At 36.8% G+C, this 144,179-nt stretch overlaps 1 protein-coding gene and 1 pseudogene across 3 annotated transcripts; one reads left to right on the top strand and one right to left on the bottom strand.

The window, feature by feature from the left end:
* Positions 1–31,437: 31,437 nt before the first annotated feature.
* LOC101414662 (transcription initiation factor TFIID subunit 12 pseudogene) lies at positions 31,438–32,027 on the top strand (annotated as a pseudogene).
* A 25,538-nt stretch (positions 32,028–57,565) lies between these two features.
* Positions 57,566–140,628, bottom strand: CCDC50 (coiled-coil domain containing 50). 3 transcript variants are annotated; one of them, XM_004460841.5, is made up of 12 exons: positions 139,953–140,412; positions 111,882–111,944; positions 110,895–111,021; positions 106,788–106,878; positions 101,360–101,477; positions 96,502–97,008; positions 71,025–71,140; positions 70,555–70,599; positions 70,326–70,430; positions 69,627–69,706; positions 65,038–65,141; positions 57,566–63,741 (listed from the first exon to the last, which is right to left on the bottom strand). In XM_004460841.5, the coding sequence occupies exons 1-12, from the start codon at positions 139,999–140,001 to the stop codon at positions 63,722–63,724; spliced, it is 1,425 nt and encodes a 474-aa protein (XP_004460898.1). In that variant the 5' UTR covers positions 140,002–140,412; the 3' UTR covers positions 57,566–63,721. The 3 variants fall into 3 exon arrangements, with proteins under 3 accessions (XP_004460898.1, XP_004460901.1, XP_058151523.1); XM_058295540.2 differs by lacking the exon at positions 57,566–63,741 and adding an exon at positions 68,485–68,525 and having other exon boundaries at positions 139,953–140,332; XM_004460844.4 differs by lacking the exon at positions 96,502–97,008 and having other exon boundaries at positions 139,953–140,628.
* Between the last annotated feature and the right edge of the window lie 3,551 nt (positions 140,629–144,179).

Here is a 144,179-nt window from a genome sequence, read left to right as displayed (position 1 = left end):
TGCATGTTTTGCATTGTCATTCAGATCCCTAAGTCCCTGCTGGACGTTTTCTATCTTTTTATTGATTAATTCTACTATCTGTTTGATTTCAGATGTACTGTCTTCCACATCAGTAATTCTTTCCTCTGCCTCTTCAAATCTGCTGTTATTTGCTGAGAGTGTATTTTGATCATATTTGTGATCCTTTTGTGAATCATCACAATTTCTTCTGTATGCTCTCCAAGTGTTTTCCTAATGTGCATAATCTCTTCCTTCACTTCATTGAATTGGTGCATGATACATGTTTTGAGAGTTTTAATCACTTGTTCAATGTTCCACTCCTCTTCCTGGTTTTTAGTTTGTTCTTTGGATTAGGCCATGTTTTCCTGATTATTGGTATGGTGTGTAGTTTTTTGTTGCTGTCTGGTCATCATTTTATCTTGTTGGCTTTATTCTGTTGATTATCTTCTTATTCTAGTCTTGGGGTTTAATTAGTTGTTTTTGCATGTGCATTAAGTCTTCTCTTTGTCACTTTTTTCTTCTTATTCTATTTCCTTGCTGTTGGCTAAGTCCCCTTAAAGGAAAATATTAGGTCCAGAGAAAACAAAAGGGGAAGAAAAGAAAAAATGTAATAGTAATACTGATAGTGTGTGTTAGCAGAAGAACCATGTGAGATCTAGTAGAATGGATATAGAACTCATGGAAGCTGTATATAGTTATAACTGTAAAAAAGTGGAGTACCTATAATGAGATAGTAAACTGAATATGGGAAGGAGCATACTATAATTAAAGGGTCAGTGAGGTCAGGGGAGAGGGAAAAAGAAAAGAGAGGACAATAATATAAAGAGTGAATAAATGATAGAAATCAGATTAGAGGTATTAGAGTTAAAAAGTCAGAAATATTGGAGTCTAAACAGACAGGTGGAATGTAAGAGAAACAATAAATGATGGAGGAGAGAATGATGTAAAGGAAATGGAATAGCATTGGTGTCCAAAATCAGTACACACAGAAAAGAGAAAATTGAGGATGAGGAAGCACAGCAAATAAGAATTATTGCCTGCAGCACTAATATATAAAAAAAATAAAGAATAAAAAAGGAAAAAGAGTGAAGAAAAAAAGCAGAGTAAGAAAAAGTGAAGGAAGAAAAAAAGAAAAAATGGGTGGTGGGGGATAAAGAGGAAGTAAAAACAAGAAAACAAACACACCAGAAAGACCAGACAAGGCCTCTGGCAAAGAATCTTCTTTGCAATTGAATAAACTGCTTAGGAGTCTGACCTTTCCCCTTTCTCCCTTCCTCATTTCCCTCTCTCCCAAGGCAGCAGGAAGGCTGCATGAAGGCTCCTGTAGGAAATTCAAATGGGTCCCTGATGAACCAACTCGACTGAGAAAATAATGTCTCTTAATTTCTTGAGAGAGCACCCACTCCTTGCCAGGAACCCGAAATAAGCTATTGGAAGCCTGTAAAGCACATCCTACTATCCCTCTCCTTTAGGTGTGCTACAAGGGGGCTAGTTAATTTTTTGACTCCACTTCTCGCAGACCAAGTTTCCTTTCCCTGGACTTTTAGGTAAATTGGGTTCTCTTACTAGATTCGCCTCTCCTCTCTTCCTAGGCTCTTCCCAAGTTAGCTGATATGCTCCTCCAAACTCAATAGAAGGAAGGGACCAGAAAATTGAACCTGCACTCCTTGTGCCCCTCTGCACCTCTCACCTGAAACTCTCCCACTCCCACAGTTAGTCCATGACTGGAGGGGTAGGGCAATGCTGGATTTCTGGGAGTCCTGGGCTCCAGAAACAGGCCTGGGAGAATGTGGACTTGGTCTGTGAAACGAGGGCCGCAGGGGTTCAGGCGACACAGGCTTGTGGTTCACATATTTGGGGAACACGGGGATTGGAAATTCCACCCCACGACCAGCAGTTCTCAGTGAACGCCGCAGCTCTTAGCCTTATGGGGAAGGGATTTACCGTTCCATGGCTTCCAAGTTCAGTGTTAGAAACCCACAGTTCTACCTTGAGCAAACACCAATTCTGCTGCAGTCTTGCCAGATCGATGTCCAGATACCTCCTGCCCTGCAGGTTCCCAAAACAGCCCGTTGTGGCAGGACCCCATCACCACACAGCCAGTCCTTTGTAAGAGAGACTAACAATGGTGTACTTATTTAGATGCCATCTTGCCCCACCTCCTAGATGTCTTTTAGAAAGAAGGAAATAAATAATGCTAATAGGGCACCCATTAAGATATACTTGAGACATAATTTTATGGCTACACCCAACATAAGACTTTGAAATGTGAATAATTAAATAGTTGTTCTAAGAATTCCAATAAGAACAATCATATCAAAATCCTAGTGAGTGCTACCAGCAGAAGTAAAAAAAATAACCTACTAAATGATATGGCAATGACAAATATAGGCCATTCTATATTGTGTCATAATTTACAAAATTACGCAGGATAGAGTGTAAACTATAATGTAAACTGTAGTCCATGGTTAGTAGCAATTTATCAATATGGGTTCATCAGTTGTAACAAATGTACCACACTAATGAACAATGTTGTTAATGTGGGAAAGTGTGGGAGGGGGAGGGAGTGGGGCATATAGGAATCCCTTATTTTTTTATGTAGCATTTATGTAATCCAAAACTTTTTTAAAAAAATATTTCTAATTAAAAAAATGTAATCAAGGACCAGCAAGGTCTCTGGAATAGGGAGACATGTAGAGCCCAGAAATGGTAAAAACAAGTTGAGCTTTTCTATTCATCTGGGAGGGATTGGGCAGAATTTAGTTCATTATGTTTCTAGAGGCAGACTCATTGTAACAAATAGAGTGACCCCTGCTCATTTCAGTCTTTTAATAGTATAGTAACACCATTTCATATTTTTAGAAGAATGTGTAAATCCTTTTCACATCTCTTATTATCAGATCCCATAGAAACATCACTATGATTTGACAAATGAAAAAAAAATTGGATGTTCATGGAGATAGAGCCTTTGGTGTGATCACACAAATATTGATCAGAGAAGCAGAATTAAGCAGTCAGTATCATCAGAAATGGGGTTAGGTTGTTATCAAGCAGAAAGTATATACTCGGGGGTTAAATTCCAGATTTCAAAGGAAAAGAAAAAAGTTAAATTTTAATCCAGATCTGTTGCAAAGATTTCAGAGTATAAATTATTTCTTCCAGTCCCAAGCAAGGTTTGGTCCTGTACCCAACCAGTGAATAAAATCAAATTTCTGAGTTACATACATTCCCTTTGAACTTAAGTATTTCTGCCAAAAGAGAAAGTCCCTCAAAAATCAAAACTCCTATAACATGGCCTAGAACTATCCTTGGATTACTTACTTATATATAGCAATATAAAAGATGTTGATGGCACTATACACACTAGAAAGCAATATAAATTTCTAAAGCATAACTACAATAGATGACAGTTTCTGAGATCCCAGCATGGACTAGGACAGGGTTCTCAAAGTATGGTCCCTGAACCAGTAACATCAGCATCACCTGAGAACCAAATTCTTATGCCCTTCTCCCCAGATCAATGGAGTTATAAACTCTGGGAGTGGTGCCTAGCATTTTGCATTGTACAGAGACCTCCAAGCAATTCTTATGCATGTTGAAGTTTCAGAATCTCAGGGTTACTGAAAGAATTAAATTTAAGGTCACATTCTGGCTTGTAAATAGACAAATCTCTCTACTGTGTAATCTTGAGTAAATTGCTTAATTTTTCATAGCCTAAATTTCTTCTCTAGAAAAATGAAAATATATCTCTTTGCTAGATTATTTTAAGAATTTCAAATAATGATAATAGCCAGGACCTTCACACTTGAACTCGAGTGAGATGTGTGCCCTAATGAGTAAAGAATCAACAACCATTCCACAAAGAAGGTACTATTTCCTACAGACACCTGCCTCACCTTGTTCAATGCCTGGGCCATAAAAGTTTAAAAACCACAGTGGGTGCCAAAAGACTCCAAGGGAGAAGACCATTCTGTAAGAATGCTGAGCATGGTTTATGCATTGAGGCAAAATTCAGGCCTCATCTATATTGCATGACACTTTTGGAGAGTGAATGTACAAGATTTCAGGCCATAAATAATTTACCTGAACACCCACGGATCTTCTAAGTATTAGGGCTGTTCTTTAAAATAGGCCAAAACCTCTCAAAATCTGCCAAAGAAAGACAGCCATGCCCAGCTGCAAAAGCTGTCTTTTAATGAGGGTCAGGTCAAGCGATGCAGTAGCAGGAATTCTAAGATTAATTTCATCCCTCAAACTGGAGATTTTCTGCTCTTCCATTTGCAAGGTCTCATAACTAGCCTTGGGTGTAGTCAAAGCTTCCAGAACAGATCCAATCTAGCTAGTACCCAGCTTCAGAAATTTAACTTTCAAGAACCTTATGCTCACACTTCCCACTGGTCTCTGACCTCACAAGGATAGCTTTACTGTTTCTTCTTAATATAGGGTTGGGAGGTTGAGTGAGGAGGGGGAGCAACAGATTCTCTTCTTAGACTGGGGACATACAAGCCTGATTGTTCCCAGGAGATCCTAGGATTGATAGAAGAGGCCACCTCCTCTTTTAAGAAAATTTCAATGAATTTCTTAATTCTAATTCATTAGGTGCTCCCAAACCCACAGCTATCTGTTCTGGCCAAGATTTTGCTACAGAATCTAACCATGGTGTCTCCAAAGGACTAAGAATCTGGAAATCTGCTTGACAGTCCATCAGGCTATCTCTGAAAGTCTCCAAAATTAAGGAATTACAGATCATTTCTGAACTCTGAAGGAACAAGGACCATTTCCATAGCTCACGGTAGCATGCAAACACCCAGTGATTAACCCTGGGCCCTTTGCCACGTTGGTCAGGAACCCTATAAATTTCCTCCCCAGTTCCGTCAGGGTATGTGTTTCTCTGGAGCTAGTGTTATGCCCTGAACAACCTCCAAGCCTAGTGAAGATCACCAGGAGTCACTTGAGCTAATTATGCCCTCATTTACCCTCAGGAATCTTTTTCCTGACCTTCAAATAAGGCAGACTCCCCAGGGACAGTATTGTCCTAAAAGCCAATAGGAGCATTAGAACCCAATATAGAGTTCTTATAAACTCTCTAGCTCTTCTGGAGTAAGTAGGGGATGTCAACTGACCTCTCAGCTTAGAGCAAAAACAGTAGCCATTACTCAATATTCTTATTGAGCAACTAGGTGAAGTCTTTTGAAAACCCATCAGATGCTCAATATGGGCAAACCCTGTGAGGTGGAAGGTGGTGGTTTGGCAGTGGATTGGATAGGGATGACAGTGGTACAGGGATGTAAGTGGGGAGGACAGTACTGGAATGTGCAAGTGGGGGGTTTAGTTTGGACTCTCCACGAACTGGGGAGAGGGCTGGAGGAAGGAACAGGTGAACTCTGGGGACTTGTAGGTCTGTGGTTAAAACTGTCATGGTGGGAATGTTCTTTTAGTAAATCCAGAACAGGGGAGGGTTATTGGTGCAGGGTGTGAGGGGTGGAAGGTATGTGGAAAAGGGTGCATCTGGGGCATCCTTCTATGGTATATGAAAGTGTTCATCTTGTCATAGTGTGTTATCTCATTTATCTCATCTCAATGAGTGGAGACCCACACAATAGACAAGAAAATAATAAACTCTCCACCCTGGGGAGTTCTGCTAGGTTCTCAAATAGAGGGACAATAGTCTCTCAAGAATATAGGCAGTGTCCAAAAAAAGAAGAAGGACAAATATGTCAAGCCCTCAATAGTAATGTATGTAACTATGAACGCTGTTTTTCAATAGTGGCAACCTAGTGGTTACTATGGGTTCTGAGGGGAGGGGAATGGAAGAATGGCTGGATCATGGGACATTTTTATGCATATCACTGTGCAAATATCTGCTCGAGTCCCTAGTTTGAATTTTTCTGAGTATATACCTAGAAGTGGAATTGCTGTCACACGATAATTCTATATTTAGCTTCCTGAGGAATGGCCAAACTATCTTTCACAGTGATTGAACCATTTTTCATTGCTGGTAGCAAAGAGTGTTCCTATTTCTCCATGTCCTCTTCAACACTTGTGATTTTCTTTTTTAAATTAACCATTCTAGTAGGTATGAAATGATATCTCATTGTGGTTTTAATTTGCATTTCCCTAATATCCTACGATGTTGATTATCTTTTCATGTGCTTTTTAGCCATTTGTATATCCCCATTCGATAACTGTCTATTCAAGTCTTTCGCCCATTTTTGAATTGGGTTTTTTTTTTACTTTTCATTATTGATTTGTAGGGTTTATATATGTATTCTTGATATTATACCCTTATCAGATATGTAGCTTCAAATATTTTTCCCATTGATTAGATTGTCATTTCACTTTTGTGACAAAGTCTCTTGATGAACTTTGTGTAGGTCCCAATTATCCTTTTTTTTTTTCATTGCTTTTGCTTTAGAAGTAAAGTCTAAGAAAACATTTCCTAGCACCAGGTCCAGAAGACGCTTCCCTACATTTTCTTCTCAGAGTTTTATAGTCATGGTTCTTATATTTAGGTCTTTGATCTATTTTGAGTTAATTTCTGTATACAATGTAAGATAGGTGTCATCTTTCATTCTTTTGCATAGGCATAGCCTGTTCTCCCAGTAGCATTTGTTGAAAAGATTATTCTTTCCCCATTGAGTGAACATGGGAGCCCTGTCAAAAATCAATTGACTAAAGATGTGCTAGTCTATTTCTGAACTCTCAATTTGATTCCATTGGTCAATATATCTATCCTTTTGCCAGTACCATGCTGTTTTGACCACTGTCACTATGAAATAAACTTAAAATCAGGAAGTGTGAGTCTGCCAACTTTATTCTTCTTTTTTAAGATATTTTTGGCTCTTCAGGGCCCCATACTCTTCCAAATAAATTTAATAGGTAAATTTAATTAGTTTTTCCATTTATGAAAAGTAGATTTGGGGGATGTTGTTGAATCCCTAATTTATTTTGGATGGAATTGACATCTTAATGATATTTTGTCTTCTAATCCAAGAACATAGAATTTCCTTCCCCTTATATAGGTCTTCTTTCATATATGTCCTTTATTATGTTAAAAAAGTTGCCATCTATTACCATTTTTGAGGGTTTTTTTTTTATCAAGAAGGATGCTAGAATTTGTCAAATGCCTTTTTCTGTGTCACTTGAGAGGATCATGTGGTTTCTTCCATTCATTTTGTTAATGTGGTGTATTCTATTCATTTTCTACTGTTGAACCACACTTGCATACCTAAGATAAAGCCCACTTGATCATGGTATGGGTTGGATTCAATTTGCAAGTATTTGGTTGAGGATTTTTGCATCTATATTCATAAGAGAAATTGGTCTGTAATTTTCCTTTCTTGTAGTATCATTATGTGGCTTTGGTATTAGGTGATATTGGCATTAGGTGATATTGGCCTCATAGATGAATTAGGTGACCTTCCCTGTTCAAGTTTTTGGAAGAGGATTGGTTTTAATTCTTTTTGGAATAATTGGTAGAATTCACCTGTGAAGGCATCTGGTTCCAGACTTTTTTGTTGGGAGGTTTTTAAAGACTTATTCAGTCTCTTGTAACTTGTTTGTTGAGATCATCTATTTCTTCTAAAGTCAGTGTAAGTTGTTCATGTATCTCTTTGAATTTGTCCATTTCATCTAGGTTGTCTAATTTGTTGATTTGTAATTGTTCATTTTGTCCTCTTATTATCCTTTCTGTTTCTGTGGTGTCAGTGATAATATGCCTCTCTCATTTATGATTTTCTTTATTTGCATCTTTTTTCTTTGTCAATCTGGCTAAGGGATTGTCAACTTTATTGACCTTTTCAAAGAACAAAATTTTGGTTTTATTAATTCTCTCAATTGTTTTCTATTTACAATTTCATTTATTTCTGCTCTAATTTTTGTTATGTCTTTTTTTCTGCTTGCTTTGGGATTAGTTTGCTCTTCTTTTTCTACTTCTTCCAGGAGTGCAGTTAGGTTTTTTATTCTAGCTCTTTTTTCTTTTTTAATGTAAGTGTTTAGGGCTATAAATTTGCCTCTCAGCACTGCTTTTGCTGCATTCTTTCAATTTTGATATATTTTGTTTTTATTTTCACTCGTGTCAAGGTATTTCCAGATTTCTCTTGCTATTTCTTCTTAGACTCACTGATTGTTTAAGAGTATGTTTTTTAACTTCCATATATTTGTGGATTTTCCAGTTCTCTGGCTGTTACTGATTTCCAGTTTCATTCTCTTATGGCCAGAGAAAATGCTTTGTATAATTTCAGTCTTTTAAATATATTGAGGTTTGTTTTGTGACACAGCATATGCTCTATCCTGGAAAATGATCTATGAGCTCATGAACAGAATATATATCCTGCTGTTTTGAGGTTCGATGTTCTGTATATATCTGTTAGGGCTAGTTAATTTGTGATATTTTCAAATTCTCTTCTTTTATTGAACTGCTGTCTAGATGTTCTATCTATTGATGTGAAAGATGTATTGAAGTTCCCAACTATTCTTTTAGAAGTATCTATTTCTCCCCTCACACTTTCCAGTATTTGCATTATGTAATTTTAGGTACCATGGTTACATACATAAAATTTTATGATTGTGGGGAAGCATCTGTGGCACAATCAGTTGCCTCCCATTTACTATATGGGAGGCCCTGGGTTCACATTCGAGAGCCTCCTTGTGAAGGCAAGCTTGCCCACACACCACAGAGAGCAGCTGGTCTATCAGCACTGCAGAGCACCACCCAGCCCACAAGTGCCATGGAGTGCCACCCAGCCCGCAAGCACCACGGATTGCCACTGGCCCACAAGCACCATAGAAAGCAGCCTCACCAAGGTGATGCAACAAAATGGAAGACAAGTAAAAACACAAAAAAGCACCCAGTGAATGGACACAGAAAGAAAGCGACAAGCAAGCCGCAAGGTGGGGAAGAATAAATAAATACAGACACACAGAAGAATGAACTGTGAATGGACACAGAGAGCAGACAACAAGCAAGTGGAGGGGGGGAATAAAAAAATAACAAAAAAATTTATGATTGTTAATTAGTTTTGGTGGATTGCTCCTAAATTATTAATTTATAGTGATTTTTGTAGTTTCAACCTTGTGTGCACCACAGAAAATTATGCCCTTAAATTGGTCCATTTCTGTGAGTGTGAACCTTAGATTAGAAATAGATTCAGTTAAGAAGCATTTGATTTGATTATATCATTAAGGCATGCCCCAGGGTGGGTCCTAATCCTCTTACTGGAGTCCCTTTATAAACAGAATGAATATATATAGAAAAAGGTCACAGAAACATAGAGGAACCCACAGAAGCTGAGGGGAAAAGTCATGAGAGCAAGAATCTGAAGTCAATGGAACCTGTAAGAGAGGAAGCTAGAAGCTGAAAGCAATGGAGCCCAGAGGAGAAGGCAGAGACCACCAGATGCCACCACGTGACTTAACTCCCATATCTGCAGCTTGAGGAGATTGCATCTCCTGATGATTCCTTGATTTAGACACTTTCATAGCTTCAGATCTGCAAACTTATAAGTTAATAAATCCTCATTGTAAAAACCAACCCATTTCTGGTATATTGCCTCAGCAGCCTTTAGCAAACTAAAACTGTGTCCTTCTTTGTCTCTTATAACAGCTTTTGAATTAAATTATATTTTGTTCTATATTAGTATAACTACTCCAATTTTTCTTTTGGTACTATTTTTGTGGAATATCTTTTTCCATCCTTTCACCTTCAATCTATTTGTGTCTTTTGGTCTAAGGTGAGTCTCTTATAAACAACATATGTTTGAGTATTCTTTTTTATCCATTCTGCCAATCTTTGTCTTTTGATTAGAGAGTTTAATCCATTAACATTCAGTGTTATTACTGAATGGCATTATTTACTGCATCCATACATTCTTTGGTTTTTATATGTCATATTTTTTTGTCTCACTTTTTCTTTATTGCAATCTCCTTTTCTGTATAGTTGATCTAGTGTGATGTATCCCATTGATACCTTCCTAATTCCTGTTTCAGTATATTTTCAAAATAATTTATTTGTGATTATCCTGGCATTTATAGTACACAAACCATATCTGTACCTTACTAATTTGAAAGGATACCAACTTAGCTTCAATAGCATTTGGATTTTCTGCTCCCATATTCTTCTGTTTCCCATTCTTATATTGTTTCTATCTTATTTTACCACTTTATATTTTTCATGTCCATTTTTCAGGATATATGCCTTTTTCTTGTTCAACTGTATTCTGACTCTTATAGGAATTAAAGAGTAAAATTGTTTATTGATGAGATATTACTATTGGGTTTGAATTTATCCTTTCAGTTACCCTTACTGATGATGTTCATTTCTCTACACTACTCCAAGTCTCTTTCTCCTGTCTTACTCCAAGTCTCTTTCTCCTGTCTTTCTGTAGAACTGCCTTTAGTAATTCTTGTAGGGTAGGTTGTATGTTGCTTTGAAGATTTGTTTGAACCTCTTTAATTAGTTGTTTTGAATTCAGTCTGCTCTGAAGTTTTAATTTGTTCCCTTGACTAGACCATATCTTCCTGTTTCTTTGTATGGCTTATAATTTTTTGGTGATGTCTAGGCATCTGATTATCTTGATGAGTCAACTCTGAAGATTAATTTCTCCCTCACATCTAGGGTTTTATTGTTGACTGGATTTGTATTAAGGCTATCCTTTGATGTTTGGTCCAACTTATTCTAGAACTTTAGAATAACCTGTGTTTAACTACTTAGATTTTCTCATATCTTCTTTATCTAATTCTTGCCCTGAATATGCAGTACAATTTTTAAGATTGCAAATTTTGTGTAATTTTTTTCACCTCAGGAAGAAATCTTCCTTCTCTCTGTTCCTTCTCTGGGAATATTGACCTGTTCTGTTTATTTTTGTTCGGTTTTCTCTCCAACTCCTATGATTTGTTTTAATTCTCTCCCTCATTCAGTGCCCTCTTTTCCTTACACTTTTCAGTTCTTAGCTCTGCCCTTTCTTACAGCAGTTCAGTTTAATTCCCCCCTTTGTTTTCTGTGAGACTTTTCCACCTCTGGTTTCCTTCCTGTTCTGGTATCCTGACCTTTGGAGCCAGGTGAGGGTCAATCTAGAAAGGTGAGTCACTCCAGAAAAGTCCATTTTGTGTTTTGGTGGTCCAGCTAACAGTCTGCCATTTCTCTTCCTGCCCTCCAAGAACCCTTTTGTATGCAGCATGCAGCATGACTTAGAGGCTTGTGTCCTGCCTCATGTCTCTGTGGACTTGGGTCCCTGTGCCTGCATATAGAACCACTTCTGTGAGTGGTTCTATAGTTATGTGCATAGTAGGAAAGATTCAGGCTGCTGTCTCTTCATGGCTCCCAAGCTGCCTGTGACCAAGTGAGAGGGAATGGAGTGGACTGGGAGTTTCATGATGGAAATTTCCTACCTGGCATTTTTCTCTTCAAGTCAGTATCTGGGGAGTCCTTCTCCAGTCTCTACCATACTCCAGAGTTCTGAGCAAGTGGGATTTATCCTTTCGTTCACTGATTCTTGAGATAGGCAATTTCAGGGGTGTCTTACATCTCCATGTTGATGACATCACCTTTGTGTGTAAATATTTCATATGCTTTCTTTGTGATTACCATGGGTCTTAAATGTAAGGTCATAAATCAATAAAAATCACATTTGATTTGACAGTAGCTTAACTTCAATACCTTATGCATTCGCTTTTATTTCATCTCCCTGTTCTCCCACCTTTTCTTTACTTGTTTACAAATTATATCTTTATATATTGTATGTTCAAACTATAGATTTATCATTAATTTTTATGAATTTGCATTTTATCTGTAAGAAGTATAAAGTAGAGGTCAATACCAAAATACAATAGTTCCAGCATTTATAATTACCCATATGTGTATCCTAAAAAGGTATTTATTTCTTTATTCCACTTAAATCCTTTGTCTACTGTCCTTTCCTTTCAGTCTGAAGAAATCCCTTTAATATTGCTTGGAAGACAAGTCTAGTAGTGACAAACTCCCTCAGCTTTTGTTTATCTGGGAATGTCTTCATCTCTCCCTCAACTTTGAAAGGCAGTCTTGTTGCATATAAAACTCTTGGCTGTCAAATGTTTTCCTTCAGAATATTAAATAGCTCTTCCCAATGCCTTCTTGCCTGCATGGTTTCTGATGAGAAATCAGCAATTAATCTTTTGGGGACTCCCTTGTACATTACACATTTCTTTTCTCTTACATCTTTAGAATTCTCTCCTTGTCCTTAGTATTGGAAAGTTCGACTACTATGTGCTGGTTGTGGTTCTCTTTGAGTTTATCCTGTTTGGGATTTATTGAGATACTTGCATTGATATATTTATCTCTTTCATTAAATTTGAGAAGTTTTCTATTATTATTTCTTTGAACATTCCTTCTGCCATCTTTCTCCCTTTCTTCTCCTTCTGAGTCTCCCATAATATGTATATTAGCATTACTGATGGTCCCACAGGCCTCTTAGGATCTGTTCAATTTTTTCATTCTTTTTTCTTTTTGCTTCTCAAATTGAATCATTTCAATTGTCTGGTCTTTTAGTTCACTTATACATTTTTCTGCCAGTTCCAACCCACTGTTGAAACTCTTTAGATAATTTTTCATATCAGTTATTGTGGTCTTCAACCCCAGTATTTCTGTTTTGTTCCTTTAAAAATTTTCTATCTCATTATTAAGATTCTCATTTTCTTCATTCATAAATTTCCTGATATCCTTTAGTTCTTACTTCATGTTTTCCATTATCTCTTTGAGCATACTGAAGATCATTTTCATTAAGTCTTTTTCTGGTATGTACAAAGTCTGCTCCTTTTTGTTGATGGTTTCTGAACTTTTGTTTTATTCCTATATGAGGGTCATCATTTCCTGCTTCTTTGTTTGTCTTGCTATCTTTTGTGGCACACAGTACATTTTAATGTTCTCTCTTTTAACTCTTGAATTTAGTCCCCGAGCTGCCTGTTCCTTATGTTTGTATACAGATAATATGAAAGAGATTTCCTTGAAGGCCAGGAACTAAAATAACAAACAAACCAAGGCTGAAAACACCTTTCACAGTCTTTGAAAATTGGTTCTGCTTTGGCTAGTGCTATCCTTCAGAGTTGTCTCTCCTATCAAGAACAATAGGCAGAGGTACAAGTTAAATTCAAGGTCCTCTCCATCTTTTCTGAGCCTGTGTCTTGTTCTGTGCCAGTGCTGGCTCCTGGTCTTAGAAATTTCTCTATTTACAGGAATCTGTATGTCCCCTCAACTCTCTCAGAGATAGAAACTCACCTCCTTCCTGGTTGCTCAAATGTACCTTAAAGCAGGTAATTCTTTGTCTCCAGATGCTTTGATCTAAATGTTTCTTACCCTGTTTTAGTTTTATGAAAACTGTTTAGACTGAAAGACAAGTTCTGGGAAGGTTAGCCAGAGGCAAGTTTCCTGGATCAGTCATTCATGGTGCTACTGATAGAAACTGAATTTTCATCTTTTCACTTCTCTGCTCCAAACCCTCAGTGGCTTCCCATCTCAGAGTAGAAGATAAAGCCATTGCAAGGATCTCTAAGACCTTACAAGATCTCTGCATCATTGCTACTCTGACCTCCTCTTCTCCCGCTCTTCCTTGATTATCCAATCTTCCTGGCATCCTTGCTGTTCTTCAAGTATTGCATGAGTGCTTCTGCCTCAGAGATTTTGCACCTTCTCTCCACACTACGAGGCATATTATTGCATATTTCCATGCTTAACTTATATATTTACTCAAAGATCACCTTCTTGATGAGGCTTTCCTTGACTACCAGATTTTAAATTGCCAATGAAAATATACTCCTTATTCTGCCTTTTTTTAATCATAATAATATCTATTGCCATATAATCTGCAATGCATTTCTCTTAATCATTTTATTTATTATCTGTCTTTTCCTGCAAGAATATATATTTTATGAAGGATGAGATATTTTTGCTGTAGTTCACTGTGTATACCTGGTTATAAGATACCCTGTAGATATCCAATAAATATTCAGAAGATGAGCATATACTTCCCTATTAGCACATTTATATTTAAGTAGGAGAGGTGCCTAAGAATGGTTTATATTAATTTAATCAAAGCACATTTATAAAAACCTAAGTTTACCAGTATCAGATTACTTTCCAAAACTTTGCAGCAGTTTACCCACTACCAAGAATTCATGAAACTGAAGTCTTTGAGCTCACCTAATCTTAACTATTTTTTAAAATGTTGCCAATTGGTGGAAGCATGTGGAAAATAATTTTATTAATTTTGAAAGTAAAGGGTTAAAAAATATTTCTATGGGCTTTCCTCAGGTTTCATATATACCCAAATATTTGCCTTTTGGAGAAATTCTTCTTGTGAAACTAAAATTATATCTGTTCCAGATCCAAGATACATATGAACACCCTGAGGACTATGTATTGGACCAAGCACCTACGCATCATCTTCAAGATTATTTTTCAGGAAATAAGTAAAGGATATTGAAAATATGCAGCTGAACCAGTATTTGAAACTGCACGAAGGCAGGTTGATGGCTTCCAAGAGTTCAGATTTGTATCTTGTGACCAAATGTACCCCAGGTATATAGAGTCTGAGACACACATGAACCCACTATTTTGATGCTAATGCATAATTTGTTGTTGCCTTTCACTTATCCTATCATAAAGTGAAATAAATGCAGTAATGAGTAAAGACTAGTCTTCCTCCCATAAACTTGGTTATCATTCTAAACCTAAAATCCAATATCACTGGTATGCAGAGTGGACATTGTAGTTTTAATTTGTATTTCCCTGACAACTGTTATGTTCCCCATCTGCGTTTCTTTTTTTAACCATCAGGTCACATTTAAATAATTTTTTTCTGTTGTTTGTGTTTTCCTTATCAATTTGTTGGGAGATTTTGCTTATTGGGTATTAAATCTTTATTAATAAGTGTTTACTATTTTCTCCCAGCCTATTGTTTGCTTTTTAACTGTTTTTAATGCTTTTCATCGTACGGAAGTTTGCATTTGTATATGTTTAAATTTTTCCTTGTGTTGTTACTTGGGGCTTCTGAATTCTTAGAGCATATATGAAGATTTTCTTTTATTTTGTTCTCACACTTGTTTTTTATATTTATTACTAAAATTTTCAATGATTTTTGTTTAGACTGTATACCCAATTTTCACTTATTTATTACCATTTATTAAATGAGCCATCCTTCTCCCTTCCCACTGAATGGAAATATAGCCTCAATCATATTCTGAGCACACACACACATATATATAAATATTTACATTTACATTTAATTCTGTTTTCATTCTCTATGCTGTTCCACTGATCTATGTGTCTATTCCAGTTTTGCTTTTTATCATAATAACTTTATGGTAAATTTTTCTATCTGGTATTCCTCCCTCATAATTCTTTGCCACAATTTTTAAGGCTCCATTAGGCAATGGCATAAAGTTCCAAAGAATATAATTCTGAGCAAGTCATTTTTTTTCTCTCTAGAACTCCTGAGGAAAATTCCATTGGTAGTTCCCAAAGTGTTCCATGGCAGTTCATGTATTTGCACTTTAGTTTATTACCTCTTTAGTTTTGGCTCCTGGAGGTTTCTCTTACTTTATTTCTAGCTCATCTCTACTTTAAATAGAATACCAATTACAATTCATCCAGTGTCCCATGTAGTGTGTGTGTGTACACATGTTGTGAAGAGAAGTTTCTGGTTATATAGCTTGTATGGATAAAGATGTCTTCACACCTCTAAGTCTCTAATTTGTTTATAACATAAGGGAGTTGAATCTGATCTTGTTCTTAATTTGGTCCCTAGAGCAACAACAATATTATCCCTTGACAGGTTTTTAGAAATACTGAATCTAGACCCTCACCCTAGACCTGCATTTTTAACAAGACACCTGAGTGATTCATTTGTGCATTTGAGCTTTAGAAGCACTGAACTCGGTGCTCTCTTACATCTCTGTGGCTCTGGCATCACAGAAGAAGCCAAATAACCACGTTATCATAATCCTGGTCCTTCTGATATTTCCTAAATGTCAGATGGAATTAAATCTGGGAACATACTTCAAGACTTAAGATGTCCCTAAAGAATTTATAAGAGAAAAGGAGAAAGGCAATCATCTAATTCTCTTGTCATTTTCCTTATCCATGATAAATGCAGATCTTTTTCTCTGCCTTCTTGGCATAACTATATCTGTCTTCTACTTGGTCTTCTTGTCTTTTCTCCCATTCTTTCTGCAAATTTTTACTCCCTTTCTCAAAAATCTTTAGTTGACTCATGTTCCTTCTCCCATTTCAACCTGTGCAGCTACAACTTAATCCTTTTACATATAGATTTCCTTCTGAAATTTTATTTGAAAAAGAGTTTCCTTATAAAATAAAAACAAATCAAAGGAAAATGAAGAAGAACACCAGACTAAATGGATGCCTGACAGCCTTCTTGTTGCTCAAATATGGCCTCTCTCTAAGCCAAGCTCAGCATATAAACTTCCCCCCAGCAAGGGGCATGACTCCTGGGGATGAGCTTCCCTGGCACCAAGGGATTACTACCAAGCACCAAACAGCAATGCAATTGGAAAAAGATCTTGACCAAAAGGGTGAAAAGATCAGGACAAATTAGTTTATATTGCTAAGAGACTTCAAAGTGAGTTGGGAGGTCATTCCAGAGGTTACACTTTTGCATGTTTCAGCAGGATTTCACTGACTGCCAAATTAAATACTATCCCAAGTAGTGGGGCTCCTGAGGGCTCTGGAGACACCTAGGTACTATGGTCAGGGCAGATAGCTCATTAGTTTGGTGCCTGGTCAGTGAGCCCTAATTTGGAGTTTGTGCTCCCCAACCTGACAGAACTGGACTCGATTGTGGCTCTTAGGTCCCTTCTATTTGAGCCTATAGTTGGTGCTGGAGTTAGTAGGTATGTGTCCAAGAGACTTGAATCTTTAAACTCTCCACATGCTAGCTGGGCCTGAGCCTTGAAAGAGTTGCAACACTTACTCTTAGACTCATATAGGACAACTAATAAGGAGGTGATGATGGACAACCACAATACCAAGGAACCAAGACAGCCTACAGCTGCAAGCAAGAGAGTCCCATCCATTGGCTGTATGGGACTGAAGCCCCCCTCTCAATTACAGGGTTAGTGGGCATCACCATGCCAGAATCCTCAGGATTCCAGAATGAACAGAGTGGACTACAGTGGACTTACTGGTATTCTACTATAGACTTATTGAGATTTTAGCAATGGAAGAACTTATCTCATTGATGTGGAGGCAGTGGCAACTGGGGGTTCTGAGGGCAGGGAGAGGGAAAACAGGTATAATACAGGGGCATTTTCAGGACTTGGGAATTGTCCTGAATGACATTTCAATGACAGATACATTTCAATGACAGATACAAGCCATTATATACCTTGCCATAACCTACAGAATGAATGGGAGAGAGTGTAAACTACAATACAAACTGTAATGCATGCTTTGTGACAATGCTCTAAAATATGTTCATCAATTTGCAATGAATGTATCACAGTAATGAAAGATGTTGTTAATAGGGGTAAATCTGGGCAGTGTGGGAAGCAGGATATATGAGAATCTCCTTTATTTTTTATGTAACATTTATGTAATCTAAATATCTTTTTTAAAAATTTAAAAATAAAAAAAATGTAATGCCCAGGTTTTTGAAGGATAAAGGTATTTCTCAAGGGGAAGTTTACAAAATTACACACACACCCCCAAAGAAAATTTTGGAAATATTTATCAAAATATTAAAAACACAAATAGTATTCAATCTAGAAATCACATTTCCAGTAGTTTTCCTGAGAAATATTTAAGACTGTACACAGAAATTTTGTTAATAGTGATAATCATCAAATTGTTATCTTTATTAGCAGAGAGAACAAACTTAAAATGGAAGAAATATCAAATAACGTGAATGTAAACATACAGTAGAGAACTTACATGGAAATATATTCACAATATATTTTAAGAGACGCATCACAAAATAATATAATCACATTTTAATAAAATGAATACTCTGTGTGTGTGTTTGGCTTCAGAAGAATATAAGTAAGTGGTACTGCCTTGCTCTTGAATACAAGGCATTCCACCTGTTTTCTTTTCTGTGTGTTCTAATTTACCTACAATATTTATGGTTTTTAACTAGAAAAGAATAAGAAAAATGTACAGAGAAAGTTCAAAAGAAACAGTTTTCCTGTAAAGGCTGATGATGGAAGAGAAGAAGGTGATACCCAAAGGGAAACTTCCACTTCCCTTTTACAATTCTCTATTCTCATTTTTTTTTAGAGAAAAATTTGTAACATCTTTTTTTGTCTTTATTTTTCTAATGTTACATTCAAAAAATATGAGGTTCTCATATACCTCCCACTCCCCTCCCCACACTCCTCCCTCCATAACAACAACCTCCTCCATCATCATGAGACATTCATTGCACTTGGTGAATAATTTGTAACATCTTTTGATGCACAACGACTGCTCTGCCATAGTCAAACACAATTATTTTGGGGATTGGTTGTTCAGTAAATAAATATGTAAGTACTCTTTGTCCCTTACATGACAAGGGCATTGGGTTCTTCAGATTTTCCCACTGTCTGTCTTTTGTTCTTTTTGGAACTTTATAATACTTTTACCAGTGGGTTCAAGGCAATTTTATGTGCCAATTCAAATCACTCAGTTTGTCAAATTTTGGCAGCTAATTGGAATTTTAAAGTAAGTGGGAACTACTGATTAAAATTTGGGAAAGAACAGGAGATTATTTTTCAATTTTTTTCCATATCACTAACTCAGGAAAACAACATCAATAGAAATAATTGAATTGCTGGTATCAGCAAGTACTAACATTTTTCAAATTGATGCAAAATAAATTCATTAATTGTAATCTTAATTTCCAAACAAAATAGAATGAAATCTAATGGAAGATTTGCAAATTTAATACTTTTATTTTCTCATTTAAAAATTATAGACATTTGAAAATTTAGAAAAAAAGATGAACAAAAGGAAAAGTATATAAAATTATTCATAATCCTACTGGCAAAAGGTAACAGTTCTTCACATATATGCTTATTCTAGTATATTTTCTATTTTAGAATATACTTATATAATAGTTTATATAACTTGAATCATAGCATACCTATTGTTTTTATCACTCTCATTTAACTCAAAAATAAATGTGGAAGGTATTTCCTGGATTACTATGTTATTAAAAAAACATCACAGGAGCAGTTTGCTGTACATGGCCAGCTTCCAAAAATTTATTTTCTCTCCATTTTTTAAAAATTTTGAAATAATTTTAGACTTACAGAATTCATACAGAGAAATTCTATTCATTTGGGAGCCCCAATTTTCTCAACACGTATATATGCAATAGAACAATTAATTATTTTCCTAAGACAAGATACATTTTTAATAAACATTTAATAAAATCTACACCTTTATGAATGAATGGATTATAGTTTGTTTACTTGAAGTAAACGTATTTACTTTAAAATGTTAAATGTTTTCCTGCTGACAATATTACAGTACAGTCTTATTATAAAGAAATTGGAAAACTAAATTAGTTTCATGAGAAAGTGACTGCTTCTCTTTATAAATTTCCAGACTGAATGAAAGAGCAAACACAGAATGTGGCCAAAGGATCATGAATCAAGAGGTTAAAATTATCCCTTTTCATATAAAATTGGATATACTATTTATATGCCTCAGGCAAGTTTTTCAGCAGAATACCCTCTTTTTAAATTTGGACTGAAGCAATTTTTCAGTTAATTTCAACACCTGGCCCTGAACCAATGATATGCAAAGAAAACTCAAGGGCAGTCTCCCGCCTAAGTAAGCTTTCAGATGAGTAGAGGCAGATTCCCTCAAGAAATAAATGGGTCTAATGGAAAACCCAAACTCCACAATTATAGCATCATATAAAAATTCTTATTAATCCATAAGTGATAAGATAGAAAGGATGCTTTTTTTTTTTAATGGAGAGAAAGAAAGAGAGATCATTTAACCTGGCAGAGCCTTATCATGGACCCTTTCTCACAAGCTTCAGGATCAGCTGTGTTTTTGAAGCAGCTGGGTATCCAGGGGTCACCTTTTGCCAGCTGCCTAAGTCTTGTTTCTTTTGATCACTTTATTTGGCAGATGAGATGTGATTCTTCCTGCCAGCTTGCTCCTCCGCGTCTGCTAACTTGCTGCACATTTGTCTCATCATACTTGCAGGGCTGCCTCTGGGTGAAAGCACTTATTCCTGCCAAAGGCCATTCTCCGCTGGAAGGTCAGGCCCACTGTCATCTCCTGACAGCCCAGAATCCCACACCAGATGCCGTTTTCCCTCTGGTCCTGGTGTCAGATTCAGAAGCCTGTCCAGCTTGCATCAACAGAAGCTGCCTCTTAATTGCTGTAGATCAAAAAGTGCTGAAATGTCAATTAATATAGAGTGGAAGTGGGCAAAGCATGGTAGGAAAGATCTGGCACTTATCAAGATAACCCATTTCCTAGAGGGATGATGGCTTTCTTTATGCCTCACGGCCTACCTGATTAAGGGATTGGTATTTCCTTCCAACACCACGAATGCAGCAACCAAATTTCAGTGTCTGTCCTGCAAACCCTACTCTCACTGACTTTTCTCTTTCCTATAATTTGTTCTCTTCTTTAGCAAAAGGGTTTGTCCCTAGAGCTACTTCATATTTCAGTTAGAGGGAAACAACCCCTCAAAACCACACACACACACACACAGGAGCACGTGACCCCATTTCTTTTCATTCACCTATGATTCCTTTGTTATTTCCTATTACATTCCATCAGCATGACTAGAAATTTAATTTTTAGAGATAGAAGGGGGCTTCACTAAATAGAGTCTAACAGATAAGCAAACTGAGGCCCGGAAAGTTGAATTGATTTGTGCAGCTCTACTTTCTATCCCACTTTCTATTGAGTGCATACTTCCATTTTACACTTGTATTCCTTTTGCTGGCCATATTTCAAGAACCTGACCTCACCACTGGAAAAACAATCACATGCTGTGGTTAAAAGCCAAGTCTACTATGTCCCATTAGCCCCAACACTTACTCACTTCCCCCGTGGGAAAGTGGGAATTAAGCAGCACCTCTCTCATGGAGTTGCTGTGAGCTTTAAGGCTATTAATATTATTAAAGTTCTCTGGTCCTGAAACACAGTGAGTTCTGTAAAAGTACTATCAACTATTACTTAAGTGTAATTTGTGGGAAACGGACTTTGGCCCAGTGGTTAGGGCGTCCGTCTACCATATGGGAGGTCCGCGGTTCAAGCCCCGGGCCTCCTTGACCCGTGTGGAGCTGGCCCATGCGCAGTTCTGATGCGCGCAAGGAGTGCCGTGCCACACAAGGGTGTCCCCCGCGTGGGGGAGCCCCACGCGCAAGGAGTGCGCCTGTGAGGAAAAGCCGCCCAGCGTGAAAAGAAAGAGCAGCCTGCCCAGGAATGGCGCCGCCCACACTTCCCGTGCCGCTGACGACAACAGAAGCGGACAAAGAAACAAGACGCAGCAAATAGACACAGAGAACAGACAACCGGGGTGGGGGGTGGATTTAAATAAATAAATAAATCTTTTAAAAAAAAAAGTGTAATTTGTATTCAGAGGAAATAGTTTTATAGGTCACTTGACTTGTTTAACACACAAAATAAGTAAAGTTAGAGACCAATGTTTTTTAGTTTGATAGATCAACAGATTGCCAAATTTTATTTTTCTAAGTAAGCAAATTTAAAAAAAACTTCTATTTATTAGCACATCTATCTTAGAAACATAAGAATGCCTATATTCAAAGTAGTAGGATGGATGTAATTAGAATATTAAAAATAATTCCCATCCCAAAGAAGTACGGCATTTTTACTTCAGACGGAAGAAGTTTTGTCATAGACCTGTATCAATTCAACATTGCAGTTGGCAAGCCACTTATCCCGACTTCACCTCATCTAACAAAAAGTGAATTACCAGAGGGTGTAGGAGGCCTTCTTTCTTTCCTCTTCTTTCCCACATGTACCAAGCTCAGGGCTTTGATTTAGAAGACATTTTTCGGGGTTTTAATTTTGCAGCTCCCAAATTGCCCAAGTCTTAACCAGTGTTCATCAATTCTGCACATAGATCCAATTTTCCAGAATCAAGATTAAAAAATTAATCAAAGGTGGAAGAATAAGCCAAATCTAAGAAAATGAAATGTAATCTGGAATAAAAGTAAGCCCTGCCTTTTGTTGCAAAATTCACCCTTTCTTCTGGCAAAGTCCATGAAAGCAGTACAGGAGAAAACAGACTGAGGCATTAATAGAAGATTAATGTCTTCTTCATGCAGAAGTTCACTGCATGAACTGTGTACCCAGACTTAGGATGGCAATGGCCTTACTCAGTTTTGTGGGATGCAGACCAGGCCTGGAAGTGGAATTGCAAAAGGGACGGACATACATTCAAAACAGGTAAAAGGAGGCAATTAGAGGTGCCGAGGATCTGGGCCATGACATAAAAGGATGCCAATAAGAGAGCAGACTTTAAGGAAAGATGTAGTCACTGTCTTTAACTGAAGAACTGTCTTGTGGAACAGAAAATAGAACACTCAGAGGCAGAAGAAGGTCAAATGGTTGGAAATAGAGAGATTTATGCTGCATAAAGGAAACACTAATTCCTATAGTTGCCAAATTTTGGAGCAGATTTTCTTGAGCCTCCCTACACTGGGAAGTGTTGGGAAGAATTACTGGTGATATTACATGTCTGAACAAATCCATTCCTGTGAGTGTGATACCCTTTGATTGCATTAAATTCAGTTGAGGGTCCTTTCATTATATTACTTAAGATCACTGTAAGGTTTTTGATTGGACTGCTTAAGTGAGGTCAGGTTGAGACTTGGTTCCCTTCCTGGGTCTGCTATAAACCCAGAGAGAGACACAGAGAGGAAAAAGAGAGCTGCCATGACCGATCCGGCCATGGGAGAGAGAACTAGAGGACCGCTTATGCACGGAGCCTCCAAGCATGCACCCACATAGCAGCTCAGGAGGAGACAAGCCCTATGCCAGGTTTGCCTACAGCTGCAGAAAGGTGGAGACCTTGGCCAAGATCTGCAGCCATCTTGCTTACCCACGCGGCAGCTGACTTTGCAGAGAAAGCACCTCTTATGCTGCCTGGATTTGGTCTTTTCACAGCCTTGGTACTGTAAGCTTTTATCCCAAAAAATAAATTCCCTTTTTAAAAGCCAAGACATTTCTGGTACTTTGCATCTGCAGTCCTTTGGCAAACTAAAATAGGATATTCCACACTAAGAATGAGTTAGGTCAGATAGTGTAAATGAAGTAAGGATGGTGCTATAAGAATTAATTAGGAGCTAAAGATCATGATAATCCTTCTGGTATGATCTTGAACATATTTCAACATCTTTTTCATTCTTGCTTTGCCCACGGTTGAGTGTATTACATGTGATATATTGATAGAATTCATCCAGTTTGAATATGTTCTGACTTCTATCTGTAAACATGTTTGGGTCTTAGTTTTGATTATCGCAGCTATCATTTATTGAATACTTTCTATGAACCACACGTTGTAATATTTACATTTGTTATTTTATTTAATCCTTAAAGCAAGCTATGAAGTAGGTTATATTTTATCCCCATTTTACAGATTACAATCTTAAATTTCAGAGTTGATATGTACTTTGACAAAGCCATGCAGCTAACAATAATCAAAGACATAATTCTAGCCCAAAGCTGTCTGATGCTCCTAAACACCAGGCAGCATAGGCTGAAAACATTTAAAATTTATTGTCTGAAATTATTCTCATTTTGCCCTAATAGCCTTTATTTCATTGCCAATCTTATTCCTGGAAATTGACACAAAGTTCTAATTACCTAAGAATGATTCGTTGTGATACTGTTGCCCTTCCCAGTCTGTTTTCTTGACATTTATGGCAGATTGAATTATGTACCCCAATTTAGATATACTCTTAATCTGTAGTCCTGTGAGTGTGAACCCTGTATAAATAAGATTTCTTGAAGATGTTATTTTTAGTTAAGACAGTGGCCTGAGTGAGGATAGGCCTTAATCTTGATTACTGGAGGCCCTGTAAAGAGAAGAAACCAGAACCAAAGTCAGAGAAGGTCACAAGGAGAAACTGGAAGTCCAAGGGAACCCAGAAGAGAAAGGAGCAGACATCTCCATGTGGCAAGGCAAAGATGAGCAAGGAACCCCAGGATTGCTGAATCAGCATGAGAACATTACCGATCCCAGGAGAAAGCATGGTCTTGCCAAAACCTGGATTTGGACTTTTGACCTCTGAAACCATAAGCCAATGGTATTCATCACAACAGCCTGGAAAACTAAGACAATATTGATGAAAGCCTCCATGGCAATGCCTTCTGTCATGCTGGGGGACCCAACGCCTATGTAAATCGTACTTTGACATCCCAGGGTTACATTCTTTGACCCTTTGACTATAACCAGCTTTATTTGCACTACACTTCAGTCATTTACTCCTCAGATACAAGACCTATTCCATATTTAAAATACCCTCCTACCAACCATAACATTTCATCTTTACACTTGGTCCCTCATTTCATGACATCTGTACTCTAGTCTTATTGTTATCTCTTGGAAAACTGTTCCTTATTCTCCAAGAATGATACCGCTCTCCTCACTTGGCCTCATTCCAGGATTCCATGTACCTCATCTCACTCCCTGTTTCTGATGCTCTTGACTCCTTGCTACACATGCCTGTCTAAACCTCAACAGTGGGTCACTTTGACCATTCACGGTGCTTACTTTTATAAATGGGTTGCTGATGTGGCTGCTGAAAAATCAAGCAGCCATGAAGATTGATGTCACTGCAAACATATAGAATCTAATCACAGCTACTCCCTCAATCTACAGTACTCAGCAATTCCTAGTCAGTCCGCTCCATCATTTCCCTCAGCCATTTTTTCAAACTGTCTCCATTCTCCACAAGCTCATAAACCCCACATTTCAGTTGTAGAATATAACTTGTCTTCTTATTTCATTCTCCTAAAATTTCCAATCCTATTCCCTCAATCTCAGTTCAACATTACCTTATACTATGTGGTTTTTAAAAAAATTGTAAGAGAGAGACTCCTTCCACTTCCTATTACCTAATCCATATGCATCTGCATTCCTCATTTCTCTGCTTTATTATATTAACCTATCTTATAACCTTATAGTGATATATAAGTCAATATAATGACACATGTATATATGTGTGTATAACATATATATACACATACATTATGTGTAACATTACATATTATACATGTGTAAGGTGTATGACTATGAGTCTCTGACTCACCTATATTGGGAATTCTATTATATCAATAATGCACTTTCTCTACTTCTTTTTCAAGCTTTTTTCTCTAGGTGATCATTCCTATCAGCTTTTAAACATGCTCAAGTCCCCCTGACCCCTACTTGACGCTTAATATGATTACAACTGCATGGAATCAAATCTTGCACATAGAAAATGGCTTGAATAAAATATAGTAAAAGGTATTTGTGATTGTGACTTGGTAGAACTCTGGGTGATGCAATGATTAATTTAAACTCTATAACCATTATTCTCAATATTTCTGTAATCAACATCTATTACTTTCAAAGAGAAAAGCATTGTTTTTGTAAAAATGCTTTCATTGCTAACTGAACCAGTATTGATACTGAACTTGCTTTCATAGTAAAAAGCATTGTTTCTCTTACTTTCTTAGAGAAAAGCATTGTTTTTATAAAAGTACACTTTCATTGCTAACTGAACCAGTGTTGATACTGAACTTATCTTCAGGTGTTTACAGCCAGCCAAACCAGCGGGAAGAATGCCTCTTCCTATCCTTCAAGATTTATGCTGTCTTGCCAGCCCCGAGTGCCCTCTGCTGGCCGAGTGTAGGTACAACATACAAAGCAATGGGCGTGGGTGATAAAAGTGGTTGAAAATACTGCACTGCTTTCCTTGAATGGGAAGCTGCAGATATTTTCCATCCAAACCTTACGTATTATTCTGTAAAGATGAACAGTGTTTTGTTTGTTTTTACCAAAAGGTAAAGTTTTAGTCTTGTGATTGGATTTTTAAAACAAAACCCAAAGGAAAAAAAAATAGAATTTAGAAATACACTGTTTCTCAATGATATCATTGGTAACCAATAATAAATTTCACATTTATAAAGATGATGTAAACTTCACTTACATCTTCTATGTTTATTAACTCATTCAGTCAAAAAACAACCTGAGTATTGCATATGTGCCAGGCACTTTGTACAATATTAATATTTCATCAATATATAGTTCCTGCATTTGAAGTGTTTACAGTCAGGTGAAGCTTAAGCAAAAAACACCATGTTATATTCATCAATCACTTTACAATTTATAAAATGCTCCACTTCCAATATTGTATTACAGCTAGTTAACATGTTAAAATGGGACTTTCCCTGTTTCCATTTCAACTGACATAGATTATAGATCTGTGCTGTCCAATGTGGTAGCCACTAGCCACATGTGGCTACCGAGCACTTGAAACATGCCTAGTTTGAATGGAGAGAGACATGCTACATACCAGATATCAAGGTTATTGTAGAGTGAAGAAATATGAAATATTTAATATGTTCTATATTGATTCATATTGAAATGTTATTTGGGGTGTATCAAATTAAATATTTTATTAAAATTAATTTCACCTTTTTCTTTTTTACCTTTTTCAATGGCTATTAGAAAATTTAAAATGGCATATGTGGCTTGCAATGTATTTCTACTTTATAACAGACCATAGATTCTATATTCTAAAGTGATAGAATGCAGAAGTTTCCGCTTGGGTGACAAAAATGGTTGGATGCCTCTTAAAACCTTCATCTATATTAACATTGCTAAGAGACTGGGAAAATAAATATTGGAGAAGAATTTCCAATATAAGCACCCTAGCCCAGACCCTAAGCTACCTCCAGCTTGTGGATAATCACGTGGGATGGCATTCAAGCAGGTTGGTGCTGGCAAATCAAGAGGGTTGAGGACCTAGCTATTTTATACAAAGGGAGAGCTGATACCCAGGGGCCACAGCAGTGTCCCCTATCACAATAACCAGCTGCAATTGTGTTACTGGACCATCAAAAACCAAAATGATAAACAAATACACTTTTCTGTACTTTTACATTTCTCTTTAAGCCTTTAGCTCAATACATTTATTTCTACAGTCATTCTAAGCATCAGAAAGCCAGAGAGGCGTGAATTTTTTTTAAAACTCTGCTATTTAAAATGAGCCGAAGGGCTCAAAACAGACCTTTTATGACATGTTCTTTTTCATTCTAGTTTATGATCTCAAGTTCAATATCAATACTTGTTCAGTTAGCAATGAAAGCATACTTTTAGAAAAACAATGCTTTTCTCTAAGAAAGTTGGAGAAATTTAGTTATATATGGATCCAATAGTCACTGAAAAGAAATAAGAAAACTTAGACTTTGAAAAGGCTGGATTCTCAAGGAAACAGTGCCAATGGAGCTAGAACTTAACTTCATATTCTTCTGATTATCCAGTATGCTACGTACTATATCAGCTGCATGAAATTGCATCATTTTTACATGCAAAGCAATGCTGTGATGTAGGTATCCTTGTCCCTATGTGAGAAAACTGATGTACAAACATATTGATATAGATTTAAAAGCTAGGGGACATTTTGTTATTATATAGTTTAGTTCTGAGTCTTATAAATACTGAGACCCCAAAACGGCAGGTGAACTTCCCACAGTCCCACAGAGTCACACCTAGAAGCCAGACCTATAACTCCCAAGTTCAGTGTCCATTCTTTGGTAGTGCAGGTCTTCTCACTCTTTTCGCTGTCTGAGCTCAGCAAGAGTGAGGAGGTGTGTGTGTGTCATGCCACATGATACATCCTTTGTGATTGTGCCAGCTCCCTCCAACCTGCCTTAGTAAAAACTGCAAAGAAAAATAAGACCTCTTTCAAAAATCTCTGAATGTAAGATTTGTGGAGTTCATTTGAGATATTCATTTCTGCAAACTGAAAGGTAGAAAACATTTCCTGAGTGGCCTTCTTTGGTTCTAACGCTCATCTCCACACTTCAGAATATTCATTAATCCATTCATCACATCTTGAGTAAGACTCTGCTCAGTTTAATTAATACGGTGGAAACCCCCACAAAGTTAAAGTTGTAGAGGGTTTTGTGAATAGCTTTCTTTCTGTTCATCTTTTTATTTAACAAAGAAACTTCTGCATTGAATTCCTACTATGTGTCAGCACTGTTCTGACAAGAGGGATACCTGAATGAATAAGATATAGTCCAGCCAAGGTTATGTTTGGTGAGAACTCACCAGCTCCTGCTGTGGTCCACCCCATTTTAGTAACATCCTCATAATAGATTTCATTTTCACCTATTCATAGAATTATAAGAATCTGTGTGTTTGGAGAGAATAGGATCAGAGTGGGTGGAGCAAAGTATTGTGGATAAATTGCTACTTCCCAAAGATAGCTTTTGACTGTTAGAAAAGTTCATTTGTCTACTTTGTCAAAATTTTCCTGCTAAGGTAAAGTTCAAATCTTTATGAAATGTTTCCCTTTTTCTCTGGTACTAATTTTTTGTTAAATTCTGTCTTTTTGGATATTTACTGCAGCTTTCTTCTGGTTAATATTTCCATGGAACATCTATTTTCATCTTTACCTTTCAATCTTACTATACAATATTTTTAAAATAGTTCTCTTACAAGCACCATGTAGTTGGGTTTTGTCATTATCAGTCTGACAATCTTTTGTCTTTCAGTTGGACCAGCCCAATAACATTTAACATAATTATCGATATACTTACATTTGAATCTATGATCTTACTAATGGTTATTTGTTCCCCTTTTTCTATGTTCCTGTCAGATTGATTATATTTATTTATTATTCCTTTTATTTTCCCCCACTATATGCTTGGTAGTTTTACATTCTTTTACTACTCTTTTTGTAGTTAAAAAGGAAGATTACAACAAACTTTCATGACATCTCAAAGTCTAATAAAAGTATTTTTACCACAGCCACAATATTGAAGGAATTTTACATGGCTACTCAAAGTGTGTTCTTTGGATCAGCAATATAATAATCATCTGGGGCTTGTTAAAAAACCAGAATGTCTGGCTCGACCCCAGAACTTCAGATCAGAACTGACACTTTAATAAGATGCACAGATGAATAGTATAGGAAAGTCTGAGAAACACTGCCTTGGAAAACCTTAACTTCATTTACTCTTTCATAATTTATATGCCATTTTCATATATTTTAACTTTATTCATATTGTAAACCCAAAACATATTTGGTCATTGCTTTGAACAATGTTCATTTATAGTTACCAACAGATATATACTTTTCATTTATATTTATTCCTTTCTGTGTTTCTGACCTCACATCCAAGACCATTTTTGTTTTGCCTGAAGAACACAAATATATATTTATTTAGTGTTTTTGTCTGGATATTTATTTCCCATCATTTTAAAAAATTTTATGGAAATTTTCAAACATCTATATCTATCTATCTATCTATTTATCTATCTATATAAAGAGAAAGAGAGAGACTAGCATAATGAACCTGATTTACCCATGACAGATTTTGATACATGGCTAACCTTTTCTCTACCTCATTCACTTTTCACACTCCAATATGACATTATTTCTTCTGTAAATACTTCGGTGTTTATCTCTGAAATATAAGGACTCTGTTACAATCTAACCCCAATACATTACCATTATTAAAAAACAAGTAACTCTTTAATATCATGAAATATCCCATCAGTATTCACATTTCCCCAACCATCTTAAGGATTTTGTTTTCTTGTGTTGTTTTCAATTTGCTTGGAATTAAAGCATCACTTACATTACATCACTCCCCCCTCTTTCTTTTTATTCCTTACAAGCTTTCTATTATTAATTTGGCTATTTGTTTTATAATGTATCCCATAATCTTTATTTTGCAAATTGCAAACTTACATTGCTATTTTAAATGTCCCTCAGTACCCTACACTTCTTATAAGTTAACAGAGGTTTCATTAATCTTAGCTATTTCCACAAAGAGTCATATAACATCTAATTCTATCTTCTTAAGTGGTATCATCTGTTGAAGATCATTGCCTAAATCCACAAATTCTTTGAAAGTTGAAAACTATCATAATCTTAATATATTATTTTTTGACTATTAGTTCAACTATTTCTGTAAAGGGAATTTAGCCTCATCAACTCTTTGGTTACTTTGAGGTACAGCCTTATTTAGTTTTTTAAAATGCAGGAAAATTGCTCAACAATTCCCCTCATTCACTCATTTCAAAACAGTTCATATCATCTGCCATAGGTGGGCAGTAAAGGTTATTTGGGGGGAAAGAGGATAATTATAAGCTCATGGATTTCAACATATTTGTTTCTATCAACTATCCTTATTTATGCACAATGTTGGCATCTTTGGTAGGAGCCACTTCAAATTGAATCCTAAGACATCTTGACAAGATCCCAGAGTTCTTTCATAGCATTTTGATATCTGGTAGTAAAAGATATTCCGGGTTCATCTTGTACATTGAAACCCCACACCCTTAATTAGCCATTTCTCTATGATCTGGTTCCTTCTGGTAGGAAATGGTATTTCAAGGTCACAGTCTGAGCACAGAAGGTACTCATTGATCCTGTGTTGCTCCTTATTTCTAGGCCTTTTCAATGGACACAGCCAGGGGGGAGATTTTTTTAAAAATATGCCTATGTATAAAAAGAAAGGAAGAAAGGAAGAAAGGAAGAGAAAAAGTCACTTGAGTTCCCTTTTGTGTTACTGTGCACCACCTAGATATAGGTAAGTTCATTTGTTTCATTTCCCTTTCCTTTTAAAGTATCCTGCTTGATTTATAAAGTTGTTTCATAATTATTTAAGTACCTGGTCCTAGTAACAAATCTACAAAATTAGGTCTATTCAGATTTTGTCTAACTTCTATATGTTCTCATGCATGCTTAACCCGCTATCCCTGTAGCTAACTTAAAAATTCTATTTATCATTCCATTTTTCTTAGAATAAACAAGCATTCATACAAAATAGCATCCTGTACCCAACCCTTTCTTAGATACGTGGTGCAGAACCTTCATGTTTTTCTTTACCTTACTTTTCTCATTTAAAAATACATCCTGGAGATTGCTCATGGCTGAGATCTTGCTTATATCTTTTGACAGCTAAATAGTACCCATAGTTTATAACTCCCATAGTTTATTCATGAAAACCACTATAATAACAGTTTTCTAACATTAATCTATTACTCAGTTTTCACGTTAAGAAATTACCAAAATGAACTTTAAGGTTCCCTTGGAAGAATACATATAAAAGAATAGCTACAGGAAATTTTTGAAAAAGTAATTAAAGAGGACAAATCTCACAAAATAACAATTTGATCATTAAAAATATAGCGTTATGTCGGCTTGGCTGCTAAAATGAATGCTTTACTGGGGTAGTCTCTGCACACCATGGGGAGACAGGCAATGTTGCCTTTGATTAGCCTTGGTCCTCACAGCTCTAAAGGAAACAGGATCCTAATATGCTCTAGGAGCTGAAATCCAAAGGAAACAGGATCTTGATAAGCTCTATGAGCTGAAATCCAAAACTTGGCAGATTTCAAGCTTGGTTCCTCAGCCTGAAACGACCCTTCCAGTTTCTCATCCATGAAAACAGAACCAGTCAGCATTCCACAAGCCTCCATGGTCAATAACCACTACAGTAGTAAAGACACCAGGCTGCCTGTGTCCTGAAAACAATCAGGTATTGACCAAGAAGAAATTGCAGGACTTTGTAAGAGAAGTGGATCCTAATGACTGGTTGGATGAAGATGTGGAAGAGACACTGCTCTAATTGCTGAGGATTTTATCAAAAGTATGGTGACAGCAGCCTGCCAGCTTGCTCAGCATCACAAGCCCAGGACCCCGGAAATGAAAGGTGTCCAACTGCATCTGGAATTCTGGTGGAATATGTGGATCTCAGGATTTGGCTTTAAAGAAATCCAACCCTGAAAAAAAGCTCCCAGAGAATGGCATTGGTACAGAAAACAATCAAGAAATAACACACAGAAGGGTCAGGGAATGGACAATGCATTTGAAGATACTTGGGCTGAGGCCTTAGCCATCTCATCCACGGAATTTTTTAAAAATTCTTTATGGAGAAGTTTATTAGTATTTTTTATTAACACTGTAGTAATATCTATAATGACTGAGAGGATCAGTCAAAAGAATAAAAGCTTCCTACCCCAATTTCTGGTTCCTTTTCCTTGCCATCTCAAAGAGCAAAGTATCTTCCAGAGATTTTGTTTGTGGTTTATTATGTAAGTGATTGAATATGGGACAAATGATTACAGTCTTGTTTGGTGAGACAGTGTTAGTAGGATTTGTAGAGGTTTTGTTTCCTTCTCCAAATGCATTGTAATTTCAGCATTTATATGAATATATTCTGCTTTTCCAGAATAAAGAAACTGTTAATATTGACAGAAAAAAAAATGTGGTATTAGATTAGGAATTAAGAGAATGGTTTTAAAAACAGGAAGTACAGAATTAGAACTATTATAACAGTGGCATTTCAAATCCATAGTAATGAGATTTTAATAAATGGTAGAAACAATTTACTATTAAACTGAAAAATAAAACAAAATTTTAATAAATAATTCTAGGGTAAAACCTAAAATAAATTATAAAAATGCTAGATAAAAGTATACTTTTTCCTATTCCTCCTGCTAAATGCGGTCACCCCTCCGGCTGAAGTGTGGTTTGCTGGCCTGGCGGGGGAGCCGCCGCGGTAGGCCAAGCCGCTGCCCCCATAATAGGGTGGCTGGTCGGACTCACCGCCACCCCTGAAAGGAGCTCGGCATGGGCGCAGAGTGCCCTCGGGTCTCCCCTTCTCGGCAGCCATGCTTCCGCGGCCGCCCCTCCTCCCGGAGGGCACCACACGATGCCTGTGGGGCGGCACCCTTCTTCTTCTTTCTCCCTGCGCAGGCGCAGGGCAGAAAAATCCAGTCTGCCCTTTTCCCTCCCCCCAACAGCAGCAACAGCCAGGCGTGGGCGTGGGCCCTCCACCCCAGCAACAGCAGCCACCAATCCCTAAACCCTGCCCCTTCCCCCAGCAACAGCGACAGCCAATCCCTAACCACCACCCCTCCCCCGTCCAGCACCGCCCACTGACCTTTCGCCGGCAACCAATCAGAACAGGGCGTGGCTTTGACCAATCAGCCTTCCCCAGCCCCTATAAAACTGTTGCCTCTCCCTCAATAAAGTGGACTTGCGTGTTTACCTTGTCTCCGCGGTAGTTCTTCTGCCGTGCGCCCTCCAGTCCTGAGAGCCCCGACAAGGGCCTGGCCTCCCTTGTCCCCAGTTCATCGCCTGCTTCTCCGGGCGACCCCTTCGTCGCCGGCTTCGCCGGGCGACCCCGTCAGCCGAACCGCGCAACCCCTTGTGAGACCGATCCCTCGTCTGCTGCCGGACCGACCCCTCGTCCCAAGTGGGACCAACCCCTCGTCCCAAGCGGGACCGACCCCTCGTCCAGAGCTGGACCGACCCCTCGTCCGCAGCCAGACCCCACCTCTACCGACCGAGCAAGCCGCCGCAGCTAAATACAACTAAAACTCCTGGACATTAAGTAAAAAACAAACATAAGATGACTCTGAAAGATGGAGAAAAGAAGGAAGACCAGCGAGGGATTTTAGGACCCAAGGAACAATATGGTGGTGAGTTTCCTGGATTTTTTTTTTAACCTCATGTATATCAGCAACAAACAATTATGAACACACTTGAAGCAAATGAAAAAATAGAAAGTCTCAGCAAAGAAACAGAACAATGTAAAGAAACAGAAGATCTAAAGAAGAACAAAGGGAAAATTTTAAAACTTAGAAATACAGTAACTGAAATGAAAACAACAATGAATAGGCTGAACAGAATGGAAGGGACAGAGGAAAGAATCAATGACCTTAAAGGTATACAATAGAAATTTCCTAATCTGAACTACAAATAGAAAACAGACCAAAAAAAAAAAAAAAAATGAGCAGAACTTTGGAACCTGTGGGAATGTAACAAAAGATCAAACATTGATGTCATTATAGTATGAAAAGGAAATGAGAAAGAGAGGAGGGCAGAAAAAGGAGTCACAAAATATGGCTGAAAATTTCACAAACTTGGCAAACACCAAAACCTACAGATTCAAGAAGCTGAGCAAAACCCAAACAAGATAAATACAAAGAAATCCACACCAACACCATCACAGGTAAACTTTAAAAACTAAAGACAAAGGACAAGTCTTTAAAGCAGGAAGAAACAAATGACACCTTCTCTACAGAGGAAAAACAATTCAAATGTCAGCAGAGTTTTTACCAGAAATTACCAAGGTCAGAAGATAGTGGCAAAACATTTTTCAAATGAAAAAAGAACTATCAACCAGGAGTCCTACATCTAGTAAAAGTATCCTTCAAGAATCAGAGTCAAGAAATACTCAAAGAAGGAAAACTAAAGAAATTTACTTCCAGAATATTTACACTCAAAATATTGGCTAAAGAAAGTTGACTAAGGAGAAAAGAAGTGATAAAAGAAGGAAACTTGGAATATCAGGAAGTAAGAATGAACAATATAAATAATAAAAATTTGGATAAAATACAATGCATTTTCTTCTTGAGTTTCCCAAATTATTTGACAACTGAAGCAAAAAATTAATCTGATATGGTTCTAAAGGTATGTAGAGGGTATGGAGTATGTATAGGAAATAAGTAATACAATTATCATCAGGGAAGTAAGATTTCTGCAATGAACTGTCATATGACACAAATAGGCCATGACAAATCATGTATGTATAGTCTAATATTTAGAGGAACCACTAAAAATATATATACAAAAAGATACACTCCAAAACACTAGGTAAATCAAAATGGAATTCTAAGAATTGTTCTAGTAATCACCAGGAAGGCAAGACTTAAAAAGTAGATTTGAGAAACAGAAAAAAAAAAAGAGAACAAAAAATAAAATGGGAGACTTAGGCCCTAACTGGTCAATGATTATATTAATATAAGTGGTTTAAATACACTAACTAAAAGACAGAGATAGCAAAATGGATTAAAAAATATGTTACACCAACTAAAAGACAGAGATAGCAAAATGGATTAAAAAATACGAACCAAATATAAGCTTATACATTAAACTCACTTCAAATAAAATACTGGCAGGTTGAAAGTCAAAGGACGGAATAAGACATAACGCAAATATTAATCAGAAGACAGTAGGATTGACTATAATATCACATTAAGTATACTTCAAGGAAAAGAAAAACATAAGATAATTATATAATTACATAATGATTAAAAAATTAATACAACTGAAAGTAGACAAATCCACAATTATAGTTGGAGATTTTCTTTAACACCTCTATCTTGATAATTGATAGAACTAGACAGAAAACTAACAAGGATATAGAAGAACTCAACAACACCATAAATCAACAGGATCTATCCACTATTTATTGAACACTCCACCCAACAGTAGCAGAATATCCATTACTTCATGTGGACCATATCTTGGGTCATAAAATGAACTTCAACAAATTTAAGACTGTTGAAATAATAGAAAATGTTCTTTGACCACAATGAAATCAAACTAGAAATCAATAACAGAAATATATAAGGAAAATCTCCAAACACTTGGCCATTAGACAAAACCATTCTAAATAATCCATGTGTCAAAGAGGAAGTCTAAAGGGAAATAAAAATGCATTTAATAGAATAAAAATGAAAATACAGCATAATAAAATTTGTGGGACACAGTTATAGTAGTGCTGAGACAGAAATTTACAGCAATCACTAAATGCTTTAACAGAAAAGAGTAAAAGTCTTAAATCAATAATCTAAGCTCCCATCTCAAAGAACCTAGAAAAAGAAGAGCAATATAAACAAACCCAAATCAAATAGAAGGAAGGAAATAATAAAGAGCCACAAATCAATGAAATTTAAAACAACAACAAAAAAGATTGAACAATTGATCTTTTATAAACTCAATAAAATTGGTAAACCTCTAGTAAGGTGAGAGAAAGAGACAGAGAGAGAGAGAAAGAGAGAAAGGAGTAACAAATTTCCAATATTAGGACTGAAACAGAATATCACTTTAGACCCTGCAGACATCAAATGTATAAGAAATTATGAAGAACAAATCTACATATATAAATCTAGCACATTAGAAGACATGGACCAATTCCTTGAAGACAACTTAACAAAAAATTGAAAATTTAATAGCCCTATAACTGTTAAGGACATTGAATTTACAACTGAAAAAGTCAAAACAATTCCCAAGCACAAATTGTTTAAGAGGAGGATTCCACCAAACATTTTTATTTTTATTTTTTTAACTTTTTAAAAACTTTATCTTATTTTTTAAAGATACATAGATCACACAAAATGTTACATTAAAAATATAAGAGGGAAGACAGCATTTGAGTGAGTGCACCTCACAGTCTCTCCTCCAAAGAGGCAGTCGAGTGGGGTTGGAGACTTGCTGGAGTGGGCTGTTTTGGGGGTGTGCAAGGCAGGAGGTGTGCGGGTGTTGATTTGGAGAGACAGTGACAGAGGTAGTGCTTGCTAAAGGTAGAATTGCAGGTTGCAAGTACGGAGGTTGGAGGCTGTGGAGAGGCGGGACCCTTCCCCTAGGGCAGGCTGCTGCAGTGTTTCCTGAGAACTGTGGGTTGTGTGGCAGCATTCCTGGGCCCTGTGATCCCCAGATAAATGATCCCCAGGTCCATGTCCCCTAGAACCCTGTAGCCCTTGTTCCACAGACGTACATACCCTGAGTCTGCAGTGTTCCGGACTTCCTTTTCCTGAGTCCAGCACTCTCAGAGGTCTGGGATTGCCCTAGCATTCTGATTTTGGACTGACTCCATGAGTGGGAGGGATTCAGTGGGGGGTGCACCAGAGGGGCTGGGTGTGAGTTCAATTTTCTGGTCCCCCCCACTTTTTTTTTTTTTTTTTTTTTTTTTGGTGCTTGGAGGAATATACCTGCTGGCTTGGGGAGAGATTGGGAAGACAGGAGTGGTGAATCTGCTGAGAAAGCCCAATTCACCTAAATACCCTGGGATAGGAAACTTGGTCTGGGAGAAGGTGGAGTCAGAAAATTAACTAGCCTTCCAGTAGCACACCTAAAGGAGAGGGACTGTAGGAAGTGCTTTCCAAGCTTCCAATAGCATACTTTGGGTTCCTGATGAGTTGTGGGTGCTGTCTCTCTGGAAATTAAGAGTCATTATTTTCTGTGTGGAGCTGGTTCAACAAGGACTGACTTGAATCTCCTACTGGAACTCTCAGGCAGGTTTCCTGCTGCCTGGGAAAGAGGGAAGTGAGGAAAGAGGGAACATCATATCCCTAAGCATTTTATTTAATTACAGAGAGAATTCCTTGCTTGAAACTTTGTCTAGTATTTTCTTGGTTTATTTTCTTGTTTTTCCTTCCTATTTATCCCCCCATGGCCCTTTTTACTTTTTTGTTCTCTTTTTCTTTTTCTTGCTTGCTTCCCCCCTCCATTTTGTCCCTTTTCTTTCTTTCTTTCTTTCTCCTCTTTTTTATTCCTTTTAAAATTAGGCGCTGCAGGGAGCACTTCACATTTGCTATATTTCCTCATTCTCCATTTCCTGTTTTCTGTGTGTATTGATTTTGGCCACCAACACTAACCCCTTTCCTCTACATCATTCTATCCTTGATCATTTATTGTTTTTCTTACATTACACCTCTCTTTGTTTGCCCCCCTATTTTTCTGACTTTTTATTTCTAATACCTATGTTCTGTTTTCTGTTTCATATTCACTTTTTATATTATTTTCCTTTCTTTTCTCTTTCCCTTCCTTCTGAACACACTGGTCTTTTAATTCACACTATATTCCTTCCCATATTCAGTTTGCTGTCTCATTATACGTACTCTACTTTTCTTACTGAAATAACTCTATGTATCTTACATGAGTCTAATATCCATTCTCCTAGAACTCACATGGTACCTCTGTTAACATTTACTATCAATACTACTATTATACTTTTTCTTTTCTTACCCCTATTGCTTTCTCTGGCCCTAATATTTTCCTTCAAGTGAACTGAGCCAACAAAAGGAAATAGAATAAGAAGAACAAAGTGACAAGGAGAAGACTTAACATGCATGCAAAAACAACAACTACCTAAACCCCAAACCAGACAAACAAGTTAAGCAACTGATTAAACCCATCAAGATGAAATGATGACCAGACAGCAACAATAAACTACAAAACAAACCAACAATCAGGAAAACATGCCAGAATCCAATGAACAAACTAAAAACCAAGAGGAGGAGCAGAACATTGAACAAGTAATTAAAGCTCTCAAAACATATATTAGGGACCAATTTGATGAAGTGAAGGAAGAGATTAATAGGAAGAAACACTTGGAGAGAATACAGAAGAAAGTGCAATCATACGCAAAAAGATAATGGCTATGATGTTGATGAACAGCACAATTCAAGAAATCAAAAATACACTCTCAGCAAATAACAGCAGACTTGAAGAGGCAGAGGAAAGAATTAGTGAAGTGGAAGACAGTACATCTTTGAAATCAAACAGATAGTAGAATTGATCGATAAAAAGATTGAAAAAAATCTAGCATGGACTTAGGGACCTGAATGACAATGCAAAACACACAAACATATGCATTATAGGCATTCCAGAAGAAGAGAAGGGAAAGGGGACAGAAGGGGTGCTGGAGGAAATAATGCCTGAAAACTTCCCAAACCTATTGAGGGAGATATGTACATGTCCAGGAAGTACAATGCACCCCAAACAGCATAAGCTCCAACAGGCCTACACCAAGACATATACTTGTCAAATTATCCAATGCCCAAGACAAAGAGAAAATACTAAAAGCAGCAAGAGAAAAGAGAACCATCACATACAAAAGAGGCTCAATAAGATTAAGTGCTGATTTCTCATCTGAAACCATGGAAGCAAGAAGGCAGTGGAATGACATAGTCAAGGTATGAAAAGAAAAGAATTTCCAACCAAGAATACTCTATCCAGCAGAGCTAGCATTCAAAAATGATGGAGAGGTCAAAATATTTACAGATAAACAGAAACTAAGAGAGTATGCCAACAAGAATCCTGCCCTTCAAGAAATACTAAAGGGAGTTCTGCAGGAAGAAAGAAAAAAACAAGAGACAAGTTGGAGGAGAGTGTAAGAGCAACTAAAAATACAAAAACAGAAAAAGAAAATCAAACAACACATGACAAACATAAATCCAAAGAAAATATGACTAATATAAGCAATCCCTTGAAAGTAATAACACTGAATGTCAATGGATTAAACTCACTAAGGAAATATGAACCATCTATATACTGTCTACAAGAAACACATCTTAGGCCCAGGGATTCAAGGAGGTTGAAAGTGAATGGCTGGAAAACAATCTTACAAGCAAACAATAACCAAAAAAGGGCAGGAGTAGCTATATTAATATCAGATAAAATAGACTTTAAGTGCAAAACAATTGTGAGAGACAAAGATGGACACTACATATTAGTGAAAGGGATAATCTTTCAAGTAGAAAGAACAATCATAAATATTTATGCTCCTAACAAGGGTGCCTACAAATACATAAGACAAACACTGGAAAAATTAAGTGAATGAATAGATGCCTCTATAATTATAGTGGAGGACTTTAATACACCACTATCACCATTGGACAGAATATCGAAAAAGAGAATCAGTAAGGAAACAAAGACTTTGGACAATATATTAGGGAAGCTGGACCTAATAGACATAAGGAACATTACACCCAAATACAACAGGGTGTACATTCTTCTCAAGTGCACATGGATCATTCTCCAAGATAGACCACATGCTAGGCCACAGAAAAAGTCTCAATGAATTCAGAAAGACTGAGATCATACAAAACAATTTCTCTGACCACGGTGGAATAAAGCTGGAAATCTGCAAGGGCCAGAGACCTAGATTTGGCACCAAGATTTGGAAGTTAAACAACACACTCTTAGAAAAACTGTGTGTCAAGGAGGAAATCTCAAAAGAAATTAACCTTGAAACTAATGAAAATGATAACACAACATATCCAAATTTATGGGATGCAACAAAAGCAGTAATGAAATGAGAGGGAAATTTATAGCCATAAATTCACACATCAAAAAAGGAGAAAGAGCTAAAATTGAAGAATGAAGTGAACAATTGGAGGAATTAGTAAAAAAAAACAACAACAAACTAACCCCAAAGGAAGGAGAAAGAAAGAAATAACAAAGATCAGAGCAGAACTAAATGAAATAAAAAATAAGAAAGCACTTGAAAAAATAAACAAAACCAAGGGCTAGTTCTTTGAGAAGATAAATAAAATTGTCAAACCCTTAGCTAGACTAACAAAGGAAAAAAGAGAGAAGATGCAAATACACAAAATAAGAAATGAGAAGGCTGATATCACCACTGACCCCACTGAAATAAAGACTATCATAAGAGGATATTTTGAAAAACAATATTCCAACAAATATGGCAATTTAGAGGAAATGGACAAATTCCTAGAAATGCATAAGCAGCCTACATTGACAAAAGAACAAATTGATGATCTCAACAAACCAATCACAAATAAAGAGATAGAATCAGTCATTAAAAACCTCCCAACTAAGAAGAGCCTTGGACCAGATGGCTTCACCGGTGAATTCTACCAAACTACACCAGAAAACTACACCAACCTTGCTTAAACTCTTCTAAAAAATCAAAACAAAAGGAACTTTCCCTAACTCATTCTATGATGCCAACATTACTCTATTACCAAAGTCAAACAAAGACACCACAAGAAAGGAAAATTACAGACCAATTTCTCTAATGAACCTAGATGTGAAAATCCTCAACAAAATACTTGCTAATCATATTCAACAACACATTAAAAAAACTATACACCCTGACCAAGTGGGATTCATTTCTGGTATGCAAGGATGGTTCAACATAAGAAAATCAATTAGTGTAATATACCATATAAACAGATTGAAGGGGAAAAAGTCACACGATCAATCTATAGATGCAGAAAAAGCATTTGACAAAATACAGCACCCTTTCTTGATAAAAAACACTGCAAAAGATCAGAATAAAAGGAAACTTTCTGAACATGATAAAGAGTATATATGAAAAACCCACGGCTAACATCATTTACAATGGTGAAAACCTAAAATCTTTCCCTCTAAGATCAGGAACAAGACAAGGATGCCCACTATCACCCCTCCTATTTAACATAGTCTTAGAAGTACTTGCTCTCACACTGAGGCAAGAAGCAGGCATAAAAGGCATCCATATTGGAAAGGAAGAAGTCAAAATTTCACTATTTGCAGATGATATAGTCCTATACATTGAAAACCCTGAGAAGTCTACAACAAAGCTTCTAGAACTTATAAATGAATTCAGTAAAGTTGCAGGTCATAAGATCAATACACAAAGGTCAGTAACATTTCTGTATACCAATAATGAGCAATCTGAGGGGGAAATTCAGGAATCAAATACTATTTGCAACAGTAAATTTTAAAAAATCAAATACCTAGAAATAAATTTAACTAAAGATGTAAAAGACGCATACACAGAAAACTACACAAAACTGCTCAAGGAAATCAAAGAAGACCTAAATAAATGGAGGAATATTCCCCGTTCAAGGATAGGAAGACTAAATATTATTAACTAGCAATAGATTTGCCATATGACCCAGCAATTCCACTGCTGGGTATATACACAGTAGAACTGAAAACAAGACACAAACTGATATATGCACACCAATGTTCATAGCAGCACTATTCACTATTGCCAAAAGTTGGAATCAACCCAAATACCCATCAACAGATGAATGGATAAATAAAATGTGGTATATACATACAATGGAATACTACTCAACTATAAGAACAAATACGGTATAAACACATGTGATAACATGGATGAATCTTGAGAACCTTATGTTGAGTGAAGCAACCCAGGCATTGAAGGATAAATACTACATGAACTCTCTGATGTGAAATAAGTAAACCAAGCTGTCTCAGAGAGCTAGAGACTGGAGGATAAACTTAAAGGAATTTGGGGGTTAGAGGAAGGTTGCGAGCTGACACCTACATCGGTGAAATCTATGATAAACTGGAGGCAATAAATATTTGTACAGGGAAGGGATAAAATGGAGGCATAAGGATATCTTTGGGTGGGCTTTGTGGGCTTGAGGGGGACTAGGGATGGAAGAATGTGTCAGATGGCCCAAGAAATTGGGGAGGTGGGGGGAACATTTGAACACAGAAGACTGTCAGGTATGTGGTTGAAATGATAATGTAGAGAAAACTCTTTAGAAAACATAATATGGAAGGTTACCTGTTTAAGGTGCTTAAGGGGGGGATCTGACACAGGGCAAGCTTCTAGGGAATGTGTGAGTCCTCATTTTGTCATAGTGGGTTATATCATTGGGTGGAGACTCATACAATGAGAGTGAAGGTATACCCATATCCTGGAGAGAACTGATGTTCTCAAACAGATGGAATTGTATCTCTCGAGAGAATTGGTGGCTCCCAAAGGGTTTTGGCAGTCAAGCATGTCAAGCCTTCAACATTGTTGCAAGTATCTCTGAATATGGTCCTTCAAGTAATGAAGTTTGATTGTCATGATGGAGGGGGAAAGAGGTGATGAATACATGGAATCAGTGTAACTGTGGGGCAATGGAAGTGTTCCACAAGATCATGCAATGATAGATATAGGACATGTTAAATTACACCAAAAATGTATAAAAGTCTATAGGCTAAAATGTAAACCTTAATGGAAAACATAAGATAACTAAAAATTTAGAAAATTATATAGTCTGAAATATAAACATAATGTAAACCCAAATGCACCATTTTGAAAGCTATTGTTTCAATATCTGTACATCAGCTGCAGCAAATATAATATGAACATGTAAAAAGATCATTCCTGGGGAAGGACAAAGGGTTTGATGTTGGATATGTGGAAATACCATATATTGTATATGTGCATTACTGTGATCTAAAACTTTTGTGAAGACAAGCTTAATAATTAGGAAAAAAAAGAAAGGATGTAGACACTGAGGATGAAATGGAAGAAATTGCCTTGCCACTGTACATACAGGGCAACACCTATAGCAGTGATGAAAGGCAAAGAGTCAAAAACAAAGCTTTTTCATTTTTTGATACCCCAATTTATTTTTCCTTTATTTAATTTTTCTAAATTACTATGTATTCTATATCTAACATTTAAACCCATCACTATATTCCATTTTACTATTATGGAACCTGGCAATATATTGGGCTTCCTTTTGAAGAAGTATGGGACTACAGAGAGGTTCAACTATGGTGGGGGAGAAGCACTTGTGTGGGGTGTTATTGGTGGGGGGCACATGTTGGGAAGGAGTTCCCCAGGACATGTATACAGGGTACACAGAAAGGTTTGGATGTTTTCATAGTGGTTTCAGTTGGAAATGACTGCTGGGAGAGTGCTGAGTTCCTGGCCAGGGGAACTCTATCACATTCCCCAATAGAACATCAACAATCACCCAAGTGCAATGGCAAAGACCAATGAAGATGCATAGTCCAATGATGAGCCCTTGATTCTGATTATGAGCCTGTGTGCCTGAAATATGAACTAGGCCTAGAGCTGTGGGGCGCCTAAGAGTTACCACCTGAGAGCCTCCATTTGAGAGTGGCTCAAATGTGGCCACTCTCTAAGCCAAACTCAGCATGTAGATGCATTGCCTTACCCCAGCATGGGACATGACTCGCAAGGATGAGCCTCCCTTGCACCGAGGGATTACTACCAAGTACCAGCTGATGATGTAACTAAAAAAGACCTTGAATAAAGGGGTCAACTCAGACTGGCAGAATATCTCAACCTACATGTAATATCAGGTGTTAAAATCTGCTTTTTTGACTTTGGATTAAAGGGGGAATTTAAAGGACAGATGAGTTTATATTGCTATGAGTCTCCAAAAGAGTCAGGAGGTCATCAGACGGTGATGCTTATGCACACCTCAGCAGGGTACCAGAGACAGCCAAGGTAGATGGAAACCCAGGTGCTGGTTCTCCTGAAGGCTGCAGAGACCCACAAGTTCTATGGTCATGGCAGATGGCTCTGGAATTCAGGGCCATATCAGTTGGCCCTACTTTGGAATTTGTGTTCCTAAGTGTGATGGAGTTGGACTCAGATATGACCTTTCTACACATGCCTCTTCTGTTACTTTTACTGGGCCTGTGGTTGGCATTTGGGTTGGTGTATACTCAGGAGACCTGAATCTCCAGACTGTCCATGTGATGGCCAGGCCCTGGCCCTCAGCAGACTTGTGGCTCCTATCCTCTGGTTTGTTAGATTTACCCTGGCCAGCTGACAGGGAGGTGAAGAGGGTCAAGCACCACATCATGGAGCCAAGAGTGCCTACAGCTGCAAGCAGGAGAATTGCATCCATCATCCATGTGGAATTTAAGCCCCCTTTTGATGTAGAGAGGGACTGGACATCACCATCCCAGGGTCCACAGGATGGAGGAATAGAGTATGGATTAGAGTGGACTTACTGGTATTCTGCTGGGGAACTATTGTGATTAGTAAGGGAAGAAATTGTAGCAGTGATGTAGAGAGGGTGGCCATAGTGTCTGCTGATGGTAGGGAGACTGAAAAACAGATATGGTGTGGGGGCATTTTCAGGATTTGGAGTTGTCCTGGGTGGTGCTGCAGGGATGGATGCTGGATGTTGTGTGTCCTGTCATGGCCCACTGGGTGGCCTGGGGGAGAGTGTGGACTACAATGTGGGCACTGTCCATGTGGTGCAGCAGTGCCCCAGAATGTATTCGCCAGGTGCAGTGAATGTGCCACGATGATGGAAGAGGTTGTTGATGTGGAGGGGTGTGGTGGAGACCTCATATTTTTTTAATGTAACATTAAAAGAAAATAAAGAAAAAAATATAAGAGGTTCCCATATACCCCACTCCCCATACCTCCCACACCTCCCACATCAACAACTTCTTTCATTACTGTGGTACATTCATTGCATTTGATGAATATATTTTGGAACACTGCTACACAGCATGGATTATACTTTACATTGTAGTTTACACTCTATCCCAGTCCATTCAGCGGTGTATGGCAGGATATATAGTATCCTCCATGTGTCCCTGAAATTTCATTCAGGACAACTCCAAGTCCTGAAAATGCTCCCATATCACACCTTTTTCCCTTTCCCTGAATTCAGCAATACTTGTGGTCACTGTCTCCACATCAATGATATAATTTCTTCCATTGCTAGAGTCACAATAATTCTATAGTAGAATACCAGTAAGTCCACTGTAATCCATATTTTATTCTTTCATCCTGAGGACCCTGGGATGGTGATGCCCACTCCACCTCTAAGTTGAGAGGAGGCTTAGATTCCACATATCTAATGGATGGGATTCTCCTGCTTGCAGTTGTAGACTCTTTCGGTTCTTTGGTGTAGTGGTTGACCATTCCTATCTCCTTGTTAGCTGACCTGGGCAAGTCCAACAAACTGCAGATAGGTGTTGCAACTCTGCAGAGGTTCAGGGCCTAGCTGGTACATGGACAGTCCAGATATTCAAATACCCTGAGCATACACCAACCCCAGCACCAACCACAGGTTCAGTAAAAGTGACAGAACAGGCATGTGTAGAGAAGTCACATCTGAGTCCAACTCCAGCACACTCAGGAGCACAAATTTCAAAGCAGGGTCCCTGATAAGGCACTGAACTCCAGAACCATCTGCCTTTACTGTAGGACCTGGGTGTCTCCATAGCCCTCAGAAGCACCAGTACCTGGGGTTGTTTCTACTTTGGCTGTCTTTGAGATCCTGCTGAGATGTGCATAAACACAACACCTCTGATGACCTCTCAAATCACTTTGAAGTCTCTTAGCCATATGAACTCATTTGTCTTTACTATTTCCTCCTTTTATTCAAGTTCTTTTTCTAGTTGCATCACCAGCTGGTGCTTGGTAGTAATATCTTGGAACCAGGGAGGCTCATCCCCAGTAATCATATCCCATGCTGGGTGGAAGGTAGTGCATTTATATGCTGAGTTTGGCTAAGAGAGTGGCCACATTTGAGCAGCAGTTGAAATTTCAAGCACACAGGCTCATAAGCATAGTTATCAGTGTCAAGGGCTCATCATTGGACATCCTTCTTCACTGGTCTTTTCCCTTACACTTGGGGAATTGTTGCTGTTCCATTTGGGAATGCGACAGAGCTTCCCAGGATGGGAACTCAGTACTCCCTAAGTTGTCATGTGAAACTCTAACCACTATGTCAATACCCAATGAACATCCAAACATATCTATATACCCTATATGCATGTCCTCAAGAACTCCCTCCCACCCATGCATGTCCCATCAATGACATCCACACCTATGCTCCTCACCTGCCATAGTTGAACCCATCTGTGATCCAAAACTTCTTCAAGAATGAAGCCTTAAATATTACCAAATTTAACTAATAGGAAAATGAAATAGTAATGATAGGTTTAAAGAGTAGACATAAAATACTTAATAATTTATTAGAAAAACTAAAATAAAGTAAAAAATAAATTGGGGTATTAAAAAATGAAAAATATTAAATTTTTTTGGCATTTTGCCTTTCATCACTGCAATAGGTTGCTCTGTATGTACAGTGGCAAGACAATCTCTTTCATTTTTTCCTCCATGTCTATGTCCTTTTTTATTTTTATTATTTCTTTTAAAAAGCTTTAGGTCACAGTAAAGTCCATATAGAATATTGGGGACTCCCATATACCCAACATCAAACCCTTTTCCTCCTTCCCCAGCAATGATCTTTTTACATGTGGCTGTTACATTTGCTACAACTGATGTACAGATATTGAACCATAGCTACTAACCATGGTTCCATTTTGATTTACATTATGGTTTAAATTTTAGATTGTACACTTTTATAAAGTTTGGTTACATTATAATTTATATTGTGGCTTACATTTTCAACTGTACACTTTTATAAAGTTTTGGTGAAATTTATGGCCTGTATCCATCATTGCAGGATAATACAGAACATTTCCATCGCCCCGCCCCCAATACCCCCCCTTCCATCTATTCTATTCCTCTCTTCCCCTCCCCTTGGTGCCCACAGTGACAACTAAGCTTTACTGCTTGAAAGACAAGATTAGTAGATACTTGCAACAATGCTGAGGGCTTGACACTTTGGTCTGTCCTCCCCCATTGGCAGCCAACCATGCTCTCGAGAGATACTAGTCCCTCTGTTTGAGATCATCAGGCCTCCCTGGATGGGGAGTATAACCCCTTCCTGCTCATTGTATGAATCTCCACTCACTGATATAACACACAATGACAAGATGAGCACTCACACATTCCTGAGAAGCCTGCCCCAGGTATACCCTGTGCCAGATGCCCCATCAAACACCTTAAATCAGTAATCCTTCAATATATTTTCTAAAGAGTTTTCTCACCATTATAACTTCAACCATTCCCTGAAAATCTCCTCTGTTCACCCACTCCCCACCAACTCTCCCCCCAATTCCATGGGCCATCTGACCAATCCTCCCAACCATAACCACCCTCAAGCCTGCAAAGCCCAACCCAGTAGTATCCTTATGCCCCTGTCATAGCCCTTCACTGCACAGCTACTTACCTCCACTTTATCATAGATTTTGCCTGTGTGGGCATTAGCTCACAACCTTCCTTTCCCCCACCTTACATTTCCTGTAAGCCTCTCTTCCAGTCTCTAGCTCTATGAGACAGCTTGATTTGCTTAATTCATATCAGAGAGGTCATGTAGTATTTGTCCTTCAATTCCTGGCTTGCTTCACTCAACACAAGGCCTTCAAGATTCATCCATGTTATCCCATGTGTTAGTCATGTATTACTTCTTACAGCTGAGTAGTATTCCATTGTAGGTATATACCACATTTTATCCATTCATCTGTTGGTGGACATTTGGGTTGATTCCATCTTTTGGCAATAGTGAATAATGCTGCTACAAACATTGGTGTGCATACATCTGTTTGTGTTCTTGTTTTTATTTCTTCTGGATATATACCCAGCAGTGGAATTGCTGGGTCATATGGCAAATCTAGAGCTAGGTTTTGAGGAACTGCCAAACTGTCCTGTAGATTCTTCTACATTCCCCCAGGAGTGGATGAGTGTTCCTATTCCTCCACATCCTCTCCAACACTTGTATTTCTCTGTTTTTTATAATAGCCACCAGTCTAATGGGTGTAAGATGGTATCTCACGTAGTTTTGCTTTGCATTTCCCTAAAAGCAGTGATGTTGAGCATCTCTTCATGTGCTTTTTAGCCATTTGTATTTCTTCTGTGGAGAAGTATCTGTTCAAATCACTTGCCCAATTTTTAATGGGCTGTTTGTGTTTTTATTTTTGATATATAGGATTCCTTTATATATGTTGGATATTAGGCTATCAGATATATACGGTTACCAAATATTTTCTCCCATTGGATAGGCTGTCTTTTCACTGTCTTGATAAACTCCTTTGAGGTGCAAAATGCTTTGATTTTGAGGAGATCCCATTTATCTATTTTTTGTTTTACTGGTTGTGCTTTGGGTGTGAAGTTCATGAAGCCATTTCCTATTACAAGGTCCTGTAGATGCTTCCCTACATTGTCTTTCAATTTCTTTATGGCCTTGGCTCTTATATTTAGATCTTTGATCCATCTTGAGTTGATTTGTTATATAAGGTGTGAGATGGTATTCCTCTCTCATTCTTCTGCATATGGATAGCCAGTTCTCCAAGCACCATTTGTTGAAGAGGCTATTCTCTCCCAGTTGAGTGGGCTTAGTGGTCTTGTTGAATATCAGATGACTGTATATGTGAGGATCTAATCAAAACTCTCAATTCAATTCCACTGATTAGTATGTCTTTCATTGTGCCAATACCATGCCATTTGGCCTACTATAGCTTTGTAGTATGTTTTAAAGTCATGTAGTGTGATTCTCTCAATTTCATTTTTCTTTTTCAATATGTCTTTTGCTATTCGGGGCCTCTTTCCCTTCCAAATAAATTTCATAGATAGTTTTCCCCATTCATTAAAAAATGCTGTGTTGATTTTTATTGGGATTGCATTAAATCTGTAGATCAGTTTGGGTAAGATAAACATGTTAACATATATTAATGATATTTAGTCTTCCTATCCATGAACAGAGAATATTCTTCTATTTATTTAAGTCTTCTTTGATTTCCTTTAACAGTGTTGTGTAGCTTTCTGTGTATAAGTCTTTTGCATTTTTAGTTGAATTTATTCCTAGGTATTTGATTTTTTTAATTTACTATCTATTCTTTTTTCTTGATATCCTCCTCAGATTAATCATTAATTGTTTATAGAAATACTACTTTTTGCACATTGATCTTATCATCTGTGACAGTACTGAACTCATTTATGTTATGGAAGCTTTGTTGTAGATTTCTCTGGGCTTTCTATGTACAGGATCATGTCATCTGCAAATAGTGAAATTTTTACTTCTTCTTTTCCAATTTGGATAACTTTTATATCTGTTTCTTGCCTCAGTATTTCAGCAAGTACTTATAACACAATGTTAAATAGGAGGGGTGATATGGGGCATCCTTGTCTTGTTCCTGATCATAGAGGGGAAGATTTTAGGATTTCACCATTGTATATGATGTTAGCTGTGGCTTTTTAATATATACCCTTTATCATATTCAGAAAATTTCCATTCCCATCTTTTGTAGTGTTTTTATTAGGAAAAGGTGCTGTATTTTGTCAAATGCTTTTTCTGCATCTATAGATATGACCATGTGATTTTCTTTCTCTCGATCTGTTTATGTGGTGTATTACATTGATTTTATTATGTTAAACCATCCTTGCATACCAGGCATGAAGCCCACTTGGTCATTGTGCATAATTCATTTGATGAGTTATTGAATACAATTAACAAGTATTTTGTTGAGGATTTTAGTGTCTAGGTTCATTTGAGAGATTGGTCTGGAACTTTCCTTTCTTGTGTTGTCTATGTTTGGCTTTGATATTAGGGTAATGTTGGCATCATAGAATGAGTTAGGCAATATTCCTTCTATTTCAATTTTTTGGAAGCGTTCTTGCAAGATTGGTGTTAATTCTTTCCGGAATATTTGCTAGAATTCACCTGTGAAGCCTTCTGGCCCAGGGCTCTTCTTAGTTGGGAGAGTTTTAATGACTGATTCTATCTCTTTACTTGTGATTGGTTTGTTGAGAGCATCAATTTCTTCTTTCATCAATGTAAGTTGCTAGTGTGTTTCTAGGAATTTGTCCATTTTCTCTAAATTGTCCTTCTTGTTGGCATACAGTTTGAAAGTATCCTCTTATGATACTCTTTATTTCTTCAGGGTCAGTGGTGATATCCCCATCCTCATTTCTTATTTTGTGTATTTGCATCTTCTCTCTTTTTTCTTGGTTAGTCTAGCTAAGTGTTTGGCAATTTTATTGATATTCTCAAAGAACCAGCTCTATTTTTCTAGTGCTTTCTTATTTTCTATTTCATTAGTTCACTCTAATCTTTGTTCTTTCTTTCTTTCTTCTTCCTTTGGGGTTAGTTTGTTGTTGTTTTTTAACTAGCTCCTCCAAGTGTGCAGTTAGGTCTTCGAATTTAGCTTTCTATTTTTTTTTTGACATATGAATTTATGGCTATGAATTTCCCTCTCAGTACAGCCTTTGCTGAATCTCACAAGTTTTGATATATTGTGTTATCATTTTCATTAGTTTCAGAGTAATTACTAATTTCTTCTGAGATTTCTTCCTTGACCAACTGTTTAAAAGTGTGTTGCTTAACTTTCATATCTTTGTGCGTAATCTGGTTTTGTGGCCCTTGTAGATTTCTAGCTTCATTCCATTGTGGTCAAAGAAATTACTTTGTATGATTTCAATCTTTCTGAATTCATTGAGACTTTCTCTGTGGCCTAGCATGTGGTCTATATTGGAGAATGATCCATGTGCAATTGAGAAGAATGTATATCCTGCTGTATTTGGGGGTAGAGTTTTGTATACATCTATTAGGTCTAGATCCTCTAATATATTATTCAAAGTCTTTGTTTCTTTATTGATTCTCTCAAAATGTCCTAATGGTGATAATGGTGTATTAAAGGCCCCCACTCTTAATTGTACAGGCATCTATTCCTCCACTTAGTTTTTCCAGTGTTTGCCTCATGTAGTTTAAAGTGCCCTGGTTAGGAGCATAAATATATATGATTGTTCTTTCTTCTTGAAAGAGTTCTTTTACAAACATATAGTATCCATCTTTGTCTCTCACAATAGTTTTGCATTTAAAGTTTATTTTGTCCAATATTAGTATAGCAACTCCTGCCCTTTTTTGGTTATTGTTTGCTCGCAAGATTGTTTTCTAGCAATTCACTTTCAACCTCCTTGAATCCCTGGGTCTAAGGCAGGTTTCTTGTAGACAGCATAGATTGGTCGTATTTCTTTATCCATTCTGCCAGTCCGTGTCTCTTGACTGCTGAGTTTAACCCATTAACACTGTGTTATTTCTCTCAAGGAATTACTTACATTAGCCATATTTTCTTTGAATGTGTGATGTTCTATCTCTTTGTCTTTTTAGTTGTTCTTAAACTCTCTTCCAACTCTGTCTCTCCTGTTGTTTTTTCAATGTGCACAACTTCCTTTAGTATTTCTTGAAGGACAGGTTTTTATTGACATACTCTCTTAGTTTCTGTTTATTTGTGAATATTTTGAAGTCTCCATCATTTTTGAATGCCAGCTTTACTGGACAATTATTCTGGGCTGGAAATTCAGTACCTTGATTATGTCTAAGCATTGCCTTCTTGCCTCCATAGTTTCAGATGAGAAATCAGAACAACTTACTAAGTGCTTATTGAGCTTCCCTTGTATATGACAGTTTTTTCTCTTGCTGCCTTCAGTATTCTGTCTGTCTTGAGAATTGGATAATTTGACAAGTATATGTCTTGGATAAGACCTGTTGTGATTTATACTATTTGGGGTGTGCTGCACTTCCTGGACATGTACATCATTTCTATCAGCAGGTTTGGGAAATTTTCAGCCATTATTTCCTCCAACACCACTTCTGTCCCCTTTCCTTTCTGTTCTCCTTCTGGGATACCTATAATGCATATGTTTGTGTGTTTCATGTTGTCATTCAAATCCCTAAATCCCTGCTGGATTTTTTTCATCTTTTTTATCTATCTGTTCTACTCTCTGATTTCAGATGTACTATCTTCCATATCACTAATTCATTCCTGTGCCTTTTCAAATCTGCTATTTGCTGGGAGTATATTTTTGATTTCTTGGATTGTGTCATTCATCACCATCATACCCATTATCTTTTTGTATATATTTACAACTTCTTCAGTATGCTCTCCAAGGGTTTTCTTAATATCCTTAATCTTTTCTTTCACTTCATTAAGTTGGACGATGGTATTTGTTTGGACAACTTTGATTAGTTGTATGTCTCCGTTTTTAGTTTGTTCATTGGACTGTGTCATGTCTTCCTAATTATTGGTATGGTTTCTAATTTTTTGTTGCTGTCTGGTCATCATTTTATCTTGATGGGTTTGTTCAGTTGGTTAGCTTCTCCATCGAGTGTTGGGTTTTATTTAGTTGCTGTTTTTGTGTGTGTGCTAAGTTTTCTCTCTGACACTTTGTTCTTTCTCTTATTCTTCTTCCTTGTGGTTGTCTAAATTCCCTTGAAGGAAAAAGATTAGGGTCACAGAAAGCTAAAGAGGTAAGGAAAGAAAAAGTATAATAGTAATGTTTATAGTAAATGTTAGCAGAACTGTGTAAGACCTAGGAGAATGAATATTAAACTCATGTAAGCAGTGTAGAGTTATAGGAATAAAAAAGTGGAGTAGCTACAATGATATGGGAAACTGAATATGGAGAAGAATATAGTATGAATTAAAAGGCCAGCATGATGAGAGTGGGAAGAGAAAAGAAAGGACAAAATTAGAAAAGTTAATAAAAGATAGAAAATAGAAGTGTTAGAAATAAAAAGCCAGAAAAACTGGGAGCTAAACAAAATAAGAGCAACAACAGAAGGCAGAAGACAGAAAGATGTAGGAAGGAAAAGAGAGCTGGTAGTCAAAATCAGTACACACAGAAATGAGGAAATCGAGGAAGAGGAAACACAGCAAACAAGAAACAAGCTGACAGCGCCTAATTTTAAAAAAGAAAGAAAGAAGGGGTGGGGAGATAAAGAGGAAGGAAAGACATAGAAAACAAACAACAACAACAAAAAACAGACAAACCCACAAGAAGTCAACCAAACATTAAGAAAAACCAGACTTTCTTCTTAAGGCTCTGTGTAGCTTATCAGGCTGCTGGTGTTTATCAATCAATTACCCTGTAGCTTTCTTGTAGCAGATTTTGAAGTCAGTTTTAGTGAGTAAACTAAGTTAAATTATATAACAAAAGTAACACCCACCCCCCTTTTTTTAAGGAAAAGTAAGTCTCAAGGGAAGCTAATACAAGAATAATGTCTATGTTTTCCTTGCCATAAAGTATCAGGTAGACCTAAAGTCAGTTATCTCTTTAAGTAGATAATTCCCAACTTTTAATTGAACTCTAACTAAAAATCCCATATAAATTCAGCATTTAACTTTCAAGATTTCATTGTTGTTTCTTGGTTTATGTATCATTAAAGCTACCCTAAAGTTTTTGGAATGAAAATGAAAATTCTTAGCTTGATTTTGCTTAATGCATGGAATAAACATGAATAAATGCTTAAAAAAAGTATCAGTTAGATGTTTAATATCCCAATGGGTCACTACTATAAAAGGAGCCAGGAATTGAACTAGAGACATTGCACATTCAAGGTTGAAACTCCTCCACCCAAGCTAAACTTTCTTTCTGGGTTGATTTGCTTTTCAAGATTCCCTTTCCTGGGGGCTTAATAACTCTTTGCAATTGAATAAACTGCTGATTAGGAATCCATCCTCCCCCACCCCCCACCGTTTTTTTTTTTTTCCTAAACGCTTTCTCTCCCTGGGCAGCAGGAAGCCTTTGTGAGTTCCCTTTTGAAATTTGAATGGGATCCTGGTGAATTAACTCACCACAGAAAATGATTCTCAGTCAGAGAAAGCACCCGCCCCTTGCCTGGAACACTAAATATGCTCTTGGAAGCTTATTAAGCACTTCCTACTGTCCCCCTTTCTTAGGTGTGTGGCACAGGACTAGTTAATTGCCTGACCCCACCTTCTCCCAGATCAATTTTCCCTATCCCAGGGAGGTTAGGCAAATCAGGCTGCCTTAGAAGATTCACCTCTCATCTTTCTGGTTTCTCCTCCAGCCAGCTAGTATGCTCCTCAAAGCTCAAAGGGGTTCCAGAAAACTGAACCTGCACTTGGGGAACCCTCACTCTCAGAGTTTCCTCAAGCTGTGTGACCAGCTAGGTTCAGGGAATGCTGTGATTTCCTGCCCTGAGGGAGGGGCTTAGTCATCCCACTGCTCCTGCTTCAAGCACCAGAATCTTTTTTACCTTGAGCACTCTTTTTGTCATGCTCTCTCCAGATCAATGCCCTGAAGACTTCTGCTTTGTGTGTTCCCAAAACAGCTCACTCACACAGGATTTTGTCCTCATTCAGTCGGAGAGATGATGTGGGTACAGTTAATCTGACACCATCTTGCCCCTCGCTCCTAAACCTTTTTATAATAACCATTCTACATAATCTGTTCTAGAAACAGAAAAGGAACAATTTTAAATTTATTTTATGAAGCTAGCATTACCCTGATACCAAAACCAACCAAATGGAGTGCCAAAACAAAACCAACAAAAACCAAAAAACCCACAAAACTCTAGACACCATCCTTCATGACTATTGATACAAAAATCCTATCAATATCTTAGCAAATAGAATTCAATGATGTTAAAAAGAAATCTTCTGGAAGAAAATAAGGCTCACCCGATTGTGGAGAAGAAACGAATTTATTCTCAACCTTGCAAGAAGGGGCGCACAACCAGAAAACATGGCTGGCGCCCTGAACAAAGAAAAATGACACAATTTATACCCCTAAGCCTAGCACGCAAGCCCTTCCTCTGTTTCTCCATAGACTGGATACTTCAGAAGTTAAAACCTATCTGAGAAGATCTTTCCTGTGCAAGTTTGTGATTAACCGCTTCCCCTATCACATTCCAACCATTTTAGTTTTTACCTGCTCCCCTTTGCCAAATAGGGAATGGGATTTAGTGCTGAATTGGTATTGACTTAGCTCTTTCTTGGGCATCTTTTTTTACTGCCTATAGGGCTGGCTTAAGCTGGTTTCCTTTGATGCTGTTTAACCCGGGAGTGGGAGACTGAGGCAGTAGGCTGCCAGGTTACATTAATCAATATTTTCTTCTTTTATGTGAAAACTAATCTTCATTTCTTACAATAAGATATAAAAGGAATTGTATGTCATGATCAAGTGAAGTTTATTTCATTATGCAAGGCTGATTCAATATTCAAAAATCAATGTAATTTACCATATTAATAGGCTAAAGTAGAAAAATCACATGACAATCACAGAAAAAATCATTAAACACATTCATGATAAAAACTTTCAGAAAACAAGGAAAGGAGGGGAACTTCCTCAGCTAGATAAAGAGCATTTAAAAGAACCCAGAATCGTAGAATGCTAGACTTGGGAGTACTTAGAGATTACCAAGTCTTGATGCAATGTGCTTAATGTAAAGACAAGAACTGAAATTCAAAGGATACGTGACATCTCAAGGTCCTGAAACAAGTTAACAGCAAAGTGAGGACTAGTACTCAGAATCTCCCTATTACCACTGATATTTTTAGTACAATGACAATGTTGCAGCTTTTAGTTTTTATTTAAGCATATAGTACAGCTATAATAAGAGAAGGAAAGAGTGGTCTTTTTGCCCCTTGAGATCTGGGTACAATCATCTTGAACTCCTAACTCTATTATAGTAGTCCAAGGTCCTCTTAAAGATTTCGAATTCCTAGGGTATAGGACGCAAAGAATATTCTACTGTGTATTAGTCAGCCAAAGGGGTGCTGATGCAAGTACCAGAAATCTGTTGGGTTTTATAAAGGGTATTTATTTTATAAAGGGTAGAAGCTTACAGTTACCAGGTCATAAAGTGTAAGTTACTTCCGTCACCAAAGTCTCTTGCCACATGTTGAAGCATGATGGCTGCTGACATCCACAAGGGTTCAGCCTCTCTCTTCCTTCTAAGGCTCTGTGGTCCCGGCTTCTTCCAGTATAAACTGTAGGTTGGGTTAAGTCTCAACTCTCTCCTGGGGCTCGTTCCTTTCTGGGCTCAGCAACTCAGGCTTCTCACAAGGTCAGACTATCAGGCACTCTCTTCCGAGGGCCTCTGCCATATCTTTGGAACCATCTCTATTCCTCTGTGTTCTTCTCCTGTGTTAAATTCCCAGGGGTTCCAGCATACAATTCTCCTCAACTCTTTCCTCTGCCCTGAAGTTTTCTGAGTCCCCGCCCACTAAGAGGGTGGGGACTCAATGTTCTATTGATGTGGCCTGATTAAAGCATTAATCATAATTTAATCAAGCAAAAGTGAAACCTATGAATCAAATACAATCTAATATGCTTAGGGGAACAGACCAGTTCATAAACATAACCCAGTAATCTATTTTTGGAATTCATAAACAATATCAAACTGCTACAGACTGCCTTTGTTTTCAGGAAGAGCTTTCTAGTGTGCTACCTCTGTTCCTTATTATATAGCCACAGCCTGTCACTTAGACACAGTCCACATAACCACCCACTCACGTCCTACGACAGATTAGTAAGATTACTTTAACTGCATATATACATTATTTTTAATTGGCTTCTAAATGTGCCAATTTTCCTCACTGGCACTATCATTCTTTCTTTAAAACGATCTCAATTCTTTAGAGACTGTTCAAGTTTGAAATCAACAAAATCAACCTGCAAATCACAGGTGCTCCTTAGGCATTTGGTAGTGACTATAGAAACCATTTAGATTCACTGTTACATTTTCCAGAGAAGAAACTGATGCTTAGAGAATTTGCTCTAGGAAAACCAAATAGTGACTGTCCTAAAACTCAATTTAGCAATCACTGAAAGCAGTATGTCTTAGTTTAAAAGTCTGCTAAATTGGTCAGAATCAGTTTCCACATCATGGCTATTGAACCAAGTAAGATAAAAGAACAAGCCTTATAAACGAAAAGGTTAACTAAATGGCAATTATTATTAAAATTCATTTCTCAAAATCCACATGAAAGTCTACAAGGTTTCAGGTATAGAGGAGACTGAGTTGTTTGCACTCATGGAACTTTCAGGCATTAGGATTCTTGTGTGAGCATCTACTTACCTGTTCTCATCCCAAATATACCAACCAAGCAATCAACCACCACATCACACCACATAACAAAGCCCCTCCTCTATGCAATTTAGAATTGTGAACATGTATTGACAATTTCAATGTACTAGGCATCAGTATCATTATACACATTTGTAGAAAATGCATGCAAATGGAATAAGAGAAAATTTTACTGTTATTAAACAAAGACATAATGGGATTATTCTGTAAACAAAACAAAACAAGTAATATTCCCATATTCCCATAACTTCCAATGTCCCTGAAGGTAGTAAAGAAAACATGAGACAGAGACTACCGACTTAACAAATGGATGACTTTATTGAGGGAGGAGACAAGACTGGTGTTTGCTTCAGTCAAATCAATCAGAAAAACAAAGCAAACAGACCTATGCAATACTTTGGTTTAAAAATTATTCATAATATCAATGTTAAATCTGATGTTTGAAGAATCAAATTGGACAAAAGATGTAAAAAAAAAGACAAAAAAAAACGAACAAGCTTGCATAGATGAATTAATGTAGATGGATAATTGGCATTTAAGGGAGGCTTGAGCACTAGGTGATGCCTAATGAAATCTGACCACTTCAAGCATCCAAGACACATGAAAGTCACCAACATCAAGTTTCTCATTTTCCTCAGTAAGGTCATGAGAAGAAACAACTAGTGCTGTGTGAAGGTGAAATGAAATAGACTGTTTCCATCAGCCTAGTCCAGATGGGTGTATACATACCCACCAGTACGCAACACTGGCCACCTTTAAGGCATCTATAAAGTGCCCCTCACAGTTTCACTTAATCTCTAGACAGGCAAGTGGCTTGACATGGTCTCTGTTTTCTGTACTCAGACAGGTAATTGTATTCCATTATGATTCTGTTCAATTCCACAAAGTAGCCATTTCAAACCTGCCCTTCTCTCTGGGGTTTGGCTATTAATTGATGGACCACTGGGATATCATCTCACAATTTAAAAAATAAAACATATTTAGCTTCCCAAATATCAAAGGGGGCTCTTACCAAAGAATATGAAAATGCCTGGGCACTGTGTAATAATCTCTCTCTCAAGCACTTCAACCAATTACAATAAAAATGAAAGCACCACCTTGAATTTTCTGGGTAACTTGACTGATGTGAGCAAACTCTTGCATTCTTAAATTTAGCACCTTTTTAAAATATATCATTGTGCTGGTATGAATTCCTTTTAGGGGAAACTCCATTACAGGGAATTCTCATTTTGGGACCTCATTTCTACATACTATCTTCCACTTCTATCTCATTATTTCCTACTTTACATAATGAATATTGGGTTACCTTTAAGAGGCAAGTAAAAATTACAGCTACTTCTGAGAAGACATTTGGGTTTCAGTTTACAGCAAGAGCTAAAGTTATAGCCAATGGGGATTTCAGAGGCTAATTCAATCAGAAATACAAAATTCCTGACAGCAAAAATGATCTCATCAAATTTAACAGCTAGAGACTTTTGGAAATTATGGTCTGAATTTCAGTGCAACAAAACATATCCTAAATATATAATGTATCTCTCAACTTGTCTTCACTGTTCTCAATCCTTGTTCTTTTATGAAAAATCCTTTCAATACCTTTATTCTTTATAAATGAACCTCAGCAATGAATAACGGGACACAAAATCACACAATTAATTTTGCCCTTATCTGAAAGGCTGCAATCAGCATAGTGCTGGCTCCCTGTGTTATGAAGAGTTACTCAAAAAGAAAAAAACATTTTCTAGTTTGCTAAAAGGGTACACGAAAGTATATTAATTGAAGAATAGTACTAAGCAGTGCTCACATGTACATTATTGAAAGAGAATGGGTTTTAGGACCTGATATTTCCACAAACCAACATGATTACTTACATGATTATGTTAGTTTGTGGCACCAAAGAGAATCTTAAAATAACACTCCGACTGGTATCTTCCCTACTTATAGCAAATTTTCCTAGTTAGTTTTCTCTTAGAAGTAATAAAATATAAACACTCTTCACATCAACCAAGCTACCATTTCGAGTAAATAATTCTGATTTGCTTTGCTTTTTTTGTTACTGCTAAGCATTTCAATACACAAGGGCGAATCTTGAGTGTCTCCATTACACAATAGATCCTTTGGAAATATCTCCATATTTGCCACCCAAAAAGACAGTCAACTCTCAATTAGTCAGGACATTCTCATACATACTTTTTTTTTTTTTTTAATCAGCCTTTTGGTCAAGACACTGCTCATTCATAAATCCATCAGGCAACTTGAAATGACTGCAAAATCCATCATGTTGCAGGTTAGTTATGTCTCAGTGAGAGAGGCACCAGAGCTCCTGATGACGAGAACATTTGCAGAACTTCTTTGAATTTTATAACTCAATGGAGAGTTGGCTGTCATTCACATATAGAAAGTACAGTACAAGTTGACCTCAATCAAAGTCAACCTAATTTAAGGTAATACTGTTCCTGACATTGCCAGCATAAAATATAAGTCTCATCAGAAAAAAATGACTCTGTAGAAGTTAGATTTTCCCAGTTTATCTTTTTCTTCTTGGCTTTTAGAATTAAATTTCAGCATTTCTGACAGTTGTTAAATGGCAGGAACAACAACAGCCTCTGACTTTTCCCATTAATAATCTTACATATCATCATCATTCAAAGATACTCTGTCAAAAACTTGGATGGCATTGTGCCCCATGCAGCATTAACAGGACAGTTTCCAGTTTACTTCTCTTTACCCATATTGTCTATTCTGGACTAAGGAGAAAAAAATAGTGTATCACCAATAAGAATAGCAGATATGGCTTTAAGACTCACAGGCACCACCAGATATGAAGAAAAATGGGACCATTTTATATAGTCACCTTTCTGACTATGAACAGTAAATAATGGACTATGTACTTAAAAAATCTTTTTTTTTCCACTGAAATAGTAGGTTTGCTTTTTTAAGACTGTGGCTAAAGCGCTCAGGTTATCAGAGTATACCATACAATGTACAGTGAAATCTATCTGAACATTGTTCCCTGCCAATGTTAACATTCCCTACACAAATACTGTTTTTCCACAAGGGGAAAAAAGCCTCTTACTGCATGTTCTACTCTGTTCTCAGTCCTTCTGAAAGTTGTTTACGCAGGGACCTCGCTCTATTGGTAGGCTGAAGACACCACAGTTATCTTTCAAGAAAATCATCACTGAGTAGACAAATAACCAGTATATATTCCCCAAAATGATTTTTATACAAAGGCAACACTCATTAAAAATCAAGGCCCTAAAAAGTGAACCCCTCATGTAGTAAACTGAATGCACCATATTATAGTAGGTGTTTGCAAAGAACAATTTTGGCACAAGATAAAATTGAGAGATGTGACAGTATTAAAGAAAACTAAATCTCAGTTAAAAGTTAACTATTTTTGCACTAAAAAGCCCATACATAGAGGGAAAGGGGTAGACAAATGTCAGTACTGGATATATTTATTATCCAGTGTAGTTGCAGGCCACAGAAGAGAGGAAAGAGGGAAATGGGTCAGGCTCAGAATTTTCTCAAGTAAATTCAGTGGAAAACAAGGACTGGGGTCACACATTTTGTAGTATGTTGATCTATTTCTAAATGGCCACTGACATTCTGAAGAGTTTTCCTCCTGGGAAGCATCTACTCACATCTTTCTTTTCTAATTTAGCTGTTTCTATATGCCCAAAACTATATATTTGCAGTTCACTAGCATGCTGCTGGGTGTTGTTAAGTCACTTGAGAAACAGTAATTCAATGGTAGGCAAAGGGACTTTCTAAAAATTTCAATGTTCTTTTAAAGTGTAACAACTGTCCAGTTCCCCAATAAAATGACTGAGTCTAACAATGGTTTGAACATTACAGTTAATTATTTTTTCATGATAGAACATTTAATTTGACCCCTATCCAACCTTGCTTCCAGCAATTACTTACAAAAGTTAGGAGGGAGAAGTAGCCTTACAATAAAGTTCCATAACATATTGTGCTCATTCGGGTATAGGGGGTGTTAATGAGGCCAAGCCTCCTAAAAAGAGAGGTATAAAAACAGCAAAGTAAAGGGTTTCTAAAGCTAGAAGCATTAATTTACATCACAAAATTAAGGCATAATACATTATGGGCCTAAAAAATAAATTGCATGTGTTTCAGGATTAAGAATAGGAATAAAGTAAATGTTTCCAAATTCATATGAAAATGACAAAGTAAAAAATAGAGGAAACAGTGAAGAGTGTTCAGCAATGCATTAAAATACAGTTGTTAGTTGTTTATACAGTATGAAAGATAACATCATTTCAATAAGAAAAATAAGAGGATTCACCTGGTTGAGTTTGATTTTTTTCCTCATTTATAGGGAAAGAATTATTCTAATACTCTTAAAAAATGTCTGCTTTACAAAAAGAAAATAGAAAACTCTAATCTTTAAAATAACTAAAAAAAAAAAAGGTAAAATTTCAATACAGATGTTGAATTGGATGTCACGAGGGGAATATCACCTTTGGTCAGAAATTCACTAAGACAAATGAAATATCAATGTTTGGTAAATGTTAAGTGGCCTGACATTTTCTGAATGAAGTAATCTCTAGTTAACATTTTACAACAATAAATATGATTAAAGCATATGAGAAGCAAGAGAAATGCAGAATTTATAAAGTAAACCTGGTTATTTTATGATATAGAAAAATAAACATTATAAAATAAAAATATTGCAAATGATGTTGCCCATTTGCCTAATTATCAAATAAAAATAAACTGCATTTTTTTTTCTAAAACTACGATAAAAACTTTGGAAAACATGAAGTAAAATCACAGGGCAGACAAAGTAAAATAGAGATTATAAGTCAAAATGGCCTAAGCTTTGGATATTGAAACCACACTCCGTTATTTAACTTAAGGCCAGAGCTTCCATTTTGTCTCCCTTTCTCCATTTAAATGTAAATTTTTCTTCATGTCATTAAGCTTTCCTAAGTACTATTATTTTCCCTTTCCTCTATTTCTCTAAAATGACTACACCCTTTAGGGTTTTGTTTCTTGCTTTATTACTCATGTCCCCAAAACATAATTATGCTTAGATACCTTTTACTCAAGTTCTTAGGGATCCAAAAACTCTATATACTAAAGATCTTTCTCCAAAATGAGAGGTCCAAATCTACTCTGAGAAACTGTTCTAGTTTCCTGACTTTAATATTGCCTGACTTTAAGACTATGGAAAGTTAAGGCAAACAGAAGGCAGTTCCCAACGGGAAAAGAATGGATTAACAACTTCTTCTCTATTTATCTATGTTTCTTTCCTAAATGAACACCATATTGACATGCCAAAAGGTAAGATCCAAACAATGAAAAATAAAAGCAAACTCAAGCTAATGGTATACATTAACATAGCTTGATTGCCATTTACGTCAAATACAGAGTATGTGAAAATATGCATTTCTAAGAGGTTTGCAGCTAAACAAAGAGATGCAGGCTTAAAGGTCTTGTACAAAGAAGTCCAATGTCCATTAACAAATGTGTAAAACCAAATACTTGGATAAAGAACCACTTTATCAACTTTAACCTCAAGTGGAATTAATCTAATTACTGGAAGCTACATAAGACATTATTGAAAGGTAGCCAAAAAATACTGCTATGTCTTTGAAGCAAGAGGAAAACTTCCATTTGGCCAGTAAGAATGGCATCATCATTTATGTGATCATCTCCTAATTCTACTTCCCTTAATTCTACAAGTAAGTGTAAAATAAGAGAAGGTATACAAAATTTTCCATTTTCAGTTGACTTTGCATAGACATGAATTAAATTCCATAGAGTTAAATTTTTGCCAATAAATAGTAATAAATAGCCCAATGCCCACAGGCTACAGAATTTCCTGTTTCTGGTCCAATTTCTCCAGGAGGGCTTATAAAGATATATAAAACCTCTACAGAACATGTGATCAGAATAATATATTCAAACTGCTCCTGGTAGGTTTTGTTTGTTTTTTATACTTGTGATGCTTTTCCTGACGAGTACAAAAAGCAAAAGGCTCTGTCCTTCAATATATCATATGCTAATGCACCAAAAAAATTTTTTATTTTATTCTTTTATTCTGTACTGCAAATATGCTTTACTTTGAGCATTCATCCTCATAAAATTTCAATTGCTACAAAAGAAAAAAAAAACCCTAGTCCCTAAATACCGATACTCCGTATCTATAAGAAAACTGGTTTAGAGAACTCTTAAATACTACATCCCAGAAGCATATGCAACATAGAGGGGGCCAATATTCAGAAGCCAGATTTTCTTATACTGCCCAAGTGATCAGGAATAACAAAAACATTTGAAATGAATTAAAATTATTTATGGTCAGAAACACTTGAAGATAAGTCCCAGAAATGTAAACTTAGGAGGACAAAATAAAAGTGGAATGCATTCTGTATCATCCAGTAGTATTTGCTACAGTTGAGTCCATCTCAGGGCAGATTCCTAGGCTCTTACTGCTTGTAATGGAATCCTAGAGACAGGAGGATAAAAGAAGGAAACAAAATTAAGAAAAAATCTTTAAACTCTTGCATAAAGTTTTTCTCCTGTCCAGACAAAGTAATTTATCTTTATTTCTATACTTTTCAAATGATTCCTGTTTTCTTTGCTCTTAATTGTAAAATATATAATCAATGTATTGTTTTTAAAATATTATATATCAAATGTTTGTCAAGGACAGAAAATCACACAAAAAGTGATGCATCCAGGTAAATAAGGGATGGTTAAAATGCTACCAACTGATGGAACCTTATGGTTTTGATAAAGCCATTTATAACATCCAAGTAATTCCATGTTTTAAATAGTCTTTTGTCTTACTCTCAATACTGGCTGAACTTATTAATCATGGTGTGGGGAAGAGGAAGCTTTTTAAACAAAATACAAATGCCTAGCACCCTCAACCCAGAGATTCTGATTTAATTGGGGGTCTGGGGTGGTACCCAGCATTGATATTTTTTCGTAACTGAAGGGAAAAAATAAAGAAGTTTGAGAAGGCTAGCATTAGATTTGGGAAAGGATTATAAAAAATTTCACATAAGAAATCTTCAAAAATCATAAAAAAAACAAACGCTATCAATTAATAAGATCTAAAATCTATAAAGTCCACTGCAATCTACAAACCACTTTTACATATTTTATCTTATTTGATCAGGACAACCCTGATACTTACCATTAAGATCACCTCCATTTTAGAGATGAAGAAATTAATATAAAGAAATTACCTTTTCATTATCTTATTTTATGACTGTCACATCTTATGACATAAGTTAATGTCTAGAATAGGAAGAGCTGATTATTATTTTCATTTTAAGGATTTGGTCCAACTTAGATTTCCATATTCTTTTCTTATTTTCTTTGCCCCATTTTTTGTTTGCATGAAAGTTGCATATGGTGTATGTGTGTGTGTTTAAATCTAGGGGAGTCAAGGGCAGGTGGGAAACAAGAGCCAAATAGAAAGTGCAGCCCAGTGGTTCTAAATTTTTTGGTGGAGGTCAATTTTACCCTTTAAAAATCTGATGAAAAATATGACATCTCTCCAGAGAGAAACAAAAATACATAGACAATCCTGCATTCAATGTAAAGTGTTTTGTTTTGCTTTATTTTATTTTCTGGAGGTTTTCTTTTTAAATGAAGAATACCGTTAAGGATGAGCTGAGAGGAAGGATAACTTACATTTTCCACTCTAGTGGTTCATAAGACAGCTTTTGAGTCTTCCACCATAGCATGATGATTATGAATTCTGAAACCTGACAAGAGATGTTCTTCTTACCTTTGTGAGAGGATTCTGATTTTGAGAAATGTCGTGTAGAATTATGCTGGTTTGTAAAATTACTGAAATCCAAATCCTCAGCATCTGTCTTGGTAAGTGATGGCCTGAAGGGAAGCCAGAATTTAAAGAGAGATTCTAAGAAATGTTGACCATGATTCCACATCTGACTGGATCACGTGGTAAAAAAACATTTTCTGTAGAATTATAAAGTCAGAATGCTCTGGAATTCACACTTCAGTTCCTGGCTAGTTGCATGATCTTGGATAAATTATTTAATTTTGCTGTTCCTTTGTTTTGATGCAAGTAACTCAATAAAATCAAATATCTTTTACACACTTAATTGCCCCAGGCATTGTGCTAAAGGGACAGAGAAACAAAGATTAATGAGATATCAGTCCTGCCATCAATAAAAGATTTACTTTGTTTTCATATGTTTTACCAAGAAAAAGAAAGAGGAAGAAAAGAAGGGATAGAAGGGCAGAAAGTACTAAAGAAAATTAAGGAAAGAAGAAAAGAAAGTAGGAAGGAAGGAGGGAAAGAAGAGGAAGGGGACTCTGGTCAACATATGAAATTTCACAGCGAAGTTCTTTTATCCACTAGGTGGCAAAGTAGATCTTTACAGAAGGAAAGGGCAGTAATACAGTTATAGCATGTTATGTCAAAAGCAGACAAAATGGAAAACATGGGAGAATTTTATTACTCTAAACTTTTTATTACTTTAATTACTTTAGATTCATGCAAATGGCCGGCACTGATGGAAGATGATAGACAAAACTTGCAAAATTTCTCATTTTGTTGTTGTTTCTCAAAAGTATACTAAAATTTAGCATTAAGGCTTAATGTGTGGAACCAGAGGAGGTTAAGGAGATTTGTCAAATATATAACCAAGTTGTAGGAAGTTTTGTGTAATTATATATACAATACAGAAGGCATAACTATTCTGAGGTTTAGAAAGTTAAGGTCAGTTTGGTACAATGGGGGGGGGGGGGGGGGAATCTGGCATATAAGAATAGAGGCAAGTGTGTTTAAATTTCTCACCCTATCCTTCCAAAATGAAGTCTCCTTCTCTGTGTATTACGATTCTAGAAGAGGTCAACATGGGGTGTAAACTCACATATATACATCAAGGACTATGCTATGCACTCTATATGGATTATCTCATTTAACTTTCAGGACAAGTCTGTATGTAGCTATTTATTTTAGAGTTAGATTAGGTCAGATGAAGTGAGTGACCTATCCAAGTTCACACAATGTTAAAGTGGCAGAGCAAAAAGCTCAAACTCAACTGGACTCAAAAACCAGTGCTCTTAACTACTATACTATGCTATTTTGGTGTGTATTTTTACTACTAGCAGCACCTACAATCAAGACTACCTATATAAATATATATAAACTTATACATCCAACTTGGTATCTTTTTCCATGCATTTTTATACATGTATAATTAATGTGAGCATAACAAATAATGTAGCATTCTTGTTTTCCTTTTTGAACCATTTATTATAAATTACTGGAAATAAATGAATATAGAGATTTTCTTTTATTATTAAATGACAGTTTTTAATATTTACCTTAAAAAGCAGCATAAGTCTTGGTAGGAAGAGGTGAAGAAAAACAATCAGATTCCAAGATTAAGAAACTCAGAAAACAAGAGTGATATAGAACCAAGGACACAAAGTTGGTAATCAGGGTGGCAGAGGCCTATTCCTACTCTTTTACGGACCTCATTAGGCAATCAAAAACCAGAAAGACAAAAGTCTAGTGAGATTAAAGAAAAAACAAAATTCCATGATTATTGCCTCACCGACTCATACTAAAGGAAAAAGATGCATAAGTTGCAAAATAAAGCAAGCAGGGAACTCTCCAGATGTCCACGTAAGAATAGACAAATCAATCTGGAATGTTCTCAGTTTTCTTGGTGTTAAGTTTTTGATTATGCAGACAATAAATCTTAGCTTAATTGTTTCCAAGGGTCCTACCAAATTATTTTGTTGCAGTGGACACAGTTGTTTTGAAATAAAGGTATTTAAACCAAAGTTAGAAAAATCTCATTAACCAACAGTTTACTTGATAGTTTTTGATATATTAAAATTATCCAATTCCTACTCTTCCCATGAAATGATTACATCTTTAAAATAATAGAGCCAAAGACCCTTTAAATTCAATTCAGAAGTCACTTCTTCAAGACACCCAGACACCCAGACTTGGTTCAGTGTCTCTTTATGCAAGTAGAAAAGTACCCCTGTACTTTTCATCCATAGCATTTAACATAATCATAATAGTTATTTCTGTAATTATTTATTTTGATTGTAAACTTCATGAAAAGTGAAAACAGTTCCTTTCTTATTGACTATTGTTTATCACGGTTTTGAGCATTTATTAGGATGCTCAATAAAGATATGATGAATGAATAAGGACAGATAAATGTATTTCATATTCATAAGAGTGGTATAGGAACTAAATGAGATTAATGAAATCTTTGTTTTTTAAGAGAAAAAGGAAAGTAAAACACCAAGTAGTATTCCCACAATGAAATTGAAAGCTAAAAAAACTGGAACTCAGATTGAAACTTTTTCCAATTACAAAGATTTAGAATTAATTCAGACTGCCAATTAGTTTCTTATTTCCTTAGAAAGAATAGAAAATATTGTAATGGCTGACAAAATTGGATTTTTTTTTTAAGGAGGCACCAGGGATTGAACCCAGGACCTTGTACATGGGAAGTAGGTACTCAATCACTGAGCTATGTCCGTTTCCCACAAAGTTGGATTTTTGACTGTGAATGTTCAAGTTGCATATAAGAATATGTGTCCTACTACTGCACTAAAGTAAACTGAACCAGGACTGATCAGGAAGCTCCATGTTTTTCAATCCTCAAAGCTGCTTCTTTCTCTAAAGATGGCTAACTAAATTTCTACACCATGATTAACCATGAAAGGGGATACCACAGACTCTAAACAGAAAGTATACATTCTGATATTAGTTGTATAAGTTATCTATAAAAGATCACAGGCTTTACTTTTAAAACTATGAGAACATACATTTCACAAAATTCTTATTTATTTTTGTTTTCTCATATACACAACCTCTCTGAAAATATTTAAAGACAAGTATTCCTCAAGTGAAACAGGACTTCGCTTTTACTAGTTATAAGTCTCTTCACAATCTCATCTATAATAACCATTTTAAATATAGAATCATTTGATTACTCACTCTTTCAAATACGACAAAAATTTTAGAGTATCTATTACATTTTGGAAACTTGTTTTCAATTTTAATGAATCTTTTTAAATAGCCATCCCAGACTGTCAAAGTTATTAGTGTTCTACTGTCAAAGTTGTCAGTGTTCTAAAGATAAAGAGCCCAAAGACTTTAAAGACTGCAAAATAATCCTAAAGATTTGAATTCACATCACTAAAAGAAGTATAATAATCTAGACTTATTTACCTACTGAGAACAGAGCAGTTGCTTCTTATTTCATTTGGGTACTGTGAAGATACAAAAAAATTAAACTATGTAGTTCCAAAATCTCCTTCGAAAAATATTTGTCATGTCCTTAACAAACATCTGTAAGAGGAATCATCTTTATATAACTAAGACAGACTATATTTTTGTCCTCAGAACAATTCAAACCTAATGTAATTTTCTGAAGGGCATTTCCTTACCTTCTGAAAACCTGTAAGCTTTAAAATAGAGGAGAGCTTTTTAAAGACACTAAATATATTCACTTTAAGGGAACGGAACTAGTAATAGCTTAAGTGTGGACAATGAGTGGCACACACAAAAAAAGTGTGATTTCTTTGTGATTAATCTGTTTTAAGAATAAATATTAATAAGAATATTAATAATTAAGACCAAACTCAAAGTTTAATAATTCAGGGTTCTCAAAATGTTAGATTTACTGTTACTTTTGTCTTTTTCTATTTAATGTCCTCTTCCTTCCTATTTCCCAATGGTATTTTCTTTTAAAAGCCACAAAAAGCAATTAAAAAAAAAAAAAAGGTTGCTTCCCCAGGAACTTATACATTGACAACTACAGATGAGAACACAGAAGTTGCTCCAAAATTATGACCCAAGATTGAGAGAAGTCAGAAAGTATGTATACCATAGCCACATATATGTGATCTACTTGGATACAGATAGCTAGCCATGACTCAAGTATTTGCCTCTAACTTTGAGACTTAGACAGAAATGAGTCTGAGAATGTATAATGCCATGTGCATGCAAGTGATCATGAACCCCAGTAAAATTTAAAACCTAGAGATTTTACTGAGGTAAATGATTAATCTTCTTCCTCCTTACTGAGGGCATCAATTCAGTGAATCCAGAGATAAGATCTGATCCTAACAAAAAGCACTTATCTTTCCTTATACCCTAGCATCTATGAAATTCCTCATTCTTCTGATTTGACTTATACCACTCAATTTATGATTGGAAACAAAGTTTCAGAATAACCCTGAAATACGTGAAACACCGCACAATTGCTGATTTCAGGATCTCTCTCAGAAGAACAAAGACATCTCAGGCAAATGACATCTCACTCACCCCAAAGGTTAGTTCCTCACTCTCCTTTTCAGATGTCAGCTTACCGTGCTAGTCTGTCATTCTTCAAACGATGAGGTTCATCAATCTCTTTTGACTTTGGGTGTGCTGATTTAGCTGTTTTTGGCTACGGATGGGGGAACACATACCGAAATAGCAAAAAAAGGGAAAAATTAGGCTAAGAACGTACGTAAATCATCCAAACTCTTTGTTAATAATTTCAGATAACTTACATTTAGTTGAGCAATATAAAATAATTTTAAATACAGCCACTCCGAGATAAAAAAAAAAAAATTAGTCACCAAGGTATGCTGGAGGCTGTCACTTCATCCAGATTGGACGGTTAGGCACATATGAACATGCTTACCCACACTGGTGTGCTTGGCTGCTGGTTATTAAAACTGGACATCTGAGAGCTATGAAAATACTACTTGCTCTTACAGTGTTTAAGTATAGTATAATTAAGATATCTCATGATCAGAGGCACTTGTATCTCAGGTGATTTTAAAATGAATGGGATAAGTTTTTCAGCCCTCCAGTAGCTTTTTCCATAGTTAATAACATGATTTTTCATAAAGAAACAACTTTTATAAACCGGGTTCACATATTCAACACAGATATTTTGAATCTTCTAAATGTATTTGAAGAGTTTACTCTAAAAGCAGTATTTTTTCTGTTATAATTTTATTTGTAATTGGAAGTAAAAATACGTACATAAACAAAAAGTAAAAAACCACACATCATACCTTCCACTCAGGGTCATGCTTTCTTTTCTCCAAAGATGATTTCTCCCTTTCCTTGGTCTTTTTGTAAGCTTTCTTCTCCTCAGCCATTAGCAATCGAGCAATTTCCTAAACCAAACCCAGTCAGTATCATTAACTGCAGAGTTGCAAGTAGAAAATTACCAGAATATTGGTTAAACCAAAAAATCAAAGAATGTTGGTTAAACAAATTCATTAATTAACATGAACTCACCTCATCCTGAGCTACTTGAGCCGCTCTCACATCCACTTGAGTAGCCTGTGGTATAACAAATATTAAAAAAAAAAAGATTTAACTGGTTTCCACATGGTCTATTAAAAAAAAAAAATCCTAGATAAAAAGAAACTAACATTTGAAATTAGTTATAATTAACATCCTTGAAGTTGTTAATCAATTGGTATACAACCAGCAAAAGGTCTATTTCTATCAGTTTCTAAAGCAGGTGATTAGAGGATTTTCAGAACTAAATAATGGAGAAAGAAAAATATAGATCTCTGTTTCTAATACTTTCTCAATAAATAAAACGGACTCTCCATATCCTTTGTCTTGATTTTTCTACCCATAAAAGAGCTATCAGTATCTCAGTTCCTGGGGACCATAATGTCTGTAATTTCAAGATTAATCCAATTCACACACAAAAAAATCTACTGATTCAACTGAACTTTGACTTATAATTTGCTCACCAAAAGTTCTTCTTCTTGCAGTTTCCTGGCAATTTCAGCATCATACCATTCCTGATCCTTGTGGGTCACTTGTAATGGAGCAGAGACTGTTTCTTTCATCACCCTTAGCTTCATTCCTAGAAAAAACTCAATGTAATGATACAACTGAGGTTGTTTTCTTAAAAGTTTCAAAATTTAAATTTTTGTTAGTATCTGAAAATGACAATACTTACTCCATTCCATGATTGTTATATCAGTGTGGGGTGCACTTTAAATATTTGTTCCTACTCATGGAAGTGGTGATGCAGATAATCCACATCTTTAAATGAAATTACCCAAACCTGCCTGGTAAAAATTCCTCTCACTTGAATGATTTTTTCAATAGCAGAAAATCATGAAAGGAACTACAAGTGAGGTCTTTGTAAAATAAGAAATGGAAAAGAAATTTTTTAACCCAATGAAATGAAAAAAAAAATTAATGAAAAGAAAGTTAAATTACAATCTGAGTTTCAACTGTCAAGACCTGAGGAGATGAGAGGCGTTCTTTCTTTTTAGTTCAGCTCTGAACACCTTACTTTAGGAAATAGAAATGGCATAATCCTATGAGCTATGTGATGCAGACAGGTGAAGCAATGTGGTTCAAAACCAGAAAAAATGCTCAGGGTACAAAATGACTTTAGAGATGTATTCCTCTGGTGAGAAGGGAGCATGGGCGACTGGGAGGAATTCTGGCTTTTAACTTTGGAATTTTTTTAAGCAGCATATATTCCTTTTATAACTTAATTAAATGGCAAACACTAAAGGTTATTTCAACATTGTGGATTATATTTCCCTCTTTCTACCCTTTTATAAATTAGTTATTCTACAATGTGAATACACTATTTGATATTGAGAAATAATAAACATTTTTAGTGCAGTGCAGATTAGCAATCTGGAATAACAACTTTCAGTAAGTAGATTGCTGACAGGAAAAAAAAAATCTATTCCCCGTTGCCTATTTCTTTATGCTAATGGTTCTCAAGCAAAGCTACCTAGTAGGATCACTTGGGGTGCTTTAAATAAATGGAAAAATATCTGGCCCACCTGGGAACACCACGGCCTTCAGTAATTTTTTTCCCCACAGTTGATTTGTATTTGTAATTCAGTGTGGAATCACTAGTTTGGTGTATAACTATGCACATCAAGACAACTCTTTATTAAAAAGATTTATATCAAAATGCCTCACCATGCTCTATTCATCTGCTTTTAAAAATGAAAAAAAAAAAAAGAAAAGGAAAATACGCCTAGATCCTAGGCAAAAGAAACAAATTTAAGTTAGCATTATGAAACTATCTTTGTAGAGCTTTCAAACTACCTTTGTGATAAATCCACAAATTCATCCTATCAGTCTTTCCCACAAATTAAGACTCATAAACCTTGCTTTCTAAGCTTCAGTCTATTGGAACCTGACTACCCTGAATTCAGAACCCACTTAAAATCACCTCTAGAGCTACTGAAGTTTATGCTGGGCAGGACTGGTTCTGACCTAGATTTCTGAGAGGTTTGGGATAGCAAGAAAACAGTGGCATACTCCCAGGAGTGGATCATACTTAAATGGAATATAAACCTTCTGGAGTTATGATTAGCTTGGTCATCATAAGAAAGGAGTACTTCAGGAGAAATAAAAGAAATTAGATAGGTAAACTAGTATTGGACAAGGTAAGTGAACAAAGAAGGATGTTGTACTAGAATCCTATCTATAGAAAAACGGTACTTCAATGAGTGGTCTAAAGCCTAGTCAAGGACAATGGGAAAAATCATAATTATGCCTAGTTCCTTCAATTGTGCTATCAGTGAAAAAAATGATAATGTGGGATGTGCTCTGATTTCAAGACACCAAACTTTCTCCAATATTATGCCTCCTACCCTATACCATGGAATTAACTGAGAAAATAATTTATTTCAAATTCTACCAAAAAAACCTGGAAGATGTTCAAATTAAATAGTCAAATTAAGGGTCCTAATTGGTTTGACAGGGTGACAAGAAGACTGAGACACTCGGTAGTTAAAAATAAAATGATGACTGCTTTAATTGTCAGAATTTGAGGTTATCTTTCTCACAGTCCCCAAAATTTAGAGGCAAACAGTTTATTTGACCCCTCGAATGATCATGGGAACCTATTAAGTCTCTTAAATAGAAAATCCCCACAGCCTGGGAATACTGGACTTGTGGAATGGCAGGACTGCCCACTCACTGTAGTACCCTCTGTACCAGAGGTGAAAGGAGCACTGGTAAATATTTAAGAAGAAACTGCAGGTGGTACAGTGTAAGGCCATCAATACAGAAAACAGAAAATCCATTAAAAATTATATACATATGAACTTCCAGGAAAGATGGTGGAATAGGAAGCACAGTACTCAGTCCTCCCATCAAAACACTTTTTAAACAAGCAGTAACTTTCTCAAACATCTATTCTGGGGTTGTAGAGGACAGAAGAACAATGTATAGCATCCAGGGAAGAGGGGGAGGAAGAGGTGGTAAAGAATAGTGAGTATCTTGCCAGTGCCCAGCCCCCACTCTTGCAGCAGATCATCATGGATGCACTCCCTGGGTAGCTGCTGCTGTCAAAACAGGAATTAAAGCCACTTCCCCAAGAACTGGGATAGGCATAGATAGCCAAGCACAGATCACAGTTTTTATTAGCGAGATAAGATCACTAGGTCCTGGCTCTGAGCTACTATTGCACCCAGGCAAAGGTGGTGACAGCCATTATTTCAACACTACACAAACGGGGGTGGAGGCAGTGAAGATTTAAAGACACTGTGCCTCCTTAGAGCTGTGGGGAACAGTTTGCAGAAGGGTAGCATATAATGGACAGGTCAGGAAAGTACCACTCAAGTTAAAGAGGCTTTTGGTGTCCCTTCTGATACCCTTCCCTTCCCAGGGTGCTTTGGAGCTGCTCTGCATCCCCTTTGTGGGTCCCTGGCCCTGTTTTTGGCTGGGAAATACTAACTTGGGGAAGTTCTCTTTGGGGTGGCCCTCATGCCAGAATTTGCCCTCCTATGAAAAGCAACTAGACAATGAAAGGAATGTAAAAAAAGAAAAACAAAAAAAACAAACAACTGTAGAGGCCAAATACAATAAACAGAACAGTGTCCCAGAGAAGGAACAGGGGATAGGAAGCTTTCTACTGAAGGTGAAACAATTACATAAAAAGTGTAGTCTTAAAAATTGTACTGTATATTGAAGGCAAGAATCAGATGAAGAGCCGAAAAAATCTAATTACTTCAACACAGGCAATTCGAAAGGTCTAGGATAAACTGAACCAAGCATCAAAAGAGAGCCTTAAAATAAAGCCAATCATCAATAAAGCCCTAGGCAAGGGAGAGAAACTGACCTGCAGAGTAAACTCATCAAGATAATCATATGGTAGACAACTACAAAAAATTACAAGTTATAGATAATCAGATGCCTAGACAGAAGCAAAAACTTACAAGCCAAACTAAGAAAGAGGAAGATATGGTACAATAAGGGAAGAAATTAAAACTTCAAAGGAGATACAGAATTTGGAACAATTAATCGAGAATGTTCAATCAAATCTCCTAAATTAATTCAAGGAGATAAAGGAAATGATGATGCTGTGGGAGCATAAAGAATTTGAGAGTAAAAATAAACCTAGGGAAGTGGATTTGGCCCAGTGGATAGGGTGTCCATCTACCACATGGGAGGTCCGCGGTTCAAACCGCGGGCCTCCTTGACCCATGTGGAGCTGGCCATGCAATGCGCTGATGCACGCAAGGAGTGCTGTGCCATGCAGGGGTTTCCCCACATAGGGGAGCCCCATGTGCAAAGAGTGTACCTCGTAAGGAGAGCCGCCCAGTGAGAAAGAATTTCAGCCTGCCCAAGAACGATGCCGCACACACAGAGAGTTGACGTAGCAAGATGACGCAACAAAAAGAAACACAGATTCCTGTGCTGCTGACAACAACAGAAGTAGACAAAAAGAACACGCAGCAAATGGACATGGAGAACAGACAACTGGGGAGGTGGGAAGGGGAGAGAAATAAATAAAATAAATCTTAAAAAAAATAAAAAAATAAATATAAAAGAAATTATGCAGATAAAAGGCACAACAGAAGAGATCAAAATACACTAGAGACACAAGAGCAAATGTGAATAGACAGAAGAAAAAATCAGTGAACTAGAAGACAAGACATTTGAAAACTTACAAACAGAAGAATAGATAAAGAAAAGAGTGGAACAAATTGAGCAATGCCTCAGGAATTTGAATGAGAACACAAAATGCACCAATCTATGCATCATGGGTGCCCCAGAAGAAGACAAGGGGAAAGGGGGAGAAAGAATATTTGAGGAAATAATGGTCAGAAACTTCCAAACTCTTATGAAAGATATAAATATGCATATTCAAGGGGCACAACATACATCAAATAGAATAAGTCCTAATAGACCTTCTTAGAGACACATTCTGATCACAACGTCAGATGCCAAAGATTAAGAGCGAATTCTGAAAGCAGCAAGAGAAAAGTGATTTGTCACATACAAGGGGTCCTTTCTCATGAGTGCCATATTTCTCATGAGGAACCACAGACGCAAGAAGGCAGTGGTATGATATATTTAAATACTGAAAGAGAAAAATTGCCAGTTAAAATTCTTAAGCTGGCAAAACTGACTTTCAAATAAGGGAGAGTTTAAAATATTCACAGAAATATGTAAATTGAGAGTACTTAAACAAAAGATTTATCCTACAAGAAACACTAAAGAGAGTTCTGCAAGTTGAAAGGAAAATACAGGAGAGTGGAGTTGGGAGTAGAGTGAAGGAATGGTATTTTTCAGTACAGGTAACTGAAAGATTAAAAAGAGAGATTTAAAAAGATGTGACATAGAAAAACCAAAGGATAAAATGGCTGAATGTCAACAAATTGAACTCCCCGACCAAAAGACAAAGAATGGAAAAAAAAATGATGCAAATATACACTATCTGCAAGAGATTTATCTTAGACCCAAAGACACAAATAGATTGAAAATGAAAGGATGGAAAAAGATATTCCATGCAATGACTAACCAAAAAAGACCTGGGGTAAGTATATGAATATCACACCAAAAAGACTTTAAATGCAAAACTGTTAAAAGAGACTTAGGACACTATATATGAATAAAATAGGCAATCCAGTTAAAAAAATAACAATCATAAATATTTATGCACCTAATCATGGTGCCCCAAAATGCATGAGGCAAACACTGGCAAAACTGAAGGGAGAAATAGGCGCCTCACAATAATACATGGAGACTTCATTATCCCATTCTTATCAACAGAGAGAACATCTTGGTAGAGGATCAAAAAGGAAACAGAGAACTTGAATAATATCACAAATTAACTAGACCTAAAAGACATACAGAACACTGCACCCCAGAAGAGGAGAATACACATTCTTCTCAAGTGTGTATGGATCATCATCTAGGATAGACCATATGCTAGGGCACAAAATGAGTCTCAATACATTTTAAAAGACTGAAATTATACAAAGCACTTTCTCTGAGCATATTGGAATGGGATATAAATCAGCAACAGGTGCAGAACTGGAATATTCACAAATATATGGAAGTTAGTAACATAACCAGTGGGTTCTAGAAGAAATTACAAGAGAAATCGGTTAATACCTTGAGAGGCATGAGAACGAGAACACAACATATCAAAACTTAGCGGATGCAGAGAACACAGGGCTTAGGGGGAAATTTATAGCCCTAAACACATTTTTAAAAAAAAGAAAGAACTAAAATTAAGACCTCACTGTACACCTAAAGGAACTAGAAACAGCAAACATCCCAAAGCAAGCAGAAGGAAACAACAAAGTTTAGAGAAGAAATAAATGAAATTAAGAATTAAAAAAAACAATGGAGCAAGAACCAGCAAGATGGCAGCGGAGTAAGGAGCTCCTAGAGTCAGGTCCTGCTACAGGGCAGTTAGTAAACACCCAGAGCTCTCTGGAGCTAGGTGAAGCACCTGTCTGGGGGCTCCAGGAGGCCAAAAGAGCATCCTGCAACATCCTTGAAGGAATGGAAGGAGGAGACTGCCCATCCACAGAGAAGACTCGTAAGTAGAGCGCTCCATGCCCTGAAGGCCGGTGCCGATCCTCCACAGAGGCACAAGCCGCCTTGGGAGCTGTTCCGCGGCTGAAAGTGAAAGCGCCACTTCCCAAAAATGGGGGAGGAAGACATGGTTGGGCACCAACTCCAGCTACTGATGAATAAAATTCAGTGGGCTAAAGTATAATCCTGAGAACAGTTAAAGTTTGGTCTGTCCAAGTCAGAAAGAGGCCAGGAGCTGCCCTCTTAACTCTGCTCCTGGCACGAGGGGAAGCGGAATGGACTGAAAATCACAGTGCTGGTGGGGACTGGTTTCTTTCCATTGAGGTCAGATTGCAGGTCTAGCCTAAGACCCGGTGCCACCTCCGACAGGGAAGAAGCTGCAGGGACCTGTGCCAGCCTCTCCTGGAAATTGCCAAGCTGCAGAGGCTGGTGATTGTCCTACCCTGGTGGTGCCAGCCACCCCAGGAGCTGTTCTGTGACTGGAATTGGAAGCTCCATTTCCCAGAAACGGGAGGAGGAGACGGCTGGCTGCCGATTTCGGCTACTGATTGGTAGACTTGGATGGCTAAGGAATAACCTTGGAAACAGCTGGGGTGTGGATTTGTCCAAGCTGGAAAGGAGCTGGTGGCTGCCAGAGAAGACTCAGAAGTAGAGGGCTCCATGCCATAGTGGCCGGTGCACATCCTCCACTGGAGGGACAAGCCACTTCGGAAGTTATTCCCTGGAGGGAATTGAAAGCTCCATTTCCCAAAAACAGGGGAGGAACACGGTTGGGCACTAACTCAAGTACTGAAGAGTAAATTCAGTGGGCTAAAGTATAATCCTGAGAACACCTAAAGTTTGAGCCTGTCCAAGTCAGAAGGGGGCCAACAGCCACCCTCTTAACTCCGCACCTGGCACGAGGGCAAGCGAAGTGGACTGAGAATCACAGTGCTGGTGGGGACCAGCTTCTTTCCATCCAGGTCAGACTGCAGCTCTAGCCTATGTCCCAGTGCCACCTCCAGCAGGGAGGAAGCTACAGGGACCTATACTAGTCTCTCTAGGAAATTACCAGCCAAGCTGCGGAGGTATGCTTGAAACTGAAAGAGAAAACTGCACCCAGAATAAATACTCTAGTAATTCAGATTACGGCCCAGTTAAAGAAACAAGATAAGCCTCCAGATGACAGAAAGGAGTTGAGACAACTAATCATAGATGTTCAAACAAATCTCCTTAATAAATTTGATGAGATGGCTAAAGAGATTAAGGATACTAAGACGACACTGGATGAGCACAAAGAATTTGAAAGCATACATAGAAAAATAGCAGATCTTATGGGAATGAAAGGTGCAAAAAATGAAATTAAAAAAAAACACTGGCATCATGTAATAGATTTGAAGAGGTATAAAAAAGGACTGGTGAGCTTGAAGAAATGGCCTTTGAAAGTGAACATACAAAAGAAGAGATGAAGAAAAGCATGGAAAAAATTGAACAAGGTCTCAGGGAAATGTCAGCAAAAGGCATGCAAACATACGTGTCATGGGTATTCCAGAAGGAGAAGAGAAGGGAAAAAGAGCAAAAGGAGTATTTGAAGAAATAATGGTAGAAAATTTCCCAACCCTATTGAAGGACATAGATATCCATGTTCAAGAAGCACAATGTACTCCCATCCGTAAAAATCCAAATAGACCAACTCTGAGACACATACTCATCAGAATGTCAAATGCCAAAAGACAAAGAGAGAATTCTGAGAACAGCAAGAGAAAAGCAATGCATAACATATAAGGGACATCCAATAAGATTAAGTGCTGATTTCTCACCAGAAACCATGTAGGCAAGAAGACAGTGGTTTGATACATTTAAGATACTGCAAGAGAAAAACTTCCAGCCAAGAATCTTTATATCCAGGACGACTGTCTTTCAAAAATGAGGGCAAGATTAGAATATCCACAGATAAACAGAACCTGAGAGAATTCCAAGCAAGAGATGAGATTTTCAGGAAATACTAAGGGCGTGCTAGAGCGTGAAAAGAAGAAAGGAGAGACAGGACTGGAAGAGAGTCTAGAAATGAATAAAAGTAGAAGTGTCAAAAAGATGGTGAAAATAAAATGTGAAAGAAAACACCAATGATGTAAAGTACTTGTTTTCAGAAAACTGCAACTCAATTTTAAAAGAAATTTAAAAAGGTCTAAATAACTGGAAGAACATTTCATGTTCATGGATTGGAAGACTAAATATTAAGATGTTAATTCCACTCAAATCAATATACAGATTCAATGCAATACGGATAAAATTTCCATCAGCATTTAAAAAAATTGAAAACACAAGCAACAAATTTATTTGGAAGGGTAAGGGGGCCTGAATAGGCAGAAACATGTAAAAAGGAAAAGTGAACCCTCATCTCCAGACTTTTAATCATATTACCTAGCTATAGTGGTAAGAACAGTATGGTACTGGCCTAAAGACACATAGACCAATGGAATGAAATTTATGGTTCAGAAACAGACCCTCACAGGTATGGCCAAGTGATTTTTGACTAGCCTGTCAAACCCACACAGCTCAGGCACAATAATCCATTCAACAAACGGTGCTGAAAGAATTGGATATCCATAGCCAAAAGAAGGAAAGAGGGCCCCTATCTCATACCTTATCCAAAAATTAACTCAAAATGGATCAAAAACCTAAAAATAAAAGCAAGAACTATAAAACTTCTAGAAGAAATTGTAGGAAAATATTTTCAAGACCTGGTGGTAGGTGGTGGATTCTTAAAGAAAATAAGAGGAGGACTGAGATGAATTACTGACATTTAATATATGTATAAGTTTAATGATCTTTACTGTAAAAGTGTGGAAATGTATAGAGTGGGTGGTAACACATAGTGAGTAACAGCTAGTTTATAAATGGGGATGTGACTGAAAATGGTAGTCTAGGTATATAAATGCCAACTCAAAGAATGCTAGAGAATAATCTAGGAACTGAATAGCACAGTAAACTAAGAGGTGGATGAGCATTGTGGTACAGATGCAAGAGTTTCTTTTGTGAGCTAGAGCAAATGTATATCACTACTGCAGGGTGCTGGGAATGTGGAGAAGCATGGGAAGAATATAGCTACAGTGACCTATGGACTGTGGTTACTAGTAATAATATAACCTTCTTACATCTATGCGAAAGATGAACTGTGTTGATACTGATGCAGTATGGAAAATGTGAGCCAAATGTACATTATTTTTTTTAATTAATTCTATTTTTTAATTATTTTTTTAAAGTTAATAGATCACACAAAATGTTACATTAAAAAACATGAGGTTCCCATATACCCCACACCCCAACCCCCGACCCCAATCATTTTTTTAATTATATTTTTTTGAGGACACATAGATCACAAAAAATGTTACATTAAAAAATATAAAATAATAATGGGGGGGGCGGGGCAAGATGGCATCTGAGTAAGTACACTGTCGTAATCTCCCTTACAAATGACCGGCTGTGTAATGATGGAGTCCTACCAGAGCAGGGTGCTTCAAGAACATGCAGGGTGGGAGGTGTCTGGACATCGATCTGGAGAGAGTGCAGCAGAATTGGTGTTTGCTAAAGGTAGAACAGCAGGTTTCTAACACTGAACATGGAAGCCGTGGGAAGGTAAATCCCTCCCCGTCAGGGCTAAGAGCCAAGGTATTCACTAAGAACTGCCGGTTGTGGGGCAGAGTTTCCAAGGGCCATGTCCTCCAAACGTGTGAAACTCAAGCCTGTGTCTCCTGAAACCCCATAGCCCACTCTAAATACTCCGAGTCCATGTTCTCCTGCGCCTGTTTCCCAAGCCCAGCACTCCTGGAAATCTGGCATTGCCCTACCCCTCCAGACATGGACTAACACCGGAAGTCAGAGCATACAGGCGGGAGGTGCAGAGGGGCCAAGGAGTGCAGGTTCAATTTTCTGGTCCACCCCCCCCAATTCTATGGAGTTTGGAGGAGATATTAGCTGACTTGGGGAGAGCATAGGAATAGAGAAGAGGCAAATCTGGTGAGAGAGCCTGATTTACCTAAATGCCCTGGGATAGGAAACTTTGTGAAAAGGTGAAGTCAGAAAATTAGCCAAGCCCCTTGTAGCACATCTAAGGGAGAGGGACAGTAGGACAGGCATCCAATAGCATATTTAGGGTTCCTGGCAAGGTGTGGGTACTCTCTTAAGAAATTGAGTCATTATTTTCTCAGTTGAGTTGGTGCACCAGGGACCCATTTGAATTTCCTACAGGAGTCCTCATGTTGCCTTCCTGCTGCCTTGGGAGAGAAGGAAGTGAGGAAGGAAGAAAGACAGAAGGTCAGACTCCTAAGAAGTTTACTCAGTTGCAAAGAGGATTCTTGGTTTGAGTCCTTGTCTGGTCTTCTTTGTTGGTCTGTTTTCTTGTTTTTTTCTTCCTTTTTATACACCGCCCCCACCTCCCTTTTTTTTTTTTCTTTTTCTTTTCTCTGCCCTCTCTGTGCTTTTTTTTTGCCTTCTCTCATTCTTTCTCCTTTATTCTTTTTTTATATTAGTGCTGCAGGCAACATTTCCTCATTGTTATGTTTCCTCATCCTCAATTTTCTCTTTTCTGTGTGTACTGATTTTGGCTACCAACGCTATCCCCTTTCCTTTACATCATTCTCTCCTCCATCATTTATTGTTTCTCTTACATTCCACCTCTATCTGTTTAGCCCTCAATATTTCTGACTTTTTATCTCTAATATCTCTAATTTGTTTTCTATCACTTATTCACTCTTCTTGTTATTGTCCTCTCTTTTTCCCTCTCTCCTGATCACACTGACTTTTAATTCATAGTATATTCCTCCCCATATTCATTATAATATCTCATTACAGGTACTCCACTTTTTTTCTGGTTTTAATATACACGGCTTCTATGAGTTCTATATCCATTCTCCTAGATCTCACAGGATTCTTCTACTAACACACACTATCAATATTACTATTACATTTTTCTTTTCTTACCCCTTTTATTTTCTCGGGACCTAATATTTTCCTTTGAGAGAACTTAGCCAGCAACAAGGAAATAGAATAAGAAGAAAAAAGCGGCAAAAAGAAGACTTAACATGCACACAAAAACAACAACTAATTAAACCCCAAGGCAAGAATAAGAAAATAATCAACAGAATAAACCCAACAAGATAAAATGATGACCAGACAGCAACAAAAAACTACAGACCATACCAATAATCAGGAAAACATGGCCCAATCCAAAGAACAAAATAAAAACCAGGAAGAGAAGTGGAATTTTGAACAAGTGATTAAAGCTCTCAATATATGTATTATGGACCAAATTAATGAAGTGAAGGAAGAGATTAAGCATATTAAGAAAACACTTGGAAAGCATACAGAAGAAACTGTGATTATGCAAAAAAGATCACGGATATGATGGGTATCAATAGCACAATCCAAGAAATAAAAAATACACTCTCAGCAAATAAGAGCAGGTTTGAAGAGGCAGAAGAATGAATTAGTGTTGTGGAAGACAGTACATCTGAAATCAGATAGTAGAATTAATTGATAAAAAGACAGAAAAAATCCAGTAGGGTCTTAGGGACCTGAATGAAAATGCAAAACGCACAAACGTACGCATTAAAGGCATCCCAGAAGGAGAAGAGAAGGGAAAGGGGACAGAAGGAGAGTTGGAGGAAATAATGGCTGAAAAGTTCCCAAACCTATTGAGGGAGATGCATGTACATGTTCAGGAAGCACAACGCACCCCAAACAGCATAAATCCCAACAGGCCTACCCCAAGACATATACTTGTCAAATTATCCAATGCACAAGATAAAGAGAAAATACTAAAAGCAGCAAGAGAAAAGAGAACCATCACATACAAGGGAGGCTCCATAAGATTAAGTGCTGATCTCTCATCTGAAACCATGGGGGCAAGAAGGCAGTGGTATGACATAGTCAAGGTACTAAAAGAAAAGAATTCCAACCAAGAATACTCTATCTAGCAGAGATAGCATTAAAAAATGATGGAGAGTTCAAAATATTCACGGATAAACAGAAGCGAAGAGAGTATGCCAACAAGAAACCTGCCCTTCAAGAAATACTGAAGGGAGTTCTGCAGGAAGAAAGAAACAAACAGGAGAGACAAAGTTGGAGGAGAGTGTAAGAACAATTAAAGCTACAAAAAGAAAAAAAAAACAACTAAACAACATATGACAAACATAAATCCAAAGAAAATATGGCTAATATAAGTAATTCTTCGAAAGTAATAACACTAAATGTCAATGGATTAAACTCATCTGTTAAGAGACACAGATTGGAAGAGTGGATAAGGAAATATGACCCATCTATATGTTGTCTACAAGAAACTCATCTTAGACCCAGGGATTCAAGGTGGTTGAAAGTGAATGGCTGGAAAACAATCTTACAAGCAAACAATAACCAAAAAAAGGGAGGAGTAACTATATTAATATCAGACAATTAGACTTTAAATGCAAAACAACTGTGAGAGACAAAGATGAACACTACATATTAGTGAAAGGGATAATCTTTCAAAAAGAAAGAACAATCATAAACATTTATGCTCCTAAAAAGGGTGCCTCCAAACACATGAGGCAAACACTGGAAAAACTAAGTGAAAGAATAGATGCCTCTACAATAATAGTGGGGGACTTTAATACACCACTATAAACTTTAGACAGAACATCTCAAAAGAGAATCAATAAAGAAATGAACACTTTGAACAATGTAGTAGAGAAGCTAGACCTAAAAGACATACAGAACACTACACCCAAATATAGCAGGATATATATTTTTCTCAAGTGCACATGGATCATTCTCCAAGACAGACTATTCTCCAAGATAGACCATAGCTAGGCCACAAAGAAAGTCTCAATGAATTCAGAAAGATTAAAATCATACAAAATAATTTCTATGACCACAGTGGAATGAAGCTGGAAATCTGCACAGGCCAGAGGCCCAGATTTGGCAATAAGATATGGAATTTAACAGCGCACTCTTAGAAAAACAGTGGTTTAAAGAGGAGGAAATCTATAAAGAAATTAACCTTTCAAGGTTAATCAAAATGATAACACAATATATCCAAACTTATAGGATACAGCAAAAGCAGTAATGAGGGGGAAATTTATAGCCATAAATTCATACATCAAAAAAAAGAAGACCTAAAATTGAAGAACTAACTGCATGCTTGGAGGAATTAGTAAAACAACATAAAAGTAACCCCAAAAGAAGAAAGAAATTACAAAGAAAAGAACAGAACTAAATGAAATAGAAAATAAGAAAGCAGTTGAAAAGATGAACAAAACCAAGAGCTGGTTCTTTGAGAAGATCAATAAAATTGACAAACCCTTAGCTAGACTAACAAAGAAAAAAAGAGAGAAGATGCAAATACACAAAATAAGTGAGAAAGGAAATATCACCACTAACCCCTCAGAAATAAAGACTATCATAAGAGGGTACTTTGAAAAACTATATTCCAACAAGGACAATTTAGAAGAAATGGACATTTTCCTAGAACCACATAAGCAGCCTCTATTGATGAAAGAAGAAATTGACGATCTCAACAGACCAATCACAAGTAAAGAGAATCAGTCATTAAAAACCTCCCAACTAAGAAGAGCCCTGGACCAGAGGGATTCACAGGTAAATTCTATGAAACATTCCGGAAAGAACTAAAGCCAATCTTGTTGAAACTCTTCCAAAAACTGAAACAGAAGGAACAGTGCCTAACTTATTCTATGAGGCCAACATTACCCTATTACCAAAGCCAAACAAAGACACCACAAGAAAGGAAAATTACAGACCAATTTCTCTAACGAACCTAGATGCGAAAATCCTCAACAAAATACTTGTTAATCGTATTCAACAACTCATTAAACAAATTATACACCCTAACCAAACGGGATTCATTCCTGGTATGCAAGAATGGTTCAACATAAGAAAATCAATGTAACACACCATATGAACAGATTGAAAGAAAAAAATCACATGATCATATCTATAGATGCTGAAAAAGCATTTGACAAAATACAGCACCCTTTCTTGATAAAAACACTGCAAAAGATCAGAATATAAGGAAATTTTCTGAACATGATAAAGGGTATATATGAAAAACCCACAGCCAACATCATTTACAATGGTGAAATCCTAAAATCTTTCCCTCTAAGATCAGGAACAAAACAAGGATGCCCACTATCACCCCTTCTATTTAACACTGTCTTAGAAGTACTTGCTCGAGCACTGAGGCAAGAAACAGATATAAAAGTCACCAAATTGCAAAGAAAGAAGTCAAAATTTCATTATCCATGGATGACATGATCCTATACATAGAAAATCCTGAGATGTCTACAAGAAAGCTTCTAGAACTCATAAATGAGTTCAGTATAGTCTCAGGTAATAAGATCAATAAGCAAAAATCAGTAGCTTTTCTGTACACCAATAACAAGCAATCTGAAGAGGGAATCAAGAAACAAATACCATTTACAACAGTAAATTAAAAAATCAAATAACTAGGAATAAAGTTAACTAAAGATGTAAAAAACTTATACACAGAAAACTACACAACACTGTTCAAGGAAATCAAAGAAGACCTAAATAAATGGAAAAATATTCCCAGTTGATGGATGGGAAGACTAAATATTATTAAGATGTCTATCCTACCAAAACTGATCTACACATTGAATGCAATCCCAATAAAAATCAACACAGCATTCTTTAATGAAATAGAAAAACTAGCTATGAAATTTATTTGGAAAGGAGAGAGGCCACGAATAGCCAAAGACATACTGAAAAAGAAAAATGAAATTTGAGGAATCACACTACCTGACTTCAAAAAATACTACAAAGCTACAGTAATGAAAACAGCATGGTATTGGCACAAGGATAGACACACTGACCAATGGAACCGAAATGAGAGTTCTGATATAGGTCCTCTTATATACAGCCATATGGTATTCGACAAGGCCACCAAACCCTCTCAACTGGGAGAGAATGGCCTCTTCAACAAATGGTGCTTGGAGAACTGGATAGCCATATGCAAAAGAATGAAAGAGGATTACCAACTCACACTTTATGCAAAAATCAACTCAAGATGGATCAAAGATCTAAATATAAGGGCTAAGACCATAAAGACTTTGGAAGGCAATGTTGGAAATCATCTACAGGATCTTGTAATAAGAAATGGATTCATGAACTTCACAACCAAAGCATGAGCAGCAAAAGAACAAATGGGTAAATGGGACTTCCTCAAAATTAAAGTCTTCTGCACCTCAAAGGAGTTTGTTGAGAAAGTGTAAAGAGAACCTACACAATGGGAGAAAATATTTGGAAACCATATATCTGATAGGAGACTTATATTCTGCATATATAAAGAACTCCTATGTCTTGACAATAAAAGGACAAACAACCCATTTAAAAAAATGGGAAAAAGACTGAAACAGAAGCTTCTCCAAAGAAGAAATATAAATGGCTAAAAAACCACATGAAAAAATGCTCCAAATCTCTAGCTATTAGGGAAATGCAAATCAAAACTTCAATGAGATACCATCTTACTCCCATAAGATTGGCAGCTATTAAAGAAACAGAAGACTACGAGTGTTGGAGTGGAGGAATGGGAATACTCATCCATTGCTGATGGGAATGCAGAAGGATCCAGCCATTCTGGAGGACAGTTTGGTGGTTTCTCAAAAAACTAGCTATAGATTTGCCATATGACCCAGCAATTCCACAGCTGGGTATATACCCAGTAGAACTGAAAACAAGGACACAAACCAATATATGCACACCAATGTTCATAGCAGCATTGTTCACTATTGCCAATGTGGTACATACAGACAATAGAATACTACTCAGCTTTAAGAATGAATACACTACAAACACATCTGATAACATGGATGAATCTTGAGAACCTTGTTGAGTGAAGCAACCCAGGCATTGAAGGACAAATACTATATGACCTCAATGATATGAAATAAGTAAACCAAGCTGCCTCAGAGAGCTAGGGACCGGATGATAGGCTTAAAGGAATTTGGGGGGTAGAGGAAGGTTGTGAGCTGACACCTACCTGGGTGAAATCTATGATAAGCTGGAGGTAAGTATTTGTACAGGAAAGGGATAAAATGGGAGCATAGGGATACCTTTGGGTGGGGCTTTGTGGGCTTCAGAGGGGGTAGGGATGGGAGGATGGGTAATATGGCCTAAGAAATTGGGGGGAAGGTGGTGGAACATATGAACATAGGAGATTGTCAAGTACATGGTTGAGAGTATAATGTTGAGAAAACTTCTTCAAAATATAAGGAAGGCTACCTGTTCAAGATGCTTAAAGGGGAGAATCTGACACAGGACAGGCTTCTAGGGGGTGTGTGAGTACTCATTTTATCATAGTGAGTTATATCATTGGATGGAGACCCATACAATGAGAGTGAAGATATACCCACATCCTGGGGAGGACTAATGTTCTCAAATAGATGGAACTGTATCTCTTGAGAGAAATGGTGGATTCCAATGATTAGGGCAGTCAAGCATGTCAAGCCTTCAATATTGTTGCAAGTATCTCTGAACATGGCCCTTAAAGCAATGACATGATTGTCACTGTGGGCCCTGAGGGGAGGGCGAAAGAGGTATTGAATAGGTATAATCATTATAACTGTGGGGCAATGAAAGTGTTCCAGAAGATTATGAAAGGATGGATATAGGACATGTTAAATTACACCAAAAATGTATAGGGGCCTATAGGCTAAAATGTAAATCATAACGTAAAACATAAGATAACTAAAAATTTAGAAAATTGTATGGTCTAAAATATAAACCACAATGTAAACCCAAGAGTAACCTTGTTTGAAAGATATTATCTCAATATCTGTACATCAGTTGCAGTAAATATAGTACGAACATGTAAAAAGATTATTGCTGGGGAAGGGACAAAGTGTCTGATGTTGAATATTTGGGAATATTGTATATATGAATTACTGTGGTCTCAAACTTTTGTGAAGACAAGCTTAATATTTAGGAAAAAAAAAAAAGAAAAAGAAAGGATGCAGACATTGAGAAAGAGATAGAAAAAGTTGCCTTGCCAAAGTGCACAGGGAAACACTGATTACAGTGATGGAAGGCAAAATATCAAAAACAAAGTTTTTAATTTTTTGATACCCCAATTTATTTTTACTTTAATTTTTGTAAATTAGTATGTATTCTATATCTAACCTCTAAACCTATCACTATATTTGATTTTACTATTAACAGAACCTGGTAATATATTGGGCTTCATTTTCAGGGAGGTTTTGGACCACAGAGGGGTTCAATGGTGGCGGGGGAGGAATACTGATGTGGGGTGTTATTGGTGGGGAGTGCATGGTTGGGAGGGAGTTCTCCAGGGCATATGTGCGGGGTGCATAAAAATGTTTGGATATTTTCATAGTGGTTACAGTTGAGAATGACTGCTCAGGGAATGCTGAGTTCCTGGCTGGGGGAGCTCTGTCACATTCCCTAATGGAACAGCAACAATCCCCCGAGTGCAATGGTTAAGACAAATAAAGAACGATGGTTCAACAAGGAGCCCTTGATGCTAATGACTATGTTTGTGAGACTGTGTGCCTGAAATAAAAACTAGGCCTAGAGCTGCAGGATGCCTAAGAGTTACCTCCTGAGAGCCTCCGTGTTGCTCAAATGTGGCCAGTCTCAAAGCCAAATTCAGCATGTAAATGCATTGCCATCCCCCTAGTGTGGGACATGACTCCTGGGGATTAGCCTCCCTGGCACCAAAGGATTACTACCAAGTAGCTGATGATGTGGCTGGAGAACAACCTTGAATAAAATGGTCAACTCAGACCAGCAGAATATCTCAGCCTACATGTAATATCAGGAGTTAAAAATGCTTTTTGACCTTGAATATAAGGGGGAAATGGAAAGGACAAATGAATTTATATGGCTATGAGTCTTCAAAAAAGAGCCGGGAGGTCATCAGAGGGGTCACCATTACGCACACCTCAGCAGAGTCCCAGAGACAGCTAAAGTAGATACAACCCCAGGTATTGGTTCTTCTGAGGGCTACAGAGATCCACAGGTTCTATGGTCATAGCAGATGGACTTCAGTGTCATGTCAGTTGGCCCTACTTTGGAGTTGTCTTCCTAAAGTGTGATGGAGTTGAACTCAGATGTGATCTTTTTTCACAAGCCTCTCCTGTCACTTTTACCGGACTTGTGGTTGGCACTGGGGTTTAGTGTATACCCAGGGGACCTGAATCTCTGGACTGCCAATGTAATAGCCAGGCCCTGAGCCTCAACAGACGTGCAACTCCTACCCTCTGGTTTATTGGACCTACCCCACTCAGCTAACAGGGAGGTGAAGAAGGTCAACCACCACACCAGGGAGCCAAGAGTGCCTATAACTGCAAACAGGAGAATTGCATCCATCATCCAAGTGGAATCTAAGCACCCTCTTGATACAGAGGTGGAGTGGACATAACCATCCCAGGGTCCACAGCATGGAGGAGCAGAGTATGTATTAGAGTGGACTTCCTGATATTCTATCCTGGAACTATTATGATTAGTAATGGAAGTAAATGTAGCATTGAGATGGAGAAAGTGGCCATGGTAGCTGCTGAGGGTGGGGAGTGGGAAGAAGAAATGTGATGTAGGGGCATTTTCATGACTTGAAGTTGTCCTGGGTGGTACTGCAGGGATAGTTACTGGACATTGTATGTCCTCCCATGGCCCACTGTGTGGACTGGGGGAGAGTGTAAACTATAATATGGACCATTGACCTTGTGGTACAGTAGTGCTCAGAGATGTATTCACCAAGTGTAATGAATGTCCCATGATGTCGGAGGAGGTTGTTGTTATGGGAGCAGTGGGGTAAGGGGGGTGGGGGTGGTATATGGGGACCTCATATTTTTTTAATGTAACATTAAAAAATAAAGACAAAGAAATTAAAAAAAAAAAGATAATAACACCTTCTCTGCCTCCCTCACAGGCCTGTTGTCAGGATCAAATAAAATCACATAAAAAGCTATAAAAAAATATAAAAAAATAAAATATATATATATATATAAGAGGTTCTCATATATCCTACACTCCCCCCACCCCACTCCTCAAGTATCAACAACCTCTTTCATCACTATGGCATATCTTATCTGTACCAAACGTTCCACCACAGTATGGTGTTGAAGGAGGGGTGTTGTTTGCAAATTCTGCATATGTGCATGATTGTTTTACAAGTTTACAACTTCTGTCATAAAAATATATTTAAAAAATAATAATAAGGTGGGCTCGGGGAAAAACACCAAATTTAAGACAGGACTATGACTAGTAGTAAGATTTTGACAATATTCTTTCATAATTTCTAACAAACATCTCACAACAATGCAAGGCTTTGGTGGAGGGCTGATGTATGGGATGCCTGTATGTTATGTATGTATACTTTTTAAGTACACAACTTTTACTATACACTTAACTGCTTATGTATGTTCATATATAGATGATATAAAGATAATAATAATAGGGTTGGTTGGGGGAAAATACTTAGGCTAGTAGTAATATTTTGACAATGTTCTTTGATCATTAGTTAAAAAGGCTTAAATGACAATGCAGGTGGTAGAGTGAGTTATAAGAGTCCTGTATGATGTTATATATGTTTGTTTCATAAGTTCACAACTATTAATACACTTATTGTTTATGTATGTTTAAACTTATTGTTTATGTATGTTTATGTATGTATGTTATGTATGTAAGTATAAGTGATATACTTCAATAAATTAGTTTTTTTTTAAAAAAAGAGAGAATTAAAACCAAAAGTTGGTTCTTTAAGGTCAGTAAAATTGACAAACTCTTAACCAGACTAACAAGAAGAAAAAGAACTTTGTCACAAAAGTCAAAGACAATTAATGGGAGAAAATATCTGAAAACCATATATCAGATTAAGAGTTTAATATTGAGAATATATAAAGAAATCCAACAACTCAACAGTAATAACACAAACAACCCAATTTTAAAATGAACAGAAGGAACATTATGCCAAGTCCTTGATATTGATGGCTCTACTTATGAAAATTTTCTTTTGAAACTGAAACTTAGCCTAGTACTACATATTGCTGAAGAGCTACCCCTGAAAGCCTCGTTGTTGTTCAAATGCAGCCTCTCTCTAAGACAAACTCAGCATATAAACATACAACATTCCCCACAGTGTGTGACCTGACTCCTGGGGATGAGCCTCCCTGGCACCAATGGATTATTACCAAGCACCAATTAGCAATGCATCTAGAAAAAGACCTTGACCAAAAGAGGGAAATATTAAATCTAATGAGTGTTTATGGCCAAGAGATTTCAAAGAGAGTCGGGGAGTCATTCCAGGGGTTATGCTTATACACATCTCAGCAGGATCTCATTGACTTCCACAGTAAACAGTGTCTCAGACAGCAGGGCTCCTGAGGGTTTTAGAAACATCTAGATACTACAGGCAGGGCAGACAGCTCAGGAATTCAGCACCCTGTCAATGGGCCTTACTTTGGAATATATGCTCCCCAATGTAACAGAGTTAAACTCATTTACAATTTCCCTATGTTCATCTACTCCTTTTTTATGAACCTGTAATTAGCACTACACTTGTTATATATATGTCCCAGAGATTTAAATCTCTGGTCTGTTCACATGCCGGTAAAGCCCTGAATCTCAGCAGAGTTGCAACATTTACTCTCCAGTTCATTGGACTCACCCGGGGCAACAAACAAAAGGATGATGATGGACAATGTTCATTCCCTCCCTGAAAAAAAGAGTATCTACAACTGCAAGAAAGACAGTTCCATCTATTTACCCTATGGGATCTAAGTCCCCTCTCAATCAGAAACAGAGTGGGCATCACTATCCCAAAATCCTCAAGATTAAGGAATGAACAAACATAAGGGGGAAATGCACTATGGACTAAAGTAGATTTATTATTACTCTAGCAATGGAAGAACTTGTATCAATATAAAGGAAGTGGTCACCACAGGTTCTGAAGGGAGGGAAAGGGAAGAATGAGTGTAACATGAGGGTATTTTTTGGACACTGGAACTGTTCTGCATGACATTGCAATAACGGATACAGGCCAAGAGACATTTTGTCAAAATACACGAAGTTGTGTGGGGCAAAGTGTAAACTATAACATAAGCTATAGTCCATGATTAGGAACAATGCTTCAATATGTGTTCATAATTGTAACAAATGTACCATACTATTGAAAGATGTTGTTAATGAAGGAAAGTGTGGGGGGCAGACGGGTTGGGGTATATGGGAATCCCCTATGTTTTTGATGTAGCACTTATGTAATCAAAAGCTTCTTTAAAAAAAAAAAGGTAGAAAAAAATACATTTCTCCAAAGAGGAAATATAAATGGCTAAAAAGCACATGAAAAGATGCTCAACTACACTAGCTATTAAAGAAATGCAAATCAAAATTAAGGATATCATTTCATACCTACTAGAATGGCTACCATTAAAAAAACCAGAAAACTATAAGGGTTGGAGGGGATTCCCTGCTATGGGAATATAAAATGGTGTAGTGTAGCCCCTGTAGAAGAGAGTTTGGCAGTTCCTTAGAAAGCTAGATGTAGAATTACAATATGATCTGGCAATACCACTGCTAGGTATATACCCAGAGAACTGAAAGCAGGGACTCCAACAAATATTTACACATTGACATTCACAGTGGCATTATTCACAATTGCCTAAAGATGGAAGCAATCCAAGTTCATCAATCTATGAATGGATAAACAAAATATGGTATATAAATACAATGGGTTATTATTCAGTTGTAAATAGCAATGAAGTTCTATACATGCAACAACATAGACGAACACTGAAGATATCATGTTGAGTGAAATAAGCTAGACACAAAAGGACAAATATTGTATGATTTCACTGTTATGAACTAATTTTAATAAGCAAACTTATTTATATGTTATTAAATTTACATAATAAAGTTAGAATCCAGACTGTGTTACCAGGAGATAGATTGGGGTTAGAGAACGGGAAGTTGATGCTTATCTCATAAGAATTTCTATTTAGGTTGATGATAAAGGTTTATAAATGGTTGGTGGTGATAGAAGCACATTATTGTGAGTAATCAACAGCACTAAACTACATAAGTCAACGTGGTTAAAGGAAGAAACTTTAGGAGGTATGTATTACTAGAATAGCAATTAAAAGGTAAAATATGACTTTACCACACAGTGAACCCTATCAGTTCATAGTACAACTATAAGAATGCTCTTTCATGAATTATAACAAATGCACAAAGTGGTAAGAATAGGGTAGTATATAGGAAAAAAATACACCTAATGTAAATAATGGACAAGAGAACTATTTTAATAATCATTAATTCTAACAAAGGTAACCACTGTAAAATAACAGTACAATTAATTTTTAAAATGTTCTGATTAATAGTAACAAATGTTCCACACCAATGCAAGATGTTGGTGTTGGGGTGGTGTACAGGAAACCTCTATTTTATGCATGAATGTCTTATAAACTCAAAACTTCTCTAATGAAAACAAAAAAAGAATCAATGAAGCTGTGTACAGAGTACCTGAAAAAATGTGTATATATTAAAAATGATATATACTTATACATTAACTATAAATATATATTTATATTTAACAGACTAGCTGCTCTCTTTCTGGTAGCCTAAACAGACTCTGGAAGCTAACTTTCAGACAATCTGGTGAACCGTATTTTCAAGAGTTTCACCTTCATCTCTTAATCTAATTCTTCTTTGTCTTTTCCTGTTTATCATTCTCCAATTTGAGTATACAAGAACCTCCCTAAATGAACATAAATAGTTTCCCTTTTACATACATTTTAACAGAATAAGATAAAATTTTTAATTAAAAGTATTCAAGAAAAATTTATCCCAGGTGTGGAAAAGGGGGAAATGATCACTGATAGATTTTTTGATATGCTAGAGCATTTTGCATAAGGTGGTTTCACATTCTTGGGGACTGTCACAGTATACTGGACTAACAATTCACAGGTGGAAGGTACAGATGTTTTACAGCCTGCGAGGTTAGAAGTTAACCTGCAAAAAATGATAAACTATTATGAATGTATAGCCCAATAGATAGGTTACACTAAAAGGTAGACTTCTACTGCCCTGCAGATAGTCAATAGATCTTATATTTAATTTTATTTTGCATTTCTTTTTACCACTGATTCTATAAATCTTGTTCAGCAAATGCTCTCAGAACCTGCTCTTTTTTGTCATGCTAGTTTATACATTTGGCCTATGCTAACAATATTAAGAAACAGACTTTACAACAGCAAGATTAGATATCTGTACCTAATGATTACATTATAACTTAATCCTCTAATCTATTCCAGGTGGTTGTAATATCAAATGCCTACAGGAACTAGGGAGGTAAATTCTGAAAAGCTGTCTGAGCATAAGTAGCTTATGTTTTCTGTAGCCATTCTAATACCTGCCTAAACACATTGTTTTTAAAATCCTTGTATTGGCAAAATAAAAATAAAAAATAAAAAAAATAAAAACAATTGCCTTGGGAAGTGGCTGTGGCTCAATCAGCTGGGCTCCTGTCTAACATATGGAGGCCCTGGGTTCACGTTCCAGGGCCTCCTTATAAAGGTAAGCTGGCCTGTGAACTGCAGAGCTGACAGCCCGCACGCCGCAGAGAGCTGGTGCAGCAAGATTACGCAACAAAGGGAGACAAGTAAATACAGAAAAAAGACACAGCAAATGGAAAGAGAAGAGACAGCAAAGAAAGGAACAAGCCACAAGTGGGGGGGCTGGAATTAAATAAATCTTTTTTTAAAAATTGCCTACACCCCCAGTAGTAGGCGCTATGAGTCTGTTTAGTTTCATACTTTCTAAACCTGTTTAACCAACCATAAGCCATAAAGATTAACCAATCAGTCCTCAGAGCACTTATAAGGTCAGATTCACAGAATCAGAAGGTAGATGTAGATGTGATCACTGTTCTTCCCCTACAGTCCCTCACACTTGTGGAGCACCAGTATGTCTGTCTAAACATGGATATACTGTAACCCCTTCAGGAAGTTCGCTCCAGATAACTTTTATTACTCCTTGCTCTATTCTCCCATAGATCTTTGTTCATGGTTCCCTGGGAAGCTCCTTGCATTTGTAATTGTTTATTTATATATCCATCTTTCTGGCTTGTCTATAAATCCTTTGAGGCTCAGATCCAAGCATAAAGCCTGAGGCAAGAATATTTATGGTAGATAATCCATATGGCTTGTTGAAGTGAATTTTAATTTTCTTTATAACCAAGTCCTGTAATAAGTAAAGTGGCCAAAAGAACAGACTGAATTAACCTGAATCCAAAACCTAGAAACTAGTTTCCAAACCAGAAGAGGGGCTTGATTTGGCAAGGATAAGAAAGAAAATTATAACAGGTGCCTCCTCAGTCTTCTTTTCCCAACAATGCTTCCATCTCTGTAAAACTTCCGTAAGAGTAAAATGGAATTAGGAAGAGAAGTATGGTAACGGTAATTAAAATACTAGATAATATGTTGCTATGATTTCTAGCTTTACAGCCACATGGAAAACACTGCCACAGCAGCTGTCAGACAAGAACAAAAGAGCCATTACTGTTTAAATGATAGACTTCAGAACTAATTTTTGTCAAAATTTTGAGACTTAACCTTAATATTCATCTCAGTTCTATACAGATACCAAGAACTTATCTGGTATTGATGCTTTAGAACATCAACTACAGAGTTAAGAATTGGAAGAAAAGCACAGATATTAACTTCAGGCTATGGTTTTCAAATTTTGTATACTTAAAAATCACCTCTAGATCTAAAACATGCCCAGATTGCCAGGACCCACTGCAGAGAAGATAATTCAGTAAATATAAGTGAGACTAAAAAATATGCATTTTTAGCGAGCAGGCCAATTGATTCTGATGAAAATGATACTCAGGCCCATAACTGAAAAATGCTATCTTAAGGACTGCCTATTCTCCTCCTTATTTTATATTCGGAAAATGAGGACAAGAAAAATCTATTGCTTTCCAGATTCCTTTCTATTGATCTGCTAATTAGGCAAATACTATGAAGGCTGTATCACCAGAATTCTGGATTCACTTACCTAAAGCCAGAAATTCAGGAGCTTTGATTTGGTATCAGAATCTCTGACATATTGTATTGGCAAATGAAGAACTGCTTCTGGGATTGGCACCTCCACTGAACTACCTGGGGCTGGAAGAACCTTCCAAGAAATTAAGTGTATTCTCATAGAAGACAGAAAGGAAAAGGTAAAAATACTTTACTTCTTACAGACTTTGTGTAAGAAAATAATTTTTCATAATATTTCACTGCAGGGTTTATTTCAAAGCCATGGGCACAAAGCAGAGAGAAGAAAAGGCTGTTTAAGATGCTTATTATAAATATACTGGTTTGTACCATGGCTTCAAATGAGACCGTCTTTTATTACCTGTGTCATGGAGGTGGAGCTGTTTCTCACTCTCTGACAAGGGACGAGTCCTTGGCCTGTGTCTCCTTTCTCTGTGCTCACCCTGCCCATCATCCCTCCCACATGCAGCTTCCCTGTAGTGCTTGGGTTGAAGTCGGTCTTGGTGTTGGGACTGTTTTTCCGAATTCTGAGTCTGATGGCTACTGTTAGCCTCCCAGTCATCAAATTCAGTGCTCAGAAACACCTCACCCCTGATCCTGGGAAGTATGGGTTGCCGGAGCCTCTCATGACCAGACCATTTCTTTTCATGTTGTTCAATGTTAATTTGGGGAACATCTCTCACTTTGCTCCAGCTAGGGGATGACAGGGATCTCTCTGATAAACGATGATCTTCCAGTTCTTCCAAGGTCTCCGTTGGAATTTTTGGTTTCTCCTTCCGCTGCTTGACAGGTTTCCCATCATTCTGGAGTTTACGAGGCCTTGAGAATCCAGAACCCAATTCCCTGGCCCTCCTTGACCTTGACTGGTCTGAGTGGAGGCAGAAGGATGCGAAAAATAGAAATGATGAGAGTATGAATTCACTACACATAGGAGAGACAGGGCCCAAGGTTACTATTTTTAAAACAGAATTGCTTTTCAATTTAAATTGAGAAGAGGGGGTATTTACTGGAATGATCCATGCATACATGAAGGATTCTAGGTACTTAGCCAAAAAGGTAAAAAGCAAAAATAAAATTAAGTGAAAGAACTTAAATCTTAAAGAAGAGCTTGATCATGATTAAGACAGTATTCTCATATTTGCCAATAACACTAATAGCAGTCATTAAATGTTAAGTTCTACTTATAAAGCCAATTTGGAACTGGTAAAGGGGTAAAGTGGGGGGTGAAGGAGTCTTGTAAGGCAGAAAAACATAAATTTGTGGTTTCATTCAGAGGCTTTCCAAACATGCTTGCTGAAAAGGATAATGCTACATTAATCTTTTCAGAATGTGGCTAATTTCTGCCTAATTCAGAGAAATAGTCCCCAAATTTTAATATTCCTCTATCTTCGCCTTTAGTTGGCTAATACAATCACTCTCAACCACTTCAGAAAATATCCCTATATTATATATTATACATATTATACTTTATTACTATAGGTCAATGTGGAAAAAAGGGATGGAGTGGAGGAGGATTTTAAATGAACAAATAATGATATTTTCTTCAGATAACTGTTTCCAATCTTAATTGAAACTTAGCAATAAAGAAAGTTTTAAAAGGGAAGCTAAAGACAGAATGGAATAAGTAAAAAGAGGTCAATTCCTAAATATATTTCAAAAAAATTTGATACTGTTTTCTTTGTTAAAAAAAAAAAAAAAGGTAGGTTTTAGTATATGCCTCCAAGTTTATCCCAAACTTCTCTAAAACAGAATGTAGATGGGTGCTTTTGTTAGGTCTCATTTAGGACAAGCATACAGTGAGATTAAAGGAAGCAAAATAATATACACTTTGCAAGAACATGTTTTTTAACATTATTTAAGAATAAACTATGATTTCAAAAAAAGCACAGTAATTCTTATTCCACAGAAAATCATTAAAATACATTGTTCCTTGCTGGAATTAAACACTTGCTCATTTGCATTTAAAAATAGCCATGGTAATTTTTATGGGAGGTAAAGGAAATAAAGCACTGCATGTTTTCTCAGTTTTTAGGTTTTTGTGGGTTTTTCTATACTTTGATATTGTTAATCTGATAAACGGTAACTGCATCACTGATGTGGTAAGCTTCCACTCAAAAAGCTCAAAGTGTTTCCTCTTAGCTTTCCAGAAGAAAAGGAAATTTGCTATAAAGATAACATCTAGATTGAAATCAATCTTCTAAACAGTCTGTAAAAAGTATTTATTTTCATAATTTTGGTTGAATTTGTTTTTTACATAAAAACAAAAGAACATTATTCTGTTTCTCTGTGATAGAAAGTATCTGCTCTTTTAACCAAACTATTATTTTAAGTATTTCTTGACAGCTGAGAAGCAATCAATTGACTACAACCATAAATAAGTATAATACCGACCAATTATTTAAATAAAAGCCACATCCAGCAAACAATGGTTTACAGTTCTAATACCAATGAGTCTAGAGAGTTGAATGAGTGGAGTTGTCCTTTACATCCAAAAGAAACAATCAGGATTTTGTTTTCAACATGACTTGTGAGGTTGTGAATGTTTGTTTTTGTCTTATTCTTTATTCTTTCTGAATAGTTAACTGATAATAGTAGTTTTACTTTAGGCAAATATGTTGTAAGAATTAGAGCAGAGCTATCACAACACGTTCATACAGCTGACTGGAAAAAATACTTACTATTTAATTTATCTGTTGTGATATCTTTAAACTGGGAACGAAATAAATAATAGGGATGGAGGACCAGTTTGAGTCCTTTAAAGCTTCTTCCAGTTGATTGAGATTTACATGTTACTTAAGATCAAGTTATTTGGCAAATATAATTAAGTCCTTTATACTCAAACTCTATTTATATTTTATATGTGTGCCTCCATGTTTGTCTTTCAAATTAAAATTATTTTTGTTTAGCTATGAAAAATATTATATTACATATATAACAATGATATATGTATAAACATTAGTACATCAAAGTTACCTTACTTGACTTTAATATGATGAAGGATGCATTTTTAGACTCTCCATTTTACAGAAGAGAAAACAGGCTTAAATAAATTATAAAGATAACTTTCTTAAAATTACATGTGTTCTAAGGAAGAGATAGAACTTGAATACAGGTCTTATGACTCCAAAGATTATGACTTTAAAAAAATCATTAATATGTCTGAAATAATGCTAAGTGACTTTGAAAGAAAAACATGGACTCACAAATGAATAATCCATACAACTCAACTGTTGATATAAATTTGACAGATGCTTTAGATAATTTCAAATTTGTAGAAAAATCTATAAATGATCATTTTAAAAAGATCAAAGATTATTAAAGATTAAAGTAAATGCTGAAAAGAAGACCATTTCTATAATGACACAATGTCATTCTTATGCAAGTAAGATGAAATCATTACACACAGTGATAGAGAAGTATGATAAAAGAATACTGCAGGTGTGTTGGGAAAGGACCACTGCAAAGAACACAGAAATTGCTTTGTAGGTATTAGCTGAACTGTAATATGGTTTCTGTGGAACTAAAGTTGGTCTAACTCAAAGGTATATGAATGAGGATCACATGTTTAGGAACAGAGAATATTCCAGCAGTTGAGGCAAAAGGAATCCCAATTCTTACATGCACATGTTCAGGAAGTAAGAAGGAAAAATAAATTCAGAATAGATTTTTTTAACTTTTAGGTGTCCCTGAATTCTTAACACTGTCTCCTACCCTATATATACAAATAAGGTAGAAAGTAACCTAGTCAAAACAGCTAGGCTTGAGTTCCATCAACAAGTCAGTACCTGCTTTAAAAATAGAGGAAGGCTAAAATAAAGACTTCAGTGTACTTAATTACATGCCTTACATGTCTTCCTAATGTTTTACTGACTTAAAAGTTCAAAATAGTTATTATTTAGAATAAGTCTGTCTCCACAACAGAATTAAAAATTAAAATAAACAAAAAACACCAGACCACATTCCTAAGATTTTAATTAAAGACAAAGAATAACTCTTTACCTTCTGGTGTCTAATATTATAAAATATGGAAATATTTCATCTTTTAAATGTTGTAATACATGACTCCAACAGAAGAAAACAGCATAAAGAAGATGACTATCAGAAAAAGCTGAACATTTTATATATGGAGGAAGAACACATCAAGCAATTAAAAAAAAAAGAGAATCAACCTGCTTACTGAACAGGTCTAGAGCTTAGTTCTACCAATTAGGATAAATTTAGGACAAAAAAATGTGACCAGTTAAGAATATAATAATTCTACTATTTAGGCATTCCTTTCATTCTACTCAGTAAAGAGAAATACGTACTTACCATTTTATAATGGCATTATAGAGAAGCAATTGATAATTTGCTTGCAAAGGTCTTTGGTATTTCGACCTTACAATCTATTCTCTAGAAGTTGCTTGCAGATTTTATTCACTTGTTATCCTAAATCTGGTCTCTAAGCTGAACTTCAGGAAATACTGACACTGGAAGGTATAGGAAATATGTTTCCTTGGAAAGATTTTGGGAATAACAGAATAATAGCAAATATTCCTTTCCCAACACACATTAAAGATAAAGAATCACTAGAACTACAACTGCCACCATCACCAATCACATACTGCAAAAGCAGGCACTAGAGAAGATGAATTTTGAAGGATTTCTATCCTTCAGTTGTAAATTATTCTATATGGTAATCAAATAAAAAAGCACCAAGAGCAAAGAATGAATGGAAAATTTTAAATCTGATACTGTTTGCCATCAGCAAGCTCAAGGATTAGCCTAGATTAAAGAGAGGAAGCATGAAAAAAAGGCTTTGTAACCCAGAAAATGATGCATGGTATACCTTCTTTATTCATGACACTTTACTGCTTCAAACAGTACTTCCCAGACTTCCTTGAGAAAGGTCAAGTCCAGAGATTGAGCCATCATTTTCCATATCCCACTTTATGGGCTTAGAATGTAGTACAGCATTCTAAGTGGCTACAGCACACAAGAACGCACGCCAAGTCTTACAAAACCAAATCGGAGTTTCAATAGCAATAAAAATGGCTCGGTCATACAATTAAGAAACAGAAGAATTCATTAGATTTGGAGCAAATACAGTTACAAATCTAAATGTAACCAGTACCTGGGGATAAAAGAAAACTTCCCAGGTCCCTTTCTGGACAAATTTCAAAAGGGTTTCTTGAGATTGAGTCTAAGGATGGAGTAAGTCATGATATAGGTAATGTTACCTCCATCTTCATAATAGTAACTATCTCCATAAGGCTTGGATCCAGAGGACTCTGGAAAGTGCTTCTTTCGCCTTTTCTCTTCCTGTAATTCCTTTTCTTGCAAAATGCGAGCAATGTCCTGCAAATACAGAGGGAACTGAAATAAATATTAGCAGAGAATGAAAAACTTCATACAGCTGACCCTACAGGTCAACAATGGCCAACATTCCACTGCCAAGCATTTATGGGTTCTGTCCATGCTCACCAGACTTCCTGGCATTAATCTCATGTTATCCAAAGGCCACAGGTGTTTATTCGGCAGAAACAGCACATGATCCAGATTAGTATAAAAGGTTGTTTGTTTTTAATTTTAATTGAAATTTTAATCTAACCAAATCTGAAGAAGTTCAAACCAAGCAATTTATAAAGCTGGTTGTACACCAGAATTACCTTGGGCACTTAAAAAAAAAAAGCATATTTGTGGGTCCTACCTCTATGATGCTAATGAGGTCTAAATTATCTGTAATCAATAAAGTTTATTACTATTTAATAGTAAAAACTATTAAAATAATATAATTCTTTCAGTGATTCTGACTTAGTTTTGCATTACAGCAGTCTTCCTCCTATCTCACTGTGTGCTTCATTTCCAGGCAAGATTTTAGTAGTTCCTATGTGTGAGGCACTGTGAAGTACAGAGTGATGAATAACCTACTGATCCTGTTCCCCAAAAGATTACCATCGTTCTACAAAAACAAAAGGACATATAAATAACTATGGTAGAATTAACTTATAAATGCCCACAAAAAAAAAGGGGGTGAAATATCTATGGGAGTATAGGAAAAAGGAATATTATTTCTATTTAAGTGATTTAGAATAAGGTTAGTGTTAGGCTTAAACAAAGAACAGAATTCCAATAGGCACCACAGAGAGAGACAACACATCAGCAAAAGTATGGACATGTTAATGGACATCAATCTAGAGAACTACCAACAGTCTTTTAGTGTGGGGTGTGTAGAAAATAAGGCTGGAAACACAGTCTGAGGCTGGATCATAGGAGCTGATGATGTCTTAAGATGCTGGAGTCTCTAATGTAGGGATGGAAGATTACTAAACGTTTAGAAATAGAGAGTGACAAGCTCAGTTCAGTGTTTTGATTTTGACGATTACTCCTATGACAGCCCCATAAAAGAGTACATAAATTTTTATGTTCATGCATAATTTTCTGATGAGAAGGTCCATAGAGTCACCAGAATCTTAAAGAATAATACAAATATGGCAACAATATTCACTGATAAATGGTACTAAAAATGATAAGGTTGTTTGGAGTATTTATTCTTTTTAGATTTATAATAAGGAATGCAAGAAGTACTTATATTTACATATTAATTAGGTAAATTTGAAATAAGAATTACTATTTTTTGAGTTTTCTGAAATGAGTTCAAGTGAAGAATATATTAAAATTACAAGGCAAACAAACAAAAAATGACCAAAGTAAAGGAGAACATTTTTTCTGCTGGTGCTGAACTAAGTTGGATACTTCAGCTATGTAAATTATCAACAATTATCCAAATCCTCAACATCAACTGTTATCAAAATAATCTTGCAAATCTGAGGTTATGCCAAATAAATGTCTAAAATTGGACTTATATACTATTAACACATTGCTTTTAATCAATTTCTATCACAGATCATAGGCACTCCTTATAAAATTTTGGCACCTCATAAAATTATCTATGAAGTATTCAATGATTAAATAAAAGTTTGTAAGCCATCACTCTAAAAGAAGCTATGTTTTATTTTCCTGATCAAGAAAGGCATATATATAAGATAAATCTAGGTAAAAGCCCATGCTATGATGTCAGACACTTTAGTGAGCACTCACAGAATGAGAATCTCAGAATGAGAGGTGACGAACAAAATCTCACTTTAAGAACATATAAATCATTTCCCTAGACAGAATTATAAATTTCAAATACTTCGATGGAAAAAAAAAAATCTTCTAAATCCAGAAGCTAAGATTATTGCCTTTCCTTTTCCAGTTCAAGCCAGAGATGCTTTAAAGAACACATGCATATTTCATGAAACATACATTATGGGAAAATTATTGTTTGATGAACATATTTTGGGAAATATTAGTCCAATGTAAAGCATATTAACTGGTAATAAAAACTAGGCTTTATTTGTACATATTTCACTTAGTTTCCTAAATAGTATGTGGCTATAATAGTATCAAATCTATTTATGGAATCTAATCTTTAAAGTGATAAAATAATATCTGGGAAAAAATTGACTAAAATTAAAATATCCCACCCCCCAATATTATTATTTTTGTAAAGACTTCTACTATTTCTTATGCATAATGTTGTTCAGAAAAAAATCTCCGCCCAAGAGAAAAGGGGTTGTTGGTCTCTTCATCTGGGTGTTTCAGGGGTATATATATTAACCTCTAAACTTCCCAAAGAGAACTGACCCCATAAATCTCTATGAGGTTTAGGTGAAAATCCAGAGAGGAAAATAGCCCTAATGCTGAACAAGAACTTATTCACTGAGCAGACACTGAAGAGAAGTAGAAGAACACAGGTGGAAGGAAAAAAATAATAATACAGTTCATGAAAAACAAGGAAATGCTTTTTCAAGTGTTTGACAAAAGAATTAACACTACTCTATCAATCTCAGACTCCTCTACCTATGAGACACCCTGTTACCAAAGGACTAAAATAAATAAGCATTATATTACATCCTTCAAGAACAAACTTTACTAATGCAAATTTTGTTTATTTAATGTTTAACAACACATTAGTCAACTGAGTCATATTTTTCTATAATAAAAGACTATTTTGACACAGCAGTCATCTAATCTAAGGAAAGAGATGAAAAGTCAAAAAGTCTGGAGTTTTTAAAAGACTAGTCTCACTAAATCTCTAAAACTTTCTCATTCAGCCTCTCCATGGGAGAATGAGGAGCATTTCAGTAAGTCAAATATAAGTGAAAGAAAAACTAGTGGGAAGTCAGTAAAGGCAAGGAAATTCTTGCAGACCCTCCAAATCACACCATACTGCAACATACTTATTTTTTCCCTTTTTAATTTAACACATATCTCTTCATAAAAGAAACCCTGGTTTAGAATGGTGGAAAAATCAACTGGCAAGAAAGCAAAAAGTAAAGAGCAATGATTAATTTACCAAAGGTTTTATATACATTGCCTCTTTTGAACCTCACAACAACCTTTTAAAATATACACATTTATTATAACTTCCCAATTTGGAACCTGAGATATGAAGTGAGATCCTGCAAGTCAGAAAACTAAAAGTTAAAGAGCTGAAAGTCAAACCTAGGTAAGTCTAACTCCAAAGTCCATATTTTTACCACTGTAACCACAGTATGTCTAAGTCAGAATCAGTCAGTGATACAAATTATACAGATATTTCTGTGAAATGTTATTAAAGGTTGGAACGAGTCAATTTTTTAAGACAGTTTCTTTATCTGAAAAACTGGGTTAATCACTGCACTGCTTACCATGAGATTTCTTATTGCAATATTATTTAGATTCTACATGAATGCAAATATTGGACTGAAATAAAGTATGCTGGTTTCTCTTTCTATCCTGTTTTTCCCTGAATGGGAAAAAAAAATCACACGACAGCAGTACCATTTATAAGAAGCCAACTTCATTACGCTGATATTTTTTAAATAGAAGCTTTCCTGTCTATAAAATATAATCACTTCTTTCAGTACCCAGTTTCATCCTCAAAGCCAAGTCTTGACTATAGAGAGACAACACAGGCTATTGTAAGAAGAGCTTTCCTGTGTTACCGGGAAGGAATGAAATATTTCCTAATTCCTATTTGCAGTTCTGATTATCAAATAATCATTGTTTCTTTCTTGAAAAAATAACAAAATCATACCATGTCTTATACACTTTTCACATTAAAAAGAAGTCTTTGTTCACAAGCCTCTCCTTGTGGTTGGCTTGAGGTTTAGTGTATACCCAGAGGACCTGAATCTCTGGACTGTCCATGTGATAGCCAGGCCCTAAGCCTTGAGAGACTTGCAACTCCTACCCACTGGTTTATTGGACTTACCACAACTAGCTAACAGGGAGGTGAAGAAGGTCAACCACCACACCAGGGAGCCAAGAGTGCCTACAACTGCAAACAGGAGAACTGCATCCATCATCCAAGTAGAATCTAAGCACCCACTTCATACAGAGGTGGAGTGGACATAAGCATCCCAGGAATAGAGTATGGATTAGAGTGGACTTACTGATATTCTATTCTGGAACTATTGTGATTAGTAATGGAAGTAAATGTAGCACTGAGATGGAAAAAGTGGCCATGGTAGCTGCTGAGGTGAGGAGTGGGAAGAAGATATGTGATGTGGGGGCATTTTCATGACTTGGAGTTGTCCTGGGTGGTACTGTAAGGACAGTTACTGGACATTGTATGTCCTCCCATGGCCCACTGGGTGGACTGGGGGAAAGTGTAAACTATAATGTGGACCACTGACCATGTGGTGCAGCAGTGCTCAGAGATGTATTCACCAAGTGCAATGAATGTCCCATTATGTTGGAGAAGGTTGCTGTTATGGGAGGAGTGTGGGGGGGGTATATGGGGAGCCCATATTTTTTTAAAGTAACATTAAAAAATAAATAAAGACAAAGAAATAAAAAAAAAAAAGTCTTACCACAAAGGTGGCTCAGTGGAACAGCAGCATATGTAAGCTAGTTTACTGATAACCTAGCTTATATCTATTTAGTAGAGTAAGCATGGATGCTGGTTTGCCCAAGATAGGCCCAATTTATGTAATTATTAATAGTGCCCCTTTAACCTTTGAAGGTGGATTCCTCCTTATTATTAATCACAAGACAGCACAGTATGTGTGAAAGAGGTAAACACGGACTAGGTGCATACTGAAAGAGAACTGTCTATAGGAAGTGCTGAAAATACAGCACAAAAAATAAATTCAAGTCTTCTTAAAAACCCAAATCACTATTGCTAATTTCATGGTTTTAGCTTTAAAATAATGCAACTACAAAAATTCCAGAATCAAGCAGATCAGTATTCTGAGCTAATACATCACAGGAGAGAGAAAACATTAAGAAAAAGAGGAAGTGAGAGCAAGTGGCAGTTCCTGGCCTCTCACAATAGCTACTCCCTGACTCCTGTTCAGTCTACATTCAAGTTCTGCTTCCTCCAAAGATGCCTTTGAATGACCCACAATCTTGTGTCAATTACCCATTATTATTTTCTAAGATTTCACGACTTACACAACAGATCAAAAGGCAATAAACCATGGTCCCTGGAGGACAATACTTGGACAGTTCCACCCTAAATGAGGAAAGTTCTGCTACCCATACAGCAACACTATATTGAGATCATGAATAATGAAAGTATTTGCTCCAGAACTGAGCAAGCCCTTTCTTCATGAGTGGAGAGACATTAAGTTGTACCTCATCCTTCTTCTCCTGAATGCGTCGTCTCTCTGCCTCAATTGCCAGCTTCTCCTGGATTTCCTGAGCAATTTCACAATCTTGTTGTTCACTAAAATATAAGGATGAAGGTAACATGAAAAAGAAAATAAGGAATGAATTCTTCTGAAAAATAATAAACACCACTTATTAAATACTCACAATGAGCCAGTACATATTTTTACCTCACTTAATCCTCCCAAGAATGATGCAAAGAGTCACATCTTACAGATGGGAAAACTGAGGCCAGGGGAAAAAATTAATTCCCTAAGGAAATCATTATAGAGCTGACACCTGAACTCTAGAAAAAAAGAAAAGCTCCATGCTTTATTTATACTACCAGTCCACCATACCCCACTGGCTACTCTATAGTAAAAAAATCTTGAGATTTTGCAAAGAAGATGGAGACCATGAGGTTAATGTCCACAAATATCCAAATATGTATAGTGCACAGAAAAAGTCTGGAAGTGAGCTCAATAAAATGACAGTAATACTGTGATCACCAAGAGACAGTATGAAATTAAAATGATTTTTATAAACTATTTTTTTCAGTTTCTTAAAAAAAGAAGAAAACAACAGTGTATATCCTCCAATTCTGATTCCCAGTAAAAGCCTCTCTACCTGATGCCAATTTTCTTAACACTGGTCACTAAGAAACAAATGCTGTTATACTGCTGTTACCACTGTTTGTTTGTTTGTTGACATTTTTGTGCATTCAACAAAGATTTAAACAACTATTACTACTAGGGGCCAGGCACTGTCCTCAACACCGGGGACTGGATACAAAATGAATAAACTTCCATCCTGCTCACAGAAGCTCACAGAGAAATAGGTTCTTTAAAACAGCAGTTCCTACAGAGATGAGGTTTGGTTTTCCTAGAGGTGGCCACAAAGTTTGGCCCTAGGTGTACCAAGTACGTTGGTTTCCAGTTTTAAGAAAAGCCAATGAGCAAATTAAAATTTTAGAATGTGATAGCTCTAGGAAGTCAACCTTTACATAAAAGTGTTAGTGAGGACAGATGAGTTTACTATATGAAAAGAAGCTGGAATAAAATTGTGACTAATATATTTATATATGTATATTTGTAGTTCAAATGCTAAATAACTTATACTTTTAATCTCCCCTTGCCAATCAAAATACTCTATGAATCTCAGCCCTGGTTCTATATATTTCTCATTTAATGTCAGTCATTTGTAAACAAAAAGAGTTTAGGGGTTGGGGGTGGAAATGCAATACCTTAACTTCTCCAGAGGAATTAAAATCCACTTAACTCTATTTGAATGAATGGTAGGAATGAAAATTACACTCATTTGTATAAGTAAATGTCTTTTTGCTAATGTTGGGAAATAAATGTAGGTGCAAGAAGATGTGTGCACATGTACACAAGTGTGTGTGCACATATGTGTATATGTGCATGCAAGACAGAAAAAGAGCAAGAAAATACAAGACAAAGAGAATGAATCAGAGATGGTAGAATCAGCAGGAAAATCACTAAACACTAAGTCTGCAGACCTGATTTCCGGTCCTGCCTCGGATACTAATAACCTGTGACCCATGTCCTCATGTCATTTTTATGAGCTATAAAATAAATTTGGATGGCCTGACTTGATATTACAAGTCTACTGTTCTAGGATTCTTACCCATTCAAATCAAAGAACTGAAAATAAAAATTTTCTTAGAGCAATTTCTATTTCTATTTCTTCTTTTCGCTCGCTCACTTCCCCTGGCTAAGAAACATATGCAAAATCACAGACTTAAGTTTTCAAAGATTTCTCTACCAGGACTGCCCAAATTAATGTTAAATCTGTGTAAGAATAAGAGATTAACTACATTTGAGGTGATGGTAGATGGAAAGAAAGCAGAGGAATATCAAGGATGGCAAATCCAAATAAAGTGTTAAAAGTCACAAGTGAAAGAGATGTACCCGATGTTATAGAAAATTAAGAAATTTCAGCTGTGATTAATGATTTCTAATGATATTTACAAGAAGAACCAGCTCTGGTTCAGACAGCTAATTATATAGAATCCTGAGGAAGCAAAGCCAAGTGAGAAAGGAATAGTCAGCAATCAGTGAGCCTGACTTTGGAATGGAACCCCAGGACACAGGACTGGGTAAAGGGTTCTAGTTCATTAAAATCTGCAGTATTTCGTCCTTTCCCATGATGTCTAGTGTCAAGGTTGCCAGAGGCGTGAAAATTAAGAAGCTTCCTTTCTCTCTTACTCATTCTAGCCAGTAACATTTCCATAAGCCTCAAGTTCCAGAAATATAAGCCCTGGATCTCCTTTAATTTGGGACCCATACTCCCTCAGTCTCCAAATCCTGATTTATATTTTACAATGATTTCTCTTGATAATTTCTTAATTCAGGATCTTTAACTTAAAATGTCCATTTCTGCACCAGCCTCAGAAACAGCTTTCCTAAGAGGTACATTGTAAATAACAGAAAGGGTAGTAATTTAGAACTCAAACGTTCTAGCTCTGGCTCTCACCCAAACTCAGTCTGTGACACTGAGCCTCAATACATCCCAGATCCGTCTCTTCCTTTCTATAGCTCCATTACCATTACCCTAAATTCAGGCCTCATCATTTCCTGCCTTTCTATTTTCTGTTACCATCACCCCCAATTCAGGTCTCATCATCTTTTAATTTGACCAATGTTCAATAATGATTTTCAATCTTGTCCCCTTTAAACCTTTACCCACCAGCCTCTAAGATATGTTCCAAAATGAGAATCTAAAACTCCTTCAATGGTTCTCTATTTCTTAGAAGATAAATTTATAAAATTTACATTTCTTAACATAATTTATATATTTATGGTTCAGCTACTGACTACCTTTCTGGTCTTATTTCCTATCTATGTCCCTAACCGTACTCTCTCCAATCCAGCAATACTGAACTTCCTGCAGCTGCCATAAGATTTTAAGCCCTTTTACCTCTTACCTTTATGAACGCTTCTCTCTCTGGCTGGATTAGTTTTCTCCAATTATCACTGTAAACATCTAATTAACCATGAAGATTCAGATTAAATATATCGCTTGTTTTGTGAAGCTTTTTCCTGCCCTTTTCTCCACAGTCATTTAGTTTACCACTCAATTCTCTGTGCCTTGTGTATTTCTAGATATATAATGCACAGGGTTTTTTTCTGAGGTCCTTAAAAGCAAGGGCTATGTTTTGTTCATATGTGTTCTGCAGTGCTCTACCATGGAGCCAGGTTTAGCAAGAGTCAATAAAAGTGTTTATTCATGAAATAAACAAGGTGAACAAAAAGATGAATAAAGTCTTATACATAAAGAACAAAGCAAAGACAAACCTTTCCTTAAAGACACTAAAAATGACAGGTGTTCCTCTTTTATTTGAACATTTGACACTAACGTAAATTCAGGGATCTTCTCACATCTCCCTTTGCTCCTTTTCCCTCAATACAATAGGTCATGGTTAAATCTACCATTACCATTAACTTTTAGTCTATAAGAGCCACTCTCAGAGAAGTGATGTATACTGTGAATTTTAAAACACTGGAAATGAGTAAGAAGACATTTTAATAGAAGGAATCATAGGAATAATCATCTCTCTGTTAAAGGAGAGGCTGACCACAAACTTGTTGTCAATTACTGAAAGTATGTATAGAACTAACTGTGTAAATCTGAGTTTTCCATAAAGTTCTGCTTCTACCTGAAAAGCAAAGGATTCAAGGTAAATAAAAGCAGTAAACACAGACAGGAAAGAGTAAAGAAACCCAATACAACTCCTACAGTTCTTTGATAACCATTATTTCATTGGATCCTCCAACAACCTATGAGTCAGCATATACAGAGATTATTTCCCCCATGTTACAGGTAAGGAAAACAGACTCAGAGACCTGGACCAACTGGCTCCAAGTCATACAGCTAAAAAACTGTTAGGGTTCATACCCAAATCTACATGATTGAAAACCTATTCAAGATTTCCAGCAAGAATTTTTCAAATCAAAGAAACTACTGCATAGCCATTATAGAATTTGAAATCTAACAGTGAAAGGAATCAGAGAAACAGGAGAGTTTCCTTTTCCCCTGCCTGGCATGACCCCCTCCTACTCCCCAGATTCTCACAGGTCTTTAAAACGCTTCTGGAGCTGAGCCTGGGCTTTCAGGTCTTCCTCTTGGAGCTGCTTAGCCACCTGGAGATCATGTTGGACCAATCGGTTCCTCTGAATGTTCGATGCCAAATGATGTTCAACTGAACAGAAAGAGAGAATTATAAGGCTTTGGCTTAATTAATAAACCTCATAATAAACTTAAAAGAGCTTTACCATTAAAAAGAGCTTCAGATCAAACACTTTATTTTATGCTCTCCAGAGTGCTGTATAAAAGGTTTCAGAGGAATTATTATTCCCATTTTTCCATTAAGTGAATAAAACCAAAAAGATTAAATGTCTTGGTTTTGGTCACATGGTAAAAAGTAGCAGTGCCAGAACTTAAACACAAATATTTCTGCTCTTTCAACTACCACATGTTGCCATTCTATCTACCACCTGCATTTTTCAAAATTTAATTGTTATGTTGACATGTGAGTTAATGATTTATAAATCAAAATGATTTATAATGGTAGAAGAACTACCATATACCTTCACATACTACACATAACTTAGATCTACTTTCTATCACTATATGCATAGATATTCAGAAAAATCTATAATGTGACCTAAACAAAATACCAATGTTCCCTGAAAAAACTGTTCAGACCCTTATCCTAGAGAGAAGAAGAGATACCTGTGCCGGCCTTCTGCACACCCCAGATGCAACCACTATCCCTCCCTCTCCTATAACACTAAGGTAAGGGAAATGGCCCAACATCCTCTTTTCCTCCATTTATACAGCTCAGTAGTCTTCTAATTCCTGGAAGCTGTCTTACTTCAAAACAACCAAAACTTCATTCTTCCTCCAGGTTTCATTTGCCTGGACAAGTCCTTCAAGATGGATGGATGTTATAGCCTGGTGACTGTGTTTTCTCTCTACCTCACCCTAAATAACAGGCCTCAAGCAACCAATAAGAAAAGAACTCTGAAGTCACATGAATGAGGTGGGGCCATTACTCACTCTCTTGTTCCTGCAAGCTATGAGCCAGGGTGTGGTCCTCCAGGACAGCAAAATCTCGGCATACTGCAGAGGATGAAGGAGGAAAGGCAGACAGAGGAAGGTTGATTAGCAGTATTTTAGCAAAAGGGAGAGGATTTTATGTGAAAAAAAGTATCAATTTTTTTTTCTCTCCCCTTCCTCTCCCCCCCAGTTGTCTGCTCTCTGTGTCCATTCGCTGTGTGTTCTTCTGGGACCGCTTCTATCCTTATAGTAGCACTGGGAATCTGTGTTTCTTCTTGTTGCATCATCTTATTGTGTCAGCTCTCTGTGTGTGTGGCGCCATTCCTGGGCAGGCTGCACTTTCTTTCGCGCTGGGCGGCTCTCCTTATGGGGTGCACTCCTTGCGTGTGGGGCTCCCCTACACGGGCGACAACCCTGCGTGGCACGGCACTCCTTGGGTGCATCAGCACTGCGCATGGGCCAGCTCCACACGGGTCAAGGAGGCCCAGGGTTTGAAGCATGGACCTCCCATGTGGTAGGCAGACTCCCTATCCATTGGGCCAAGTCCGCTTCCCATCAATTTTTAACATTTCAGGATGATCAGCTTTACAATTCACACAGCACAAAATAGTTACAAGGGAAAAGTTAGAATGAAGTCTTCATTCACAAAACCCACATACTACCTGTTCAGTGCTAAGGAGAGTGTCAAAATAATGATATGCTCTGATCTATGGCCTGAAGGGATACAAAACCCAGAGATCCAGAAATCCCAATCTATAAAGGATGCGTATGTTCACATACACATTCACACAACCCTGCCCCTCAGTAAGAGTTAATGCAGCCACAAAATAGGGAGATCTTGGAGGTATCAAGACTACATTGAAGCATCCCTGCCCAAGAACTAAATTAAGCTTTACCCCTTGCTCATACGCAAAGGTGATGAGCAAACTAGTAATTCCAACAAAGTACCATTCAGCTACATACTCAGCAGACACTAACAACTTGAGGTCCGAGTCATCTTACATTTCAGGGACTGAAAGTTCTTTCAAGGTGAGCAAGTTAATCCTTTCATTTAATAGGTGGGAAAACTGATGGCCAGAAGGAAGAATGGACTGTTGAAGACTATACACTATGTTAGTGACAAGACTGGAGGTTAGCTTCTGAGCCTCCTGACTCCCATACCAGCATGAGTTCTTTCTTTCCCTGACAGACCCCTTACTTTGGGTAAGTCATGCCCAGAATATACTGAAGGGAGATATTCTATATTGACCAACATGGACCCTCTATAACATCCGAGCTAATTAATATCTATCTGTGATTATTTGCCCAGTTCCAGAATGTATATTGGAATAGACATACTCGGTAACTGGCAGAATACACACATTGGATCCCTGACTTGTGGTGTGAGGGCTACAATGGTAGGAAAGGCCAAGATGAAGCCACTAGAACTGCCCTACTTAGCACTAGCAAATCAAAAGCAATAGTGGACTCCTGGAGGGATTGCAGAGATTAGTGCCACCATCAAAGACTTGAATGATGCAGGGACGGTGATTCCTACCACATCCCCTTTCAACTCTCCTATTTTGCCTGTCCGGAAAAGAGAATGATCTTAGAGGATGACAGTGCATTATCATAAACTTTACAAGGTGTTGACTCCAATTGCAGTTGCTGTTACAGATGTGGTATCATTTTTTGAGAAAATTAGCCATCCCCTGGTACCTGGTGTGCAGCAATTTATCTGGCAGATGTTTTTTTCCTCAATTACTGTTAGCAAGGACCACCAAAACAGTTTGCTTTCAGCTGGCAAAGACCAGCAATATACCTTCATGGTTCTACCTCAGGAGTCTTATCAACTCTATTATGAAAATATTGTCATAATATTGTCTGCAGGGACCTTGATTGTCTATCCCTCTCACAAGACATCACACTGGTTCACTATATTGATAATATTATGTTGACTGGACTTAGTGAGCAAGATATAGCAACTACTCTAGACTTACTGGGTAAGTCACTTGTGTGTTAGAGGATGGGAGATAAATCCAACAAAAATAGAGGGCCTTAAATCTCAGTGAAGTTTCTAGGTGTCCAGTGGTATGGGGCATATAAAGATATCCCTTCTGAAATGAAAGACAAGCTGTTGCACTTGGCCATTCTTGTGACCAAAAATGAGGTACTATGCCTAGTTGGCCTTTTTGTATTTTGGAAACAAGGTATTCTTTATTGAGGTATACTATTCTGGCCCATTTACCAAGTGACCAGAAAAGCTGCTAGTTTTGAGTGGGGACCAGAACAAGAGGAAACTCTACAACAGGTGCAGGATACTATGCAAGCTGCTCTGCACTTTGAGCCATATGATCCAGCAGATCCAGTGGTGCTGGAAGTGTCAGCGGCAAATAGAGATACTATGTGGAGCCTCGGGCAGGCCCCTGTAGGGGAATCACAGAGCAGACCCTTAAGATTTTTGAGGAAAGCCTTGCCAGTCTTTGCAGATAAACTACCCTCCTTTTGGAAAGCAGTTTTTGGGCTGCTCCTTCACCTTTATGGAGACTGAATGCTTAACCATGGGCCACAAAGTTACCATGAGACCTGAGCTGCCTCTCATGAGCTGGGCTGTCTGACCTAACAACCCATAAAGTTGGGCATGCACAGCAGCACTCCATCATAAAATGGAAGTGGTATATAGGAGATAGGGCTTGAGTGGGTCCTGAAGTAACTTACATGAGGAAATGACCCATATGCCAATGACCCCTCTGCTACCACATTACCTTCTCTTTCCAGCCCACAGCTATGGCCTCTTGGGAGTTCCTTACAATCAGTTGACTAAGGAAGAGAAAACTTCTGATTTACAGATGGAGCTGCACAATATGCAGGTACTGCCAGAAAGGGGACAGCTAAAGCACTGCAACCCCTTTCTGGGATATTCCTTAAGGACAACAGTGAGGGGAAATCCTCCCAGTGGGTACCTGGTTGTTCATTTTCCCCAGAACGAAAAATGCCTGGTGGTGCACTAGTACAATGATTCATGAGCTATCACCAATGGTCTGGCTAGATGGTAAGGGAACTGATGGCAGCAATTCGTAAATTTGTCAAACATGATTCAAATAAAAATTAGATTTCTCCCTCATTCCCATTAAAAGAAACAGTTTTAATGATTTTTAAAATCCAGATATATATGTAAGTGTATGATGAATTTGTTTATATTAAGGTTAACAGGTATCAGAAATGAGGGGAGGGAAGTGGATGTGGCTCAAATGACAAGAGCATATGCCTACCATATAGGAGTTCCAGGGTTCAAACCCAGGGCCTCCTGGCCCATATGGTGAGCTGGCCCACGCTCAAAGCTGCCATGCACAAGGAGTGCCATGCCACGCAGGGGTGCCCCCCGTGTAGGGGAGCCCCAAACACAATGAGTGCACCTGCAAGGAGAGCTGCCCCACACGAAAAAAGTGCAGCCCGCCTAGGCACCACACACATGGAGAGCTGATACAGCAAGATGATGCAATAAAAAAGAGACAGAGATTCCCAGTGCCGCTGAGAATGCAAGTGGACACACAAGAATATACAGCGAATGGACACAAGAGAGGAGACAATGGGGGGGGGGGGGAAGGGAGGGTAGAGAAATAAAATAAAAACATAAATCTTAAAAAAAAAAAAAGAAATGAAGGGAGGGGGAGAAGAGATTTATATTGCTAATCTATTTTCTTTGAAGAGAGGGATGATCCTCACTCAGCTGTGAATCCTTAATAGAAAAAAATGGCATAGGAGTCCATCTAGTGAACATTCATTTTTTAAACAAACATTTACTTAGCTCTATTTCAGAACAAATGAAACATTTCCAAGTCCTCAAGAAAGTAGAGGTAAAAGAAAGATAAATAAGGATAATATAATTTGATGAATGTCAAATACCTACAGAAAGTCCTCTGAGGACAGAAACATTGGAGCAGTTATGTTTGATATGCATTGGGGGTAGGGGTAAGGATTATAGCTGAACTGGGCAAAGAGTGTCAAGAAACAAAGTAGTGACCATATGAAACAGATGTCAAAGGATGGGTCAAAATTCCCAAATGCAGCGTGGTAAGCATTCTTGGTACTGGAACCAATTATGACAAAAGAAAAAAACAACAACCCCTGAATAGACTGCTCTGGAGTTCTTTCTGTATACCGGAAGTACAGAGGGTCCAAAGGGAATATTAACAAAAGATAAGATAGCTTTGAAAGGCCCTATGTGCCATGCTGAGCAGCTGACTCTTTCTTCCACAGGCATTCCTGATACACAGCTTATATGATATGCATGAAGGAAAATTTGCTACCTACTACCATCCTACCATCCTCCATCTCTTAAAAATGAGCAAACTGTTAAATCAAAAGAACAAGACATTCAAGATTCCACATTAAAAAAAACAATTATGTTGTTGCTTTATTGTATTATTATTACAATTACCAATGTTGTTGTTATTATTTTACTAAAAAGGATCTTGAAGAATGTTTAGTTTAAGGCCCTCATTTTACTGATGGGGAAACTGAAATTTCAACAGGTAGTGTACTTACTGCCAGAACCTACTACTCCTAAATCAGAATTCAATGTTAGTTCTTTGATAGATAGAAAAGTAAAGTCCTAAAGATTTCATACTCCTTTTGCTTATGTAATAATAACTTCTTTTGGAGAAAACTGAAAGCCCTGACATCCAACCCAAGTACCAAATACTAACTAAAGAATTATTGCTCTTCTTTTTTAATGATATTAAATTTTTCCTCCTAACCCTTCAGTGTAATGAGACAAGAAAGAAAAAGGGAGAAGTATAAAAAGATGAAAGTAAAGCAGTATGACCAGAGGAGTAGCTGTGTCCCTAGGGACTCCCTACATGCTCAAAAATAATCCAAGCCATCCCTTTCAGATATACCAAGTTATCAGTGTATTCACAAAGTCCAGAAAAGCACAGAGCAGTTCATCCATACCTTTTCTTTTCCTCTTCTAACATCTGCTTCCCATGGTTATCTTCTTTATGCTTATTATTTATCCTCATACATCTTTTTTCAGGTACATCTGCTTGCTAACTTTACCCCTCTAACCCCAGACACATCCTCCTCTCATCCCCCTACTGATAATGGTGGAGTTTTCCATGTACTTCAGTTACAGCACTACCTATTCCTTTTTCGCAGAAAACACCTTCATCTTCTTTCCACTTCGCAATTACAAGGAAAAGAGAAGTTAGATCTTCATGCCCTAATCATCAGCATTTAAAGGGAACAAGAAAATTGAACATCACTGATTTGAATATCCCCTAAAATTCTGGCCCAATGAAAACAAATTCAGAGTTCTAAAATAGTATTTCAAAAAGGGTTTTCTTAGCCATTAAGAGCATTAGAAGTATCAGATTAAGACCACCTCAGCTTCCCACCAATACAGACAGGGAGAATTAAACGACTAGTTATTTTACATAAACATATTTAAGATTATTTTAGAAAGTTCAGTTTAAAGCTGATTATCTCTTTTCCTCACTGAGAAATAAGACCTTCTTAAAACAAAGTTTTTTAATATGTTTCAGACAGGTGATTCAAGTTTGGAAGTGATGGATAAGAGTATCTTTGGATCTCCTTATCTTTTTTTCATGAACAAATGGAAATGCCCCACAACCACCACCACCACTACCCCCACACACAAATTCCCTCCCTTTCCATGGTAGCAGGAATTTGTTTATTCTTCCACTAAATGAGCAAATTCTCAAATTTTAGCCAAGTATCAAGGACTTAGCCTGTATTTATATCGGCAGGACTGGTGAGAAAAAAAAAAACTTGGAGAAAATTTTGCTAAACTAATTCTGTTCAAGAATTTAAAAATTGTAAATAAAAATTAAATTGTGCTCTTGTTAGCAAGAATTCCCCTTCTTCACACCAGTCAAATTGGTAGAATGAGTACACATCATATAATCACCCCATTACAACCAAATCTAGAATTTCCTGCCCTAAAGAATGGCAGCATGTCACTCTCATACATAATCCAAATAACAGGCACATGGCCAACTCTTTCCCAGTTAACTCTATGCAAACTAGCAGTCAGGAATGCATTCCCTATCATTCTCTTACCCACACCTCAACTCCTTCTGAAAACACAATTCCTATGACTCAATTTTTATAAGCTTCCACCCACATAAAAATATCTGATTAATAATAACTACAGACTTTTTCCTGTGTATCTGTAGAGCCATTTATGTAGGTGGAATTTTGTGAATTGTCCTGTTTTTGTATAAATGCTGTTAGTAGCACATGGAATACACACTCATTTGCTTTGAGAGCAGGGATTATGTTTGCATTCCTTTGTTCTCTAACACAAAAACCCCTTCTATAAACAAGGAAAATGTCCCAGAGACACATTTTTCTTGCAAAAGTTTGGTAATGACAGGTAGTCACAACTGACATTTGTATAGCACCGTGTATATCACAAGGCACTTTCATATTTATTCCTCCTAACCACCTGAAGGTACAGGTTTTATCAACACCCTGATTTTAATTCATGAGAAAACTAAAGCTCAGGGAAGTTAAGTGGTTTGACCAAAATCACCCAACAAATAAGCAAGTGGATTGGAAATCAAACCCAGATCTTCTGGCCCCAAATGCTTCTATTCAAAGAATTCCTGTAAGAAATAAATGTTTATTACATTATATCAGGAAAGAAGAGTATCATTAAATGCTAATTAAAATAAGACATATGTGAATTGGGTTCTTTGAAATAGAAGAATAAATTAAATTTAGGTTAAGATTAACAGTGGTACATGCGTTCAGAAGCTGGAGCAGTAAAGATGAGACACAGTTTACCTTTGTCTCATCTCCCAAGAACAGGCCTCTAGCAATCACAGTTTCACTTCTGAAAAACAATGGCAATAAAAAGCTCTTTTCATTTACAGTGTTTCATAGGTATTAAATTGCATCTATATTCACTATCCCATTTAGCAAATAATAAAAATCCTATGAGGCAGTTAGTGCTATGGGAAATTTCAAGGAAAATCTCCACTTGGAATCTAACTCGACCTCCTCCCATTCCATCCAACATCATTCAGTAAGTTTTCCTCCCTTTGGGAAAAGAGAATATTAATAAATATAAGACGAATTTGTTGTTAATTGAAATAGTAAAGACAATTTTAATTAAAAAATAATAGCATATGTAAAACCCCATACCTTTTTTGCTGCCCAAAAGAAGGAATGTCTCCTTCCTAGTCTATTAATGTAGAGCTTCTCCCCTTTGTTCAAAGTTCTAATAAAATTGTCCAAATAGAAGAGAAACAGGATGCAGGAAGTCTGTAAATAAATCATATCCTAATGCCAAATCCTCTACCTTCTCACCCCAGCAAAGTTTATATAAAGGAACCAAAATGACACCAACGTCACCACCTTCAGTGGTCAATGCAGACTGCAGACATTCTCCTAACCACCTGCCCCAATTTATGAACCCCAAAATGCACAAAGGTCACCAGCTCTGAATCGCTAATCACTCTGACAATTGAAATTTCCCACTTATAGGCAGAAGGCTGAAAACAATGAGAATAATATCTAAGTAATGTTTAAATAATTAATGTATTAGGGAATAAAGGTAACTGAATACTTTGATCCTTCTCTGTCTTTTAGTGTCCCCCAAATTTCCAGTGCACTGAAATTAATAAAATCTGAATGCAGTTCAACAGAGTAAGGGCAGTGACACCTAATTTTGGCTGATGCTAAACAGCACATGTGTTCTACCCTCATTTACTTTGTTCTTAGTCCATGTATTCAACGGCACGGCTACTTTTCTCATTAAGTCTCTAAAGCTCCTACTCTTTCCAATATGCCATAGTTATTACATAGGTCTGGGAGAAAGATGGTCCTTCTGACCAGACAATATAATTAAATCAGGTCCATCTTTCTACAGTTATTAACCTTTGTATAATTTTTCCCCTTACTAAACTTCCCACAAAGTGCTGGAGATTTCTGTAATTCCTTTGTGAAAGACAAAGACTTTCATTTCACATGTGCATGCAAATGATTAACTGAAGCACCAAGTATCATTAACCAAAGTTTTAAATGTTTGGGAATTTTTTATGGTTATTGGTTTTGGTTATGTTGTAGTTAGTTGGTTGGTGTGAGTGTGGAACATGGAGTGGGAAAGCCTTACAAGTCTGAACGAAGTATGATCACCATTGCATGGGTTGGGGTTGGGGTGTAGGATCATGTTCTATCAGCTTGAAGCACCCCTTCTATACCCTCCGCCAACTAGAAAATTAATAAGCAGGGAAGCAAATGTGGCTCAGGTGATAGGGCTCCCACCTACCATATGGGAGGACCGGGGTTTGATCCCTGGGACCTCCTGGTGAAAAAGAAAAAGAGAAAAGCGTGCCTGCACAGTGAGCCAGTGCCCACGTGGTGTGCCGAGTGTCTGTGCGAGTGCCCACACGGTAAGCCAAGTGCCCGTGTGGCAAGCTGAGTGCCTGTGCGAGTGCCCCTGCAGCAAGACCAGTGCCCGCGCAGTGAGCCAGTGCCCACACAAGCGAGTTACGCAGCAAGATAATGACACGACGAAATAGACATGAAGGGAAGAGTCAAGGTGAAGTGCAGGAGAAACCAGGAACTGAGGTGGTGCAGCTGACAGCGAAGCTCTCTCCACATCAGAGGTCCCCAGGATTGAAACCCTGTGAATCCTAGAGGATAAAAATGAGAAGACAAAAAGAGAAATAGATACAGAAGATCCCAGGAAATGGACACAGACAGCAAAAACAGCAGGGCGGGGGAAGGGGAAAGGCAAGGGGGAAAATACATAAATCTTAAAAAAAAAAATTAATAAGCAACCTTCAAATGTTACCTCCTTCTCTATAAATCCAATCCCATATAACATGTAACCAAAACCACCACAACTGACTCATTTGCATGCACCCAAGGAGATTTACCTGTAGTTTTTTTGCGTGTGTGATCTTGTAACATGTAGTAAATATGATGGTACTGTAGTACTGATTGCATTATAATTAACTTTACTCATCTGTTTCCCCAGTATACATTCCAGACCCTGATTAGTCCAGTGCCTGGGACAGTAGTTTCCAAATAACTGTTTGTAAAAACTGCATTATTTCAGAGTCATCATTCTCCTCAGGTTCCCTCCTTTCCACAAACAGTTAATGGGTAAATCTGCTTGGGTATATGCATATAGCATCTTGAAGCAAAGAAGGTGATGTATGCTGGAGGTGCTGGTAGAAATTTGCAGAATCTGGAACAAAGAGGAAACTGGCTCAGGTTCTTACAAGCTGGGTACCTTGAAAACAGTCTTGCGAGTTAGAAAATTTTAATAAATTAAGTGTAAGGTGAATAGAAAATAGGTCACGTTTGACAGAAGACAATGGAAAAAAAAAAAAAAAAAAAGAGAGAGAAATCTTGAGAATTCCTAGACCGGAAAAGACTTTTTCAGGATTAACTACCCTGCAATAAACATTACAAAAAGATAAAAAGCTATATTTTTGGGAACTACAATATCATAACTCAGCATCCTCCGTAAAGTTCTACAAATGTATCATCTCCTAAAGTCACCATCTTGGTTAGAATACCAAACTGTCTTTAAGAGTATCAAAGTCTTTAACCCTAAGGGAATATCTCCGAGAAGAATAAAGGTTCTAGATGATAGGTCAGGTTCTCCAGATACCTCTCATATATTTCTAAATGTTAGTCACTTATCATAAAAAGGTACTGACCAATTCATCACTTTCTTAAAATTGTAGACACTGATTATCAGAAAGGGTTTTAGTAGTTGTCTGATGTAGCCTTATCCTGTCCACACAATCATTTGGACTCTTCTTAAATATCTCAGTCACATAAAACCCCCTTACTTTCAAGCAACATAACCCTCTTTACATAGCTATAGGTAAAATGGTCTTTAGGGAACAAAATTTGCCAACTTATAGTGTAGTGATTATCCATCAGTCTTGGTTCTAGCCTTCACTATCACCTTCTCCAGAGCATATGGGAGTTTTGTATAAACTAATGGTACTTTGAAGTCTCCTATTTTGTAAACCCTTAGATGACCATCCATATGCACAACACATAGGGTAATGCACAGGTCAAGTCTTCAAGTTACTTTCCATGCTATGGGCAAAGGCCACACAGCCTATCTTGCGAGCCTCTCTACAATATAATCTGACAATAGTTGCAATACTTGAAATTTTAACTAAAATTCTAATTTAGAAAATATTGGAAAGGAAAAATATCAAAACCCTAACAATGATTATGTACTATAGCATTACAATGAAACTAATTTTCCTTTTCAAATATTTCTATATTTTCCAATGTATCTATCATAGATATCTATCATAAATATATTTATCAAAAATCTATTATTTATAATCTTTTGTCATATTTTATAACAAAAACATATGTTTTTAATCTAATTTAAACATCTAAATAGTGAAGCAACAAATATTTACTGAGAAAAAAGTGAGTTGCAGCAGCAATGTTTTATTGATTCAATTTATTCATAGTTTATTTTTTTTAAAGAATAAAAGGTTATAGAAAAAAGTTTTGTTGTTTTTAAGAAGGAAAAAAATGCTAAAAACCAAGATCTATATAAGGCCCCAAATTTGTATCTGATCTTTCTGATAACCAAATCAAGAAAAGACTTAAGAGAAGTTGTTCAGTTCTCATAAAAAAACAGAAATGTCAGTTCTTCACCAGGAGAGAAAGGCTCAACCTAGTATTATATGAAAGTAAGTTCAGTTACCGTGTCATAAAATAAATAGGAAGCACTAAATTATATAATGGACATCATCAATAGTTTTACAGGAAAGTGTGAGAATGAGTTTTAAATGTGCGCACATACACAAGCACATAGACACCTCCAAAACACTCCGGACTGACAATGAACAGAGGTATTTTAAAAAGAAAAACAATTGTTTCAGTCTTACTCTGATGTAAGTTTCTAAGTTATTTTTTTTCTAACTCTCCAAATTCAGAGTTAAATTAAAACCCCAGTGACCCAAACCACTTGTTTGGCAAGTAAATATAGCTAACCACTGACACACCAGAATGCAGGCAAGTGGGTTCTGAAAATGCTGAGATATTACAAGTCCTTAAATCAAAAGTACTACTTTAATATCACTGACCATCTACATTATTATCAGAGACCACAGAGTAACTGGGTAATTTATTGGAAGACAGAAAATGGCTGAGTCAGAAATTTCCATCTGACAGGGTGAAGGAAACACAGAAAAAAAAAAGTAAGGAAAAAAAGGCTGCAGGGTAGAAACAGAAATTTTCACTCATACTGGTAGAACTGCTAAGAGGGTAGGACTTCCATAAGGAAGTACCTGACAAGCTGCCATAAATGATAAACACACCCACACATACACAAACACACACACACACACAACCTTACAAGTTTCCTGTGCTAGAGGGCAACAACTTTATAGATTGGTGCTTTGAAGCCAAAACTATTTTGTGTTGGTGGTTACAAAACAAGTTACCCAAGAAAAGTTGCCTCAGACCTTGTTATTCTAAGATGCAAATATTAACACAAATCACTTAGGTTGAGCTTCCTTTGTTCCAAGAAACATCCTATAATCTAAAAATGAGGGAAAATGGACTTGGCCCAGTGGTTGGGGCGTCCGTCTACCACATGGGAGGTCCGCGGTTCCAACCCCGGGCCTCCTTGACCCGTGTGGAGTTGGCCCACGCGCAGTGCTGATGCGCGCAAGGAGTGCTGTGCCATGCACAGGTGTCCCCGGCGTAGGGGAGCCCCACGCGCAAGGAGTGCACCCGTAAGGAGAGGTGCCCAGCAGGAAAGAAAGTGCAGAAGAGACAACTGGGGGGGGGGGGGGAATTAAATAAATAAATATTTAAAAAAAAAAAATCTAAAAATGAGTTCGGCCTAGAGGTCTTTTCATCTGAGTCTCCATAAAATTGATAATTTGGGTTCAGTTCTTGCATCCCTACCAAGTGGTCACTAAGCCTCTTTATGAAATCTCAAGTAATGTACATCCTACCTGGTGCATAGTTATATGTAGGAAATATTAGAACATTTTTCCTTAAAGAGGATGACGTTCTGTATCTTTTATTGATCCATCATAATTCTGTCCTCAATGATCACAAAATTTCTTTTTTTTCCCACATGATATACGAAGAGTAAAGACAAGGCTGGTCTAAGACTAAGTGAACTCCAGTCCTGTATGGCCTAATATGGTAATCACTAGTGACATGTAGCTATTTAAATTTAAATTAATTAAAATCTATATTTAACAATTCAGTTTCTCAGTCTTATCAGCCACATTTCAAGTTCTCAATCGCCACAGGGGACTGATGGCTATCATTTAGACAGTGAGGATTATAAGATATTTCCATTATCACAAAAGTTCTATTGGACAACATTGTTCTAGGCAATAATCAGCATGTGATAGGTAGAATAGGAGAAACTTAGATTACTGGACCATTCGCAAAACCTGAACTTAGGCTCAGCAGCATTTAAAACTGTTTTAACAATGTACGTAAGTATGGATGTGCGTTTGTATACATATGTATGTGTGTGTGAGTGCACGCTCACTCATGTTTTAATCAAGACAGGTAAGTCACTTTGCCAGCATGGACAATCAAGAGTTTTGAACTATTACTGGTCTTGTGTGAGCCAGTGATTTATCTTCAAAGTGCTTGTATACTGACATTACTCCTACGCTTCCTAAACTGATAGTAGTTTTGCTAACCTCAGGAGGGTGAAAAGGTCAAGAGTCATCCTACATTCATCAACCAACCACCGTGCAGACTCAACTATAGAGACAAAATGAACAAATCTCTGCTTGCAAAGTGAACCAGAATCCAATATAATAAAAGAATTCAATTCTGACAAATATAACTAAAACTGAAAAAACCAACCAGATATCTACTACTTACCAAACACTTACTAAAGAGCCTTAGTTTCTGATTAGTAGATGTATGTGAGTGTGAATTTATGTGTATTTCTGAAATTCAAATATTCTTGAAAAAATAAATTGATCGCATCTAAGGAGCAATCTCTTACATTTACTCTGCTCTCAGTGACTTCCTTAAAGAAAAATTCTATTTCATACTGGTGTTCTGATTTAGAACATTCAGGAATATTTGAACATACACAGAAGGTAAATAAGTAATTTAGCTTAATATCATGAAAATGATTAAAAAGATAAAAAGGAAACACTCCTGCTGCTTTCATATGTCAGTTTATTTTTAAATGGATTTCATAATTAAAATAAAGAGATGACTATCAAAATTACACTTAAAAAAAGAGGACACTCTACTATAGTATTTTCTATAGCACACTGCACAGAACCCTGACTCCATGAAATACTAGGTGAATATGTATTGTACAAGGAAGCAGTATGGTATAACTAAAAGTACTCAACGTGGAGTCAGGCAAACCTAGCTCTAATCTTGGATTTTCCACTCATTAGTTGAATCATCTTCAACAAGCTATTTAACATCAGTTAACATTTGCTCACCTATAAAATGAGAGTAATGATAATAATACTTATTGTAAGTTCTTTAGCACTGCAGGGTAAAAAGCTATTTTTCACTAAGAATTCCAGATAGTATTTTGATTCCACATATCTTTTAAGAAACTCCAACCTTCAGTTGTTCCACTATTTGAATGGCACTTTTCTTGGCACTTAAACAAACCCTCAAATGGTTTGGCAGTCCTCTGTTTGCCTTAGCCTAGAAAGAAAAGCCACCCATTTCTTTAAACCTCAGTAGGATAAACCCAGTCATGCCCATTAAAACCCAAAAGATCACATCCAGCCCAACTTAAGTACTAGTTTACACCAGGAGAAGAAAACCATTTTGGTTTACTGGTTTCATATGACAAGTTTCCTTAAGTATGAACTACTGCAAATTCCATTCATCCTTGAATCAGATATTCCCATATTCTACTTCTTTTTTGCAGGCAGATACTTTAGCTAGCAATTTTTTTCTCTTAGGATTAGAAATTCATTTTAATTTCAACTATGAAAGCAATACCCAAAATTCCCAAATATTATTTCAGTGATAAAGGTAATATGATAAGTAGACCTGGTAGAAATAATCTCTTGGAATCTTGCTTCCATAAAGCAAATTGTAACACTCACAATTTCATTCTAGGAACAACTTATGAGAATTCTACACATATTTCCAGGAATTGGACTGTGCAAATCAAAAAGCATAAGCAGAAAAAAAAAAGGATAAATCTTGACAGTCAATTCTACACTGATAGGCCATTATATGCTCAGTAGTAAGTCACATTCACTGAGAAGAAATTTATTTTTCTAAAAGATAACTGGAAATCATGGGTACAGTCCTAGAATCAACTCAGTTTTCTAGACAATACAGAGAAATGTTTCAAATCACCACTCCCAGAAGATCAGGAGATTTACTTTGCTAATTATAGTATAAGTAGGCTTACATTGAAATTAGAATTCATCCCCTATACATTTACTTTATATAAAATAAGATGACCCAATAATAAATTAGAGGAAGTTAGCCTGTGTTTCAAAGGTGGACCAAAAAATTCCTAAGGTAGTAACAGGCTGTGGATCAGAGATTTTAAGAATAGGTGGGTCAAGGACTTTGGTTTCCTATGCAGTTCATCAGAAAAGGATTCCTAAACCCACACCCCAACCCCAGAGGAAATTTGTTTTCACCATAGTAGTACTTAAGTTAGGAGTGAGCTTTGGATGGTTAACCCATTTTCTACTCCCAAAGAAGGCTGGAATCTCAGCTAGTACTATGAGAAAAGAGAAGCAAAAACTGAAACTGACTACCACAGTGGTAAATTTCAGTTAAAAAGCTGACATTTCTTAATAACTCTTCAATAATCAAAAACTAAACAGGGTATACATAAAGTGGCAACATGGCTCTCTTGAGGATTTTGTCTAACATTTAAAAGAGTATTTTGGAGAAGGCAAAACACAACTTTGAAGCCATGCAGATCAGAACTCAAATACTGCTTCTGTCACTTACAGGCTAAAAGACCTTGGATAAGATTATTTAATTCTTTGGGCTTCAGGTTTCTCATCTGTAAAACGAGCATAAATATTCTGAGGACTAAATGAGATAAGGTATACGCGAAGGGAAAGAGTGTCTGCCACTCAATAAGAAAAAGTTCAATGAAAATTATAATCAGCAGCAGCATCAGAGTCAATGAATTCTTACAATTAGTTATTTTCTCTCTTAAGTATTTCTTCCAGTCAGGTTCCACTAAGTCACAGGTTAACATTGAGCTAGTCACTTTTCCAGTATAGAATCTAAACTAAAATATGCCATCATTACTTCCGCTTATGAATCTTTGGAAATGTTCCCTGGAAAGGAATTACAATACAAGCAACTGCATTTCTATAATTTTTTTCTAATCTCATAGGTCCAAGTGAGGGAGAAGATGTTTCCCATATATACTGAGGGCCTGGGTTAAGGGGAAATCAGTATGTCTATAATGTTTAATAAGTTCAGTCACTTCCAACTTTTTTCAGTTGAATGCCCAGGATTAGAAAGCAAGTAGAATTATATGTGAAGGTTATGTGTTTATAGTTTACTGAATTAGAAAAATCATCCAAGTATCACCATTAAGAATAATAGGAGGGTAGTTAAAATTTAACCAACAAATTAACATGTAAATTAAAATGTTTCATCTACTAAAAATAGATGGAGTTTCCTGTCGGTTGTAGAATTACTCTAGTAAAAGCTTTCTGCCAAAACCACAAGATATTTCGGCATCTTCATGAAATGTGGCTATTTCTTGCCCAGGTTATAGACATATAATGTCTTTACTACAGCACATAAGATACCTCTCTGAGGTACAAAGAGCCCTGTTCTGAAGTCCAAAAAACTGTCAGAATTTTAGTCCTGGTTCTGTCAGCAGCTTACCATGTGACCTTTAACAATCACTTTCCAAGTCAGAGTTTCAATGATCTGACCTGTAAAGGCACAGTCTATATTATCTTTGAGAAGTCATCCATCTTAGATATTATATAGTGGAATGAAATATAGTTGATTCCATGTAAATCACAGACATTTCTCTCAGATACAAACACATCATCTAAAAATGTGACAATCACAGGCTATATGAAGTCTATCCAATAAGATATCTGATGTGCTAACTTTTCCCTGCACCAAATACATTTTCTTTGCTGTTGTTCTTGCTTTTATTGTTTATATCATACAAAATGATAAACATCTGCTTTTATCCAACTGAATAATAGCTTTAACACCAGTAAATCTTAAAATAACCTTTCATCCAATCTGATGCTTTATAAAAAAGGTAGGCTCTATCAATGCTCACAGAACCCGAGGTATCAGGGTAAAATAAGATCATGTTATCAGTAACCAACTGTCCAATGATTACAAATGTGGAATGTGCCATTTACTAAAAGGTTTTCCTGAGACTAGATGATCAGAGTACCGTTTGGGAAAGCTAAGACTTTTTATGTTCCAAAGTCTTCTCCAAGATCACCCAAATTTTAAGTTCAACTAGAATGTGTTCAAAATGCCCTAGACTTCTCTATGTGTTGCTACTGCAACTGGCTTCAGTATACTCTACAGCATACTTTATTATAATACAGTTCGCCACAGAGGAAGTGAAAGAAAATCAGGAGCAGCCTAGATCTATAAACAGGAAGTCAAGCTAACCAAACACCTTTCTGCTATAAAGACTTCTCTTGCCTCACTTATTTCATAAAGAATCAGAATTTACTTTGGTCATTAAAAAAAAATTGATATAATACCTACGTAAAAACATAAATTTGTTTTCATAGGATTGTTATGTTTTTAAAGCACTGTTAACATCTAAATATACCATATGAAGCTGAAAGAGACTAAATAATGTGTCCTAATTCAGAAAGCCATTTTAAAATAAGTATGAATTAAACCCAAAGAAAAAACTGGGTGAGAACAATGATTCTTTTTATTTTGCTGATCATATAGTCTTTATCAAGCATGAACGTAATAAATTTATTCATTCAAAAAAATGTTTGGGCACTTGTATGAGCTATTTCAGGCACTGAAATATAGTAGTGAACACAACCCACATGAAACTGACCTTGAACATTCAAGAACGAGCATTCTATAAATGATGGCTATTGAATATATATTTTTATTTAAGAAACCATTTCCGTCCATCCCAAAAGCAAAATCTCTTGAGCTGACTCTTTTGCTCAAGTTTTTCCCTCTCTTTTCATTATACACCATTCCAAGTTTGCAATCTATACATTCATCTTTTTAGTTTCCAGCCAAAAGCTTTTAGATTCTTTAGTTATCTTCTTACAATCAAGAACTTAAAAAATACTTGTTATTTTTATGTATTTATTTGAAACTTTGTAAACACCTCCTCCCCCTTTAACTAAAAGTAGAAGTAAAGGAGAATATAGTATACATAAAAATTCTGATTGGAATCCAATTCCATCTAAGAAACAAAATAGATCCTCTGTTAATAACAATAAAATGATACTACATCATCTCAGAAAATGTGCATGTAACTAAACAGGTAAGATCACTGCTACAAAAGAGACTAATTGTTTTTAGGCCTTGAGTTGATCTCGATACCAATAAGCCTCTGATAGAAATTCAAGAGATACAATAAAAAGTAAAATGACTTGCTCCTAGTCCCATCTTCACAACCCCAGGAATTTAGGCAAATGATCATAGCTCTTATTCCAGTGTCATTAGATCAATTAGTTATGGTCAGTTTGCCCCCTGAGCACAAGTTCATAGATATTCTAGCTAGTTTTCTGGAGCATCTCCTATGTATAAGGACCCCAAGAACTGTTGAAATAAATTAGCTACCATTTTCCTTTTGAGGGAACTAGCAGGTCAATACATGGCTTGAGGCTTGGATCTCAATGAAATGAATACGTCAAAGAGGTTGAAAAGATACACAGGAAAGAAGCAGGATAAATTTAACAGAGAATCAGCATTTGAGTTAGGCCTGGAAAGAAAGGCAGGAATAGGCTATGCTTAAACAGTCGAGAAGGATACACCAGACAAAGGATCAGGGTTAGGCCTCACAGGAATGATGGTGTGGAATAGCAACATCATCAAGAGACTGAATGTATACCACTGAGTTTACAAAATGTTTTCACATTCATTTCTTAGTTAACTCTCTCTGCTACCTCATGTGCCATGTAAAAGGAAATTGGAGCTTAGAAAACTGAGTGCTTTTTCTGAGCCCATACAGCTTTTAAGTGGTAAAGAGGAGAGGTGAATCCAGTTCTTACAAGTCTAAGTTCAAGGTACCTTCCTCTGAAATCAATCATTGATATCCAAACTGAATTTCAATTTGGATAATTATTTACTGTATCAGTAAACAAGAGCCAATGCTAGAAAAGCTAAATCTGGAAGGAGCTCACTTAATGAACTGATGCATAGCAGTAACATACAGGGCAAAAAAGTAGCCTTCTATAGACACTTCTATTTAAAAATGCAAGAAAATGCTAATTATATTACATACTGATGATTAGGTAGGAATTTGAAATTTGTGCATTTCTGAACTCCCTTCAATTGTATGAATGTGCTCAACATCTGTTATCTGTGATTTACAGAAATACATAGGGAAACCCATAAAATGGGAACAGAAAGAAAACTAACTAAATAAAAATAGCTTGATAAACCAAATATGCATAACTAAGTGAAACCCCAATGATTTCTCCCACATTCTATGGAGCAGATTTCAGGTTTCTTTAAATAGTCAATTATGAAATAGAAAAATTAAGAACATCAGGACAGTCTATGGAAATGAGGTACCCCTTAAGTTTTAAGTACCAATGAAAACTTGAAATTTATAACATCAGAAAAAGTTTTCTAACAAGATCTAGTGTGGTGAGCTTGAATGCCATTGAAACCAACTTCCCAGAATTCAGGGTAGGTTAAACATACAATAAACAGGAATTTATCGAAAACTCCATAACCATTTTTCTTTACCTCCAGTCTTTTCCCTCCAATGTACATGGCCAAAAGCTCTGTGAAGCTTTAAATGGGATAACTACAAAAGCAAAAGAAAAGGAGAAATGCTTTGTGGATACATTAAAGCCCAATTCGAAATAATGAGGTGTGACCATAGAAACCTGGGAAAAAAATAGAAGCATACATGGCAAGTTACAATCCAGCAATCACTGACAGGATAGGAAAACTTTTGAAGACAAATACAGACATTGAGAATAAACAGCTCTTTCCAAAATAGCTGCTGGCCTAGACATTAGGTTATAGGTTATGCAGATGGGAAGAAGAGTCTAGGAACAAGGATCTTAAGAGTTCCTTCTTTCTCTCTCTCTGCTTCGGATTTCCCATCTATACAGCAGGGAGTTTTTTATGATATTTGCCAACCCTAATATTTTATAGTTATATACAACTTCAAAACATGAAAGAAAAGGTTAATAGTTTAAGGCATTTGGTGAAAAGGTGGTATACAAAAGTTAGTGATTGCAATGCTTACTAAAAGTAAATCTTGTGGGGAGCGGATGTAGCCCAAGTGGTTGAGCGCCTACTTCCCATGTAAGAGGTCCCAGGTTCAACCACTGGTACCTCCTAAAAACAAAACAAACAAACAAATTAAAAAAACAACTCTCACTGGTGAGCAGATGTAGCTCAGGGGTTGAGTAACTGCTTCCCATGTACAAGGGCCTGGATTCAATCTCTGGTACCTTCTTAAAAAAAAATCTTGGGGAGGGGGCAGGGAATAAATCATGGACTCCTCTATAGTCAATAAGAAGCAAAACAAATTTGATTGTTGATGAAGCAGTGAAAACAAGAAATGGTATCCTAATAAGTTATTTACACTTTTACTATATGCAGTTAAAAGTCCTAGAGTAAAGTTAAAGGAAAACTGACTCATTAGAAAAACAAAAGCAAAAAAAGTCCAGGGGAGACTTCCCTGGTATTTGTCACTGAGGAGCTATAGCAAAACTTGAAATGCTTATCACACCAAGCCTTCAGAGTTTTTGGTAAATCAGCCTAGGTACTTCTATGCAAGTTTCCAAGAAGATCAACGGACACTTAATTCATGCAAAGGTCAAAAACAAATTTTGAACAGAGCCAGTAATTAAGAAAAAAAAAAAGCAATTATTTTTAAACAGTTAAATTGTTGGACACTCATGCACTTTACTCAAGAAAGTCCCACCGATTCTCACTCAGAGTTGGCTGATGGCATACTTTTATTTTACATAAGATTTCCACCTAATTAATTAATTTTTAAATGCCTAGAAATTTTTTCTTGAAAAAAAAAAAAAGAAAACCAAAAGTCAAAATATAAGTATATGCTTTTAAAAGTCACTATAGAAGTAATAAAATATGCTGTCACTTTTAGAGTAAAAGCTAAATCAACAACAGTCCCTGAGGGCACCATTACATTATAGCAAAGGTATGATAATTGGTGTGATGATGCCTAGAATTTCCAAAAAAAAAAGGCTGAATGAAGAATTCTTTTTAAAGTCTCAGCCAAAATGGTTGCAAAAGAAGTGGGTGACAGCAAACTTTTCCTGAAAAACACCCTGAAAAATATTTTAAATTTTGCACACCATAGTCTTTGTCACATTTATTTACCTTGGCCTTTGCAGCATGAAAGCAGCCACAAAAACTATGTAAATAAATATGCATGGATATGTTCCAAGAAAGTATATTTATGGACTATGAAATTTGAATTTCAAATAATTTTCACGTCACAAAACATTATTCTTTTGATTTTTTTGTCAACCATTAAAAAATGTAAAAACTATTCTTTGCCCCCCTACCATACAAAATCAGGCAACGGACAGGTGCAGGTGGTCCACAGGCTGTAGTTTGTAGACCTTTCTTCTTAAAGTAACAAATTTCAATACTAGAGGGAAAAAAGAAGCTGCTCATTCTTTAACTCATTTCTAAGAAATTGGAGTAGGGGAGAGTCCCTGCATTAAGGTGACCACAGTGTTCTCAGTCAGTAGTTTCTAAATAACCACTGTATAAGTCCCAAGTGTGTAATCCACTTGTAAAAGCTACAGAGTTCTAGGACTATCCCCAAAAGATGTTTGCTAGTAAGTATGGGTAAGAATGTGTTTATAATAAAGCTCCCCACATCATTCTGATATTGAGCAACATTTAAAAATGACTGACTTATACATCCAGAATACATAAATAACTCTTGAAACCCAATAATAAGACAACTATTTTTTTAAAAGGGACAAAGTTTAAAACAAACACTTCAAAAAAGATGGCAAATAAACACATGACAATAGGCTCAACATCATTCGTCATAAAGGAAATTCAAATCAAATCCACATGAGAGGCCATTACATACCCAGTAAAACTAGAAAAAAAAGGAAAAAAAAAAAAAAAGACAAATATCCAAGCAATACCTAATGCTAGAAAAGCTGTGGAGCAATTAAAACCCATGCATTGTCAGTAGAACTGTAAAATGGTATAGTCACTTTGAAAACGTTTGGCAGCTTCTTATAAAATTAAACAACATTATTTACTATATAACCCAGCAATCCCACCATAGGTACGTACCCAGGAGAAATGAAAACTTATGTTCACACACACACCCCCAAACCTGTATGCAAATATTTACAGTGATTCTATTTATAACTGCCTACACTGAAAACAAACCGAATGTTCTTCAGTGAATGGGTAAGCACACTCTGCAGCCACAATGGAATAAGCCTCAGCACGAAAGCAACAAATTTACTGATACAGACAACAGCCTAATACCAAATACTTCAGGCTAAGAGAAAAGTAGTCAGACTAAAAAAAAAACACTTACTGTATGATCCCATTTATATGACATTTTTGAAAAGGCAAAACTATAGAGGCAGAAAATAAATCAGTGGCTACCAGGGGCAGAACATGTGGGAGGGAAGAGATTGAAGAATTTTAGGGGTTATGTAATTGTTCTCTATCTTGATGGCTGTGGTGGTTACAAGACTATACACATTTGTCAAAACTCAGAACTGTTAAACAAAACAGGATAAACTTTATTCTACATAAATTATACTTCAATGAACCTGACTCTAAACAAAAAAAATAAACTAAAAAAAAAAAACACATGTTACAAAGTTTTCAATATTTTTATGACAGTGTATGGTTATCAACTAATAATCCTGTGTACACACAAATATGTTAATTTATTACTTTTTATGAAACACTGGCAAAAAGTCATTAATTTTTGTCATATTCTTACCTTTAAAGTAATATCTGGGAAGTTTTTAGTCAGTGCCCCATGGTCTCCTCCTTTTTTTTTTTTTTTTACCTATGAAGTTGTGCTGTTTCTTAATTCAAATATCTGGGAATTGATCTAAATCTCCAAGATCCTTCCGAATATAAAAATCAATTATCCTTTGTAGGTTTTATCCAAGATCTAGGGTATCCTAATTTTGCATTTTTAACGCACAGGACACCCTTAAATGGGTCATCAGTCAAAAATATTAATTTGATGGCACTTCCAGGGTCTACCTCTGAGATTGCAAATATAGAAAAGGTTTTATTTTTTTCCTATGGGTAAGGATGGTTCATTTAAAAATACACATCTGTATTTAAAGAAGTGGGATTTCAAATAGGGTTTTCTTAAATTTAATGGAATATATAAATATATATATATACAAATAAAATCTGATCTCTTTATAAGCAGCAGAATATCATATTGTCTTCTGCAACTGTGATAAAATTCATTTAGCTCAATAAAAACTGCAACATCCCTAATAATAACTGAGGGAAAATAAGGGCCTATAGTTTTCTTTTGAGTTTATTTCCCTAACATGTTTCATCTCAAAAGTCGTTAAGCTTTTAAACATTAGTCCTTTTAGGCTAGGGGTATACCATGGAAGAAACACACTTTTTGCATGTTATTTTTCAGGTAGAGAACATTCAGACAGGAGTGCTGACTTCCTGTAGCTTGCAAAAAAATTCATTTGCTGAATCAAAACTAATACCTAAAAAAATGCTTTTCATTAAAGAATAAAATAAACTTTTGTTAACGCATTAGCATCCACACCAAACATTATCCCTAAAATAACCAGAAAAATCTCTGCACAATTGTTTTGTCATTCTTTCTTTCCATTCTACTGTTTTAAGCACATGACCTTATTATTGAAACACATCAGGAATGAATCTTATGTATCTACAGAACAATTTAAAAAAACAGGAAAAGAAACAGGAGGGCAGAGAGGGAGGAGAAAAAATGAAAGGAGGAAGAAGGAAGGGGAAAAGGGAGACAGAGAACAGGAGGAAGTAGGGGAGGGAGGAAAAGAAAGGAGGAGGGTAGAATGAATTGTGAATATTCACAGTTCTAAAATGCTCTAATTTGAGAGCCCAAAGTGTGCCAGTGCCTAACTGTTGAGACTCAGTGGTTCTGTATAACTCATTTACACCTCATCTCTGACCCTCAGATTTTCATCTGGAAAGGAGGTTGGGTTGGCCTAGATCAGTGGTTTTTTAAAGGTTTTCTATTTTGAGATCCCTATACAAAATATCAATTAACTACAATTTTCCACATGGGAGAAATTGTCCTTTAAGTACCTGGCAGCTGAAAAAGATATTTAATGATTTCAGAAAAGCTTTTTAAGAGAAATTTTAGTTTACAAATAATGGCCACATCCATTTGGAAAAAAACAAACATTTATTCAAGAAATTACTGTATGCCTGTGTATAGCAATAAGCTGAAAAGTTTTATTTTCTCCACTTATGTGACAGGCATTTTTGTTACACATATGAATTTAGACAGCTCTTTAAAACTCTTTGTACTCCACACACAACTGCCTTTCTAGCACAGTAAACAAGATGATGTCCACAAACGACAGGACATTTTTCTTGTGGAACTACCCTCATATGTCACATAGCAGAGAAACAATAAATTAAAAAAAGAAAATCTGTATCTAAGATTCCTTTCAGGTCCCAAATTGTGTGATTTTGCTTTGCACTTAAGAAAAAAATTAAACCTATGATTCAAGTAAAAACAGAAACCTCAAAACATCATTTTAGAAATGTTTTTACTAAAATTCTATCCTTAATGAGCAGCTCCAAGGCCAGAAGGCAGATTATGGAATTACTTTTTTTCACTTTCTATGTTACGTATCCCTATGTTGGATTAATGCTGTATACAAGAGGCATGTACAAAAAATAAGCAAAAAAAAAACAAAAAACAGTAACATTTTTATAAGCTTCATGTTGGCGTTCTGAAATTCTGAAATGCGATACACATAGTTAAAGGTGTTCTTTCTGCCTTTTAAGAGTGTGTACTCTAAGGAGAAGGAATATGAAATAATTACGCCATTTGCTTTGGTTTCCTGAAACAAAACAGAGCATCTAATAATGTCTTCATTCATTCATTAATTCATTCATTAATGCATTCAAATACGTACCTAATATTTGGCGGCTATGTGAATGAAATGAAGCCATATGAGGGTAAAGAAAGCTAAATAAGACACAAATCTCAATGAGATCCAGTCATGGTTGCACTAAAGCACAAAAACCAACTGCTGTTGAATTTTGAAGAAAAGGGACAATGAATTTGCCCTGAAGCCAGATAATGTGCATTTCGCAAACACTGCAGTCACTTTAGATGGGAAAAGTTTTAGGTCTCTGGGGTTATTTGGTTAACTTATTCCACCAGAAACAATTTTGTATCTTTCCCCTTTAAGGTTAAGGATTTATGCCATCAAAACAACCTTGGAGTCTCCTGGATCTAAATGCATTAACACTTTCTACCTATGTTTCCTTTTACAGATATTTCTGAACATGTATTAAATTTTATATTTTACTAAAGAAAAAGTATTTGCTCTCAGACATGCTAGCTACCTATACTTCAAAAAATAAATCACTCTTGGGGCCACTGATTTCAGATGTGAAACATACACACACACATACATACAAAGTTAACTAACTTTGGATAGCATATAACTTTCGATCTAAAGAATACTGAGAATATATAAAAATGAAATTTGGGTAACTGCTGTAAGGAAAGAAAGAAGGTAGGCACTTGTAAAAGATGGGAGGGTTAGAATGTAAATGTTAAGTGACTAAAAGTGGAAAAGTTTTAATGTTTAAGAAATTGATAAGTAATTGATAAATGGTACAGAAATTATTTTGAAGGACAGGGCAATAGTCTCAGACCAAAACATTATGATAGTATGAAATCTCTGCTCAATGAGGAAACAGGATAAGATTACAGTGATGAGGGGGCAATTAAAAATAAGTAATGATATGAGAATCTGACTGCTGAGTACAAAAAGGGTAAGTGAGTCATCTTGACTGCTGTTTCAGAAAGACTCAGTAAAGAAGCTAAAATTGACAAAAAATCTAAGATATGTCAACTGATTACAAGAGTTCATTTTCAGAAAAGCATATTCCAAGTTCTGAATTCTGAACTAATGCACTTTTGTAATATTGTTGGAACCTGCCTGTGCATGTCACATTTCAGTTATATATCTACTGATAACAAAATGACTGGGGATTATTTCAAATCTTACCGCATAAAACCTTAAATGTTTTGAAGGAATAAAATTATTCATGAACACTGCAACAGTATTTTCAATTTTAAAAGTATGCAAATGTTCCAAATGCTAATCAGAAATAATAATGTACATGTTGACATTTAGTTTACAATTCTTCTTACCTACAAATGAACTCAAAAGTCTCCCTTTGTCTCCTATTTTAAAGAAAGATTTCCCATGATGTATTAAAAAAGACTGCCATAGTCCAGGGATAGGGTGTGGAGATGGGGTTGGGGGAGGGAAAAAGACGGGAAGTCTCTCCAGAGGATGAAGAACTTTAACCTCCTTAAAACTAAGTAAGCATACATTGGATTTTAACTTAGAAAAGATTGTCAAATATCCCTTTTCCCTGATGTCAACAATTACCCATGACCTTTGTTTAGATGTTCACAATAAAGGTCACAAGGCACCCCCAGCCCCCTAAAGAAATGTCAGTTCAAAGGGGCAGATACTGACTGCATTAATATTCTCAATCTCTATTGGAATCTACCCCCATGATACCAAATTATAATTATAAATAAGCCCACCAAAGGTTCAGATTAAAAAGAGTAAAGGAGGAAAACAGATATAGGGATTTAAAAACTGGGGCTCAAAAATCTGTGCCAGAACCTTAAACAAATTATTAAACCTTCTCAATCTTAATTGATTTTCAGTATTAAGAATAGTTTCAATGTTTGTGCATATCAATGTCTGTTTTACCTAGATCATGGGCACCAGCATTTTATTCTTTTGAATCAATGTCTAAAAGATACACTTTATATTAGACTTGAATACTTCCCAGACCAAAACCTTCATTACTATTAGCAAGTTCCTAATATTATGCATCATTTCCTCCGACGATTTTGGAAACAGAAAAGTCAGATGCTTACAATAAACAATGATAGTCTCAACAATTTCTAACAAAAATTTGATTTTGATTTTACTGATTCAAAAATCAATAAATATTTATTTAATTCTGACTTAATGAAGATATATGAAAGAGTCACACTAAATTTCCTTACCACTTCAACAGTTTATGTAAGCTTGATTGCCAAACACCATATTAGGCAAAATGGGAGCCAATTCAAATGTGTTAAATTCTAAAGTTCAGGATTGGAAAAATCTTGCATTTTGAGATAGGAAGTTTTTGTGCAACTTTTTGAGAAAGAATACACTAGATAAATCATTCCTATCTTGGTAAGAAGTCAAAAGACCTAAGGGTAACATAAATGCATATACAGAAAGTGAGTTTTTCAGTTCACTGACACCGATAGGGGGACTAGGTAAAATCACAGCACTATATAATAAATACTCCAGTGTTCTACTCACCATTCACTCGAAAGAAGTACTACACACTACACAAAGATGACTTTTTCTCTAGAGACACACACACACACACACACACACACACACTGAGCTCATAACCAAAAAGGGAGGTACAGCCAGACAATCTCTCAAAGTGATGATTTACCTTTCTTATCACTGGAGCTGGAAAGTCTTGAGTGATTTGAAAACTATATTTACATGTGAAAGACGGCATCATCACCAAAGCCAGTCTAGGAAAAGTGGGATTGAAAACTGATAAAATCGCAGGCCTCAGCTATAACACCCTTGAAGAACAATAGGAGACCCAGCCCCACTAAGGATTCTACATACAATCCTCACTGTTTCCCAGTGTGAGGAACTCTAGGAATAAATGACAATCAAGCATCATTTACTTATTTTCTTGGGATTTCTGGATTGGCCAGAGTACCCACAAAATCGTCGGAATCCAATCAAGGTGACAAACACCCAGTTCCAAGAGAGCAAAGATTCTTGTTTTCAACTTCACTTTCCCAAGACACCTCAAGCCACAGTATTCAAGTGAAACAAATGAGACGCACAACAAAGGCTGCAGTTGTAAGCCCTGATAGCACTGTAGAACTTCTAAGTCTTCTAGGGCCAGAGAAAAGCCAAAGGTAGGTAACTAAAGGTTAAGGTGGTTCAGCAACCTAGGTCTTGGGGCAGCTGATAAAGACAAGGGAAGACCAGGCTAGTACTAATAAATCTTTATTTTCCTGGACTTCAGTACAGGGCACTATTAAAAATCAAGGTCAACAATCTCCAGCTTCCCTGGCTCACTGCTTTTTGTAAGAAAATGCTTAGAGTGGCTTCCTGTCTGCCTGGCAGGGCAATGCCGAAACTAACTTTTAAACCTTGAATAAGGAAGGAAACTCAGCCAGTCAGACACTGGGCTAGAAAAAGCACAGCGAGGAGGGGGAAAGAGTCATGTTTCAAAACAAAGGCTCCACAAGGAACTGAATGTCAACCTCTCCCCACTTCCTAGTCTCCAAGCCAGGTAGTCAAGGCCTTGATTTTAAAAAAATTAATAGGTCACGCTTGTCCAGCGCTTTAGTTTTAACTAAACGCTTTTCCATGAACTAGAACATTTGCACAACCACTTGCTGAGGGTGGTGCTACCTTCACCCCACCCCACCCCCTTACGGAAGAAATTAAAGCTCAAAACGTGACTTGCCCAAGGTCCCACAGCAAAACCTAAATTCGATTCCCTTCACTTCAGGCTAGGCCAGCACTGGGGGCGGGGCGGGGGGCGCTGAAGAAATTACGAGACCCCAGCCCTGAGATAACCAGACCTGGGGAGGGGCGGGACCGTGCGCACCCTTACCTTCCTTGACTCCCGGCAGTTTGGACTGGTCGATGCTGACTTCTGCCATGCTGGGCCAGGGTCCTGGCTGCCCCCCACCGCCCGCTTCCCGGACGCCGCTGGCACGGAGAGGGGCTAGAGCGCGCAGAAACAGCGCCCGACGCGGCGCAAAGTCCGGGAGCGCGCGCAGGCCCCGAGGAGAAGCCGACCGGACGGCCGGGTAAGGATCGGGGACAAAGGCGGCAGGAGACGGTCCCTGGCACGAGCCAGACGGCGCAGCTTCCCCACCGCAGCCACCTGCTCCTGAGCCCCCGGCCCCAAATAGACCAAGCCCGGAAATGGACCCGGGCCGTCCAGTACGGAGGGAGAGAGGAGACAGAAAGCCGGGCGGGCGGGCTGGCGGGCCTGGGTGGGGGGAGGGAGAGGAGGGGAGCTGCAGGTCTGTAACCGCAATTCCGACTGGCTGGAGAACGAAGCGCTGCTCTCACGGCTGCCTCCTAGCTGTGTCCTTTGTACTCGGCTTTGCGCCTGAGGCTGGGGCCCCGCTGTGACACCGCCCTTGGGATCTGGCCCCCCACCCCACCGGAGGGTGGTCTTCAGTTGAAGGCTTTATGTCCTGAAGGCCTCAACAAAAAGGCCCCAGGCATCTCCCAGAACAGAACCGTTACTGTCAGCGGCGTAGTCAGCATTCTGTACTGCAGTTCTGGGAATGAAATTTCTACAGAATGTTTATTGTATGTCCATATTAGTCACTCTTTTAGCACCCAGGATTAGAGGGAAGCCATATATGGACATGAAAAACCCCTAATGTAACCTAGAGATAGGGGAATGGGTGATAAAATCCCGGGTCAGTTTAGAGAAGAGAATGTTTACATCAAGCTGGGGGAACTGAAATATTCATCAAAAACGCACTATGTCTACCAAGCGTGATGTTAGGTATGGGTGTGATAAAGATGTGTCAGACATCTCTCTTATAGCATGTCACACATTAGCCCATAATTGTGACATTTCTGTCTCCTGGAAATAGACACACAACCCTCCTTGTCTACATCTCCTGGCAACAGCACTCCCTCCCTTCCTTTGGGGAATTATCCCTTACCCCCACCTCAGGGCAGGTTCCTATTCGAAGCATGTGTAATCGAAAATCATCCCCCACTATCGTCACCCCATCACCCTCTTCTTCCACCCACCACACATTCATCTAAGGGATGGGTGCCAGACCAAGACGGGTCAAGAATACTTTGCTGGTATTATTACATAAAGAAGGGGTAGAAGTAATAGACAGTGGAGTCAAATGAAAGACTGAAGCAAAGACAAGGGAGAGAGATGAGGAGGTTTCCTGGGGCTCCTGGATTCCTGAATCTATCCTCAGTATCCTCTCAATGTAAATTGCTTTAACTAGCAAAATTGAGTTTCTTTCACAGTCAGGTATGAGAAGCCACAAAGAAGAGGTTTTATTTGGACCTAACTTAGAAAAATAGGGAGACTTTAGGCTAGCAAAAATTTAGAAAGAGACATTCTAGACCAGGGGTTAGCAAACTACTGCCACAAGCTAAATACAGACCACTGGATTTGAATGTCTGCTCTTCACATTTGTAAAAGGTTACATTTTAAATAGGTATATAAGTACAATATAGTATATTATTTTTATTTTGCCTCTTAGGCCTCAAAGCCTAAAATATTTACTATCTGACCCTTTGCAGATAAGGTTTGCCAACACTTAAGCCAGGAGGAGAAAACACTCAATGAGATAAATCTGTGAATAGGAAAGAGTTAATGTTAGAAAGGTAGTTTATGGGGATTTTAATTGTCTTCCCATATACTGATTTTTATTTAAACTTCCTGTGATCATGGAGAATATTAATAATAGCAATATTTTCTGTTTGCCTCCTGGAATTTATTGTCTCCAGTTCTCTTCCATGCTCTGCCCTGGGAGGCTGGTATCTATGGACTTGTCAATAGAGCCCCCTTTACTTATAGTTTCCTGTTGGCCTTGACCAGTGGGAAACAATGACAGAGATTGGAGAAAAGAAGGAAATATCAGGGAGTATATTATACCTCCTCTCCCTTGTGCTAGGCCAAAATTTTGGCCATATTTTTGTCCCTTTATTACCACAACCTCTGTCTGGCCACCTCTTTTCCCGAGCTCCAGCTCTCATGGGTGCCCAATAATACCATTTCCTTTCAATGTCCCTTCCGGCCCAAGATGGTAATTGCTTCCCACTGTTACTAGTTTCCTTAACTCTTCCCACAACTCTGTAAATAGTCCCTTGATTACATTATTTTTCAGTGAAATCCTTTTGAATGTGCTTCTGTATCCTGCCTAGACTTTGACTGATAAAATAAGGTGTGCCAAAAAAGCAGTATATTGTTTTTTGTTAAAGATATCTACATTTCTGCCCTAGAGAAAAATAAAAACATATACACAATGTCATGCCTTTTGTTTAGAAAATCAGCTGCCTTCAAAAGAAAAGGCAATGAAAAGGAACCAGGACACTTTTTCCAGTTTATGGAGCTGCTGATGATGTTGAAATTCCCTACATAGTTATACCTTCCTTCTCCAACTCCACCTTTACTCTTTGCCCCCAACCTGAGCAAACAATTAGAACTCAGGGTTACAGAATCAGACACCTTTCAGCAGAGGACCAAAAGCAACATGGATAATAACTAAATACCTTTTGAGTATGTATTTAATAGAAGTGAATATATAGTGAATTCCTATAACCAGTTTATGCCTTTTAGTGTTCTAAAATGTCTATTTTGCAATAAAAAGAATCAAAGTTTAGGTTTCCCCAGAGCAAATAGCCCTAATTTGGGGCAGATCCCAAAAAAAATTAATTCAAAGCTAAATCACAACTTGAAAGCCGCAAAGAAATAAGGACTTTATTCATAAGACAATAAGGAATCGCTGATAGATTTTTTAGATGAATATCTATATGACAAATTCTATCCTTGAAAACGGTTTAATTGGGAATGATAAAAACAATGGATTCGAATGGGGAAAGTTTAGTCATAGGAACTCCAGTTAGAAAACGATAAAATTCCACAAAGATAACCCCAAGTAGTACTAGAAGTAACCTCCATGAGGGCAGCTATTTTTGTCTGTTCACTTACAACTATCTCTAATATCTAGAAGAAGGTTTGGCAGAAAATAAACAGTCAAAAATTTATTTGAATAAATATAAATGAATATATAAATGAATATAGTTATCTAATTCTTTTATCAATAAGAATGATGAATTTAAGAAAGGCTTAAAGAAAATAATATGGGCAAGTAAATAAACAACACTAGACCTTGACAAGAGAGGAAAGAGAACCCAGAGACTTACACATGATCCTAGAAAAACCTCTCTCTCTCCTTGGCCCATAATGTTTTCTACCGCACCACCACGACTTACCTAAAAGCACAGCAGTTCCAAAATGATGACTGCAGTTAGACTTGAGTATTGACCTTCAGAAAAGAGACTGTGAGGAAAACAACCCCACAATGTTTATCTCCATGTATTCCAGTCCTCAAAACATTATCGTCTGGAAACTCATATCACATGTAAGTTTCCTAAGCTTACCAAGGTTCCCAACCTTGTTCAATTGTTCAGACCACTTCACTCTGCTCTGTGGAATTCATGATCAGTTATCCACAAAATCCCCTATATCTTGTCCGTAAATGTTTACTTCCCCTTCTTTCTATTCTAAACCCAGTTTTCACCTAAGGACATTACTTTCCCATAAGCCCTCTAAATTAGTGACTGTTTCTTCTCATTTACCCTATATCCCACTGGACCTGAAATTGCCAAAATTGTCTTTTATTTTTCTTTCTTTCTTTCTTTATCTTATTACCTCTTCTAGAGCAAAGTTTTCCCCTATTCTTAAATATTTATAGGTTTTTTGAAACTCATACCCTCTGGCTCTACCACCTACGTCATCTCCTTATGGCAACACTGTACACACCTCTGCATGACTCCTTATTCCTTAAAAATAACTTTTTCCTTATTGTGTCCTCATCACACCTACTCCCAACATAGTTCTCAGTGATTTCAATGACCACATAGACAATCCTTCTAGTAACCTGATTTCTCTTTCCTTGTTTTTCTTACTTCCAATGATCTTATATGATACCCCACCTCAGCCAAACACTCCCAGCATCATTCACTAGAGTTATTACTAAAAACTGTGATCTTCTTTTACTCTCCAACACCTCATTCTCCAACCACTTCTATCTCTCCCACTCACTCCTGCTAGTACCCCAAC

This window comes from Dasypus novemcinctus, chromosome 4 (assembly GCF_030445035.2).
Source record: "Dasypus novemcinctus isolate mDasNov1 chromosome 4, mDasNov1.1.hap2, whole genome shotgun sequence".
Lineage (NCBI taxonomy): Eukaryota > Metazoa > Chordata > Mammalia > Cingulata > Dasypodidae > Dasypus > Dasypus novemcinctus.
Note: the sequence above shows the minus strand (reverse complement) of the source record. Positions and strands in the feature narration are given on the sequence as shown.

Bases quoted from the DNA above. Each gene is read 5' to 3' on its own strand.
- CCDC50 (XM_004460841.5), bottom strand. From the start codon at position 140,001: ATGGCAGAAGTCAGCATCGACCAGTCCAAACTGCCGGGAGTCAAGGAA. The intron at 71,141-96,501 runs GTAATAAAAGAC...AGTTTTTTCTAG, and splicing joins GCTCCACCTCCATGACACAG to GAATGAAGCTAAGGGTGATG. The intron at 70,431-70,554 runs GTGAGTTCATGT...GGTTTGGTTTAG, and splicing joins CTCAAGTAGCTCAGGATGAG to GAAATTGCTCGATTGCTAAT.